This window comes from Mytilus galloprovincialis, chromosome 8, assembly GCF_965363235.1.
Source record: "Mytilus galloprovincialis chromosome 8, xbMytGall1.hap1.1, whole genome shotgun sequence".
Classification (NCBI taxonomy): domain Eukaryota; kingdom Metazoa; phylum Mollusca; class Bivalvia; order Mytilida; family Mytilidae; genus Mytilus; species Mytilus galloprovincialis.
This window is the reverse complement of record NC_134845.1, coordinates 16,404,380-16,548,558: the sequence shown is the minus strand read 5'-3', so window position 1 is coordinate 16,548,558 and position 144,179 is coordinate 16,404,380. Positions and strand designations below refer to the sequence as shown.

At 32.8% G+C, this 144,179-nt stretch overlaps 7 protein-coding genes and 1 long non-coding RNA gene across 10 annotated transcripts; 4 read left to right on the top strand and 4 right to left on the bottom strand.

The window, feature by feature from the left end:
- Nucleotides 1-4,843: 4,843 nt before the first annotated feature.
- LOC143085190 (uncharacterized) lies at nt 4,844-14,106 on the bottom strand. Of its 2 annotated transcripts, none has more exons than XM_076261421.1 (4): nt 13,981-14,106; nt 6,787-6,979; nt 6,381-6,487; nt 4,844-5,527 (listed from the first exon to the last, which is right to left on the bottom strand). In XM_076261421.1, exons 1-4 carry the CDS (start codon nt 14,048-14,050, stop codon nt 5,460-5,462), a joined length of 438 nt encoding a protein of 145 aa, XP_076117536.1. In that variant the 5' UTR covers nt 14,051-14,106; the 3' UTR covers nt 4,844-5,459. The 2 variants fall into 2 exon arrangements, with proteins under 2 accessions (XP_076117536.1, XP_076117537.1); XM_076261422.1 differs by lacking the exon at nt 13,981-14,106 and adding an exon at nt 9,809-9,930.
- Nucleotides 14,107-20,287: 6,181 nt separating this feature from the next.
- On the top strand, nt 20,288-23,311 carry LOC143043141 (sialate:O-sulfotransferase 2-like). Its single transcript, XM_076215583.1, has 4 exons — nt 20,288-20,503; nt 21,320-21,444; nt 21,922-22,057; nt 23,080-23,311. The coding sequence occupies exons 1-4, from the start codon at nt 20,443-20,445 to the stop codon at nt 23,094-23,096; spliced, it is 339 nt and encodes a 112-aa protein (XP_076071698.1). The 5' UTR covers nt 20,288-20,442; the 3' UTR covers nt 23,097-23,311.
- Nucleotides 23,312-26,163: 2,852 nt separating this feature from the next.
- Nucleotides 26,164-27,223, top strand: LOC143085189 (uncharacterized). The gene is made up of 2 exons (XR_012981261.1): nt 26,164-26,308; nt 26,720-27,223. It is a non-coding gene; the product is annotated as an uncharacterized LOC143085189 (long non-coding RNA).
- A 15,855-nt stretch (nt 27,224-43,078) lies between these two features.
- LOC143085188 (protein inturned-like) lies at nt 43,079-79,812 on the top strand. Its single transcript, XM_076261419.1, has 18 exons — nt 43,079-43,200; nt 52,246-52,751; nt 53,029-53,114; nt 60,178-60,387; nt 62,604-62,716; nt 63,237-63,326; nt 63,821-64,046; nt 64,491-64,544; nt 65,071-65,133; nt 65,708-65,932; nt 67,341-67,390; nt 67,750-67,851; nt 68,189-68,262; nt 69,209-69,327; nt 69,784-69,869; nt 70,552-70,720; nt 71,118-71,266; nt 78,627-79,812. Exons 1-18 carry the CDS (start codon nt 43,091-43,093, stop codon nt 78,730-78,732), a joined length of 2,538 nt encoding a protein of 845 aa, XP_076117534.1. The 5' UTR covers nt 43,079-43,090; the 3' UTR covers nt 78,733-79,812.
- Nucleotides 79,813-99,285: 19,473 nt separating this feature from the next.
- Nucleotides 99,286-102,055, bottom strand: LOC143085187 (E3 ubiquitin-protein ligase TRIM45-like). Its single transcript, XM_076261418.1, has one exon. The coding sequence runs from the start codon at nt 102,047-102,049 to the stop codon at nt 100,064-100,066; it is 1,986 nt and encodes a 661-aa protein (XP_076117533.1). The 5' UTR covers nt 102,050-102,055; the 3' UTR covers nt 99,286-100,063.
- A 9,227-nt stretch (nt 102,056-111,282) lies between these two features.
- On the bottom strand, nt 111,283-113,471 carry LOC143085186 (uncharacterized). The gene has a single exon (XM_076261417.1). The coding sequence runs from the start codon at nt 113,442-113,444 to the stop codon at nt 111,459-111,461; it is 1,986 nt and encodes a 661-aa protein (XP_076117532.1). The 5' UTR covers nt 113,445-113,471; the 3' UTR covers nt 111,283-111,458.
- A 267-nt stretch (nt 113,472-113,738) lies between these two features.
- LOC143085185 (peroxiredoxin-like 2C) lies at nt 113,739-119,826 on the top strand. The gene is made up of 4 exons (XM_076261416.1): nt 113,739-113,906; nt 117,103-117,365; nt 118,088-118,185; nt 119,361-119,826. The coding sequence occupies exons 2-4, from the start codon at nt 117,107-117,109 to the stop codon at nt 119,499-119,501; spliced, it is 498 nt and encodes a 165-aa protein (XP_076117531.1). The 5' UTR covers nt 113,739-113,906; nt 117,103-117,106; the 3' UTR covers nt 119,502-119,826.
- Nucleotides 119,827-121,538: 1,712 nt separating this feature from the next.
- On the bottom strand, nt 121,539-142,754 carry LOC143085184 (uncharacterized). Of its 2 annotated transcripts, XM_076261413.1 has the most exons (17): nt 142,478-142,754; nt 138,175-138,273; nt 137,173-137,280; nt 136,344-136,487; nt 136,039-136,092; nt 134,421-134,533; nt 133,569-133,902; nt 132,832-132,899; nt 131,964-132,133; nt 131,417-131,474; nt 130,752-130,931; nt 128,084-128,227; nt 127,242-127,289; nt 125,153-126,723; nt 124,392-124,478; nt 123,738-123,797; nt 121,539-121,839 (listed from the first exon to the last, which is right to left on the bottom strand). In XM_076261413.1, the coding sequence occupies exons 1-17, from the start codon at nt 142,640-142,642 to the stop codon at nt 121,808-121,810; spliced, it is 3,435 nt and encodes a 1,144-aa protein (XP_076117528.1). In that variant the 5' UTR covers nt 142,643-142,754; the 3' UTR covers nt 121,539-121,807. The 2 variants fall into 2 exon arrangements, with proteins under 2 accessions (XP_076117528.1, XP_076117529.1); XM_076261414.1 differs by lacking the exon at nt 123,738-123,797.
- Between the last annotated feature and the right edge of the window lie 1,425 nt (nt 142,755-144,179).

The following is a 144,179-nucleotide window of genomic DNA, read 5'->3' as shown; positions in this document are numbered from 1 at the left end:
TTCCATCTTCGCTAGCCAAGGGTTGCGATTGACTTCCATCTTCGCTAGCCAAGGGTTACGATTGACTTACATCTTCGCTAGCCATGGGTTACGATTGACTTCCATCGTCGATAGCCAATGGTTAAGATTCAATTTCATCTTCGCTAGCCATGGGTTACGATTGACTTCCATCTTCGCTAGCCAAGCGTTACGATTGACTTCCATCTTCGCTAGCCAAGTGTTAAGATTCAACTGTATCTTCGCTAGCCAAGGATTACGGTTGACTTCCATCTTCGCTAGCCAAAGTTACGATTGACTTCAATTGTCGATAGCCAATGGTTAAGATTCAACTCTATCTTCGCAAGCCAAGGGTTACGATTGACTTCCATCTTCGCTAGCCAAGGGTTACGATTGACTTCCATCTTCGCTAGCCAAGTGTTACGATTGACTTCCATCTTATCTAGCCAAGGGTTGCGATTGACTTCCATCTTCGCTAGCCAAGGATTACGATTGACTTAAATCTTCGCTGGCCAAGGGTTAAGATTCACTTCAATCTTCGCTAGCCATGGATAACGATTCACTTCCCTTCTCTATAGCCTTGAGAGTTTAAACCAGCATTTGTGCCATTTATCGGTTGATTCAAGTCATGCCCATTCTAAATACATTATTCTTGACCAAAGGTAGCACTTGAACTCTTCAGTGGAGAGGTATGCACATGGCAGTATCTAAGGGCTACAAACTAAGTGAAGCAGGAAATGAAAATATACGTTGACATTCCAACATTTGTGCACATAGGAACTTCTATTACTAGTAGTTGATTAAGAAGATGTATATTGTCACTGAATATCGTCGTACGATTTTAGGGATACAGATAAACAAAGGTAAAGGATTATATTTGAATACACCAGACGCGCGTTTCGTCTACATAAGACTCATTCGTGACGTTCAGATCAAAATAGCTCTTAAGCCAAACAAGTACAAAGTTGAGGAGCATTGAGGACCCAAAATTCCAAACAGTTGTACCACACATACGGATAAGGTAACATATGCCTTGGATAAGAAAATCCTTTGTATATCGAAAAATTCATACTAATGTTATAAATGGTATTCATGTCAACACCAAATCCAAGTTGAACATTCAGTACATGGCAATTGTTGACCAACATTTTCTACATTTAAACGTGATCATGTAATATGTGCTTTTTGATTGGATGCAGTCAGTTACGACTGCAACCAATGCAATCATAACCTTGTGGATCCAAACTTTTCTACTAATCAGCAAAAGATGAAGAGGAGGGAAGTGGATCTTAAGCATTTGCTAATAAGATGTATCAATCCGGCTGGATTGATTTAAGCACCACTGGCGAGTTTCCTTAAGTTGACGAAACGCGCGTCTGCCCAACAAATGATACTAGTAAGAATGATCCAGTCTCTTACAAAAAAGACTATTTAACGGATTTTCATATGGGGCAATATTCTATATATTATTTTACCATGAGCTGTAATTGTAATATTTTCCTCATATGCTCAGTCCATATCGTTTACTTGAGTATGCATGATGGCTCATATCGAAGCCGATACATTTATACATTCTAGATATTCGGGTGGAAAGTGCGATTAACTTTTTTAAAAATTGCTGGACTCCAAAAGACTGTGAAAAATATCACTTCCATCATGAAATAATCCTTAAATTCTGATTATAAAATACATTTAAAAAAATGTCCTTTCTAATGATGTATTTAGGAACAAATCTACATATTTCTTTTCTCATCTCAACAGCCCCTTAAACAGTTCTGGTCATTTTGAGTTCCTCATCTCAAGGTCCTTTAGGGATACTAGTATTGAATAAATGGGCAAAAACATTATGGGAGCATTAAACCTGAGAAAGTACACCATTCTTCAATGCACAAAATATAATTTTTAAGAATACTACTTTTTGCAATTTTTGCTACTTCCAAAGCAATCCAGAAATGTATAGCAAAATGAAATTCAAAAATAACAAAGGTAAATCGGGGTAAATATGCCAGTTCACGATGTTGAGGAACGAAATTGATAATTATTATTTTAAAATTGGAACAGTGCTTAATATGAAATCGTCAATGACACAAACCACAATGTTTTAGAAATGAGATAGAACTGAATGAGTGTTCTAACATACAACTATATGTGTTGGTTTCCATTAGACTGATGTATTTAAACTTGTGATTTTTACCATTTGATAAGGGACTTTCCTATTTGAATATTCCTTAGAGTTCGGTATTTTTGTTATTTTTTCTTTTTGCAGGATAGTATATGGGCCCCTTCCAAACCTCTTTTAAGATTGTTAACATCGGTTTTAACATCAATCAAAGCTGGGCTTTAAAGGCGAAATTACCTACCCTAGGAACTGTGTGAACCGAATGTAAATTCTAAAAAACATATGATCTGTTACAGTACATAAGATTTATGTATATTTCCTCTTGCAACAAAATTAAAACATTTTACTCTTCAACGTGTATAAAAAGTATTAGAGGTTTTCCCGTGTCAAAGATTTACAATGACAATCCACGAAACCTTCAGACATACTTTTGTAGTATTATTTGTGTCCTACTCCTCATAGTTACATTCTGATTTATTCAGGATTCGAAGCTTGCATATTGCATGCATAGCAGAACACGCTTACCAAATCGACGCACCCAGTCTCGTAGGTTTTGTAGAACTTTATAAAAACTGTGGAAACGTGATTCAAGGACTATAAAATTTATGAAAACTAAAGCACTAAACAAAACCTTAAATAACGAATTATAAACATTCATCCACTGGTTAATCGAACTGATCTGTTTAACATTACATGTAAATATATCTATGTTTTTTTCTGGCAACTACATACATTCCCGAATGGTGATACGCCTTTAAGATGACAAGTTGCACAGAAACTAATATGATACAAGATTGCAAACTTGTCGTCATACAACATTTTTGGAATTTCAACCAAAGATGAAGAACTCGATCTTTCATCATTGTATTGGATACCTAAAGTACATAAGTGTTTAGAGGTATATTGCTGGGTCTTCCAAGTGCTTCACGAAACTTCTTTCTAAATTATCAACATCAATTTTATCAGCAACCAACGAAAGGCTTCAACGTTACAGTGAAACTACTTATTCTAGAAGTGGCGCGAATCAGATATCGATGTGGATACTTAAAAAATCCAAAGATTTTTAAGAAGTACATATAATCTAAGACTCTTCCGTCTTGCAACATCATTAAAACAGTTGACTTTTCAACACTTTCAAAAAGTTCTCCATTCCAAAGTAAAAGACAAAATGAATGAGTTGGTCCTGCTTTGTTTCCCAAAAAAATGGTCAATGTAGATAGACGTATCTTGTCTTAAAGAGGGCAAATCCTTCTTTGTAAAAAATCACTCTGATTCTAACAAAATTTCTCTGAAACAAACATTAGCTATTTGCTCGATTTTCTGATTGACAACATTTTTGTTACGTTTGGAGGACAATCAATCAGCATTCATATGGGAACCAAATGTGTCCTTCTTCTTGGAGGGATGGGGTCGATTACTTTAAAATGTAATCGATTAAATTACAATTCTTTTGCTAATAAAATGTAATCGATTACATTACAATTACACCCTATTTCATATGTAATCGATTACATTAGATTACTTTTCTTTAAAGTAATCATGTTCCTAATATCGTAACCACAATCCCGTCCTTTTTTCTTTAATGTGATCTACCAAATACAAATTATTACTAGTTTTGTAGGAAAATGAGCAACACGACGGGTGACATGAGGAGTAGGATCTCCACTTACCGTTCTGGTGCATCTGAGATCACCACCAGTTGTTATTGGGGTTCGTATTGCTAAGTTTTCAGTTTTCTATGTTGTGTTTTGTGTAATATTGTTTGTTTGTTTGTCTTTTTTTCTTTTCTCTTCTAGTCATGGTGTTGTCAGTTTATTTTCGACTTATGAGTTTCAATGTCCTTTTTAGTACTTTCGCCTCCCCTTTTCAACCTATTTAAACAAACCTAGTATACTCTTTGGACTAACATGTGCGTTATAATGCATTGCATAGAATAACAAACCAAAAATAACACATAATTGTGTTATTCTTGCTAAACAATAATAAAAAAACATATTTTTCTGAAAACCCTGTTTAACAAGTGTTTTGTGCGATTTATGTCTGCAGTAGCACGATCGTTTTGTGCAACACTAAACAAAATGCAGCAATACACTGGTTTGATATCACTTATGATACATTTTGAAGTTGTTGAATTTTACGTCAATTTCAAAACTTATGGAATATTTTCATCAAAACTTTTAATTTCTAATTTCTAGAATACTATTTTATTATGCATATTTTGCTTATGTATATATTTTTCAAAGAAGACATACCCTTTAGAGATTTCTTATTCACATGTTAAAGTGGATGTTTCTATATTTCTTTCTATTTGTCACATATCTTTGGATCTGAATTAAGACCGGTAAAATCGCAAAACACGCTCTTTTTTCGAAGCCGGAAACCCTAGTGTTAAGGAGGCTCTTTTGCAGGCTCACGCACTGCCTATCTTTTTTATATAATTATTATTTTTGTGTTATTATTCTATCAATTGTTCTTGTTAATTATGTATAAAACAACCATTTTGATATGCGTATATATAAATATTACATATATGTGTACTCCTTTGAAAAATAAAGGCAACAGTAGTTTACCGATGTTCAAAACTATTAATCGATAGAAACATGCTTATAACACAGAGCTTCAATCTTCTTTTTTTTTAATGTTGATTGCATGATAGGCATATGCACAAATAAAAAAAACAACAAGTTTTAACACAATTTCAAATTAATGAAGACCAACGAAATTACGTTATAATAAAATACTTTAATTTGAACTTAAAATTCCACAGCATTGCTATAAACTAAATAGGGACAACATGGTGCAAGCAAACGTGAGAAATTAAAACTACAACATATATTAATACATACTTAAGCAAGCGCTTGGTTCCTTATTTACACTGTATTACACATTTAATTTAGTCATTTTATACATAAACTGTTGACACAGAAATATGTCTATCCTGCATATTATTTCTATTGTACAATGCAAATGCAACAATTTAAATGTTATATTTTAACTCTAAAAAAATGTCCAAGGAATAATGGCTGAGTGGATGTGGTCGAACATCTCTATATAAATAAAAAGTGTTAATGCTAAAATAACTGGCTTATTTGAACCACGTGGATTTTTTTAAAAAGGGATAAAATGAGATATTCTTATGCTTATATACATGTATCCAAAATACTTATGAACCACCATTCTGACTTCCCTTTAAAAATTTTATTATAACAAATTTGACAAGAAAATTAATTTAAAATGACAGCGTTGACGGAAGCAGTACGCATATGGCTTGCTTCCGTAACTCTGTCGCAAGTGAAACAAATATTTTAAAAAAGGTGCATGACACTGTTTTGGTTTTAATATATTACTGGTTATATCCTGCACGGTATGGGTCCTGTGTAGTGGTTTGTTGCTGGTGTATCAATAGTGTAGCTAAAAAATAAACATATTTCATATATAATTTCGTGTGTCCATTACATATATTCTTTCCTAAAAAAAAAACAATCTGTTATACTATATTCGGTCACATTTTTTTACTGTGAGTTCTGATGTCACACAACTCCCCACACAACGTATGTTTCTCATAGGACTTACCTATCAATAAGACATAGAGCCACATTTGGAGCAGGATCTATTTACCATTCAAGAAATTTTGAATTTTGAATTTACACCACCTCTACCCCCACCATGTTTTTCTTCGGGTTCGTGTTGATCAGTTTTTAGTTTTCTATGTACTGTATGATTTGTACTGTTATTTATCTTTTAGACTTTTTTTTTTTTTTTTTTTGCCATGGTATTTTGAGTTTGCTTGCGGCTTACGCGTTATGAATATCCTTTTTGTACCTTTCGTCTCATTTTATGGTAAAATGATTTAGGCACTTTTGTTTTTATATACAGGATTAATTTCATGTAGACGACAAACGCACGTTTGGCATACCGGCAAATCATGAGCCCGGTTTCTTTTTTTTTTTTTTTTTTTAAATTTTTTGGATATATTTTGTGTGTGTTTCAACAAAATTGAAAATCGCGGACGAAGATTCAAACAGAAAGTTTCAATTACTTCTAGTATGTTCTATTCTGTTTCTATATATTCGATTATTAAAATTAACAGTAAAAAAAATGATACTCTTATTTGCAAATCAATTCTTTTAATGCAATTTAAGTTTTACCAATTTTTGTAAGAAAAATTCCTGTACCAAAATGAGATTTAATCCCTTTTATTAAGTGTATCATGTTAATGAATACAGATTTACATATATTATAAAGTTTCATAGAATTATAATACCTGGTTGTTGTGTTTGGATTATAACCCCTTGGCGACGTCTGCGGCATGCACAACAGCAACAGGTTACTAAGGCAATGATCAATACAACAACAACAATCGGGACGTAGCTGAAATGTTCAATGTTTACACACAATTTAACTGATATTCTACTGTTGTTTTCAAAATTTTCAAGATAAAATAAAAACCTTTATGTTTTTCTCTTTTTTTTTTTTAATATTTTTGCCTTTCTGATTTTTATGTCAACAGACATTGCTATTTTTACATAATTTTCTTTTTCACTGGTGTACCGGTTTCGAAATAGTTAAAATCTCCATCAAATTATGTTGTGCAATCATAGTTTTGCGTCATTTCTCGTGTACCTCAGTGAAATAATACTCAAATGACAAATATAATGGTAAATACTAACAAGTGATCTCCAAACCAGTCCATACAGAAATCATCTCGATTATCTTCCCCTGTTCTCAAAACTGCGTTACTACAACAATAAAGCTTTACCAGCGGGGTACCACAGCAGTAATCAGGACAGTATTGTGCTGAATGCTCAGTAGTCAGTGCATCCTCGTATGAATTGCAACATTCTCCTGCTTCAACACTTGGTACTGAAATTATAAAAATACACACACCCGTATTAAAGTTTTCAGTTATGTTTAAATAAATGGTGTCCATAATAATTTTTCGATTTAGATTTATCTCATCGTTCTCTATCATCAGATAAAAAAGTATTTAGATCGCAGCGTTCAAAAACTCTACACAAACAAAGATTTCAAATCCAGTTTTTGGCGTTAAACATATCATACGTCAATTTATCCTTAAAGAATGTTAGGTGTCCAGTCCTTTATGTGAGGGTTAACTGAAAAATAAATCATTTTAATATTGGTTTTGCAAGATTTAGACATCAGCAAAAGAAAACGCGAAATATAATTAAGGTTGATTCACTCTCATCAGTCAAATATAACTGACTTAGTCATGACCGAAAAAGAAAAAATAACCAAAAGACAAACATTTACTGTTGTCTTTTATGACATCATTTCTTTCAGTCAAATTTTAGGAACCCCGTGCTTTTATTCTCAGGGTATTCTCATTCTATACTTTTTCGTTTTTCCAGTATATTTATATCCTACGAACCGATCCAATGAGAAAACATTCCATTTTTAGGCCACACCTACGATAGTTAAGGAGTGTTATGTTGTTGTTTTTTCAGTCTGTGCGTCTATTCGGTCGTCTGTCCCGCTTATGTTATGTGCTTTCGGTCAAGAAAGTTTATGATAAAGTTGTACTTCAATCAACCTGAAACTTAGTACAAATTAGAATTTTGACCCCAATTTCACGGACCACTTAACATAGATAATGTTAGTGCAAGTGGGACAAACGTGTACTATGGACACATTCTTGTTTTACAATATGTTAAGTTCATTTGTTTAAATAGACTATGCATAGTCCTAGGTAATATTACTGCAAAATGTTTTGACTGCGCAAATAGTCCAATTGTGGTATAAACATTCAGTGACCATTTGTTTTTGTAATAACGAAAAGTTTGTGTATTGTAATGGGTTAGGCTTACACACTGTAATAATAAAATATTTTAATTTTGCTTTATTTGAATTCATTGACCAGTAATATTTTATTGCAGTGGTAAGATATTTGTTTGTTACGACACCTCAAACGGTATACAAAACAAAACAACCCTTAGATTGATATGATAGTGAAATAAAATTAATAAAATAATTAATCTTTTTCAAAACCTTTATCAGATCATGATTTGCAATACTATAAGTACTTTTGTCCTTTTCTATCATATTGACATCTATCTTATAACATGATCTATCTTTTTGGATCCTTTAACAAAAATCTTATTCTAAGAAGTTATTTATTCAACACATTAATTAAGTCTTTAAATATTGTTATTAGTATAAACATTGATTGTTTTAAGTACTAAATAGTTATCAAAAGTACCAGGATTATAGTTTAGTACGCCAGACGAGCGTTTCGTCTACATAAGACTCATCAGTGACGCTCATATCAAAATAGTTATAAAGCCAAACAAATACGAAGTTGAAGAGCCTTGAGGATCCAAAATTCCAAAAAGTTGTGCCAGATACGGTTACGTTAATCTATTCCTGGGACAAAAAATCCTAAGTTTTTCGAAAAATTCAAAGTTTTGTAAACAGGAAATTTATAAAAATGACCACATAATTGATATTCATGTCAACACCGAAGTGCTGACTCCTGGGCTGGTGATACCCTCGGGGACGAAACGTCCACCAGCAGTGGCATCAACCAAGTGGTGTAAATAGTTATCAAAAGTACCAGGATTATAATTTAGTACGCCAGACGCGCGTTTCGTCTACATAAGACTCAACAGTGACGCTCATACCAAATTAGTTATAAAGCCAAACAAGTACAAAGTTGAAGAGCATTGAAGATCCAAGATTCCAAAAGGTTGTGCCAAATACGGATAAGGTAATCTATTCCTGGGACTAAAAATGAACTGGGTACTAAATCTATCGATACCCATATTTAAGATTTTTTTTTATTGTAAATAGCTTCTTAATACATCGGATTTGGATTTTGTATGTGAACTGATTGATATTCAGTCTTAGAATAGAAACATGTTTTTTTTTGTATATATATTTTTAAGCTGTTGTTGGCTTTGAAAGGTAATATACAAAGCAGATGTTTAAAAATTATCTGAGTAATGCAGGACAATTTAAAACTATTGATTAATTCCGAATCCTTGACACAAAACATAAGAACATAATATACAGACGTTGCTGCCTATCGAGACATCAAAAAATGTAAAACTGTGTAAGCTTATATAGAATAATAGAAGACCACCTAAATCTAACTGATAGTACTTCCTGTTGATGAAGGTGTTCGTCTATATTTTTTTTTTAAATGAAACTACTAGAGTATTAGCAGCAAGCAGTGAGTTCAGAACCAATAGCAAGCAATTTAAAGTGTAAAAGCTGATTACAAATTCCTTGTCCATTCAGTTACTTTTGCAAATTCGTACTTCGTACGTTACATAATTAGGGTGAAATTTATGTTATTATTTTTTTGTGAATAATGCTTCTAAGTTTTTTTCTTAACTATGGGTGGTTTGTTCTGCGAAAATGTCTTAATAATAATGCATATTGAAAACATATGGAACATGCTAGTATAATTCCATGACACTCATAGTGCTAGTTATTGTAAAGATAAGTCATTCAATTTAATTTCAACAGATCAATCACTAATAATTAACCTGCGCCATTCAAATAACATCTTCAGTCACTGTCAAACTATTTATAAACTAGTTTTGTACGTTTTAAGTAATATGGATTTGACCCTGGATTAATTTCAGAAATTGCCGACTTAACTCGTCATTCAGTAGACAAAATAATACAAAAAGCAAGATTTTATAGATGTAAACAAACAATTTTACTCACCATACAAACTGAAGTATGCAATTATCACTACCAAACTGCAATACAACTTTGAATCCATTGTTTTCAATTAAAACGAATACGTAAATCTTTAGAAAGAAAACTGACTTTGAGAAAAAAGAGACGTTTAATAATTTAAACCTTATATCTTCACAGTGCATAACAACATGAATGTTACAGTAAACAAAATGATCGATTCAGTCTGATCTGACTTGTATTTATAACAATTCTATTATACTTGAAAATATATTTTTGTCAACAATAATTAGAAATAAAAGGATACAACAGAAGAATGCTTGACAAACTCTCATCAGTATGACTTCTTTGTTCGTTTACACCATTCCAAAAATCTGTTAACTTTGCTTTAGTAATCACCCATGATGAGATATATACGTTACGAATGTCAAAGAGTGGTTTGTATACTAGTCTTGTTTTGATGCGCCCGGCAAAGGCTAGTATGACGGTAACAATCTCAGTGAAACACAAATACGAAAACCTTTTGACCTCACATACAGATTGTACAATCACACAATGTAAAAAAATTGAAAATACAAAATATATAGGCTGACATTACAGTAGAATAATCTTTTCGACCCCTGAAGGAAACCCTTTACATATACCCAACACAATCTCATGATCGAAGCCCACCATTGGTCTACACATTAAAAAGTATAATTAGTTATTTGGGATCCACATTAAAATCAACAAACTGAAGAAAAAAAAACTTGAAACGTACAGACTTTACATCCAAGAGCTTCAACAACACCAACTCAGTTTCTGGCATGATGATAGAACTTAACTAGTACCCACTCGACATTTAAGATACAGACTTATTTTCTTTTACACTATTATCCCTGAAACTGTTAAATTTACCTTTGATCCCTATAGACAAAAAACAAACACACCAATCCACATTGATTCAAACAAATACGAACAACTAAAACAGCTATGAATATCTATTTTGTAAAAGTTTAGTTAAACCCCAAAAATTAAATGTTTCATTTGAGGGGTTTTTAGGAGTATAATACCAGATTCTGCACTGATCTGTATTTTTTCTAAACCTCTTACTTTTAATTTTATCAATTTGTTTAATTATCTCTACATGTACATAATTTTATTTTTTTTGGAGAGGGCAACAACTATTCAACAATTTTCTATTATCGCCAATGCTTAGAACATGGAATTCTAGCTTGTAACGTAAATTTTTTACAATTCCGTTTCTTCAAAAGAAAAAGTAAAATCACAAAAATACTGATCTCCGATGAAAATCGACTTGGTAACGGCATTTTCAATGTAAGAAACGGTGGATTGAACCTGGTATTATAGCTAGCTAAACCTCTCACTAATATGACAGTCGCATCAAATTTCATTACATTGACAACGATGTGTGAACAAAACAAACAGACACATGTTCAAAATAGGGATACAACAGCCATCCTTGTGTTATCATCTAAATCACTATAAAAACAAACAAATGTATCAAAGAAGCACACAACGGCATACATCAAATTTAACAACCTCATTTTGCTTTTTTATATATGTTAGATCCACCCATAAAGAGTTGAAATATTTTTAGTACTGGGACTGAATCCTTACCCTGACAGACACATGGTTAGATTAACATTAACTTTGGCGTAGAATCGCGCGATTGATGTCAAACAGGTATAAATAAAATAATTTTGTCGTTCAATTTACGACGGGATGCATAAGTACAGAGTCACGTCAAATGGATATCACAAAAACAGACTTATCAGTTAAAGTAATATTAATAAAGACCAGTAAAAGAATAATGTAACACGTTATTAAGACGATAAATATTGTCAGTACGCAGAACCTATACTCCAAGACCATCGTGTATTACTTGTAAAGTTGATATGATTTGCTTCAATACCTTTCAATAGTGGCTTCATCGCGCTACGCTAGTTCTAAAAGTAAAAAGATGTTCTAATATGTTTGTAAACGGAGAATACTTTAATATGGAGCGTGCATCTTTTATGTAGCCACTATATACCTTTATGACAAATATGTCATCTTATAATAAGTATAAATCATACGCTGATTTGACTCAAAAGAGACATGTTTTTGCAGTCTTTGGTCTTAAAAAGATGTGTAAATTTTACTTGATTATCAACATTGGTAAACTACTGTTCGGCAGTTTAGTTCTAGAGAAAAGGCATCTGTTTTCAGTCAAAAATGAGTTATAACCTACTTTTACAATAATAATTGTGAATATTCTCAATTCGATACGTTTTGTTCTTATGCTCTTTGTTAGTGTCATATTTGAAATTTGAAAAATTGTTTTCAAATATTAAGTATGAACATATAGACAACTTTCATGTTTGTCCGTCACCGGAAAAAACTCGTCAACTATGACGTCATTTGCCAAATAGTGGGGATCGCCTTTATCCCTGCACTATTAACGTTTATTGCGCGTCTTAGTTATCGTTATTGTTCAGGATAAACTAGAATTAATGTTTGTTCTGTAGTTACTAAATCACAATTCCCTAATGAAAACAGTGCTGATTGTCAATTATGGAATTAAATTTGTCAAATAATTCTAGCAATATAGCATTATAGTTTTATCACTCGCACAACATAGGAACGATGTCCCTAAACGCAAGAATGATGTTCACTAAAACCATTTTTTTTTTTTGACGGAAATACATCGAACTCGAAAGTTGTCTATTACAATGATTTGAATGTGTATACTTGAATGCAGTAAAATATGTTCTTATGTCTGTAGTGTATACCACTTATATTTTACAGTTAGGGTTTATTGCTTGTTAGAGAGTTGTATACATATCACTTTTTGCAAATGTTCTATTTTTGTAATTGTTTTGTGTCGTTTGGTCTGTTGTGGAGAGTTGTCTTTTCTGAAATCATTCAACATCTTCTTATGTTTATATTGGATTACGTTTTCCTATTTTGTATGAACATAGTAAGATTTGATGTGCATTTCAATAATACAGCATTCAAACCACAAAATAATAGCTAGAAAGATGAAGACCAGCATATCACATATTTTTCTTTCTCTCTATTTGTCTATGCGTCATGTAATTACATATAAAATATTTATTTCGGACCTTTTGAACCCGTTTTTTAGTTCATTCCAGATTTTTAAAAGAACTTAATACATGTACCTTTATTATAAGATTAATTATTCAATATTAAACATGTTGATTTTTTACATTCCACACTCAATTTTGGGCTAGTATTCACGACACAAAAATAAAAGTAACTCGAACAAGGAAATACATGTACCAAGTCAGGAATATGATAGTTGTTGACATTGCTTGATAGTTGTTGACATTGCTTGATAGTTGTTGACATTGCTTGATGTGTTTCAGCTTTTGATTTTACAATTCGATTAAGAACTTCCCGATTTGAATTTCCTTTGGAGTGGTATTTTTGTTATTTATATTTGGTTTTTTTTTTAGCAGTAAATATTTACAAATAAAGTATATCCATCACAGAAGACTTGGAGGTAGGGAGCTCTCTTAAAGTCATATGGAATTGTTTTTGAAGAAAAATATCTTCATGCATTTCGTTTAATAAAACCATGAAACAATTTGATTTTTCTAAATTGCATTATTTTTTCGCAATTAAGGTGGTACCTAACACTACAGGGAGATAACTCTGTAAAGTCAGCTAAACGTTTTAATTACGCTATGTTGTAATAAGAATATTAAGCTTCTCAATGATTAAAATTGGTGTTTGTCAAACTGCTATATAACCAGTGGAATTTTTCTGACAAAACGGTTGGTTCAAAAAAATTTAAATCTTTATATTTTTGTACTTTGACAAAATTTTATGAAAATTAAACGAGCCAAATTAATTTTAGTGAAAGTGTTGGGTACCACCTTTAAGAAATTGTAAGAGGCGAGAGTAAACTTATAGTCTATCTTATAACTTCTCCTTCAAATCGCTTATTTTATTAGGTGATATAGTCCGTAAAAAATATTTTTAAAACCTGAAGAAAATATTATAAGGAAACATGAAATTAGGGAAATATTAATTTTGTGGTATGCAGTTTAAGATAACACAGTTGTTACATTATAAAGTAAACTATTCGTTGTTAATGCTCAAAGTAAAACATTTGCAATGCGTTGCAGCTGTGCACGCTTGAAAATTCAAGGAGAATGTCATTATCAATTAAAACGACATGTTGTTCTTACCATTTAAACTGCAGCATGCAAATAACAATGTACAAATATAATACAACTTTGAATCCATCGTGTTCACCATGAATAAATGCAGAAATCAGTTTTCAACAGGAAGAATAATGACGATAGGAAAATAAAATCCGGTATAAAGTTTATCTACACAACAAGATAAGGTGCATTGTCAAGTTATATACATTACATAATTGATATTTAACCTCAAAATATTATGTACACCGTAAATAAAATTGAGAATGGAAATGAAAAAAATCAACATGTTTAATATTGAATAATGAATCTTATAATTACCGTGCATGTTTTACATTTTATTGTAATATTGTTGTGCTAAATTCTATGATGTTCAAAATAACAAAGGAATCATACAAAAACTTAAAACATGACATAAAATGGCAATACTTTAACATGTAAACAATGCAAAGCATTCAAAATTGCGACTTCAAGGCATTATATATATGCTGTGAATCAAGACATAATCATAATGATTGCTAGAACTGATTAATTGAATCATGAAACTAGGAGCGGAATAGAATCACATTTTGGCATAAACGAGAAAAACTCACCATAACTCGAGGTTCAGATTTGAGGTCCAGATTTATTATATGATGTTTACCTATGGTGAAACTTTCTGCTACGGAAAATTAGGCTTGTCATATAACAAATAATAGGAATTTGCCTTATTGACCTTATCCTATATTTCTTAGTTTTCCCCACCTTTTAACATATTTGAAGCAAGTGAAAAAAATGTGACCTATTCCAGCGACACATTTTATCACCTTGTATATGGGAAGTGGCCCGATGAGGTTGAGATAAAGATACAACGTATTGGGCAACTAACTCATGATTTTTATCGTAAACTGATGTTTGATTTCAGTTGTTTTTTTTTATCACAGGTATGATGGATAACGTCGGTAGTTTCTTTTTAATAAACTCATTTTTACCACATGAATATCATTTTATTATTTGCAAAAACAAGATATTTGTAGGATGGTCTTGCTTTTTTATTTGTCAATGATTGGCGTATTCTTCCAAGCTACATGCTACAAGCTTTTATTTCTAGAATGTGCAATATTTGTTTAAAAGGTAACGATTTCAATTGTTGGAAACAAGATCCAGAGTATAGAGAACATGTTGGTTTATGTTTTTTTTTATTATTTAATTCTTTTTAAACAGATACACGAAACAACTTTCCATTCTTTTTTATCCTATAACTGTTTTGTTCTGTTGTAAGTACATCGTCTAGAATAGAAAATTGATCGATTATAAATATCATCTTTCATAAAATGCCTAACATGGTATTCTTTTATCTATAAACTTAAATATTAGAGCATGTCATTTGATTGCAACTATACACTATTGACAAAAATGACAAGATTTAATTTGAAAATATGTGTTTTAAAATTTATAATCTAATTACAATTTATTATTTTAACAAAGAAATATTGTAATTAGTTAAATGAATCATTAATTGTACATACAGGCTTGTATGCTTATGTTTATGTTCATGTAAAGTAACAGCTACTATCTAGTTTCATTTTAATTATCTTCATAACTTGTCGATACAATTGCATGTTTTACTCCAATATTGAATGTAATCATAATGTTTCATTTTATTAAACGTCCAACATTTAAAGCAAAAATGGTTAATTTGAAAATTGTCAAAGTGTATTTGTTATCATTCATCTGGGAAATCTTAGCAATAAAATATGCATATATGTATTTGCCACCATAATTTTCAAATTAGAGAAGTTGTTATACATGCACTTAAAACTTACATTGAAAATAGTCAATAAACGAATCAATCAAAGTGATGTCGCATAATGTGTTTGTTATACATTTCTTACGCCAAATTTGTAAATCCATCATTACAATCGGTGAAACCAGGGAGACCTTATAGTATCTACGTTTGAAAGGACAATATAAGATAAAGGCAATTTTTAGGCACATTTGGTATCTTTCGTCCCTCTTTTATTTAAATAAGCGTACTATCATTAGTTCAAATACAGTATCGCACGTTAATGCATTTTCTTTTTGTAAATACAACATAATCAATTAATCAGTGAGGATAAGTGGTACTAAACAATTTCAATAGATCTACTTGTTGAGTTTAACATACGTCAAAAGAGTACATAGAAACAGACTAGTATCAACACATGTGGACGTTTAGGTCCTATTCTAAGCATGAAAAAGAAGAAATTTGTTAAAAAGTAGTATTATACAAATATCTCCAGAAACTTCGTTTACTGTTGTTAATACCTGTCCTCAACATATCAATAAGTTCATATATATATATATAGGTGTAAGTATTGTCCTTAGCAACCCGACCACGGTAAGACGTGAAATGAGAGCGTTGTATAATCACACCATGTTGATGTCAATGAGCACAATATGTTATTCCTTTACTAATCGATGTTTCATTTTTCAAACTGGAAAGTTTCATTTGTGTATAACTTTATGCATTGCCTGATTCATATGTTATTTTAACTTGTAAACGAATAATTTTGCAACTGGGCTTCTTAGTTTACGTTTTAAATGAACTTTTTATAAGGCCGTACGCTGACCCATGGATGCTAACTTCTACGTCATGTAGCCTACGATAGAGTTGTCTCATTTGCAGTAATACCACATTTTCTTTTTTATATATTGTCAGAATTGTGTTATTGAATTAAAGATTAAATATCAATATAAGCACGAACGTGAACAATCTCTATCTCTAGTACGAAAAAATATTTGAGTCGATAATTGAATATTTCGGGATGGCCCTGGTTGCTGCTCTTGTCAATAAACTCATCATAGATACCAGAATCAAAATTTTGTACACAAGAAGCGCGATTCGTCTTCTCCAAACATTGCTTAAATGCACAGTTTTGACAATTTCCGTTGTATATAGCCTTTGTATATACCTTATTTTGGAGCAACATAAGCCCACAATACAAAATTAAGGTACTTCATATTTCTGTTTCAAATATGGAAACAGGGTTGCAAACCATCTCTTATACGTTATTCAACTTAATTTAGATATATAAGCATATCAATGCTGATTGGAGAAAACACACAAATGACATATAGTACACATTGTACGACTGTATACTGTATCTCCTATGTTCATTCCCGTTGTCTGATAGCAAGATACAGTTAGTACCTTACATATAAATCAATTGTATTAGAACGTTAGCAATGTTATATTTTCCTATGTTGAATACCCAATAGAAAGTTCTAAGCCATATGTCTTTGATTAGTTTTACAATCACTGGGTGGTAGACGTTTCGTTCAAGAGGATGTCACAAGACCAGTAGATTTTTAACATAAGATGGCATTGATATGTCAATGTCCTGTAACTGTATATTAAATATCGAATTTAACTACCCCAAGGTAAAGATTGCCATAACCGTATTTGCCTCAATTTTTCAGAATTTTCCCTTTGTAAACCTCTGCAACTTCGTTTCGATATTCATTTAAACTGTCGCGCGACTGAAGTACAAAATATAAAAGTGGTATCCTTAAAGAGCTTAACAATCCATTGATCGATGTAACTGAGGACATCGCCTTCTCAATAATCAACATGTATGTACATGAGCACTACCGACCCTAATCCTGTCGATACTTATATTTTGGCATTGCTCATGGTCATGTTTTTTCTCATATTGATTGTGACGTCTTACGACGAATTCATTGGATATAGATTGATTTATAATTCTGTGTGGGCAAATATGATTTATAAATTAATTGTAATTTTGCAGGTCTCTTTTCTCGACTTAATATAAAGCAGTATTTTGATTAAATATAAGACGCTGTAAAGTAAAGCATTTAAATCGAAAACATATTGCTAAAGAGTGTAATATTACGTTTTCTATAGGAGTGGCAAGCAAAAATTTTCCAAATCTGATTTAGCATTTTGACTCTGTGTGTTTTTCACATTCCACACTACAGTATACTGGAATGATTACAAATTGTCTATTATGATCTGACATGCGCGTGGGCTATAACCAAATGCAACTCCATTTTCATTGGCAACACAATGTATGAAAATGTGCAGTGTTTTGTCGACCAGCTTACTAGTCAGCACTTTTGTGTTGACATGTGATAATATTGATATTGGCATATTTATAAAATAGCTGTTTCCAAAAATTTGAATTGATCGAAATACTAAGGATTTTCTACCTCATGAATAAATTACCTAAGCTGTATTTGACAAATCCTTTCGGAATTGTGGGTCATCAATGCTTTTCAACTTTGTACTTGATTTGACATTTTAACTTTTTTAATTCATGTATCAATGATGTGTCTTTTGTAGACAAACAACATTGTTTCCCTCATATATTTGTTAGACTCAGATCGACGTCCAGCCTTTAATCGACGTCCGTTCCTCAAATCGACGTCCTATCCTCAAATCGTCCAATATTTGAAACTCTAATCAGACGTCATATATTGCAAACACGACGTCCGATTGATTGTAGTCGTCTTTAATCTATGTTCAATATTATAAATTACTGGACTTAATCATATACATTTTTTTCAACCGGAAATAAGTAACATGAATATTAATGTTTATCTAGATAAAAGGTTAATCCAATTGATCTGCATAATAGTGTGATTCCTACTTATAATAATAAACGACATGCATGTAAGTGTATGTCAATGAGAAAGCAACCCAACGACAAAGCAAACCAAAAAAACATCTAGGAGCATTATTCAGTCTTCAACAATAGACAAAATAAAGAAGTACAGCCAAATGTTTTAAGGGTATTATAATTCGGACTCTGTAAGGTTTTTTTTCAACAAATTTCGAAGTTTTACACCTGGAAACATATACGCAAGAAATTGCACGTATTAAGATTTTATGGTGTGCTGTTACTCCACTGTTCTAGGTTAAGTGCTCACACAAATGTTTAACCCTATATCCTTATGGACCTTTGTTTTTCAATGGTTTATGTCTGTCATATTTGTTTTTCGGAATATTTTTTTTATAAATAAGACCATCAATGTTCTCATTTGAATTGTTTACAATTTTCATTTCGTGGACTTTTATAGCCTTTGTGGTATGGGTTTTGGTCATTGTTAAAAGCCGTATGGTTTATATAAAACCAGGTTCAATCCACCATTTTCTCCACTTGAAAATGCCTGCACCAAGTCAGGAATGAATAAAGTAGTATACCGCTTATACAGAATAAGTCAGATGTTGTTCATTCGTTTGATGTGTTTTGTAATTTGATTTTGACATTTGATTCGGGACTTTCCCTTTTGAAATTAAAATTTTCCTCGGATTTCAGTATTTTTGTGATTATACTTTTTATTATTGCTCACATCCATTTGAACTCTGGTGTATAGATATTTTGTCGCATTAGAAATCATAAAAAATCTCCTTATTTTTATGTAAATTTAATAATTGATATCACAACCTGTTTACATACTTAGTGTAGTATGTAATAAATTTAAAAAAAAAGATATTTTTTTTAAATAGATCTTATTTGTCACACATATGTTTAAAGGTCTAAAGGTTTCAGCCGCTATCGGTTCAGTGCAACTTTGTATTATGTGTCCAAAACAGACGTTAAATAGAGAGGCTAAAAAGAGGACGTCGATTAGAAAGTGCCAAAAAAAATAGACGTCGATTAGATAGCCTAAAATTGGCCGTCGATTACATTTGGACGTCGATTTAAGGAACGGACGTCGATTAGAGACCGGACGTCGATCTGACTCTTACATTGTTCAATTGGCTATTTGAGATGTATAAATACGCAGCCATGTCCAGTCGGAATGGGGATATTACGTCTTATGCTTTGTATAAGCTACGTGCCATCATATCTGCACATTAAAGAACCAGTGCAACATTTAGAAAAGTCCGTAGATGACCTGTTACAATATAAAATGTCGGTCCCTATCCAACATACCTACATTTTCAAATTTTTCACTTATATATATCCGGGTCAAAGTATCTTGCAGGAAATACCCAATGCATTGACAGTTAATTTGTTCTCGTTTTGAACATGTATCAAATATTTAAAACATGACGTTAAACAAGCAGCAATCAATCAGCATTGAAATGGAAGTCTGTATCTACCTATAAGAGAAAACTGTTATTGTTTAGAAACATAACCGGTAAAAAAATATATAATCTGGAACATCAATATTGTTATTTGATAGGCGAACAAGGAAGAACATGTGTTATTTTAGAAAAACATATCTGATAGCCTGTTAAAATTAATCCTCTCGAATTCTGTTATTTGATAATTGAATAAGGAAGCCGTAAATAATATAGAATATTCAACATTTACTATATCTATTTAGATAGAATAATCACAGTGTAGGTAAAACAACAAAGAAAAAAATAAGAATGTTTTTATGTAAAGGCTTATTGATTTGTCTTCTCTGTTTTGTCGTAGCAGCTCAGGACAAAAAGGACTACACCTGTTCCATTCTTTAACTGGCAATGGACACGATTTAAAGACATTATTGAACATGGTATCTACTATGCAGGGACAGCTAAAGGGGATCGAAGCAGATGTAAAAGGCCGTCAAGGTACTCTGATTAACAGAGGTATTTTGTATGATTAATGCAAACAGAATTTCAATTACAAAATGAAACCCTGTTTTACAGACATGCGTTTGAGATAAATGTTTAATTTGATATAATTCCATCAATATTTCTCTGAAAACATTTTGACTTAAATATGAAAAAAGGAATCAAGGCGTTAATCGCGATGTAAAATCAACCCAACAACACGAACAATACCTAATACATCAACATATAAACATATCTTCATTTATATTATTAAGTGTATATATGGAAGGCCGAGACATTGGATAAGTTCCCATTTGTTTTAACATATTATTATAGATCTGTAATCAATGCTAGATACCTTAGATGACTTATAACGCTTTAAATAAAAAGAAGATATCAATAGACAATATACTTTACTAAGGATGTGAACATTTGAAAATTGACTATTTGAAAACAAAAGTGACGACATTTTACGTCAATGCTACTTTTCCTTTTAATTATAATAATTCAAAACTTTGACACAACACTTTTATAAGAGCACTTGTCAATGTATTCATAGTTTATATTCATTACTTGCAGATGGCATATGGAAAAAACAAAATAGATAGGGTTTTTTTTGTGAAATTACTAATGCAAACGCTAAGTGATGCACTCTATTTTTTTTTTTGCGAAGTTTTTTATTGATTTTAAGAAAACTCTCCACCTAGTACGGGTTTTCACATCTTTAAATTCAACAGCAGATGATAATCTGTTGGTGTTTCAACATAACATCCAGTTTTGTAAGAGTGATATATTAATTATTTTAAGTTTGACTAATTCGTATATATGTTGTAGGATATATTGGATGCTTCAGAGACCGTAATTCCATGCTTCGATCACGTATAATCAAGCATATTGCTCACCTAACATTGGAGAAGTGTCGAAAGTTATGCAGAGGATATACATTTTTGGGTTTGCAAGTAAGTAGAAATCTTTACTTGTTTTTCAATGAATAAATAATATAGAAGTAAGCAACTATTGTTCATCGTACGGCATTGAACAATAAGCAAAACTTACGCTATATACTTTTTATTTTTTTAGGTTATGTTCTTTTTGGGGAAATATGTGTTGATACAAGATCTTTTATTGTCTTTAATTTATTAAATCTTATATTAAGCTCGGGGAATTATTTGAAGATTGATATATTGAATAGTTACCAGTCTAGTGTTGAAGACCTATGTTTATCTTTAAATGATTTAATTATCATTCGTTAGGTTATATTGCTATCTTGGCGTCGTATACATTTGTGTAACACCTATTCTTCTCATAAATTTATAAATCATAATTTGTTAAAAACTATATCTGGTTTAATGATAATACCAATACAGTTATGCAAACTAACAAATAAACCATGTACTCTCAGTTTAAAATGTGATTATCTGTGTTTTCATTTAAAGTATAGTAATGAATGTTTCTGTGGGAACACCATCGACTCTGCCAATCACAGACCTGCTCCAGAGAGAGAATGTAACATGAAATGTAGTGGGGAAACCCGAATGTGTGGCGCAGGAGATAGAAATTCAGTTTATAGAGGTAAGGAATGCTAAATGATGTATTGTTTCGAAATCTGTTGTTTATCATTCGTGGTCTTTTACTTTTTTGTCATGGTTTTTAGAGTCAGAAGACTTTTTCTTCTTTTTTTCACATCTTTCTATTTCACATTTTGTGCTTTTTTATTGTTCAATATCAGCATTTAATCTACCAATAACGTTATCATCTATGTTAAGTCCTAAAGGGCTTTCATACCAGTTTAAATATTTGTGTATGTCTCAGCTTTGAAAACGAGACATTAACCAATCCACTATACGATAATTCGTTATCACCTGATACGACTCACAAACTGATCAGGCAGAATACAAAGGGTGTTGACTGCTAGCAATTTTGGAGCATCTGAATTCATCAATCGTTGTTAGTAGTCCTGGTGTTTTGGTTGGTATTAATAGTTTTATGGAATGTTGTTAAACGTTATGTTTTGCCTTAAACATTAGTAATGATTTGTGATAAAGTATTCGTTGTGTGATCGGCACGATGTTACATTCTTGAAATAATTCTCTTGAAGGTTTGTTATAATCATGTTCGTTTTGCAGTTTTAGTAAACTATCTAATAGAAAGTTATTACAGTTTCCCCATACTGAACAACAATAATCTGGTAAAACGTAAGCGTTTTAGTACATTTGTCTAGCTTTGTGATTTAAATATTTCTTTATCCTTTTTAGTAAAGCTAAAGAAGAGTTAACTTTTTTGATTATATGATCGATATGAGAAGACAAAGATAGAGATGCATCAATAAAAATACCTAGAACCTTTTCACATGTTCAGATAATTCAACGGTCTAAAAATTATACTATATGTGTACTTTTCCGCATAAGAATTCATCAATATCTTAGTTTTAAATTTATCAGTCCTCTTTAACATTACTATAACAAAGCATTAATAGATACCAGATACTCCCGTTTACCCAATAGGTTCTACCTCTCATCGATTTTCAAAATTAAAGCATGTGATATTAGGAAGGACAAATACATTCAAATCTAAAATGACATTTTATTTTGCAGTGAAGAATATAGAGTGAAAGATACTTGTTGATGCTGTATCGTTTATAAGAAGATTTCGCCAAGAACAAAACCATTCAATTTGAGTCTCCAGTAAAATTTTATTCGCATTGTAATACTAGTTAATAGTTAGATTTTTTGTCTAAATATAATGAATATCTTCAGTTTATGTCAATTTTGATTTGTTATACAATGTAAATTATAACGACTGTTTTTTTTTAAATACATTAAAAATCTTCATTTTATATACCTTGTTGATTTGTTGATTTCTCTAAAACCATGACACATCACCTCGTTGTATCCTGCATGTGTGTTTTTGTGATATATTGTCAATACCGCTCGTCTAACTTGAATTTCGTTAGTCGAGTGATCCTTTACTCGTTGATATTATCCAATGGTTATAACACAGTACAAGACGTATTGTGTAATGTAAATTTGGTAGTTTTCATAGCAACTCCACTTCAAGAAAACAAAGATGCCCATTTATGAAATGAATACGTACAAACTGTTACATTGCTTATTCTGCTTTCGTCTCAAATTGATACGGGAATCACTGGCTGAATAGGGTAATATAAGCAAGCCAAATACAATCGTATGCAAACATCCTTGTCAAGTCATATTCATATTCATGTTGTGCCTATTTCGATACTTTGTTCGGTCAGAAGATTGATATGACAAGTTACAGCATCCAACACTGATTGTGTTTCGAATACTTTCTGAGAATTTACAAGCCTTTTCAGATACTTAAATGAGCCTTTCCTGTATCGGCGTAGGCTACATACTTTTAAAAGTGTCAAATTCAACCTCGACCATTATTCAGAGGTTTCTAGAAGGTTGTGCAAAATACAAATGACTTTGTTGAAACATATATGATTGAAGCCTGATAAATCTGAACAAGATCAAAAAGTACAATCTCAAAAATACTGAACATTAAAATCAATTTTTTAGAATTAAAATTTAGTTTTGTAAATTAAATACTCACCTTCATAAATTTAGATATCAGTCCACTCGCTGCATTATTCAACCGGAAACCAGCCAGAAAAAGAACCATGACCCCGTGACAACCTCTCCCACCTGACACCTGTGTGTCCTAAACCTTCATCATTTATTCCTTAAAATGCTAGGCACTAAGGGGGGATGAAGGGGAGGAGGGAGGGACCTCTGATTTATGAAGGTGAGTATTTAATTTACAAAACTAAATTTTAATTCTAAAAATTTGATTTTTATTACATTAAATACCTCACCTTCATAAATTTAGATAACAGAATTTAACGAAGAGCTGAATCCCCATCACTAGGAGGAGGAAAAACAACCTGTTGAGCAGCAACTAAAGGCCCTAAAGAATAGAGGTTGTCACAATGAAGAGGCATGGACCGTAAATAATGGTTATAAAAGGCACTATCAGACCTCCAAAAACCAGCTGACATGATTTCCGACATAGAGGAGGAATTAAAAATGTTCCAAGAAGAGGCTAAGGCTCTTACTTCATGTGCTTTAACTTGATGTTTAACTAAAACTTCAGAAGAAGCAGACTTATAGGCCAAAATGACAGTATTGCAAATCCAGGTAGAAATGGTTTTAGCAGAAATGTCAGAAATTCCTTTTTTAATAGGAATGAACAACCTAGAAGAACCAGCAGATCTTAATTTAGCTGAAGACGCTAGGTAAACAAGCAAGGCTCTCACTGGACACAAAAACTGATTATCCGCTGTAGGAGGTAAAGCAGGAACAGTAATACAACCAGAACCTTTATCAGGTAACTGGTTCTTTGCTAAAAAAGATGGATCAGTGAGAAGAGTAACTGAAGACTTATCAGACGCAAAGCGGAGACAAGACTCAGAAATTGACAAAGCATGAATCTCACTCCTTCTGCGACCAGTAGCCAAAGCTATCAGAAAACAACATTTATAAGATAAAAATTTGAAGGAGGCTGAATGTAAAGGTTCAAAAGGTGGAAACTGTAGAACCTTTAAAACCAAACCTAAGTCCCAAGAAGGAACCAAACGCCTTTGACGAGGTCTATTAAGGCAAAAGTTTTTTATCAATAATGACAAAAACTCATTATCCCCAAAATCAGAGCCTCCTGAAAGTGATATTGTTCTGGCTATGGCAGATCTATATCCCTTTATAGTAGAAGGAGAATAACCTTTCTCCTCAAAAAGGTAAAGAAAGAAATCCGCTAACTGTTGTACAGTAACAGAGAGTGGATTAATCTGCTTCGACAGACACCAAGTACAGAAGATAGACCATTGAGTCATAAACTGCTCCTGTAGATTGTCTGACTGATCCTGAGATACGCTTGGTTGCTCCCTCAGAAAAGCCTCCCTTTCTGAGGGAATTCCTGACAACAACCAAGCGTGCAGATGGAGATTCTGCAGACCCTGATGCAGTTTTCTTCCTTTGAATTGAGACAGTAGATCCTCTCTTAGAGGCAGACAAAGGGGCTTCGCACAACACAGAAGTAGTAGTTCTGGGAACCAAGACTGTCTTGGCCAAGCCGGAGCAATAAGAATGGTCTTGCATAGGTCCCTCTGAATCTTGTGCAAGATCTTTGGAAGAAGACGAAAAGGAGGGAACATGTAACTGAACATTCCCTTCCAAGATAGGGTCATAGCGTCTACTGCCCAAGCTTTCTCGTCTGGAATGGGAGAAACGTAAGTCTCCAACTTGTGATTCAGACTGGTGGCAAAAAGATCTATATGAGGACGATCCCAACGAAGAATGATCTCCTGAAACACTGATGGATGAATTTCCCATTCTGTGTTCACTGGAACACGGGAACGGGAGAGAGCATCCGCCAGAAGATTTTGACTGCCTGGAACATGTCTCACTGACAGAATTAAATTGAGACTGTGACACAGAAGAAGAATTTCCTTGCTCAGATGATACAGAGAAAAGGAATGGGTCCCCCCTTGATTCTGAAGATAAGCCACTACTGTGGAGTTGTCCGTGGCAACCAGTAGTGACTGACCCTGAATCACAGCCTGAAACTGACGGAGAGAAAGAAACACAGCTCTCATCTCTAGAAGATTGATGTGTTCTTCCAACCGAGCACCTGACCAAAGGCCTGATGCTATCCTGCCCTCCAGATAAGCTCCCCAACCCATCAGACTCGCATCTGTGAACAAAGTTAGGCTGGGGTCTGGAGGATCCAACAAAACTCCCTTCCGAAGATGTTTTTCCTGAAGCCACCATTGAAGATGAGGTAACAACCGAGGAAGGATGGGAACAGGTGCCTCCCACAACTGAGAAATTGGGTGCCAAAACTCCGACAGATACCACTGGATTGGACGAATGTGTAGACGTCCTAGTGGAATGACGTCCATGATCGAAATCAAGAAACCCACCAGCTGAAGCAATTGACGAGCTGGGACAGATGAAAACTGAGTCAGAGCATTGACTAACTGACGTACCTTGACTACCTTCTCTTCTGGAGGAAGCACTAGCCCCAAATCTGTCCGAAAATGTTCTCCCAGGAAATTGAAACTCTGACTGGGAATTATCTCTGATTTTTCCCATGAAATCAAAAAACCCAGTCTCAGGAGTAAAAGGATAGACAAATTGGTGTGTTCCTCCAAAAGAGATCGGCAATGATTCTTGATGAGAGAATCGTCTAGGTAGGAGTGAATGAGTACTGCCTGAGTATGAAGATAAGACACTACCGTCTGAAAAATCCTGGTAAAAACTAGGGGTGCAATAGCCAGGCCAAAAGGCATAGCCTTGAAACTGTAAACCTTGTCTGCCCAAACCAGTCTCAGGAAATGACGAAACTTGTGAGAAATCGGGATGTGAAAATAGGCGTCCATCAAATCTAGAGAGGTTGTCCAAGTTCCTAAATGAATTGTCGACCTGATAGACCTGTTGGTCTCCATTTTGAAATGTGGGACCACCAGAAACTGATTGAGAACAGAAAGATCTAGAACCGGTCTCATTTTCCCGTTCTTCTTGGGAACCAAGAACAGCCGGGAATAAAACCCTAGATGAAAAGGAGGATTTACCTCCTCCAACACACCCTTCTGAATAAGAATGTTCACCTCGTCTTGTAACAACTGATTCTTTTGAGAATCCTTTGTCACTGACAGATTGATTGGAACAGGAGAAAGAGGAGGCTGTTCCAGAAACTGAAGTTCCAATCCCCTCCGTAAAATCGAAAGTACCCACTTGTCTGAAGTTATCAGAGCCCATTGATCTAGAAAGTGGGACAGCCTGCCCCCCACTGGAAGATGAGGAAGAGGAGAAGTATAATTTTCCTCTTCCAGTGGGGAACGATTCAACGGAGGGGACAACACATCACTTACCCTGCTTCTTTCCCTTAACAACTTTAGCTTTCTTCCCACTAGAATAGTTGGGACGAGAAAAAGCTGGCCTCTTCGTAGACTGTGAAGAAGAGGAGGTAGAAGCCTTGGGTTGATGAGAAGAAGAAGGATTGTTAACCTGAGAAGTCTTGACAAATCTTTTCCCATCAGTGACCTTCACATCCACCTTGACAACAGGAGGGGCCTTATTCACCTCCTCCTGTAACTGCTCTAAGGAAACAGAGAACAACTTGTCCTTAGACAAAGGAGAACTGACAAGTCTCTGCTGAAGAGCTTCAGAGACAGTTGATTTTTCAAGAATCTCCTGTCTCTTAGCAAGAGTAAAGTTGGCCACAGTACCAAGAAGAAGGAATTGAGACATTCCAAGACTCTTGTCTACCTGAAGCAGCATAGACCTCAAATCTGAAAATTCCTCCCCTTTGTCCTTTAAAAGAGACCCAGCTGCTGACAAAAAGTGCTCAGCCGTCTCAAAAACAAAAGTCAAACACCTCAGATTATTCTCTGACTTGACATAAGAAGCTTGAGAAAGTCTGAGGCCATCCAAAGGTTTCGAACCAAGCAAACTAGAAAAAGCCCGGTCACAAGCAGGAGCCGACATACCCAAGGAAGATCCATGGATCTCAAAGTCCTTAGATCTACACCTCCCTGGGTAAGAGGCAGGTCCGAAACCAGAGAACTTACTACCACCAGTTTTGCTAGTGTTAGCAAGATTCTCAGCCAGAGAAGAGTTTACAAAAGACAAAGCAGTTGTAAAATGCCCCGACTCTGGGAAAGAATAATACCCCTTAGACTCTGGCTTGACTATACCTGAGCAAGCCATGAAATCCGAAGGAGTAGAAGAAACTCTAGGTGGAGACGACATGGGCATATCCGACATATCCCTACGAATAGAATAGACCAGACTCCTAAGGCAATCTGAAGTGCCTGAAGAAGGCTCCTTAGGAACGAAAGCATCTCCCTCTGTGCTTACTACACTGTCAACATCAGAATAATGAGAATTACCACCTTGGTCATCCAAAAAATTACCTTCCTGACTTCTAGGAGCCAAAGAAACTGAGTCGTCTTCCAACAACTGTCTAGGAGGTCTGGGAGGGTCCTGTGCAGGATCCTGAGACAGACCCCTAGACTCCATAAGATCAAGCCTGTTACCAAATTCCAAGAACTTAGCATTAACTGTAGCTTGTATCTTGTGTATGGCGGTGGTAAGACTCCTCATCTCATCCTTAAAAGAGGATGACTCTGAAGAGGGTCTACCACCAAACCCCTGACCAGACCAAACTGATTGAGCCAAATACGGATCAAAAGGCTGGGGATAAGGCGGCAAGTTGGGCATACCCATAGGCATGGGAGGGTAGGCAAAATTCATGGGCCACCTAGTCCGAGAAAAGGGGTCACTCCTGATGCCAGCTGGTAGTGTCTCCTGCCTGCTTGTCGTGCAAGCCACAGGAGACGTTGGTATCTCTGCAGGCCTAGTTACGGTATGTGATACCCTGCTAGGCCTAGATAGCCTCAACTGACTAGCACCAGGAGCGAAAGGCATAGTCCTGACAGGAACAGGTTCTGAGTCCTGTTCCATACCGACACCCGAAACACCTGGAATAAATTCCAAACTTCTATCCAAAAAGTCATCAGAATGGGTGGCCGAACGCCAAGGGGACAACAAATTACCATTGGAAGTGTGAATTTGACTGTCACTTACCTCTTGGGTAGCTGAAGCTGGAATTTTATCCATAATATTCAGATAAAATTATTATAAAATTATCCAAATATACTATAATTATTAACAAAAATATCAATATAAATATATAAATTATCAACTTGTTAAACTGTTTGCAAAAAATAAACTTTTTCCTCCTCCAGAAAAACGTGCAGCATGCGTTGTTGAACCGGAAAAAATGATGAAGGTTTAGGACACACAGGTGTCAGGTGGGAGAGGTTGTCACGGGGTCATGGTTCTTTTTCTGGCTGGTTTCCGGTTGAATAATGCAGCGAGTGGACTGATATCTAAATTTATGAAGGTGAGGTATTTAATGTAATAAAAACAAACTAGGGAAAATCAATCATCTGGTAAAAGAACGATAACTCGGTTTTAAATAATGTTTCATTGGCCATGTATGTGTTACTTTTTTTGCGCCGCCTTGTATTTTCTTTAAAGGGGTAGTCAATTGAGATTGGAAATATGCAATATATCGAAGAGACAGCAACCCGACCAAAAAGCAGATAACATCATGTGTGAAACTTTTATATACGCGCAAGTTGATCAAACATCAATGGGTTAATATATAAAAAAATAAAGAAGTTAGTAGTATACCGGTGTTCAAAAGTCATCAACCGATTGAGAGAAAAAAAATCCGTGTTAAAAAAACTGACACCGAGGGAAACACATAAACTATAAGAGGGGAGCAAAAGAACAGCAGGTTCACTAAGGTGCATCGAAAACATACGACAACATACATACAAACGATCTATTTGAGTATTACAATGGCAAGCCGTTTTACTATCTTTTTGAATTTCAGGTATCTTATATAAAATACAAGATATATTATATAATATATAAGATATATTATATAAGATATAAGATATAAGATATATTATATAATATATAAGATATATTATATAATATATAAGATATATTATATAATATATAAGATATTTTATACAATATATAAGACATCTCCTTTAATATATAAGATATATTATTAAGGTATAAGATATCTTATACAATATATAAGACATCTTCTTTAATATATAAGATATCTTATATAATTTCATTTTTATAAGATATATTATAAAATTTCATGTTTTTAAGATATCTTATATAATTTCATTTTTATAAGATATCTTATATATTATATAAGATATCTTCTAAAATTTATAAGATATCTTATAAAGTATGTGAATAAAGGCAACAGTAGTATACCGCTGTTCAAATGCATAAATCGATAGAGAAAAAAAATCCAGGTTACAAACTAAAACTGAGGGAAACGTATCAAATATAAGAGGACTACGACACAACAGAGACACAACACCGAAATGTAACACACAGAGAAACGAACTATAATGTAACAATGGCCATTTTCCTGACTTGGTACAGGGCATTTTATGAAAAAATGGTGGGTTGAACCTGGTTTTGTGGCATGCCAAACCTCCCACTTTAATGGCAGCGTTAATTATACCATTAAAATTACAACAATACACGACACGGTTACAATAAATAAACAGATAAATTGGAGAAAATATAGGACAGAGAAACAAACGAATAATAGCCATCCAAAGGTAACAGGTTAAAACATATTTTATACACCAGACGCGCGCTACGTCCAAACAAAACTATGCTCAGATGTAAAAAGATGAGATATCTTCAAATAGTTTTTTTATATATATCTTATATAATTTATCAGATATCCTCTGAAGTTTATTAGATATCTCTTATGATAGTTTATAAGATATTTAATATAGTTTATAAATAAAGCAACAGTAGTATACAACTGTTTGAAAATCGACGTGGAACAGGACATTTTAAAACAAATGGTGGAATGAACCTGTTTTTGTGGCTAGCCAAACCTCGCGCTTGTATTGCAATGTTAAATATAACACTAAATGACAACATTACATGACAGGACTAAAGTACAAATAAATGCGAAAACATTTAGGATAGAGAAATACACAAATAAACAATCCACAGAACATTTAGACATGCTTATAGTTATCAAAGGTATCGGGCATATAATTTAATACTCAAGACGCCGTGTTTCGTCTACATAAGACTCATCAGTGACACTCAGGTCAAAATAGTAAAGAAAGCCAAACAAAGATGAAGAGCATTGGTGACCTAAAATTCCAAAACGTTGTGCCAAATACGGCTAAGGTTATCTATACCTGGGATAAGAGAATCCTTAGTATTTAAAATAATTCATTATTTTGAAAAATAGTAAATTTATAAACATTTATAAAAATGACCATATAATTGATATAATGTTAACACTGAAGTGGTGACTAACCATAGAATAAAAACGAACACGTAGATAAGATCGATAGATTTCTAAACAAAATTATATAGTTAAAGATTAGGTTTGATATTATGGTATTTGATGTATTTAATAACAATTACAATACTTTTAATGTAGAATTATGTTAGTAATTAGATAATTAATTGTATTATTTAGCTATGTCGGTATTTCTTTAAATCAAACTGTAAAACAAATAAATCGTGTGCGTTTAGTTGGTCCAAATTAAAATCCTATAAATTAAATTGGTGAATAATTATTTTAACATTAACATTCGAATAGAAAATTAAAAAAAATAGAATTACACTTACAAACGATAAGACTTTTAACAATATCTGATCAGAATAACAGATACAATAACATAACTAAATACATGAATGTTGGATAACAGATACCGTGACGCGTCTGATAGCAATGCGCATTTTCAATCAGCAAAACAGTCACATTCGGGAATAGGTCTCATCCACTAAATAAGAGATCAGACGACGTAAATAGCAAACCACCATCTAAGACGTGGTAAAAATGTTCTTCGTTAGTTTATACAAAGACATATCGTATGGATCAACCAATTCGTGAGATGGTTTCCATAAGATTTACGGAGTGTCATTTAAAATATATCCTTTTCATAACTTTGTTACAGCGAATGGAGCACACTCCTTTATATGAAGTCTGTATAGTTTGAACATGCACGAGCATAACCTATCAACTTAGATATGTAAACACCATACGAAGGGTCATAGGGTATGTAAGAGCTGATAAATGGGAAATTGATAATTGGAAGTTGATATCGTCCCCTTTGTAATAGATGTTAGTGTGAAGTCGTCCATCTGTTTCAATATTTAGGAAAAGATCAAGGTATGAAGCAGTCCTTCTAGTATCAGTAGTATCCTTTCTTTATTGCAAGTGCACTGGGATATATGAGATGTTAGTTTTTGCTGAAATTAGACATCATCAATATATCTGAAACTAGAATTAAAAAATTTTGCAAGTTGCTTTTTCTTTTTGTCTTTTAAATAGTTCTGAAAGAATTCTGCTTCATACGAGTACAAAAACAAATCGGCCAGAAGGTGTGCACAATTAAAACTCATTGGAATACTCACTGTCTGTTGAAATGTCAAACCTCCAAACTCAACAAATATATTGTAGATCAAAAAGTCCAGCATTTTGATAATATCATCTTCAATATATTTTCCGGTAGTTTCAGTGTGGTTCTTCACAACATAATAGTGCAGCAGCTACAAGCAATTTTCAGAAGAATTGTGCACATCCTGCCACAAGCATGAAGTTTTACATAAACCTTTCTCAACCATTACTATTTCGATATTGGTCTGATTTAAGTATAATGTCCGCCATATTGAATGTTATCGGAAGTGGTTAACTTTATAGAATGCCTCCCTATCTCAAATGAAAGAGAAAAAGCTTTGTTCCAAATTTCTTGCTTGTTGCAGGATGTGCACGATTTTTCACGAAACCGCCGTACTGTAAGAATTATTGTAGCCCAAAACAAGAAATTTGTATGTACGATTCCAAATTTTATAGAAAAAGCAATGTTTTGTGTGATGGTGAAGTCGATCTATCAACTAAGTATGGGAAATAGTAGTGTAAAACGTCGAACAATAGAAAGTCTATATGTTGCTGCAAAATTGCAGAGATTGTGATCCAACTATAAGCAATGGATCTTTAGATTTTTTGAGAATCCGTATCTGATTAACGCCACTGGTAGAATATATCTCATCACAATATTTTTGAAGGCCATCTTTTACTATAGAAAGAATACTAGACATTACTTTAGAAAGATGTTTAGTCGAACATTTTGATGATCCATGTATATATCGTTCCTTATATGGAGTTTTGTGAAGTTTTGGTACCCAATATAATGACGGTAAATTGTCTTCGTTTTCTTTTATGTTGATTTCAAAAGAAGGAAGGACACATTTGTGATTTTGTACAATTACATCCTTTGTAAAAAGTAAAATCACAAAAATACTGAACTTAGAGGAAAATCAATTCGGAAAGTCCATAATCACATGGCAAAATCAAATAACAAAACGCATCAAAAACGAAGGGACAAAAACTATCATATTCCTGACTTGGTACAGGCATTTTTAAATGTAGAAAATGGTGGATTAAACCTGGTTTTATAGCGCTAACCCTCTCACTTTGATGACCGTCTCATCAAATTACGTTATATTTACATTGATATTGTAAATGATGATAAAGATTATGTAGGATTACAAGTTGTTTTGTTTATTCCAGTCTCTTTTATGAGACATTGCAAATAATGGCTTTTACATACGAAGACAATATCATTGGAGGCATTATCTGCTGGAACAATGACATTTTTGTCATACAAAGAAAGTAAAGCAGCAGCAACCCCCAGATTCTTGAAAGGGTTGGCAACCCTTGTGCTCATAGTACATCGTAGTTCCTGAATGCGCCTCTGAATGCATGATCGATTAGCTTCCAGTGACAAAAAAGGGAAAATATGCTACCTATAGGAACAAGTGGTCGGTACTCTGTGGGTCTCTTATTGACAACGTATTTGTTGAATTTGGAGGTAGACTAATCAAAATAAATGTCATCGTTAGATAGGCCTATGGGAATGAACTGTGCAACTCTCTTTGCCGCCCCCTTCTTATTTTGATATGAGTTGAAGTTCCTTTGGACACTTGTCAAAAACACGAAGATCAAAGAAGTCTGATCATTTAATTTTATATTCAGATATGTTGATGATGTTCTTTCAATTAACAATTCAAATTTTTCTGATTGGGTTGCATCAATATACCGGTATAGATATTGTAGTATATGGTCTAGCGAGCCGGGTACAGTGCAACGCGATTTGGTGTCACGATATCTCAGTATCATGAATTCGAATCCCGGCCAGAGAAGAACAAAAAACTTGATTTACAGATCTAAGATTGTTAGGCTGTTATTTAGACGAACTGTATATACAGAATGTGTTTTGGGTCCTCAATGCTCTTCAACTTTACACTTGGTTGGCTTTATTACTATTTTGATATGAGCGTCACTGGTGAGTCTTATGTAGAAGAAACGCGCGTCTGGCGTATTAAATTTTAATCCTGGTGCTATATTCAGTCTTGTATCACCATCACTGCTGGTGATCCGATGGATAAAATCTATTGTAGAGTCGTCACTGGTTCAGACGTACTCATTTTTAATTATTTCTGTTACTGTATCTTTTTACTGACATTAATTTGTAGGATTCTTTACAATAGATAATTCAGCTGATCTGTAACAATTCCATCTTCATGTCTTGTATATGATGTACTGTGCCACGATTAAAACTGACGAATAAAGGTAAGACCCTGCCGATACAAAAATGATGAACCAGGGGTATGTTCTTTTACTAAAGAAAGTTCATCGGAAGACCAAGACCTTATTGATAAATATTCCGTACCAACTTTATAAATAGATTCTGGGTACTGACGTTGTTTATCATCTCAGTCAATAACGTGTTAAAGTATTCTTTTATTTGTCTTTTTGAATATTACTTAAACTTTTTAGTGCATTTTGTGATATCCAATTCACGTGGTTCGGTACTTGTTTATCCCGTCATTAATGCCTGCTATTGTAATTTTTTGTATTTTTGCTTTCATTTTCCCTAACTAGTATATGCTTTGTCTGTATGCCTTTTCGTTTTTCATATGTGTTTGTTTTGTTAAGGTTATAACACAATATTCACTGTTGTACCCCTATTTTGACATTTTTACCTTTTATGTATGTTTGTTTTGATCACAATATACTGGAATTTTATGCGACTGTCATACAAGAGAGAGGTATAGCTAGCTATAAAACCAGGTTTAATCTACCATTTTCTACATAAGAAAATGTCTGTACCATGTCACGAATATGACAGTTGTTATCCATTCGTTTGATGTGTTTGAGCTTTTAATTTTGACATTTGATAATGGATGTGAAGTTAGCAGCCGGTTGGTTATTCGATATTCGTTTTTAAAAATTTTATTTGAAAATCATAAAAAAAGTCAAAATGCAGAAATCGATGGGTCACTGTGAAAACTGTTGAATATAAAAAAATAAAGGGTGGCAGGTAGGTGAAGCTTACATAAATAAAGAGATAAATGAAAAATGAACAAATTGATACCCGATTTATATAATTCCAATGCTATCAGTCGGCACCAGAAGCGACGAAGCAGCGCATCTATTTTGGACGGGCAGATATCCACTTTTTGATATGGGACGAGCTCTGACGTTCCACGGCCCCAACTTGTCTGGCAAAACAGCCGTTGGACGTCAGAGTAATCTCGGACTACCCATCAAGTTGTCTTAAACTCTCGATGTCCTCGAATGTAAACCCTTATCAACGCTTATGTAAGTTGAATATTTGTCTTTATGATATATAGAATTTTACCAATAAAACAACATCAAAAATGTTATTTTATATCTAATATTTCTTAAAACAAAAACAAAACCCGATCACTCTAGAAACATTTAGAAATATAAATAGAAATAAATATGGAAAGCCCAAAAAACAGATATCCCATAATATTGTAAACCTACTACCTGAGACCGCTTAAATGACGGTCAGACCTCCCTGTTCTTTCAATGTACACAAAATTGGACGAATGCATAGACTCTGTATATATGGGTCATTTTCAAAAACTGTCGAATTTTCAGTACACCCATGCTAAAATTTTTATTTCTAATGGAAATTTCAGTTGTAATGGTTTAAATGAAAGCTTGTCGGATTTGGGATTCAGAACATTAATAATAAACACACCTTACATCTATTTTGATAAGATTAAACTGCATTTAAGTCCAATTTTTGGGGTATTTGTGTGCGTACATTGTCAGAAAAACACATTTCAAATGATTTTTATCCGATTTTCTGATCACCTTGATATTTGCAAAAGGGACTTTTTAAGAACGTTAATTATAATTCTAACGAAAAAAGGTAGCTTCTTTATCATTGTATGTAACAGATTATGTACAAACTAAATTCAATCAGCGTACAGGAGGTTCATGTCTATCCTGTTACCGCTACTTAAATCAGTCGTTAAATTATTCTCCCTATGAATATTGAATCAGTCAGTGTTGATTTCAAAAATGCAAAGTAATCTTTACATTTAAAACGCCTCGTTTCTTGAACGACAGTGTACAGAAAAGAAATTTCAAGACATTTAGTGAAAAAATAGATTGATTAATTACACTAACAGTATGGTTCTAAAAAGTGCAATAACGTGTTGGAAACCAAATTCACAATAGAAAACCATAATCACTTCACCAAAGGGAGTAGTTATTTCACAACAGCAATCAAAAACGAAGAAATTTGTCTATTCTGTTATGTCTATCCTGTTACTATGGTTGCTATGGTTACAGTAACAGGATAGACAATTATAGACAAAAACGTCGTTAATTTTTTTTTATCTTAACATGTAGGTGGAAAACGAATGAAATATTTCATTGTTTGAACTCATCTTAAGGTTATAACGTCTTAATCTTCCCAATTAAGCATTTGCAGGTGCAATACTGATATCGGTAACAGGATAGACAAAAAGGTAACAGGATAGACTTTTATATAGTGATATATCAGAAACGTACGTTCCTGTTACCAACGAAATAAAGAGAAAAGTAAATTAACTTATGAGGGATTTACTTGATGTTGGGTTTATTTGAAAGGGTGAAAAAAGGCCGAACAATATAAATTGCTATCTTAGACTTGCATTACTGGTGGTAATTTTTACAACCTTTGAAAACCAATTTTTAGAGCCATTTTTCAGTACAACCTAGAAAATTGGCAAATAATCTATTATTTTACAGAATGAATATATATAGAAGTTTATTCTCTTGAAAACCCTCTAATTGGTAACGTAAAACAAGCTTAACATTTTATCAAAACCTTTTCTTAATAACCCAAAACTTCGTTTGAAAGTGGTAACAGGATAGACAAAATATTGTACCACCGAACAAAAAATGTTTCAAGACATTCTTGTATGACATCATTAAGATTGCATCTTAAAGTACTGTTTATTTTGATTTGCTTATGTAGAGGGTTGTTTGAATAAGTAACTTTTAATTTCAAAATTCGACATTTTTTTTAAATGACCCATATACAGATTGTTTCAAAAGGATTTCCGAGAATAATGTTATCTTCGATATCTACGGAGGGCTTAGATTGTCACTTTTCAGCTAAAAATTGTCAAAATTTCAGGACAAAGGGCACAGGGCAATGGTGAGAACCCCCTGATCTCTTAATCTGCCCAATATTGAGCAGACATTTAGTTAATATGTAAATACAAACGAGACTAAAAGGGATTTGGGTACACTTCCTGATAAGGGACTTTCCGTTTTGAATTTTTCTCGGAGTTTGGTATTTTTGTGATTTTACCTTTTCAATGGAGGCGGCGTATAGGTGGCACGGTAGTATTTGCATTCCAGAATTTAGTTTGTTCTTTTGTGTACGCTACTTAGGTAAATGTATCTAAACAGTGTGATTGGACAAAAAATACAGTATCAACTGAACATACTTTCCCAAACTGAGGGATGAATCAGGTGTAGAAAAATATGAAATAATTTTACATACAGATGAAAATGAATTTTTGAGAATTTTTTTAAATTTTGTATTCACTGCACCGTAAAACACCTAAAAGTACTAGTGGCCTTAGGTTTTTAAAAATAGCATAAAAAGTAAACGGTCATGATACATATTCAAATTCATTTCTGAATAGTAAAATGAAAGTACTTCAGTTAACTGTGAATGTAGAATATTTTGCAGTGTTAAAAAGTGGTGAAAATTTTAAAAAGGCTATCATTATCCCTTATGGGCCAGGAAATACTACCGTGCCACCTATATGTATACAGTCAAAATTTAAACGAACACATCAAGATGCTATGATTAGCTTTGTGCGATTCGGAACTACATGACAGTATGTTTTATATTTTTTCTTTGGTCACATTTTTGGAAGGCGTTTTTTATTTTTATAGCCAAAACCTGTTTCGAGTGATTCTCACCAAGCAGTGATGTGGTCGTCAATGATGGTAATGGTTATATTTAGTCGCTTGGCTGTGGTTTGTCGATCTCAAATGACGAAGAGAAAAATATCTGTCTTATATTCATAGTCATTGCATTCGAATTCCAAACATTTTTGTATAATAGCTTTTCTGATTAACTGTCATACTTTTTACCACATTTACACTGTAAATGATTCACAGTATGAAAAGTCTTGCAGGATACATTGCAAAATATACAAATTATTTTATTCCTTCTTTTTGCAGACGTGACAAAGACATAGCATATAAATCTAGTTAAGTTAACCTATAAAAAAAACTTGCTTTTCTGAATATATTTTTTTTCTTACAAAGACATACTGTATGTTTCATTAGCAACTGCAATAATTCCATAAATTAGTGATCATTAGTATTAAACGGAAACTGCTTATAATAAGAAATTAAGAAAATGGCTCAATCAAAAAGAAAATGCAGACAGCATAACAAGAGCCAGAGTGTTTAATAGTTATCAAATGTACCAGGATTACAATTTAATACGCCAGACGCGCGTTTCGTCTACATAAGACTCATTAGTGACGCTCCACTGATCGGACGCAACAGTAAATGTTTTTCTTTTTCTTTCTGGGAATGATACATGCTTTTGTCAAACTGTTTATTGAAGATTCTAGCGCTATAGCGATTCAATCCAACACATTTGAGTTTTTTCTGTATGGTTTTATGTATGAACATAATGTCTAATTAAACCTTCCTTTTTATTTGTTGTCTCACATTCCGTTACAATAGAAATTCTGCAAAAAAAATGTACAATTCTTTGTATGTGTATCAAGATGATTGTGTATTCCCTAGCGAGTGAGTAGGTAAGGTCTTTGTGCGTCCTTTTTTCCTTAAAGGCAACAGTAGTATACCGCTTTTCGAAAGTCATAAATCGATAGAGAGAAAATAAATCCGGGTTACAAATTAAAAACTGAGGGAAACACATCAACTATATGAGGAAAACAACGAAACAACAGAAATAATTTCCATGATATTATTTGCATATGTTCAAGTGTTCCATCCATATTTCAGCATGTGTCCCTCCTCGTATTTTTGATGTATTATCAGGTGTATGGCATACATATGAAGGTCCTTACGGTGTTTTTCTATCATCTAACTAAAAAAATTGTACTATATGTAACATATTGGAAGGTAGTACTGGAGAAATCTGCATGTATGTTGCCCTCTGCTAACCTGGTCCCAGGCATTCAAATATTCTGTTGCTCCATTTGAATTAACTTTTTATTTTGAATTTTTGTTCCTCTTTATTTGTTATTTTCGTGGGATTTTGTCTGATGCTTGGTCCGTTTCTGTGTGTGTTACATTTTAGTGTTGTGTCGTTGTTCTCCTCTTATATTTAATGCGTTTCCCTCGGTTTTAGTTTGTTACCCCGATTTTGTTTTTTGTCCATGGATTTATGAGTTTTGATCAGCGGTATACTACTGTTGCATTTATTTACCTTATCATAATGTGCATGTTGTTCGTTCAAAGCATGTAAATACAACGCACGAAACGTTGTACTGTCTGTGATCCTGCTTCGGTTTCTTAGAGCGAGGCAAAATGGTCTGTTCTCTGTTTTATCTTCCATGCATTATCCTTATAATGTTGTCAAAAGGTTGTTTAAAATTTTACGCAAACAATTATAAGTTGACTTAGTTTTACCAATAATAGTGTAGCTCTGCTGCTAGAAACATGATGTTGGTCCCCTTAAACAGGCTACTCTATTCCCCAATATGCCAAAACATTCTAGAAAATCTACAATACTAGTAGATGTCGGGAATATACAAGCTTGGTTTGCTAGAAACAAATGGTAATGGCGCTTTCCACAAGTTTTAAGATTTGTTTATGTGCAATTTCCTTTCAGTTATCAGTTTTCTGAGTTCTCTTTCTCTATAGCTCCACTGGCTGATGTTCAGCGGCAATGCTCTTTGCTATTCCCATGTCAATTTTACTACTTTCACTGAATTTCTGCAATTCATCAGCTTACTTGGTTTTGAGAACGCTATTTAAATGCTCCAACTCTGTAATTTCACTAGATATCCAGTCGTTTTGATCAGTCTTTAGTTTTCTGTGTTTTGTTTTGTACCAATCTTTTTTTCTTTTTTTACTTTTTTTTTTTTTTTATGGCGTTGTCAGTTTGTTTTCGACTAAGTTTAAGTGTCCCTTTGACCTCTCTTCTTCTCCTTTTTCATCAAAATTAAATTACAGGTTTTTATTCCCTAATTGATTGTTTGACTTCCTTCTTTCTATAATTCTCCACAAAAGCACCGAGATTAAGTAGTCCTCGTTGAGTGGAGTCGTTTGCATATTTTGAAGGTTTCTGTCGACAAAACAGGATTGTAGTGCACTGTAAGATTGATTTTTTCATTCGGTTGGGACTATCGGGACTAACTGTTTCCCATATTCATATTGTTTAAAGTATCAATATGTTTGTGTGTTATGATAAATTGATAAGACATTCGATTATTTTTTGGACGTTTTTTGCGCAATTCTAACGATGTCAGGATCCGCCGTTGCATGTACGTTGATTAATTACGGACACTCGCTAAAGTCCGATATAAATTTTGCTACGAATTTCTTTAAAAAAACAAACTTCATTTCTCCATACCGTATAACATATTTGCTCAATAATCTTTTCATGCATTCTAGAAATCTAATATCGGTCATTGTGCAGTAGATCAGATTTATAGGTTGTGCGAATACATAAAAATCTAGATATCAATATATTGATATTCGTTTATGAGCTAACGCATGTGCATGAATCAACAGATATGTCATTAATATATATATTTTTTAATGCAATATTCCCTATATAGGTGTATTATATGTGATTGGTAATTTTGCATAAATATGCATTATTTGCTATCATAAAGTTTAACGATTTTTTTTTCTTGTGTAAATTATCTTAGTCCCGTATTGAACTGTTGTCAATCAATAAACATCGATTTATCAGTCAATATTCCAACATTAAACAAAGTTGTTTGGATGGGTTTTCGTTCAAAGAATGTTCCTTCAAGAATTATCTTAACCAAATATTCCATTTTCAAGTTTGTTTATTTAAAATGGGTGAATTCCCTTTGCTTGAAGGAATTTATCTTTCATATTAAACAACGTGCCGAACAACGTATTCCAAATCCTTAGTTCATTCACATAAAAGAAGATTTTCTTTTATAAAACCAAAATCTTTGTTCAAATATGCAAGAAAAATAATATACACAAAACTTGATCCACTCTAAACCTATCCATATGTTTTAGTAAGCATATTAGATTATAGAGCTTCGTATACATATATTCTACAGATTTTCGATCTTGCATGATTTACAAACTTTTTAGTTAGAACATACTTCTTTTTTTTTTGTATTAAATTTTCAAAATTTCGGAGGTGAGAGAATGGCACACGCTGCGAAAATGACAAAGTGAAAATGCCTTACAGCGAAAAATTTTAATTACTAAAAACTTAAATGTGACAGGATACACGCTGCGAAAACGACTCGAAGCGAAAATATACAATCGTACGTGGATTATAGTATTTATGTTATCGGAAAATAATTAGGGGATTATCAGATCGATATTTATACGGTTATAATCTTCTGTTTAGATATAATAGTAGATGTATGAAAATGATAAGCTTATTATAGTTCATAGCAAGTTAAATAGTGTCAGGAATGTGAACTTGGATGTTAAACATGTTAAATGTAACTTAATGTTCTACGACAATCTACCTTATTTGTTTTATCGATAACGGGGTTTTGTTCTTAATGAGAGAGATTACTTTTCAATGGCAATAAGAAAACTTGAAGACACTTGTTGAACTTCTTGTGCATAGTTTGTTTTTTGGATTAGAAGTTTAAAAATATATAGGTGTAATTATAAATGTGAATTAAGAAATGTATTCATGATAAAGACATATATACATGTAAGTATATTAATCTTTTTTTCATATTTCCACTTCAATTATGTAAAAATTTGGAAACGGAAAAATCATTGTTATATATGGTATCGAATTAAGCAAGTCACAGATGGAATTTTGTATTCTAGTTTATTGGACTTTTTTTCAAATAAAATCGCATTGTCCATCATTCATTGTGGCACACTATAGTTCATTTTTACATTTTTCATTCTTAATATGCAAATTGGGTTAACGTAAATAAATCTTGCATTGTAAAATGACATTTAGATTCGGACTAATGTCAAATCGATCGTGCTGGGAATCGTTCTCATCGAATTTTGATAATTTTACAATAATCTTTAAATAATTTGATTTTTAAATGGACCAAAGAAACGTTTTAAACTGAGATTTTCTATTTTTATTCTTGATAATAATCACATCCTTATAATTTTACGGGTAATTTCATCTGAATTAGAAGGTGATTTAAATTTATTCTTTAAGATATGTAGATATTAAAACAGAACAAAATTAGAGTTCATACACAAGTCAAACGGCGGAAACGTTATTAACGCTCATCTTAACATTTATATTTTGTCATGTTTCACAAGTTGTGGTCATAAAGTTTCGCTCATACAAAGAACGGCAATATATGATTTTTATCTTCAAAAGATTTAATATGTAGTTCATGAACTTGTATCTCTAATACACCCTGCTTTATTGTGTTTTGATTGAGAAAAGTTTTCATTTGAACGACAGGATGCCGTGTTAAAAATGCTGGATTTATGATGTTGATTTTATTTCCAGTTTACAAGATGTTTGGATTAAAAGTACCCGTATGCCAAAGTATTGGTTCCTCAGAATTTGACAGTATCAAAACTATTTTATCTAACAGGTAAGATTCAAACCTTACATGAAAAAATCGGACAAATTCTGAATATTGAGTATACATCTAGGATCTTCAATCCAAATTCTCTTTTGATTTAATGTATACCAATAATTGTAAATCTTTGAGGAGAAGTCATCTGTTGGACAAGTGTTCATTACTTTATGAAATTGCTTATCTCTGCATGTTGTCTAAACTTTCACCACAAAATCGAATGATGATATCCAATTTGGAAGGTATAAAACCCTTACTAGATATTTCTGTTAATGATCGCATTTCTTCTCCAGTATTCGAACATAAAACTAATCTAATATTGGCCGGATTTGTAAAATCCTAACCGTTTGTATCGTTTCTTTGATAAACTAAAAATACCGGATCTTTATACATGATACCCCGTTTCCCCGCATTTTGTTCGTTAACTCATCGTCTTGGACCCCTCAGCAGCTTATCATAATCAAACACGAAAACGTGATTTTGGTTGTTATTTGCCAATATTTCCCCGATACATCTATTCAACGTTCCTGTTTTGCCATTCGACGAGAATATGACAGTCTGATGCGAACTTATAATACACCTTCCCCAATTCAAGACCTGCCACTTGGCGTGTTATTTTTAAACATGATATTTCATATTGAAAATGAAAAGAACGACTAAAGATTGTCGCAATAACCTGACACAATATCCAGAGCTGACCAGTATTCACTTTTTTCCTTAAAGCACAATCTATGACAAGAATCAGCGAATACCAATTTTAAAGTCAAAGAATTTTCCGGTCAGACATGAACCCCCGCCCGTTCTCTCTACCCCCTCGAACCCGATGCTACTATATGACTGTTCGGCTTGACGAAAACTTATAGGGGTAGAATATATAGGGCAACCTCTTTTACATGTATGTAACTTAGCTGGAGCTACAACTGGTATTAATTTATAACATTAAAACATTAAAGATGTTGCAATGATTGCTTATTTCCTCTGGGTTGACATCAGCTCTCGAAACGAATGTCTTTTCTTATATGGTAATAATTTGACTAAAAAATTAGCTCAATGGTCATATTGTATGTAAGGGAGTTATGTACTACAACATTTACAAGATAAATAATTTCAAGTTCAATATGTTAAAAAATTACAGTCGTAAACCATTTCTGCCTATTGAATCTTACAAAATTAAGTTTCACTAAGACCGCACAAATCATTTTAACAAAACCAAACTGCCAAGGATAAAATTTTAATCGTTTGTAATTTAATTTAAATATCTAATACAAAGTTTCACAAAGGATAAATTGTTTTGCAGTAACTTTTACGTTTCGTTGTAAATCAAGGCAAAACATAATTAATGTCAAAATGGAGTACAAATAATTAATTTGATTCTCAAAGGTCAATTAGATCTATTTTGTCTGTGATGTCCCGGGACGTATTTAACCTTTATTCCTGGACACGTGACAATTAGAATAACCTTCATTCTGTAATAAATACAATAGACAAATTGATTCTGTAGAAAATTACCTTAATTATTAATTTCGAAGGAAATGGACAAAGCAAAAATATCAATAGATATTGATTGTGTACGGGTAGAAGAGATATAAAAGGGTATTAAAATAAATCAAGACATGTCATGTGTGTGTGTAGAAACAGAAAACGTTTAGGTTTCTATATATGGTGTGTTCGACTACAACTCTAAACTGATTAAGATTGACAGTTTTCCTCCCCCAATATGAATTGACCCCTACGAAATTGCACGATAGTGCTGAAAGTGGCATCAGAACACTAATTAATCAACATTATCAAAATGATTATGTTTCTATTTTCTCTGTTTTGTGGATAATATAAACGTCTCGATATTTATCATGCAAAATCATGCATACTTTTTCAAATGTATTTAAAATGTCAGGCTTTTGTGGATCAGGGACTAAAAGTCTGAAAAACAGTATACAAGTAAATACATATATATATAGTTCAAACATATATGATCTTATGTTATGCCCCTGTCGTAGGCAACGGGGACATTAACTGTTACCCATGACCGCTCGTCTCATTTTCGTTGTCGCACTTTTAGTTTAATTCTGCATCGTGCAAGTTTTATGGAACTCTAACACAATGCTATAAGAACCGTAACTAGCAAACAGAGATCGAGTTTTGGCAGCGAGTACTTTACCAATCTAGAGCTTATATGGCCTTTTTATAACTCGGAAAAATTACAAAGCTTGAGCTGGGGAATTCATATTTTTAGAAACATTCTTCTTTATTTTAACAGAGAGGGGAAAGATATCAAACGGACATTCCAACTCTTGAGTTAAAAATAAAATGAAAATGCATGGCTAAAATAGATCAACAGACATCCAAAAGTAAACAAAACACAATATAGAAAAATAAAAACTGAGCATTACCTTTCAATCCCACCAAAAAACGGGGGGGGGGGGGGTGATCTCATTTGCTCCAGAAGAGTAGGCAAATCCTTCTCCACATATGGCACCTGTCTTGCTTTTCATTTTAGTATTATGGGGATAGGTCACATTCGGGAAAAGGGGATGGGATTGTTGTTACGACATTTGAAACATATCCACTATATCATCTGTGAACGGATATTCCAGAACGATCGACCAACTATTGATGGAGTCCGTAATACTTACAACTCCACCATTTGCTAATCTTGTTTTAAAACTTACATGTACGCATCAACCCTCTATCAAGGAAATCATGATAGAAAATGCCAATTATGGAATAGCGTATCAACTCATTGTTCAGGCTGCTGAAAAGTTGCTACATAATGATCTTTTATTAAACATAAAAAAGAAGATGTGGTATGATTGCGAATGAGACATATCTCCACAACAGACCAAAAGAAACAGAAAGTAACAACTATAGGTTACCGCACGGCCTTCAGCAATGAGCAAAGCCCAAACCGTATAGTCAGCTATAAAAGGCCCGGAAATAGCAATGTAAAACAATTCAACGAGAAAACTAACGGCCTAATTTTTGTACAAAAAATGAACGAAAAACAAATATGTTACACATAAGCAAACAACAATAGCTGAATTATAGGCTCCTTACTTGGAACAGACACTTACATACATAATGTGGCGGGATTAAACATGTCCGAGGGATCCCAAACCCTCTCCCTAACCCGAAACAGTGATGTAACAGTACAACATAAGAACGTACTATTAACAAATGAGTGTTTGTTGTCTTTATAAAAGAGAATAGCGCTTTTCTGAACTTGCTTTGATTGTACTATATCCCATGAACCGAGAGGGTTAACTCCTTGTATTAAAGATAATTATTCGAAGTCAAGAACCTCTCGGTTATTGTCTTTAGTAATGCGATTATGTGTTAGGTTTTTTTTTATAAGCTATGTCATTTGGTGTAGCCTGATAGATATTGTATAGACTGTTTAATTATTTTCACATTTTTCTATAGACTCGATGCTATCTAGGTCTTAGCACATTAAAAGTTAAGAAGTTTGTTGTTGAAATCCGTATTTTCATCTTTGATGTCTGTAGGTCATTGTTGCCGTGTCTTTAATAATGATTTCGGTGAAAATAAAAATTCAAAAAAGTTCGAAAAATAGCTTTCCAAAGATTTCTTTTGGAGAATTGGGATCATTCAGTGATTAATTTAGAATTTGCCAAATTGGACCATTGAATAAATACAAGTCAGTAGTGGTATGATAACCTCATGGATAAAAGGTGATCAAATGTGACATCGACTCATTGGCTTGATTGTTTCTTGCTAAACGATCAGTGTCAATTATTTCATGCATATTCGAGACAGAACAAATTTTCATTTCATACAATCGGTATGTTCTGTTAGGTGGGAGGAGCTGGATGAAGAGAAGAAAGTTTAGATTGTCATTGGGAAAGAAGATTATGTTGTATAGGGATACACATAGTGCCTAGTCAGAGATCCGATATGTATCCGTTAGAGAGTAGATGCACGTGCTCTGTCATGCAGAGCGCACAACAGTCAACCTACAATGAGACATCTAATACCTCTATTCCGACAGAACTTGGCTGTGAATTATTCATGTACCGCACAGCCAACAGATCCCATTTTACGGAAGAACTCCATGAAATACATTTTTCTCATGATAGTAAAACCTTGATCCCTGGATTCATTAGAAGCAAATATGCATGACAATCAGAAAAAAAAACACCCAGTAGACCCCTTGCAAAACAAGGCTGAATATTGTCGTTAAAGTGTGTTGGCAAACCATATACAACAGTCTAAACAATCAGTTAAATCAACTCGTTATGTACATGTATGACAACTTTTCACAACATTAAAACTGAAAATGACTTTTTCTACTGCTTGATCTCCTTTGCCATGTTTGCGTAGTGAACATTTTCAGAAGTCCCAAGTGAAGTCATGCAAATATATACTAATATATGTATAATCTTATTAGGTAAGGTCAGATATGTAGATTTCTTACTGATATATTAGAAGATATAATGCAAATGATTATTTATAATTGTTAGGTCTGTAATGTAGGGTACATTTAGTTGTCAGTCTATTCTTTAGGACAGCATGCTAATGTGTATGCCTCCCACTGGAACAGATCTAACGTTACAATAAGTACAATAATTAATACTACTAAGGGGTATTTAAATACCCGGTCCGTGTAACACTTATCAATTCAAAGTTTTAAAAAGTTTTGAAATTTTGGATTTTTGGAATTTTGATCAAAGTTTTAAAATATCAAAATTTCAAATTGTGTAAAAGTTTTGAAATTTTGAAATTTTAACCAAATTATTAAAATACTAAAATTCTAAATATTGTTTTTAAATTTGATGGTTTAGGATTTTGATCAAACTTCTAAAATATTTCACCTTACGTGCAATGTTGATTATTTCACTTTTTGAAAGTGATTTTTTAAATTTTTGATTAATATATCAAAAATAGAAAAAGGGCAAAAAGAGGGGTACCTGTAAAAAGCGAAACGAAATAAAAGCGGAACGAAACGAAACAATATGATTGAAAACATACTGATACTTAAAAGTTAATGTATGAAATAAAACCACAGAAAGACAGTTGTAAGCGGTGAAAAATTGGATTACAAAATAAATATTTCTCAAAAGAAGAGAATTCATTTCAAAACAAGACGTACGGATCTGATATTGGCCATTTTACTTGCTGGTTTTTCTAGCACCCATATTTTAGGAGAAACAGGAGTAACAGAAAAACTGAACAACTCGCAGTAGGTCAAATAGTATGTTTAGGTTGAGCATGTATATATATTTTCTACTGAACTCTAAGCAATAGAAATACACGGTGTATTATCTCTTTTGATTTCAAATTTTTCTGTTTTGCTCTACGACTTCTTACTTTCTGCAATCATGTTGGCTAAAGACTATATCATTTAATCTGTTCTTTGTAAGTTGTTGGCCCTTAATATTCAGTTGTGAGCGTTCCCTAAGAAGGTCGATCCAGAAAAGCGCTTCGGTTGTAACTTTTAACGTTATGTTTTCATTTTTATCGGTTGTATGACGATCATAATTATATTGCCTTGTATCAATGATTTTAGTTAATATTTTTTTGGTACGGTAGGAATACTGAATGCATGGTGTCCCAATTAAGGTTGTTCTAGTCTACAATGTGGGAGGTTTTTGATATATATATATACATATATATATATATATATATCTTATTTACGCTGAAATTAGACCAAATATTAGTAGATTGGAGCCAAGATACTGTTACAAGGTATCTACATAAACTCATCATAGATGGATACCGGGTTATAAATTTTGCCGGTTTTTGCGCCAGACACGCCGCGTTTCGTCTACTAAAGACTTATCAGTGACGCTCGATGCAAATAAAGTCAAATAAAATTAAAAAGGCAAAATAAATTAAACGTTTATATCAAACTTATAGCTCTGGTTTTGTAAAAGTTGAAACCATTCACATCATATATAAACGTATACCATAAACATTATTTTCAGCATTCATATGTATGTAATAGTTGCCGCTGTACTACATTAAGCGCCCATCTATCTATTTGTAGGTGTCGGCATTTTGAAAATTGAAAATTCTTTCAAATTAAAGTTTATATCAGCGATATACTTAATAAAATTGTTAGCGCTTCGACAAAACAACAACACCCCACTTTTAAAGTTAAATGGTTGCCCCCTTATAGACAACGTTTGGACTGGTTATCACATACGTACATGTAGTTCCATTATGGGTCCTAGATCAACAACTGTTTTTAAATACTGCGAGTTGGTCAGTTTTCATTGTTACTTCTAAATGTTGGGCACTGGGAACACCAAATAGCTCTGAATTATTTATCTCAAACGCTAACCTTATATAAGAGATTTAAATCAACTTATTTAATTCCGGTTTAAATAGGTTTAACACAATTTTTTTGATAGATGCACAACCTTAAAATTTCAGAATACTGTTATCCCATGTGATGTCTCATATGTTTTATATAAAAAAAAAGTTCTTCTTTCCATTATCTATTTTGTAATTAAACATGATTTGATATATTTTGTGCTATTTATTTATAACTAAGAATGATTATCAGAGCCGTGTTTACATCAGTGTTTACAGGTACCCCTCTTTCGCCCCTTTTCTATTTTTGATATTTTAAATCAAAATTTTAAAAAATCAAACTTTCAAAAAGTGAAATAATCAAAATTACACGTAAGGTTAAATATTTTAGAAGTTTGATCAAAATCCTAAACTATCAAATTGAAAAACAATATTTAGAATTTTAGTATTTTAATAATTTGGTTAAAATTTCAAAATTTCAAAACTTTTACACATTTTGAAATTTTGATATTTTAAAACTTTGATCAAAATTCCAAAAATCCAAAATTTCAAAACTTTTTAAAACTTTGAATTGATAAGTGTTTAAACACGGACCTATTTAGCGTCCTACACACTAACCTAATGCATTGAGTCGGACGGTGTACAATAATAAAAGTCGGTGAAGTTCATCGCATTAGATCTAATCTGAAATCAAAAGTCACAATCTTATATCTAGGAATTGGTTCAAGTTCTGAAATTATAACCTAAGTAGAAAAATGCGGTTAGGAAAGGCTCGCTTGTATAATTAGAAATGTTACTAAATTAACACATTAACAATTTTAGAGACATATAATTTTATTATATATGTCTCTGACATTATGGTGTTCCCGTTTTCAAATAAATACATATAAAATAAGATCCTTCACGACTTCAAGAATTAAGAATGATTTTATTGATCAGAAATATAATTTCACAAATGAACATTAATTTCGGAAGTGAATTGTCCGGAATTGGTCTCATGTTTACTATCTCCACAGAAGTACAAAAATAAAAAGTTTGTCCAAACTTAAGTTTGTAAATTTACAAGCTGGTGTACATTTTTCGTAAAAATCTTACTTCTGAGAAAGACGTTTCTGAATGTATGTACTGTTCCTTTGGTTTCATAACTTATTCTTTTACCTTTGTAGACCTCATGAAGCTAAATTGAAAAAAGGGGGAGGGGGAGACTGATTAATTTTAAACATGATAAAGGAAAAAAACATCCATCAAGTTTATAAAGGGGTTATGACACATATTTACGGCATTAACAATTCTAATATTATGATGAGTAAGCGTTCTGAGAACGAATGCAAAACATTCAGCCATACACCTTATTGCTAATCCCGTCTGACCCGGCCCCTTGAACTTTTGACGCATACAATAAATCCCTTTTCCATTGTGCCATCAGATATTTTGTTTTTTATGACGTCAAAATTTTACGGGATCCTGTGGGATATCCAGTAATGGCAGACAAATAGCGATTTATATAAGGTGTATTATTCTGAAGTGTATAAAATTTGAAGTTATTCTCAGTTCAGCTCTTTTATGTTAATTATAAATTGTTAATAAAGAGTATGTTAATATGGGACAAATATACATTAGCATAATAGTCCTAGGTTAAAACATATTATTTGACAGGATTGTAAATCTGTATACGTCTATTATCATGGAACTATATCCATGATATCTGTATATATGACTGCAAGTCATCAGAGATCACAGTGATCTGCACATCTTTCTAAATCAATCTCCTTGTGTACTGGACCAAAACTCTAGACAAATTTTGTAGTGGAACTGGTTAAATGTCTTGATTAATAATAAATGAAGCTCTATAAGGGATGACCTCTAGGCACTCCCCCATTCTAGTCCAGCCCTGGCCTCTCTAAATTTGCCTCTGTCCATAGCTATGCATGAAGCTTTAGCTTGCACAAGTTATAAAAAATGAAAACACCATGTTCAACACATGTTCAATAATTTGATGTGACTGAATGGCTTTTCTGGATAAACCTTCATCAGGCACACTCAAAGCAAAATATTTGAAAACCAAGAATGTATAATAACCTGAAGAGTTGTAGAGTATGACAAAAAAGGACCTTAAAAAATAGCCAAATTTATCATTATGTCCGATACAGAATTTTCATAGGCAAGAAGTTTCAACTGAGGCACTACACAGAGGCGTCAAAAGACGTCATTATGGAGTAATGGGGGTGGCCAGAAAACAAAAGGCAAAAGGCATCATTATGGAAAGAAAGGGTTAAAAGATGTGAACTTTGGAAATGTAATAGTAGGAGCAGGGCAGATTAGGGGGGTTGTTGGGATCCCTCTAACATGGTTAACCCGCCACATTCTGTATGTATGTGCCTGTCCCAAGTCAGGAGCCTGTAACTCAGTTGTTGTCGTTTGTTGATGTGTTACATGTACATGATGTATATTAATTTTTGTACATAAATTAGGTCGTTAGTTTTCTCTTTTGAATTGTTTTACTTTTGTCATTTTGAGGCCTTTTATAGCTGACTATGCTTTATGGGCTTTGCTCATAGTTGAAGGCGGTAAGGTGACCTATAGTTGTTAATTTCTGTGCCATTTGGTCTCTTGTGGAGCGTAGTCTTTTCTATATAGTATCCTATTGACACATATGTTTGTAACATTATTATGGTAGAAGTGTTGGTATAAATGTTTAGAGCTCTACTCACAGTATACATGTTTACACATCTGTTTAACTTCAATGAACTTGCATTGTACGCATAAAAATATTGTTTTTTTCTTCAGTTCTTTCAGTAAACCTGGTAATTCATCGTGCCCAGAGACGGATGAAAAAGGAAATATTTTTTATGTGGAGATAGCAGAAAAATGTAAACAACTGAAAATAAAGAACAGTCATGAAAGTAGCATAGACGATGTTGGATACGGTACTGACAATGAAGTGAATAACATCCACAATATTGTCAATCAACAGATTACCTCCCCTAATGGAAATCTTCTTTCAAAAGGATGTCATATTGCTAATTGTAGATGTAACCAAAATGATGATTGTTTGGAGTTTCACAGAATGGATAATTTAGTGCAGTTTAAGATTCCAATAAAAGATGTAAACATTGCAAAGATACTGGGTGATACTCCTAAACCACATAGTTATGTTGGTAGGGTCTTATGCAAAGACCTCTTTGGAATAATACCAGGACATTTTAAATCTACAAAATGTAGTAACCATAGACTATGCATCAGAGGATTAGATCCAACAAGGGACATTCTGAAGAAAAAAAATATCCAGATAGGTGAGCATTCCTTACATTTGATTTATAGTAGTCCATGGTCTTTTTGAGGTTTTGTCAAATGTTGCATCAAATATTATCTGTTTATTGAAATCATTTAAGCAAGCAAAACCTCTTTCCAAATTAACTTTTCCCATTTAGATGTAACAATGGAACATCTAAAGCCAACTTCATGTGGCTCAACTGTTCTTTTGAATTGATTTTTGCTACCATTATATGTTCATGCCTGACACATATAACATCTTGAACATGGAATTATACAAGAAGTTATTTTTTTCAGGTGACTGTTTAAGACTTGTAAATGGCCAAGAGATTACATGGAATAATATTGATGAAGTTTTCACCAGATTGTGTTCATCTTCAGAGGTAGGTACACTGTATGAGAACCTTATGTTATTGTTCTTAGTAATAATCATAATCTCTGTAGATTTAGAAACTATTTGAAGACTTAAATGAGTTTCGCTGTCCCTCTAGTATCTTTTTACCCTCTTTTTTAAATGAAAGGATGAATTTAGTTTGAAGTTGACAAGAAAGCATCCCTTTAACATGGGACAACCAACATGACCAAATATTTGTGTTGAAATAATAAAGAAAATGCAAATGCATCAACAAATAAGTTTAATTGCTAACTCTTACATGTATACCAGAATTTGCTATTTTCATCCAAATCTAAATTAATATAATATTGTAAAGACCCATAAAAATGAGGACATTGCTTTTTAGCATCAGATCAAAGGTATTAAGTCTGACAGGCCAAATAAACAATTACATGTACTACATACACTACTACATTTTGTACATACATGTACATGTATGTGTCATTGGTTTTTGAAAGGACCCTAATTCTTTAATAGTATGGTCTCTTAAGTTATTGAGTATTTTCTTCAACGTGATAATTATGGTAACCTCAACTTTATACTCAATTTTCCTTTTGACAAAATGTTTAAGGATTGAAACCCCAACACATATATGTTTTCACCCCCAGATTATATTTTGAATACAATACTTCTGCTTATTGTTGTGTGTCTGATGTAACAAAGTAAAGTTATTTGCTGCAAGCCATCCAAGTCTCTAACCGACACATTGTGTAAGTTTCTAAAAACCTAAAAGACATAATATAATCAATAAATATTACCTAATGTTGGATATTTGTTTAGAGCTCTGCGCTTTAGTCCTTGAGTAAATATTTTTTTCTGTTGTAACCTTTTTTAAAAGCTTTTTACATTCAATTGAACAACTTGGGTGTTGTAAATATATAGAATAACATTACATTGTCTCTTGAAATACAAAAGTACTGTAAAAAGTGGATAATGCTACTGTTCAAAAACCTCTAACATCATGTACATGAAATTATTTATTGAGTAAAATGTAAAAATTATGTATGAATTAGATCATTGTAAGAAAAACAAGTCTGTTGGATTCAGGAGTGGACTATCTGTGACATTTGAACAGTTCATATTTCTCATGTTTCTAGTTATATGTGAAGTTACCTCAAAACTGTAATAAAGTTAAGAAAATTGCAACACAGCCTTTGAATTGAAAGTCTATATTTGATTGACTATAAAACAGAACGAGCTCAGAATTTTGGGAATTTTATAGTAAAATAATTAATTTATATATGTTATTTATATCATAACAATCTTGTTTTCAATTCTTTACCTAGTTTATTCCAGTTCTTGTTTTGGTTAACATTGAACAAATATACTATAAACTTAATAAAGATAAGTGGCCACACACTGACCCAAACTATCAAAACATCAAGAAATTTAAATTTTAATTAGATTTCTTCACTTTATTTTCACAAGTTTTTTCAATTTGAATTATTAACCACTCGTACCTCATAAAAACAAACACCAAGGTATTTTTCATTTCTTTTTCTCATTAAGTCTTAAGATGAAAAAATATTGTGATAAATAATTTAGAGTCTTATTTTAAATCGGCTTATTTAACTAAACCTGAGGCTAGATATTTGACCCCTTGGTGTATTTAACTATAAGCCTTACTAAAGATTTAACTTTGTTCTCATTGTTACTCTTGTTGATTTTTTAACACAGTTTCAAATATTTTGACACTATTTCAATACATGAAAATGACAGTAGTAGTTTGTCTATATTAAAAAAGATATGTAGGTGAATGAATGCTGTTTTTTAAAAACTGAAGTGATTACAGAATTGGGGAAGATAGGGATTGATTGATTAGGACTAATTTAATATTTGGTAAAATATGCCATTCCAGTGGATAATTGTATGTCAATGCTGTCAATTATATTTCAATAAATAAAAAAATTATTAAAAAAGCTCAGGACAATATCTTTCATGATAAATGTCAACTCGCAGAACGTGAAAAACATAATTAAATGATATACATGACAAAGACAAAACTATTCACACTATTCCTAGTATCAAGCTGAAGAACATTTTTTATCTCTTGAGTTAGAAATTATTTTGAGCTTTAACTTCACAGACTAAATTCCATGCTATATGAATTTTGAAAGATAAATATGTTTACCCTTTATCATGTTTATAACCCACAAAATAAAAAAACTACAATAGCATGTACATATGAATTCTTTGGTTGTCCACACTATTGGCAAAACATGCATATGAATGAAGCACAAAAATAATGGACCTTTGATAAACACTGTAATTAAAAGGAAAAACAACCACACAAAACACTAGAGAATAGAAGATAAAAACAGAAAATGGACTAATAATTTAACCTTGGCATGGATTCAATATGTAAAAAAAGATAAAAATGTTGGTCCTTAATGAGAACAACTTAACCTTTTGGCAATTAGACTACTAATAAAAAAAAAATATGTTTTTAAATTAAAAGGTCTTTTATTAAAAAAAATTATCCTGAATATGAAGTGAAAAATGTTAAAAGATAAAAAGAAATTACTAAAAAAATAAGTTTCAATATGAATTTCATAAAATTCAAATCATTTAAAAAAAAATTTCTCCAGATTTTACAAGTACAAAATATAGAATAAATAAATAAGAATGGTGTAAGATTTATACACACTAGCTTATATTCATTCATACATGTATGTCACCACGAGTGTACTCAATCTTTAAGAAATGCATTATTTACTATAACAGCATACTATTATACAGATGGGTGGAATCAGAAAAAATGAAGATTTTAACATATTGGGGCATATTGTTTCCCCCATTATATTTAGGAAAGTAAATTAAATGTCAAACCAACAAGTTCAATACCAGCTAACTTGCAGCCAAATTTCATTTAGATATCTTGTACCAGCCAAAAGTTTTATTAAAAAAACATGTCAAATTTGTCAGGAGTGTGACGCTTTTTGTGTGACAGGATTTTTTTTTAATAATTTACATGTTGAGTAAAAATTATTATGATGAATGCATGTATATGAAGATGGTTTATAATCATTCTTCAATACTAGGTTTTGTAGATTATAGATTGGTGTTATCATTGCACAAATATTATGTAAATAAATATACATTGTGAAAAGGTATGTACCAAAAATTAATATTGGCAAAATTTGATAATTTCTAAATTAAAGTGTTATGGTTGTATTTTAAAGGAGTATTTGTGTGTAAAACTGGTAAGTATTTATTGTATACATGTATAAGCTATCCATAAAAGGCTATACAGACATCCTGAGGTGCATAATTCACATATTGGATTAACTTCTATACAAGCACCCAAAAATGTCAGGAGTGTGACAACTGTCTTTAAACATGTACCAAAGAATACATAGGACTTAAATATGTTCTTCTTTTTTATTTTTCAGTAGTGGCTATTCCAAAGAGAAGAAAAAAATTTATTACAACTGTGATATGTTTATATCATAGATGTGGGAGTGCATTATATATGTCAGGAGTGTGACGCTTTTTTTAAGGCATTTTCTGTCAATCTATAATTTCACAAGGACAAGTTCAACAGGTTTCTTTGTGTTAGAAATGTTAAAACAAAGTTATATTCCTATCATTTACCTCTTAAATGTGTTATTTATCATGATTGTTTTGACACAATAAGTTTTAATTAGTCATTTTTCTATTTTTTGTGCACTGAGTAATGCAAATTTATCAAAGGAAATAAGTGTGTACAACTATAAAATCATATAGGAAAGTGAGGAAATGAATTTTGTACAAAATAGAACAATCATTTTGAATTTAAATGGTATATTTAAAGATGTTTCAAGGATTAACCATTCAGATGTAATTCGTCACACTCCTGACATGAATTTAACAATTTAAGAAAAATATGAAAATTAGCTTTATTTTTAGGACAGATAGTTGAAAGACAGCTAGTAATTTAGAAACTTTTGGTAAATCTTCCATTCCTTAAAACATCCACTAGACTTGCTGACATAAGCCAGGCAAAATTATCTGGAAGAAATGATTCAAAGAAAGAGACTTGGAAAGAGAAAACCCGCAAATATTGGCTGAATATAAAATTAAAAAATTATCAGAGGAAGTTGGACAATCTTAAACAAAATAAAAAACTACAAAACCATGCTAACAAAAAAAGGCTTAAAGAAAGAAGAACTTTGAATTCCAAATTTGATAAACAATATAAAGAAAAACAAAGGCAGTAGCAGAAAAACAGTAGAAAAAAAGGAAGAAAGATAAAAAAGAAGTTGGGTTGAATAAGGACTTAGAATCGAACAAAAACAGCTCAAAAATTCAAATGAGAACAGATCTGTAACTGTCAGATTCCAGATCTACAGTGAGAAAACCTGCACAACACACAAGAAAACAACTGCCACAAAACCCAAATGCTTGGACGAGTTCTTTGAAACACATCATAAAAAATGCTACACCCAGAAGGGCCTTCTAGAAGGGATCATTTATAAGCATTTTTGTTTTGTGGCAATTGTTTTCTTGTTTGTTGTGCAGGTTTTCTCACTGTAGATCTGGAATCTGACACAGTCACAGATCTGTTCTCATTTTAATTTTTGAGCTGTTTTTGTTCGATTCTAAGTCCTTATTCAACCCAACTTCTTTTTTATCTTTCTTCCTTTTTTTCTACTGTATCTCTGCCACTGCCTTTGTTTTTCTTTATATTGTTTATAAAATTTGGAATTTGAAGTTCTTCTTTCTTTAAGCTTTTTTTTGTTAGCTTGGTTTTATAGGTTTTTATTTTAAGATGGTCCAACTTCCGCTGATCAATTTTTAATTTCAGATTCAGCCAGTATTTGCGAGTTCTCTCATTCGAAGTCTCTTTCTTTGAATCATTTCTTCTAGAAAATTTTGCCCTGCTTATTTCAGCAAATCTGGTAGATGTTTTAAGGAATGGAAGGTTTACCAAAAGTTTCTTCATTTTACTAGCTGTCTTTCAATTATCTGTCCTAAAAATAAAGCTAATTTTCATATTTTTCTTAAATTGTTAAATTCATGTCAGGAGTGTGACGAATTACATCTGAATGGTTAATCCTTGAAACATCTTTAAATATACCATTTTAAATCAAAATAATTGTTCTATTTTGTACAAAATTCATTTCCTCACTTTCCTATATGATATTATAGTTGTACACACTTATTTCCTTTGATAAATTTGCATTACTCAGTGCACAAAAAATAGAAAAATGACTAATTAAAACTGATTGTGCCAAAACAATCATGATAAATAACACATTTAAGAGGTAAATGATATGAATATTACTTGGTTTTAACATTTCTTACACAAAGAAACTTGTGGAACTTGTTCTTGTGAAATTATGAATTGACAGAAAATGCCTTAAAAAAGCGTCACACTCCTGACATATATAATGCACTCCCACATCTATGATATAAACATATCACAGTGGTAATGATTTTTTTTCTTCTCTTTGGAATAGCCACTTCTGAAAAATAAAAAAAATAAAACATTTAAGTCCTTTGTATTCTTTGGTAGATGTTTAAAGACAGTTGTCACACTCCTGACATTTTGGGGTGCCTCTCTTTGTGTTTTTTTTAAATGGTCCTAAAAAGAAAGTCCTGTTCTATGGGTAAAGATATCAGAAATTGAAATCAATGATATAGCAATGTGTTTAGTGATTTTTTGTGAAAGTTTAAAGCATTTTTCAATCTTTATAAAATATGTCAGGAGTGTGACAAAATACTGAAAATAGAAGGCTTTTTCTACATACAATTACATTAAAACGGTACAATGAAATGACATTTTGTTTTTTGCAAATGATCACAAAATCTCAGGGCTTTCAAAGTTTACTATTGTAACTGAAATATATTAAGATTCTTTTTATTGGCAAAAACTTCAATCACTAGTTACTATTATTTTTTTCAAATTAAGCTATTCAATTTGATTGTTATTATATGATTTAGCAGAAAAGATGGAAATTTTGGTTTTAAAATTTTCCTTTTTATATTGACTTTCATTTGGAAAAGGTCTGAGCAATGTTTTCTTGACTGTTTTATTACCAAACTTGTTTTTAAGTAGTATGGTTTCTGTTAAATATTTTTGAGATGTATGCTATTAAAATTTAAGATTATTCAATGTGTCTGTTTCGTTCGGCCTGAAACTTTGGAATTATAAAATTTAAAGTATTGGTAATAGGGCAAGACAAAAAGAAATACAAAATATTAAGTTTGAAATTGGACCCCCCATGTCACACTTTTGCTTCATTTTTTCTGATTCCACCCAGATACATATGTACATATATAAGACGATGTGGTATAATTTCCAATGAGACAACTCTCCATCCAAGTCACAATTTGTTAAAGTAAACTCTTATAGGTCAGAGTATGGTCTTCAACACAGAGCCACAAAAATTACTAGTCAAACGGTCTAATCTATATAAAAAAAACAAGAAACACTTATCATGCTTATGAACAATATCAACAAACGACAACTACTGAACATCAGATTCCTGTATGTTTATTTTGTACTCGTGTTCTCTCTATTGAAAAAAGTCAGTGTTAAAAAAAAACATTTGACACTAATTTTGTATATCCATTATTGTGAAAGAGAAGAGGAAGCAATATTGAAACTGTTTTTATACATTTTTCTCAAAAGTAAGAGTTTTATTGAATTGAATATAGAATCATTATACATTCATGATATTGCCTAAACAAAAATTAAAATCGATTCGTGTAATTAAGAGTTGACAAGCAAAAGAGTAAATGCAAGGCTATGCAAAAAGCACAGTTGCAGTATACTATAAAACATTCAGCTTTAAACAAAAGTACTTCTATTTATGTTTTGGTTTAAAACAAAAATCCGAAATCATGATTAGTTTTTGCTTTACACCGCATGAGCGCAAAAAGGCTATATCATATAGCAAAAATCATATAAAAATCTTATCTTCAAATTTCTTATTCAATTTAATTAATGTAGTGAAATTTTAAAATCAACAATATGCCAACCATTTCAAAGGTGTGCCATGTGCCTTTATTCCTTATGCAAAAGCATTAAATATACATTCAACTATAAAGTTATTTTACATTTTAAGGCGTCTTTTGTTGTACAACAAGTCTCGAAGAAGTCTTCAAAACCAAATCATCATAAAATTTTGAAAAAGACCATTACAAAGGATTCTGGGATAGTACAGTTGCTGCCTAAACAAGAGGACATAACTCTTGGAAAACAAGGGGCAGATAACTTGCATGCTGTCATGTATGTGGATCTAGAAAAACTGAACTCAGAAAACAACAATAAAGATGTAAGTTTTGTCGTTATAGATTGTGACTTGGAAATTATATTGTTAGTTATGCAGTGTTCATTTTATTTCATATGCTCTGCTTTTAAGTTACATCTTTGAATATGCAAAGTAGAGTTCAGAAAGTACTTTGGCTTGAAAGTCCATACCAGTAACATGGAGCTGGTAAAATGGAGCTTTACTTTATATTTGAAGGGGAAAAAATAAATTTGGAATATATATTTTATCAATTGTCCTGTGAATCATTGTCTGGACTGTACATACTTGTAGTAAAATAATAATAATTGACCATCTGACTGTCTAGCACCTTTGCTAAGTTGAGAAAAGTATCAGAGAAACTAACACAAACTAATGTTTTGGGGTATTTTTGTTTGTAAGGTTTTCATTTATTAAAAAACCCCATGAATCAAAAATATGTTCACAAAATAACTAAAATTGATAGCTTTGAAGAAAAAAACTTTGACAATAATTTAATATATATATCATAATGTATGTAGACTTGTTTGATGACAAAACAATTTTACCATGTGTTGGCTTAATTTCTATCATTAGTCATTAAAACAGAATTCAAATAAAGACAATTTTACAGCTGTGTTTCTTGGTATTAAATATTGCTTTGAATATCCCTCATATGTTTTAAATCCATTTTGATGTGTTTAATCAAAAATTATCTACAGTATCCTGTGACCTTCTGGTATAACTGCTTTCCTATAAGCTGTTTCCAATTAAAAATTAATTAAATTTTGCAATGATCTGAACAGATTTAAAGCTGGTTATTCAAAGGTAATTAAGATCTAGCATCAGGAACACCATTATTAGTTTAATTTATTTATATTCTCTACACACTTGGGTACACAAGGCTATTTAAGAAAATTTGTCTCCAAGTTGAGGATGAAGACAATGTTTTTTAAATGACCTTGTCTACTTGTGAAGGTCTTGCACAGTCTGTTGAGGGAGTGAATTATATTACTTTGATACTCTCATTCCCTCATGTCCCTATTGTCATTCACTTCTACAGCCATTCTCTAGTCCAAATAATTATGACGTCTAGAAAGGCTTATTTATTTTTATGCTTTGACGCCTTACAGTGAGTCGATGTAAGGCGTCAAAGAAAACAAATATAATAGCCTTTTAAGACGTCATTATTTGGACTACTATTTCTCCAAAAGTGATAAGACATACATGTATAATCCATCAATTAAAATGAAGATGAGTGTTGAACAGGACAGTGTCATCAATACAGTTGATATGCATTCAAACTTATATTAACTTTTTCATTTCAGTTCAATTCTATCAAACATGTTGTAAGTGACAAATAAAATAATAAAATAGCAATTTGTAAGTTCATTGAAATACAAGTGTATATTGTATATGATATCTTTTCTTGACAAAAAGGTAATGAAAAGTAAATCACTGTGAAACAGGGCAACTTATGATTTTTATGATGTCAAGACTCAAATCTAAAAAAAAAAATCCAATTATTCTCTCACATTTTTCAGATTACAAATTTTTATGTCCAACCTAGAGTCATTATATTTTGGTCTGTGTATCAGTTTGATGTTTGTCCCACTTCAGGTTAAAGATTTTGGTCTAAGTAGTTTTTGATGAAGTTGAAGTCAAATCAACTTAAAACTTAGTTCCCTATACTTTAATCTTTCTAATTATAATGCCAAATTAGAGTTTTTACCCCAATTTCACGGTCCACTGAATATAGAAAATGATAGTATAAGTGGGGCATCCGTGCACTGGGGACACATTCTACCTTCATGTGCTACTTTTTGAGTAAAATGAGGTTGAAATTTTGTATATTTGCTCAAAATTCGGATTCAAACCAAATGGTATTTTAAAACATAGGAGTTCATGCACTAGTTTTCAAGTTAAATAAGTTTGAATGATAAAAATCTGTTGAAAACTGAATCGTTTCCAGAAAAGTCAGAGTTTGACGTCGCAAAATTAAATAACAATTTAGGTTAGCAACATCATTACCTCCCCTGTAACTGTATAGTATGCCCTTAAGATGTCAATACTCTAATGTGAAACAGAGATACTATCTTCCACAGCCTACACATTCAGAATGAAATGCAACTAGAAAAAGATCATAATAAAAAAAAAACATCCAGTAGTTTTAAAAAAAATAAAATCTAACAGGTTGACTACTTAAGTGTGCTACTTATATAATTATAATTAATTATAATACTAGTATCACATTATATTTGTAGGAAGATCTGTTGTTCCAGTTTCCAGAGAAATGTAGTGGTTTATCAGGGATGCGAGGGGCTTTTGTGACCATCTACAGTTCATTAGCAGAAATTTCACCATCATCTACAAACAGGTGTGTATTATGTTTTGTGTTAAAAAGTTATAAAATAGAGAATGGAAATGGGGAAGTGTCAAAGATACAACAAACCAACCAAAGAGGAATATAGCTGAAGCAAGAAAATCTGCACCTGGAAGCACACATACACTGGAAATGTTATTCTGTAAATAAGAACACATTTGAACAATCAGTATTCAAACTTAGGGATTTTTTTTTTAAGAATAACTTTATACCGTGGATTCATTTATTAACATGGGTACCAATACCAGAATTGAAATTTTGTACTTCATTGAAAATTTGAATTAAAATGGTAATTATTTAAAGTTTGACTTATTTAAAAATTATTCTCAAAATTGGTATGTCTCGAATGATAATGAATCAACGGTATAAGTAAACTCAGAACTAAGTGGATATTAAATTGTCTTAGATTTAGATTTAGATTCAGATTCAATGTTTTATTTTAGTCTCATCAGCATAATATTGACTCACTAGAATACTTAATAGTTATGAATTTGTGGTTTAATTATAATTTCAGATCAACATTTATGTATAACAACACACTGATGAACGCCTCCTACCATAAAGAAGAAAACAATCTTCTTATAGTCATATTTCAACAAGATAGGTATAACTTTGTCTTATTATAGTAATTTTATTTCACATTTTTGTAAATTGCAATTTTAAATGCACATAAAAATTTCTGAATTTACAGTATTTTACACTTTAATAAGATTAATACAAAGCAAAACAATGTACCAATGATTTTAACAATTTATTACAGCACTAATGACATTAATTATAATTATTAGACTGATTCATAATTATTTTATTGTTTGAATCAGAATATTAATTTGGATATTTAATCTTGTCCTTGATACTCAAACAATTTATTAAATTTGGTTTAAAAAAAAAACTAACTTTAATGAATATTTATCTCAATCTAATAAAATTCTTATTCATTTGTTTGAATATTTGCAATTTCATATTAATTACGTAAGTAAAGTAATGGATATGTATGACAGAAAACTTCACAATCTAAACCTAAAATCTAAATAACCAAAGCTAATTGATGTTTTTTCTCCTATAATACATTTCATGTAAATGTTATTTCTATTTCAGGATTCATCCCCTATTACTGTCAAAAGTTGTTCAGAATTTGATCCGTGTTATAAGAGTGCAATACAATTCCTTACATGAAGCATTTTCTCATCGAGACAATCACCCAAGTATATCAGCATTATTGACCTCAGTCCTTCATCAGATGGACACGTCTACGTCATCTGTTGATGTTGACCAGTGTAGTAGTTATACAGTGCAATATCTTCATCTTGATTCTGTGTTTAATGTAAGTATAGTGATAGCAGTATATTAATAGATATAAGTATATCCAAATAACATGTATGATAATGTATTAACATGATGTTATGGACAAGAAAGAACGGATACATTGATTAATCAAAATTGTAAGCAAAATAATTTATCAATTCACCGTTTCAGAATCTAATGCATTCTGCGTAATATTTTTAATGGTGTTATGGTTTTAAACATTGTGAGGAGTAGGTTTTTTTATATTAAGGAATAATATTTCTATCAATAAAACTCTTTTGGGGAGACGGCACCTTTTGGGCTTTAGAGCTGTCTGATGGTTAACCAGTATATCATCCATCAAGCTTTTATTTATTCTTGTGCTAGAAATGGTAATGGGTACCAGCTTTTAAATTTTCCTAAAAAAATAATATTTAAATGAGTATAGATGTGTGAATAATAATAGAATTATATTTGATTTCAGGATAGTATTGATAGATTAGTAACAGGATGGGAGGCACCAGATTGTAAAGAAATGGTAAGTTTATGTAAAATAATCTTTACCATACAGCCAAATGATTTATTTATGTTCCCTCCAAAGATGGGCGAAAGATACCAGAAAGACAATTTTACTTGTATGTCAAAAATACAAAAGAAAACAACATGGCTAAAAAAGAAAAAGATCAATAGACAAACAATAATACACAAATCACAACATAGAAAACTGAAGACTAAGCAACACGAACCCCCACCAAAAAACAGGAGGTGATCTCAGGTGCTCTGGAAGGGTAAGCAGATCCTGCTCCACATGTGGCACCAAGTTTCATTGATGACTTATACTCTTTGATAGCACATTTGATGATCTTCTTATGGAACTGTAAAGTTATGGTAAAACAAATTTATGGGTAGTCAAAATGTTTTTTTGCTTCTACATCATATTATGTTTTCCATTAACTTTTAAAAAAAAATCAAAAAATCAAGCTTGCGTCTGTATTTGTTACATTACTGACCTGTATGTCTGTAATCAATATCTTTAATTGCAATCCGGTTTTCTCTGTTTTCAGTCTGAGAGTTACTATGGTTGTAGAAGAACATATACAGTGCTAGGATCTTGTTTGTTTTATAAGGTATGTATTTACTAGTCAACAGTAGTAAACACTGTTATAAACAGAACAGTCAGAGATGGTCAGCCACATAATCCATATCATTTCCATCAACTAAATATAGCCTTCTTGTGCTCAATCTTTAAAATTTAGCAACCCCATACTTCATTTTCAGCACTTTTGAGTTAACTTCCTGGCTATAATCAATTCCATAAGTCATTCTGCCTTTTATTTGTTTTTATATGTAATTCATAGTTTTACTTGATTTCAAATATTTCAAGTACAAGCGTCAAGATACTTATTGTGCATAATTTATTTTATCTTAAAAATTTATTAATTTTAATGTTACTGTATTGTGTATATTTTAATCACATTCTAAATTTATATTTGTGTTACTTTTTAGCTACATAGAATGTATTAAAGTTCAGATCATTTTCATATGATCCACATTTTAAAACAAAATTATTTAAAGAAGATGAGGGTAATTTTTATTTAGCATTTCACTACAGAAAAGTAGCTCATCTGGTCTTCAAGTAATAATAATCCTTTACATAATATATATAGGAAATACATATATCTAAAAATTTTATTATTTTAGGACTCTTTAATATGTAACCACTTGCCACATGATGACTTACTAGATATCTACCTCTATCTGAAGTACCAACACATTATGTCCGTCTGCTGTAGAGAAACTGTGCAGACGACAGTCATTTGGAGGGAAATATTTCCCACAAGGCAGTTCTATAATTTGCCTGAAGAAGAACCTTTTGGTTACACAGAACCAGTCTCAGCCAGATGGGTCTGGTTATTTGTAGCCTATGTAAGTATACAATTCCATTGAAATTACAGTCTTAGTTGAAACAATGTAAAGAAGCTATAGTTCAAATGAAACTATTTTTGAAAATCTTATGAAATATTCATCATTTTTAACCGGATTTTTGTGACAAAAATGTCGGTTATTGATTTGGGGATGTACGGCGGGCGGGCGGTCGGGCGGGCGGGCGGGCGGGCGGGCGGGCGGGCGGGAATCAAATGTTGTCAGTGCATTAACTCATGAACCGTTCAACCAAAGCTTTTAAAATTTTAATATGTTGTTACTGACAACTAAATGAAGGTCAAGTTCAATAATGGCGATTTTGACTTTTACCGTTCAGGAGTTATGGTTCTTGAAAGATTGAAAAATGGAGTTTCCAGTCGTGTCCCTGCATTTACGCATGAACTGTTCTTCCTAAGCTTTCCAAATTTTAATATGTTGTTACTGATGACAAAATGGAGATCAAGTCCAATAATGGCGATTTTGACTTTTACCGTTCAGGAGTTATGGTTCTTGAAAGATTGAAAAATGGAGTTTCCAGTCGTGTCCGTGCATTTACGCATGAACTGTTCTACCTAAGCTTCCCAAATTTTAATATGTTGTTACTGATGACAAAATGGAGGTCAAGTTTAATAATGACGATTTTGACTTTTACCGTTCAGGAGTTATGGTTCTTGAAAGATTGAAAAATGGTGTTTCCAGTCGTGTTCGTGCATTTACGCATGAACTGTTTTACCAAAGCTTCCCAAATTTTAATATGTTGTTACTGATGACAAAATAGAGGTCAAGTTCAATAATGACGATTTTGACTTTTACCGTTCAGGAGTTATGGTTCTTTAAAGATTGAAAAATGGTGTTTCCAGTCGTGTCCGTGCATTTTCTCATGAACCATTCAACCAAAGCTTTTGAAATTTTTATATGTTGTTACTGATGGCAAATTAGAGGTCAAGTTCAATAATGACGATTTTGACTTATACCGTTCAGGAGTTATGGTTCTTGAAAGATTGTGAAATGGCGTTTCCATTCACGTTGTTGCATTTACTCATGAACCATTCAATCTAAGCTTTTCAAATTTTAAGATGTTGATACTGATGACAAAATGGAGGTCAAATTTGATATTGACGATTTTCACTTTCACCATTCATCAGTAATGGTTCTTGTGATATTGCCAGGACACAAATAAATATTAATAAATCCGGTTTGCTGTCGTTGTGACAGCCTCTTGTTAATGGTATTTTTGTGGTCATTTCTTTCTTTCTTTTTTTTTTAATATCTTTTTATGTGCAAGCATTAAACATTTCCTTTTCAACACACAAAATGAATCCATGCATAATTGATAAATTGTTTCTCAGTCATTGAATTTAATTGAATGTTTAAACTTAAAAATGCACTAAATTGTAAATATGTTTTGTAGAAGCACACCATCCTGTGTTCTATGTTGGAAACAAATGGTTATCATACAAGGTGAGTAATTAAGTTAAATACTTTATCTGTATTACAGATTATTTATGTACAATTTACAGCTCAAATATTATTATTTGCAGATTGGTTATGCATCAGTTTCATAGCACTTTTTGGACATTTTCAATCTCTTGATAACTCAATAAAAGTTAAATAACAAGAGATGTTAGGTATCTAATAAAATGGTGGAAAACAAAAAGGATCAAAAGACATACAACAGCAACAAACATCATGGACAGTTTTCAAAACAGATGTTCAGCTCTAATTCTTTTTGATTCTAAAAGAAGTTGTGAATAATTTTAATAGAAAATTTGAAGATCCAGATTGTGTGATATACAAATCTCTCTAAATGTCTATTTCAGACCAGATGTAATATTAGATCCTGACCCTTTCTTAATTGACCAGGCCAAGGCTACACTGATGCAGATTTTCAACCTCAATATGTATAAGCAAATGGATCACTGGTAAGTATGTTTTCGTACATAAAGGTTGGATGTTACTGTGAATTAATTACTTTAAAAGTATTTGATTTACCAAAAAAACAGTTTACAAGGTTATTTCATATGGCTGACACCAGAAAAGTTTTGAAGTATGGTTATGTCTTGTTGATAGATTTTAAGGCTGCAAAGTGTTTTATTTGATTACTAACTAAGTGATCATATAAATGTTAACACATTTTCTGGTAAATGTTCCATTTTATCTTGATTTGACTTGGAGCAGATTTAAAAAATATCAGGTGTTCAAAGAGGACTATTAAGTTGAATCTAACCTGTGGTTTAACATTTGCTTTCTATTTTTTAGTTCCAGACAGAACACATCATCTTTGGTTACACATCTGTCAGAAACAACACAGAAACAATCTAGTCTACAAAATGGTAAATATTCATTACTTCTTCTCAGTTACAAAATTTTGGTAAAGGATATATATAGTGTGTATTCAGTTTGAAATGTAGTAGAATATTAACTAGATCTATCCATGTCATTTGATCTGTGGTCGTCTCATTGTTAATGATTTCAAGTCTTCTAATTTTAGTATCAATGTTCTTATGAAATTTTTTGGAAAAGTAACTTATTATTCCAACATAGATATCTAATAAGCTTTTTATCTTTGTAATTTCTAAAAGCAATTGTGAAAAGAATATAAATAGTGTATAGAGGTGTATAAAATCATTCATGGAATCCCTGCACCAACTTGACAAACCAAAAGAAACCAACTTTTTATGCCCCATTTATGGGCATTATGTTTTCTGGACTGTTCGTCGTACCATCTGTTAGTCCGTTCATCTGTTCATCTGTCCGTTCATCCGTCTGTCCCACTTCAGGTTGAGAGTTTTGGTTAAAGTTTTTGGTCGAGGTAGTTTTTAATGAAGTTGAAGTCCAATCAACTTGAAACTTAGTACACCTGTTCCCTATGATATGATCTTTTTAATTTTGATGCCAAATTAGAGATTTCCCCAATTTTCACGGTCCACTGAACATAGAAAATGATAGTGCAGATGAAAATGATAGTGCGGATGGGGCATCCGTGTACTGGGGACACATTCTTGTTATAGCCTTCACCTAAAAGTTTAAGTGAGGTCTTTAAACACAGAGACATATAGTTAAAACCTCAGTGCCCACGTTTGAGCATAATTTTTTATCATTGATATCAATCAAGCATGGAGTTATGATAAAAATACCACTGACAATTAAAATAAAAGGATAACAGACTATAACTATTATTCTTAAGCATTATTCAATACTAAATATGAACTATTTTCAACCAGAATACATTTATATGATTTAAAAAATCTTGTTAAACGTGTGGACTTTTTTTCACAGAAGTTGTGAAGAACAATATGTTTAACAGACACAGAAAATCAGCCTGTTTCCATAGAGATTCCTCAGTAAGATCTAGTGCTTCATCTGACAGTGGATCAAGTGTAGACAGTGGCAATAAGGTAATGTACTGTGCAATCAGGTTTAATTATAAATTCTTCCAATTTCATGAATAGGAAACCACCAACTGTGCTTAAGTTATTGACAAAAACATATAGATCAGTTACTGATTAATCTAGTGTATGGAATTTTTATTTTTCATTGGTTAAGGTTGAAATTTTGTTCCATAACTCTTTGTTGGTGAGAACTAAAGGATATTTGATGATAGAGTTTGTAAGACTTTTAAACGTTTTTCTAGCTTCAAAGTCATGAAAGTGCTCAAACCCCTCTTTTTTTAAATCTTCATTCAAATATTCAAATCAGTACTGTGTTCAAAGCCTTTTTTTTTATAAATATATGCATATTTTCAAGTGACATGTTGATTATGCTTTCAGGAAAACCTATATATTTATAAAGTGATCACAGGAAAATTCCTCTTCAGTTTCAATCATTACAAGATGTTATATTTTGTTTTTCAGAAGACCTCTTTACATCACCACAATACAGAGGGTAGTTATCTTTATGACCTGAACCATGGATTAGAATTACCTAGAACTGATATTAAGTAGGTTTAAAAAGGATTAGATATAGAAAAAAAAAATGTGATATAAGTGCCATTGAGACATCACTCCATCCAAGTCACAATTTATAAAAGTAAACCATTATAGGTCAAGGTACGGCCTTCAACCCAGAGCTTTGGCTCACATCAAACTATAATAGGCCCCAAAAATTACTGTTGTAAAACCTTAATTAGAATGTGTTTTCAGATATTTTATCTTAATTTTGCAGTTTGCTCTATTGTAATATAAAAATTCCAGTATGCCACAAAACAAACAATTTGGTATCTACAGATGAAATTGTTAACCATTTCCTGGTGATATTAAAAGTTAGTATACCACACAATCAACTTGGGATTTAAAGGACTAAGAATTATAACATTATTGTATTGAATGCAATAGCCTCATTGACATTTGAATCCACTTAAATTTATGAAATTCTTTGGACCAAAATGACTGATGAATATGTGATTAACTTGGCAAAACAATTGGGACTATGTGATCACTAGCTATAGGATACCCCATGGGACCTTCATGAAGTCAACTCTGTGTACCTATATGTAGTGTTGGCTACAGAGAAAACATGTACATTAAATAAGGAGATCTGGTATTTTGCCATAAACTCTGTTTAGTCAGCTACATAAATGTGAAAGCAAAGTTTTTTTTATAATATTTGTCCTTTTCTTTCAGGTTGTCAGTAGGCGTAGATAATTGTATGTTACATTATTTACATGTGGACAAACATGAAGGTGTTTATATTAAATCAGACTCTAATGAAATGGATTCTACGATTCTACATAACTTCTCCCTTTCCTGTACCAGGATTAAATATATCTTTGATAGATATAGGTTCAAGAAAGTAAGTTAGTTCAGATAGATATTTTAAATTCATATGGCAGAAGTAAGAGTAATGTAAGTATAACAAATAAATTATAAAATATTGTAGAAAACAATCAAAATCATTGGCAGAATTTTACCAGATCATTAATAAAGCCTCTGTGCTTTTAGCATTTAAGCTGAAAGTTTATAAAGTCAGAAGGATACAGCTTTGATATTATTAATTTCCTGAGTTATTGTTGCTCCATATTCTGACCAATTAGCTATTTACAGGTTTATAAAGTGAAATTGAAAAACAAAATAAAATAGTTTTATTAACTACAGATTTATTTAGCCTATAATTTAAAGTGTTATACATTTGCACCCATGTTACTGTACATAGTGCAAATGTAATAAATGTTGGGATTATTTTCTTGTAGAAAACATCAGATCAAGGTCCAGAAAACAACCACATGTTACCAGTAAGACAGGACCCTACATTCAGAAATATCAGAGAGGAAGGGATATTATTTAATATTACCAGCCAGGAGCCTCAGGAAAAGTCCCCAATATCATACTGGGTAGTTGGGTAAGTTCAAGTAACTTACTTGAAGCCTTTGTTCATTCGGTGTTGTTGTGTTTATTTTGTACATACAAAGAAAATTTATACTGACTGTCATGTGATACAGTTAAGTAAAATGACCTTATTAAAAATTCAGTTCATTTGTTTTTGTTTGTTTAATACATTCCCTTATGATTATAAAAATAACTATATTTCTTGATTAAAATATGATTTCTAAAATGTAAGGTTTGCCACTGGGTACAAACATTACAGTTTATAGAAACTGGTAATTAAAAACACTCAGACAATCTACCTGACTAGGATATTCCTTTATTGTCAGACTCACATAAATTTGGGATAAATCTTTGCTCTTATGAAACTACAGATAAGATCCATATAAGGATTAAGAAATTAGCAAATCATTATTGGAAAAAGAGCAATTGCATCCTATATATCTGATGTTAGGCGAGTGACATTCAGACCTAAAAAATATTTTTAATGCACCTATCTAACACACGGCTAAATTATATATCTTTGGAAAGGGAAAAATGTGTAGAATGCATTTCACCCGGTCGTAAAAGTGAAATATGGTGCATATTTTTTTTAATCCGGGTCAAAGGTCAGACGCGAAAATTATCGAAGTTCACATCATTTTAGATTTATGAATTAATTTGAATCAGCAGGGTTACGAAATATATTTTATTTTACTTTATACAACATAATAATGTTGTTTGTCCGATTAAAAATTGCATACGCTGTATGCAAGAGCGGTAATTGACGTCATTTTGACGTTTCTACTCTGATATGAGAATACGATTCTTTTGGCAAGATATGAATAAATACGAATGAATTTGACATTAAAAATACTATTTTATGTTGCAATGTTGGTTCTAGCGTGCACAATAATGATGCTTGTTCAAAGATACAAGTATAAAAGTGAGATAATTATCTAAATACAATGGTGTCAAAAGTAGACGTCTTTGTCGCATCAACTATAAAGAGGGCCTCCTGTTTGTGTAAAGCCTACCAACCACGTCAAGGTCGGAGACCGTCTGGCAGGTTATTTTTTTAATTTCTTTTTATATTTTTCTATTTGTAAAATAATTTGAAGGTACACCAAAGTTTTGTTTTAATCTTAAAAGTGTTCATGTCCATCTCTTGGAACACAATGTAAAAAAAATAATCACAAAATGCGACATTTCATCTCGCGATTTATTAACATTAAAACTCATTTTTTAGAATTTAAATCAAGTCTGAAGAACTTCCTCTTCTTCGTCATCGTCAGGGCTCTGTTGGCTTGTCCATATATTACAACAGAGATCGCTTCCCTGGCAAGGACATAGTTCTTTACAACAAAGGTTTTGTTCAACACAAACACATTCTCTACTGCAAATTTTTTTTCCTTTGCAAGAACAAATTAAATCCTGAAGAAAGTCTGATGACATAAGTCCAGTGAACAGAACTGGGGTTGGACCATTGCAACTTTTTTTCTAACCGTATTCATAGGGTGAACCTATTGGCGGCTTTGCCTGATGTGATGTCATCCATATCTTTGCTTGAATGCTGGCTCTTAGAACATGTTGTTTAAATGAAGCTTCGCTTGGTGGAAGGCGAACAAGAGAGCAGTCTTTGCTAGTTGCAAGTCTAACACGTAACTTGTTCAAATCATGGTGACTTGACTTATATTTGCCTTTTGGATCATACAACTTAGATACAAGTTTTTTTGCAACACAGATGGAGGTGTCAATATCTGAGTTACCTAGCTGTGATAGACCCGCCAGTTCTGCAGATGACGACTTTAAAAGCTTAAACACAGACTTTTTCCCAATGCCAAAGAGACTTGATGTGGTGTCACAACCAGTAAGAGCATGAGCTGCTGGTAGGATTTCACGGGTAATGTTTGTAAGGGAACTACACAGCTCATGCACTGGGATGTATCGCCTTCCATCCTTACCACTAGTGACAGCACCCATGTATAGCCATAGCTGATCCGTATTAAGCATCCGAGGGAAGTAATGCACAGCGAGAACTAAAACATCAGTGTCAGAACATTTAACAATCGTTCTCCCTCTTACATTACACATCTTAAAGTGTTCGTCAGCATGAAGGGCATGTAAAACTAGTCTTGTGTCGGCTTCCTCTTGTGTGCTAAATAAGCTGGTACAGTCAGTTATTTGATCGTTAGTTATTTTTTTTACGATTTCTGGATTTGGGAAAGTGCCTGCCAGAAATAATGTTTGTCCGACAGGCAGTGTGTTACTTGCACAATAAGATTTTGAAATAAATTCCCCGATGAAGCAAACCAAAGCTTGTTTATTTCTTTTGTTTGCCAGAAATTTTTTCCAGTCGGGGATACTGCTTCCTTCATTTACATGATAGACCCTGTGTCCACCAGCTGCTTGAGACCGACGTTCCCTTTCAGCCGATTTGATAGTCTGGTATGTCATACCTATCAAACACATCTACAATTGTTGATGCCGACTGAAAGAGAGTGGACAGCTGCTTCAAATAGAAATTAAGCAAATCACCAAAACTAGAAAACCTTTTCACATCTAACGATTGAATAATAGCCATGCCATCCCTAATCACAACCGTGAGTGATGGGTCAATTGCTGGAAGATTAAAAGATGGACATATTTCGCGTTCAAGCTCATGTGCAAGATCAGATTTAACACATTTTCGCATCGTTCCATCGTCATGAAAAAGAGAAGTGGGTATGGGTCCAATAGGGAAAGAGAGCAATTTTTCAACAGTAACATCATCTCTGCATTTCGTCAGTGCTAGGGCACGACGAAATATGAGCTCTGGGTTGATGTTACCTTGGACTGTCTCACCTGATCTGCATTTTAACTTTGTTTTTTTGTTCATATCTGAAAACGTCTTTATATTAGAGCGTTGAATGGGCCCGTAGAAGCTTCTAGGCATACCTTCAGACAAGGCAGAATCAATGAACTTTTTGGACATTTCAGTACCCGTGTCAACTGCATTCAAAAGTGATTCTTGGACTTCCTTTGAAGCTTTAAGACCAGTTGAAATATTGACTAACTCAGGAGGATGCTGTTGAATGTCAAATGGATTCACCATTGTCTCGTGTAAGTGACTTATTAAGTCGATGACTTGCTGTTCATCCCATTTCATAGATGCAGGTCTGCTTTCATCATGCATGTTATCATCAGCAGTAACCAAACCTGATCTTATTTTCATTGAAGCACTGAAGTGGCCTACTATGTGTCTTGTTACATTCCATCTTATCAGTGCAGATTTTTTTCTGGTCAGACCAACAATACCACCGTTCCCTTTACTGTCTTTAATAATGCTTTTTTCGGTGGCCATATCACTCCAGACTCCATTGAAAGAACCAGCTTTTTGACGAATAGCAAAAAATCCGTCATTAAAGCGTGCTTCAACTTCAGCGGGGAGATTGATCATATGAAGAAGATATACAGGAGTCCATCTTGAATAATTATTCCTGTTGGACACAAAAAATAATGGGAGCATAGCACGGATGGAACTCAAATGAAGTGGCCATATACCATTTCTTTCTGCTCGAATGTTTTGTAGCATAATACTCACAGAATTCAGGAACATGTCCCAAAACCTGACTGTAGGGGACACAGCACAGCTCCATTCCTGAAATTCTTTCATTAGAGGCACTAGATGCATGTCAACTAAAGAGGTAAGGGTGGCTATATCTTGATTCCATGAGGACATATCACCAGCAAATATATCATAGCACCGGAAAAGGGCGTCCCAAATAGTTTCTGGTAAGTTGATTAAACGATTTGTGGTCCTACACCAATCAAAAAAAGAGGATACCCATAGCGACATCATTGCCTCATATGTAAGAGTTAAAGCTCTGACTGCTCTGTTAAATTGTTTTCCAGAAAGCATCTGTTCAACGGTACACCCAGCATATACTCCCGAATCAACTAGTAGATCTGACAGACCCCCATCACCCCAGAGTTTTCCAATAGAAGCAATAAAGCATGCTACGGTGTGAAACCCTCCTAAACGAATGATATGACTCTGGAATTCAAGAGGCCTGGACCATTTGATCTGCTGTGCAATAGCATACAACTGCTGGTCAAAGGTCTGAACAGAATACTGCTGGCCGGCTTTCATACACATATCAACACACCTTTTCATTGTAGTATATACTGTAGCCATATCGCTTGGTTTTGAGTCGACGATCGGTGATACTACATATGATACTATACTGAATGATCTACAGTACACAGATGTTTTACGATGATAGCCTGTCCAAAAAGGAATAATTTGTTTGCCTCCAGTATGCAAATGGTTCCTAATTGGAAAATCAACAGTCTGTCTTGACAGAAGCCTTAAAAATACCCAAGCTATGTCGGATGTTTCCACACCTCGGTCATCACACTTTTTAATTTTTCCATAAGCATCTTCGTGACGTACAGGTTCCATGCGTTCTTTTGGTTTGTCGTACTGTAGACAACTGATTAGAGCAGCTGTAGTCTCTGTCACTGGAAGGGAACACAATTGATTACGTCTGATCTTCATTTCATTCACAGCTTCATTGGTATGAGACAGAGACTGAACCTGAAAGACCGCCCTAGCCATAGAGTGGAATGTATCTTTACCATCGATTGTTTCAGTATTGATGTCAACATTGTCTGCTCCTTCTTGAATGAGGGTTACATCCCCAGGAGATGCAAAAATACCTTGAGGAACATATGTGCCATTCTCAATCTTTTCGATCTCATGATCGGCTAAGCTAGTAAGAAATCGTCTCAGCTCGTTGTAAGAAGCACAAAATCCATGACTATGCAAAGTTTCGATCAGACTTTTAGAACCATATACATGATGCATTTGTAATGCTAAGCCAAGATTGAAAGGCGTGAATGAATTTCTACTGATTGAAACTATTGTTTCTGCTAAGGCCAAACATTTTCTCAATTTTTCCGTTGGTAGGGCATTGTCTTTATTTACAGTTTCATAGGAATCTCCATCTATTAGCCAGCATATGAATGTTTTTAAAATAGTTGGCATAATTTTCTGAGACTGACTTAGGGAAGTATCTGCAGGTGACGGATATGCATCACTTTGGATTACAACATCGCCAATATGCTTACGCAATATACCAGCAGCTTTGTGTAATATCAAATCTTCGTCACAATCAGGAGTTGAAACAGTACATAAATCATGAGTTCTGAGAGGTTTCATATCGGCTTTAAGACGCCGGTTAGCTGTACTGATGGCTTCAGACAGAGAAATTGAGCTACTGTAAACAATATTGGACATGCCTTGTCCTTGTTGACACTGTATGACAATAGTATTTCCAAAGTGTTTTTCCAATTTTTGTTGAAGCCTATACGTTGTGTAACTTTCTCGCAAATTTTGGGGAAGAAAGGGAGTAAATAGTTCTAGTAAACCGTTCATGTAGAATACCTTCTTATACACAAGCAAATCTTCTTGGATTGTTGAAACAAATTCAGCAAAGGCACTTTCGTGCTCTGACTTTAAAGGTTCTTCAATTTCAAATTTAACCGGATTTCTCAACAAATATTTTGTGATGCAAGCTGAGTGGTATAAAGCATTTAGAGCAAACATCTCTGATCTTATTTTCAAAACCATTTCACTGTCGGATATATTTTTTGCAGTTCACATAATGCATTGGATTCTTTCGGCCGATGATATCTTGCGTAATTTTTTATCTTGCCTAAACGATTTGTATTTACAAAATATGCAAACCATCCAATCTATCTCAGGCAATCTAGATCGTGTCAATATGGTAGACTGAGTATCATCTTTGCACAAGGGTATTTTTGTACAGGAAGATGTAGATTGTCCTGTTAAATTATTGTCTGCAAATGTGGTCAAGTTTTGTTTACTTGTAAAAGCTTTATAACAGCTTTTATGATATTTTATTCTATCAAGTGGTGCTTCCTCGACCGTTTTGTATTCATCAACAAGTCTCCTATAAACGGTGTTCTTCCGTTTATTTACGGCAGAAAGAAAAGTTGTTTTTCCCTTCGCAGCTGGAAAACATAGCCGCTCTGTCGTAAATACTTGACAAACGATACATCGTTGCCAGTCAATAGACAGTCTGCCTTTTTTAGCAGCAGGAGGGGTTAGTTTAACAGGACTACACGTCAAGTTTGACATTGTCCGGAAAAATACTAGAGTTGTTCCCGTTAATTATTTTTCTATTACTGTGTCACAATAACTTTCAAACTAATACTTATCAAATACCTCTATAAAACACTATCTTTTTTAATGTAATAAATTCATTAAGTATACATCCTTTATTCAATCAATTTAAGAAATTTATATTTCAATTGGTCTTGTGAGTTTTGTCAAATTGACATGCTCCTTCTTCACGAATTAATGATTATAATATACAGGTAAAGAAATGAAAACGGACAAAATGAATTCCGTAATTGCGGTGGAATATTGATGAGTGCGGAAAAACGCAAAAAAATACCGAAAATACAGTTAAAGCAATATGTATCAAATTAGTTATGAGCTTGGAATAATTATTAGATATGATTCAACTTTAAAATAAGATCAAATAAGAAAAAACTACTGAAAGAAATAGAAAAGAAGTGGTTGGTTTTTGAAATAATGACAAAATTGTTACAAAAATGATTTTTTTTATGCAAAAAAACACAATATTATTTTTTAAAAACTATTTGATAATACTTAAATATGCAATGCGCTAAAAATCAATGCATTTCATTTATAAAAAAGAGAAGCTTAAAGCAATTAATTTACGTTGAAATACAGGTGGTAAATTTTAATTTTGAAAAGATTTCTCGATTTTAATTCAATTTTTACAAAAATTGCACCGTACGATTTTTTTACGACCGGGCAAAAAATGAAGTTCAGATATTCATCTATCACTTGTAAAAAATTCAGCCATGTGTTAGGTGGGTGCATTAAAGTCGTTAACTAGACGTCTTTTCTGAAAATGTCACTCGCCTATGTGGGATGTTTGATATATATTAGCTTGTTCAGCAATACTTTTTTAATATGATGAATTGATAATATAATGTTAAGGAAGGGCCCAAAGGGACTGTTGTACAAGTGAGAGTCTTAGCTAGATATAAAATCAGGTTTAATTCACAAATTTCTACATGAGAAAATGCATGTAAGATGTCAGGAATATGAAAGTTGTTGTCCATTTGTTTGATGTTTTAGCTTTTGATTTTGCCTTTTGATAAAGAACTTTCTGTTTTGAATTTTCCTTTGAGTTCAGTATTTTTAGCTATTTAACATTTTGTTGCTCATCAGTTGCTGTAGGTGTAAACAGCCATGGCATAGTAATTTCAAATGAAGTGAGTACATATACAATAATATACATGTTTGAGAAAAATTAAAAGGGAAATGATTTTTAACAATATTTACCTTTTTTCAGGAGACAGAGAAGTTTAACAGAATCCTATGTTTGTTTCAAAGATGGCATACCACAGAGCACAGTAGAACTTGCATTTAAAATAGCTTTTGGTATAAAGCCTGGATAAAATGAAAAACTGTAATCTTAAATTGGACTCAGAAGACATACGTTACTTGACTCAGTAACTCAGTGTTTTTAAAATCTGAACATAGTTTAAAGAACTTCATTATCATGTGTTGTTTTGTTTCTTTTTAACTTATCTCAGCATTAGAACCAATATTGTTTTTTTAATCCCAAATACAAGAAGTACTATTTTTGTTATGATACATAAAACATAGACTACACATAAGGGGGTTTAAAATAATTTGAAATCCAACCTTATTAATGATAATTATATCTGATATTTGAGTAAAATTTGCATTTTGCTATACACACCAGAATTTTTCATTCATTAAAAAGTCATGGGAATTTATGGTAGTGTTCTTTCAAGGGAGCCTGATTATGAGGAAAAACAAACCAATGATGAGGGTTTGATGCATGATTTTCATCAAGTAAGATGGCCTTAATAGTCAAGTTTGACTTTATTATGTAATTTATTTGCCATAGCTTGTAAATGTTTGTGTAATTTTCAAAAGTCACAAAATACAAAAAAGTTTACTAATTAACATGTTTATGTCTTTTCTTCTTGAGAAGACACTTTAAGCTATGAGATTTTGGTGTTTTACACAATTATTACCCTCAGAGTGAACTGTTCCTTCCCAAGATCTAGTTGAAATATATTTTTTTAGTATTTTCATTATCTCAACGATTTTTAAAACTTTTGTATACTCTCTGACTTTATTAGTAATCACTATAAGTGCAATATTTTATGTATTCATTAGTCACTCAAAATAATTATATATGTTACCAGCATGGTCAGTGCTCTGAATGTATCAAACTTTACAATTATCAATTGTCTTTGTAATATTTGCACAGCATTATTGTTAACATGTAATCAAAAGAATATTTGTTGTATAAAAATATAATTGTTTATGATTTTTGTTTCATTTGTATGTTACTGTATACTTCACATGGTTGAGGGGTTTATATTCTTTGATATTTTTTACATCACCATTTTTATGTCATTTAGTATACACATTACATAATGGGATGTTATTTGTTGATTATATACACTTGTTACCTAATTAATAAAAAATATGAAATTTTATTGAAATAGTTACTTGTAATTTATAGTTCAACTTCCATCAGGAAAATATATATTGAGATACTTTGCCTTTTCTTTTGAACCACTGCTGATGTTAGAATTCTTGATTTAAAAAAGAAATCTGATTATCACCTTTTCTATAGATTTTGAAATAATTTTCGTCAGATCCAACATAATTTATCTATGTCAACTATGAAATTATGTCCGTTTAATGATTAAAGGTGAATATGTCCTTTTGATGGAAGTCATCTGAACTTGACTTCATTTTTATAGTTAAATTGCCTTAAAGTACCATGTCTAAACAGACAGTGTGTTTTTAAACACTGCACAGACCAACATTTCCCTCAAGAAATGTATGTTATTGTACTGACATATGAATCATACGTGTAAAATCACATGGTTGGTTCACTATGTGCTATCCAAGGTACCAAATCAGGAATATGACAGTGGTTTTCCATTTGTTTGATGTGTATGATCATTTGATTTTGCTGTTTGATAAAGGACTTTCCGTTTGGAATTTCCTTGGAGTTTGGTATTTTAGGTTTTCTCTTTTTTGCTCACTATGAAGATTTTGAAGGAAAAGAAATTACATAGAGCCTAGGGAAAGCAAATTTATTAACACTAGGGCTTATTAAATCAAAATTAATCTTGAAGCAAAGCAATAAAGATTAATCTAGAAAAAAAACTATCCAAAATCTCAAAAACATAACAAGACTTCCAAACTGAAAATAAACCAAAAAGAATATAGACATTACGAAAGGTCATTGCTGAAACTCTCACTCAATTTAACTATGTTTAAGTTGAAATTTGAAATAAAGAGTGTGCAAATATGTATGATATACCAAAATATTAAAGCACAACGTTGAAACATGAAAATTAAATGCCATTTACCTCGCAGATAAATCAGCTATTTATAACAAGGCTGACAAAGATCATAATCTTTGAAAAACTCCAAATCTAAATTTTCAGAAGAAAATAGCTTAATACAACCAACGAAGATTTGAAAATAAGAAAACAAGAACTACTCTGTAAACCTGATAATTTTCTGCTGTTGACCTGATATTATATATTTGATTTAGACTTTCAATATAAAAAAGATAACTTCATCGGTTGATATTGACTTAAATCAACTAAGACCATATGAAGTATACCATATTTACCCGAATATACACTGATCCAGATTTTTTTTTATATACGTTTGAAACAAAAAAAGGAATCAGGCGTAGAGTGTTAGATTTCACTCACCATGTCTGTCTTTCTCTTCGTTCAACAAATATTTTTGCAACACTTTACATTTGGTCAGCAGTTTTATAGGGGTGATTTGTAATTTGTTCGAATCTGTTCGCAAAATAATATCTGTTTTACTTTGCTATACTTTAAATTATCTATATATTTACCGAAAGCTAAATATTGTCACCATTGATTCCTGAGGAACTGCCGAAATAAGATGACTTCTTATTTGGTCATCAGCTCGACATTGATAAGTTTAAATGGGAGTGAGCTTTTCGAATATGTCACCCAAGTGCACCACATTCTGTTTGCCAAAAGTTTGCATTAGGGCGGTGTACTTAGCACGACAACAAATTCTTCTTCTGTAAATTAAATAAAATTAAAATGCATTATATCACAAACTTGATATTTTTCCGAAGTAAAATGATTAATAAAGGCAACAGTAGTATACCGCTGTTCAAACTCATAAATCCATGGACAAAAAACAAAATCGGGGTAACAAACTAAAACTGAGGGAAACGCATAAATATAAGAGGAGAACAACGACACAACACTACAATGTAACTAACACACACAGAAACGGACCAAGCATCAGACAAAATCCCACGAGAATAACAAATATAACATCAAAACCAAACACATGAATTTGGGATAGACAAGTACCGTGACACGTCTTATCGCAATGTCAATTTACACTCAAAAATAAGAGAAAACAAACGACGCAACGTTAAATTGTAACACACACAGAAACGAACTATAATATAACAATGGCCATATTCCTGACTTGGTACAGGACATTTTTAAAGGAAGAAATGGTGGGTTGAACCTGGTTTTGTGGCATGCCAAACCTCGCACTTTAATGGCAATGTTAAATATAACATAGAAATGACAACATAATATTACAGGACTACAATACAAATAAATAGGAAAACGTATTAGACAAAGAAACACATGATTAATGAATAACAAAAAGCATCAGGTTTAAAATTTAATACGCCAAAAACGCGCCTCGTCCACACAAGACTCACCAGTGACGCCCAGATATAAAAGATCGAAAGCGAAAAAAAGTACAAAGTTGTACAGCACTGAAGATCAAAAGTTGAAAAAGGTTGTGTCAAATACGGCTAAGTTTTTATGCTTGGGATAAGAACATCCTTATTATTTAGAACAATTAATGCTATTGCAAACAGTAAATTTTATCAAATGAATATAACAGATATACATAATGAAACTGAAGTATTAACTCATTACATAAACAAACACGAATACATAATGAATGACCAACACAGGATAGACACACCCGACTCAGTCCAGGCCTCAACGCAGTAAATTATGAAAATGACGTCACATACGATGGTGAAAAGACATTAAAAATTACGTCACATACGATGGTGAAAAGGCATTAAAAATTACGTCACATTTGAATATATGAAATACTATATCTCAAAAGTAAGATAGAATTAGGATTGATTAAAGATTAAAATAGAACTAAATACTGATATTGCATTTAAACACAATGCATATTGTAATACTTATTAATAGCAATTAACTATAATATATATATGTGCAGTTTGTTATGAATCCAACTTCAAACGTAAATTATCGTACAGATTATGTTGACCAAAATTAACTGATTACAAAAGTTTATTAAAAACACCGGACATTGAAACAGACCACACCAACCATAAACATCCGAGAAAAGTAAGACACACAAAGAAAGATCAAAAGCAACTCTTGGATATGATTTTGTGCATATAAATACAAAGATAGGTTGCTTATATATTAACTACACAGTCACCAAAGGCCCTAACCCAAATTATGTATTGAGTGAAACACAGGGTCTTTAACAACAATGTTTAGCTTGCTTTCAGTCAGATTCATTTATCAAATATGTTTAAATGTAACCTTATATTAATAGTTATCAAACTTGTAATTAAACTTTACAGTTATGATTAACATGTAAATTCAACGATTTACTCGTTATTTCGTTGGCCCTGTGTACTTTAAGACGATTTATACATTCCAGGTCATATTAAAATGTGTTATATTATAAAAAATAATGACCAATGATCAATAAAAGTCTGTGACCATATTTAACTAGTGCATTCTTTAAGAAAATATTATTTCAGTGACAATTCATTAAATGAAGATTATTTCTAAATTAAATAAATGTTTGTATATTGAATATCAATAAGCTGCATAATGTTAGTAGTATATTGTACTTCTTTCGAAATGTGTTCTCGCTTAGTGAAGTCTAGTGTATATTATGACAACATTCATTATTATTATTCTGTTCAACTTCAGAGAGATTGCCACATACAATGCATTTAACAACGTAACTGTCTATAAATGACTTAAATATTCAATATCAGTATGTAGTGCGAAAGAGTAATCTTTTCAAAACGTTTATACAAAATAGCTACAGACATGGGCATACCATTTTCAGAGTGGATTGAAAATAAATTAGTACCATACAGTTTAGTGTCTATTTCTGTGATTGTCATTCTTCTAAGTATCAGTCTTAATATTATTTTGATTGTGACGATAAAACAAAGGAATAAACTGCACACAGCATTTCACCAGCTATTACTACAACTTATTATTTTGGATTTCCTGGCTTCTTTCGCCATCTTAATTCCGATATGCATTGTTGTTATTATGGCAGCTTGGGAACTTACAAGTTACTTCTGCTCGGCACAAGGTGTTGTGTTCGTTTTTGTATATCTATCAAACTGTACGTTTGTAGCTTTACTTTGCATTGAAAGAGTTGTTAAAGTGAAAAATGAAGGATTCTATCAAACGTTATTCGAGCCTAAATGGAAAACAGCAGTGATCGCCATTGTTGTTTGGATTTTAAATCTTGGTATAGCTGCCATTCCACTCTCAGGTTGGATTGAGATTTCTTATGACACGTACCAAGCTGCTTGTATACCTAAGTTAACTAGAAGCTTATACTTTCTTGTTGGTATATTTGTAGTAAGTCTAGGAATTCTTTTCGTCGTAGGAATATGCACGTTTCCTTGTATATCAAATGCAAAGTTTGAGAAAGAAAAACGAAAATCAAGATCAAATAAGACCGAACATAGAACAAAAGAGTGTAATGCTGATAAACTTCAAGGTACAAAACAGGACACGATATCCAACAGTGGTGAAACCAAATCATACTTGAAATCAGTTCCTAAAAATACTGGACAACCAGAATCGGTCAATACATTGAACCATCCCAATGGAAAACGAAAAGGAATTTTGAAACAACTAAAAAATGCCCAAAGAAATGTAACCAAAAATAGTCGTAAAATATTTCTAGAAAACAGCAATGATGAATTTCAACTCGCAGTCACGGTTTTTATTATTTGGATAACAACAATACTGTGTTGGTTGCCGTATTACATTGTAACATTTTACGATAGTTTGCACGAAAATATATGGAGTGGGTTCTATACTATTACACTAATTGGAGCAATTCTATCTTTCTTTTTAAAACCTTTGATTTATTTAACGCATAACCGACACGATCCTGAAGACAAAACGTGTCTTTATACGAACGCTAGAAGGTCAACCGTTAAATCGTTCAGAAAAACTGTCAACAAATTAGATGCAATCTTATTCATGTCACCAAGAAGTCACGAGACAAGCCAAACACACAACAAAAAGATACAAGCAAAGGATGACGCTGCCAAAAGCGCCAATACGAACAACACTAATATCAGCTCCAAGCACTTTACAGGAAAATCAGGGCATGTCGTTGAAAATTATGGGAATCAACACAATACAAAGGGCAAATATAATAAACAAAACACAAACATAAATAATGATTCCAGTAATAAATCACATGGCCATAGAAGACAAAACATTCTTTTAGTTGGTGCTGTTTCAGAATTCAGCTATTCTAGTGAAAAGAATTTGGCAAATCGAGGCGAAAAGTCCTATATTAATGACAATAATCAGCAGGCAACATATCTAAAAAGAAACGAAAATATTGCGCATAAACCATCTAAAGATACAAAGGGAAGGGCGACTAAGGTCGAGTGTAATGACAATACGTCTGGCATGAACGGAAGCTCAAATGATAGAAAGAAGGAATATACCAATCCGAGTCAAAATACTACCATACACGGACGCTCAAATGATAGAAAAATGGAATCTTACAATCCGAGTCAAAATGATAGAAAAATGGAATCTTACAATCCGAGTCAAAATACTGTCGTAAACGGCACGTCAAATGATAGAAAAAAGGATTTTATCAATTCGAGTCAAAATAATGCAATTAACGGAAGGTCAAATGACAGAAAAATGGAAAATTACAACTTGGGAAATAATCATGGTAATGACAAAAATAGTAACAATTCTTCAGAACAAGACATTGGCATTAAAACAATTCTTGTACACAATGGAGGCTCCAAAAATTCTACAGAAAAGTCAAAACATGGCGTTGAGAATTATCATAATAACATCAAATCAGCTAATCAATATAGAAACCCAAATAATGATGCAAGCAATAATCTACAAGCAACAAATACGAAAAGCAAAGAAAACACTGCGCATATTCCACCGAAAGATTTAAAGGGAAGGACTATCGAGAGTGATAGCAAAACCAATACCATGAACGGAAACTCAAATGATATAGATATGGATTATAACAACCGGAGTCAAAGTAATTTCATGAACGGAAACTCAAATAACAGAAAGAAAGAACAAAACAACTCGAGTAAAAGTACTTTCATGCATGGAAACTCAACTGATAGAATGAAGGAATATAACAACCCGAGTACTGTCATGAACGGAAGCCCAAATAAAGAACAAAAAGAACATACCAACCCGAGTCAAAGTACTGTCATGAATGGAAGCTCAACTTATAGAAAGAATGAATATAACAACCCGAGTACTGTCATGAACGGAAGCCCAAATAAAGAACAAAAAGAACATACCAACCCGAGTCAAAGTACTGTCATGAATGGAAGCTCAACTTATAGAAAGAATGAATATAACGACCCGATTCAAAGTATTGTAATAAACGGAAGATCAAATGACAGAAAGAATGAATATAACGACCCGAGTCAAAGTATTGTAATTAACGGAAGCTCAAATGACAGAAAGAAGCAATTAAACAACCCAAGTCAAAGTACTGTCATGCATAGAAGCTTAAATGATAGAAATAAGGAATATCAAAATCTGAGTCAAAGTACTGACTTTAGTGACAAAGGTTCTTCACAACAAAACAACGGTAATGAAACTGCTGTTGTACATAATCACAACATGAAGCAGGATAATAAAAACAACTCCGATAAACATGGTGAAAGAGAAAGCAATGGTCACATTAAAAAGCAACGAAATTCGAAGATATCTAATCAACTGAACCAAGAAGACATGGACAATAAAGCTATACACACAGAAAAAACAAACGAGTTGACTGGCGTAAGCATGTCAGAGAAAAACAAAATTACTGTAATGAGACATAAAACAAACAAGCACAATATACAAAAGCAATCAACCTCAAATGATAATACAAGCGAAAGACATTCAGAGGAATCAGGGGATCGCAGCGTTGGTACAAACAACAACAACAAAAATAATGTTGACGACAAACACGTGCCAGTCTTTGAAAAAGACGAAGAATATCAAAACAAACAGATCCAGATTAGAGATCAAAATATAAGCAACTCCCGAAAACCTTACAAAGAAGATCAAAGAGAACTTACTATGAACAGGAAACATGATGACGCCATGGTAGATAATGCAGAAGTGTTATTTGAAGATGAGGACACATGTTATACAAGCAGAACGCCCGGTGTTCACGCAATTGACAGATTTCGGGATCATGAGACAGAAAAGATAACTCAGAAGAAATATACTAGTACATCAGTAGATATAGAGAAAAAACAAATCGGAAGTAGCACAAACAAGATGAAAAACAACAAACCGATTCCAGATGTTAATGAAGGTAAAAAATTTGATGAAAACGTAGCCAAATCGACGATAAAAGAGAACGAAAATAATCAACAGAGTGCATCAAGGTCAAAGTCAAAATACACCGACAGTTCCGACAGACATATTCACAATGTATCAAGAGAAACATCAAAGAATATTCACAATCAAAATACAACTGACGACAAGAACGACCACTATGAAACTTATGTGACACCTTCGAAAGCAAAAGAACAATATAAAACTGATGATTCAAAGAAATCGAACACAGAACACCTGGGTGTTGTTGTTAATGGCAAGAATCAGACCAACCATAGAAAGCATCAACTTACCAAAGCAACAGAATCTGATATTACAAAATTTGTGGATGTTGATAACCGTACGTTTCATGATCCTTCCTCCAATTCAAAAGTGAAGAAATTAGAAATGAGTAAAAGCGACAAAAAGGATAGTATTCATTCATCAAATGTAACTGAAACATATCAAACTGCAAATATGGAATCTAAACCAAAACCTGTGAGAGTAACATATGACAATAAAACTACGAAGGGACAAAAGGGAACTACTTTTATTGAAATAGATAATCCACAAACCAATAACTCTAAATCAATCGACAGTTGCCAAACAAATACTGGATATCCTGTTAATAATACTTCCAGTCCGATGGTGTTGTCAAAATCAGTCAACACATCAACAAACAGAGAATCCGGTATATCAAATAAAACTGAATCATCTGAAGCTAACACTCCTAAAAGTTTGGACCAAAACAATTTCCCCGGAAATAATAAGTATAACGATATGCAAAATAAATCACCACTTAATAGTCAAGTAGCAGATTTAACAGGAGACAATAAAGAGAAATTGAAGTTAAACAATGATAAATCTATGTCCAAAACAGAAATTGGAGAAGACAAAAATAGTACAAAAGGAATATCTTACATCTCACAGAATAATGCCAGAGCAGTGAATGATAATTTCTCTGTGGGTGATTTGCAAGATAACAATATAATACGGAAACATGAATTATCCGGAACCACGTCTAACTCTGTGGATATCAAACAACAAAAATCCATAGTCCAACACCATAGGCTTAATAAGGATGATCATACTAATTTAACAATGTTACAACTAAAAAATCCTAAAGAATTATATCATAGTTCCGAAATGTCTCCAGATGTAGCTACTGTAAATAATACACGTAAGAGAATTACAGAAAGCAATACACAAAATGACAGTGTCCTTGGACTGAAAAGCGGTTTAACTGACGGAAATGAAAAGTATAAAGGAAACGTTCAACAAAATATAAGCTTTCTTCAAGGTACCTTAGCAGAAAAATCCTCAAAAGAAATGAGCGCTAATAAACTTGCATACAGTAAATACCATGTTAACAATCCACAAAGTTCGAGATTTATCACAGCTAACTCCTCTGATAAATCTTCTGATTTAATAAACGTCAGTAATATCCAACAAAGTAAATTCAAAGGACAAGGTTCTGTAAATGAGAGCTTCCTGTCAAGTGGTTTCACAGAACAAACCTTCAAAGGACGAGAAAAAAATATCATTAGGAAAAAAGATTACACGGTGGCACAAATTGAAGATACAGTAAAAGCTAGTAATTTGGCCAGAAATGTTTCTGGTAGCTGTCCGTATGATATCCCAGTACTTTATAGTGCGAATGACAATACAACGTATAGTACTAATAATGCAAAGCCTACAACAATCAAAACTGTACACGCTCTAGAGAAATCAACGACGAAGAGAAGAAGTATTTACGATGCTCTTCATGGGGATAATAATCATTTCTATTAGTTAAAATAGTTTTCTTCGGAACTCTTTACAAACAGAGTTTTTACAGTGAAATAAAATTGCAAAAGTTATATTTCGTTTTAGACAGATAGGTCTTGAAATGTTGCCTAGAAAAAATGCAATAACAAAATGGCTTACTATAAAACAAATTAAAAAAGGAGGTCCATATTAACATAGCTTGACAAACTTAACGCGAGACTTTATCAACCAATAGGACTATTAGAAACCATGCCTCTAAATTTGTTAGAGGCATTTTTCGACGAATATCAGGTTTATCATTTAATAAGTCAGACGCGATTTGTGTCTGCATTAAACTCATTAGTGGCAGTAGAATATCAGTAAGGCCAAACCAAGTTCAAAAACTGAAGAGCATTGAAATCAAAAGAAAAACCGCCAGGATATGCAAAAACATGAATGGTGTCATTTGTGGAACATATAGACTTCTTAATTTTCCGGACCACTTTAATTCACAGCTATGTTCAGAGGGTTATTATGTTGCAGTTTCTACACATTAGTTACAGCTACGCAAAATCTTGTATTCTTTAATTGTCTTTGTATAGTTTTAACCTTTACTGTTTAGTCCATTTTCGGTCATATAATTTTGGTGCGACTCGTTATTTATACATCCCACTATTTTTTTAAAGCCTATAGTCATTTTGTGTCGAGCTTGCAACTTTTGTCATAGAAAGCTCTACATAGGGATAGTGATCTGGCGGTGGCGGCGGCGGCGGTGGCGGCGGTGGCGGCGGATATGGCTGCGGTAGTGTTAGCTAACTTCTGAAAAGCTTTATATTTTAGAAGGTCGAAGACCTGAATGCTTCATACTTTGTATATTTATGCTTTATGTTACGAAGTTTCCGTTTATCACACGTTCATTGTCCTTGACATCAGTTTCACGGTTCAGTGAAAAAAAGTTAAGATTTTTTGTAATGTTAATTTCTCTCTTATTATGAGTAATAGGATAACTATATTTGGTATATTTGGTATGTGCGTACCGCTTACAAGGACTGCATGCCCATCACACAGTTTTCACTTGACCTCGGCCTCATTCTTTCAATCAGTGAACACGGTTAAGTTTTGGTGTTCAAGTCACAGATTATGTAAGCAATAGGTCTAATCTATTTGGTGTATAGACGGATTGTAAGGTGTATATGTCTAGCTGGCAGGTGTCATCTGACCTTGACCTCAGTTTCACAGTTCAGTTTTTGTAATCTGGTCTGTTTTTCTTATACTGTATGCAATAGGTCTACTATATTTTGATGTAAGGAATAATTGTAAGGTGAACATGTCCATTTGGCAGGTGTCATATGACATTGACCTCATTTTTATGGTTCAGTGGTCAAAGATTTTTTTTTTTGTGTTTTGGTCTTTTTTCTAATACTATTTGCAGAAGGTCAACTATAATTGGTGTATGGGAATATTTTATGATGAACCTGTTAGTCTTGTTTCCGTCTGTTTTTTCAACTATAAGCAATAGGTCAACTATATTTGTTGTATGGAATGATTGTAAAATGTACATTTCAGTTTTATGTCTGTCTGGCATGGTTTATCTCACCTTGACCCCATTTTCAGGGTTCATTGGTCAATGTTTAGTTTTCTTGGTGAAACTATAAGCAATAAGTCGACTACATTTAGTATATTGAATGCTTATTAGGTGAACATGCCCATCTGGCAGGTGTCATATGACCCTGACCTCTTTTTCATGGTTCAGTGGTCAAAGATAAGTTTTTGAGTTTTGGTCTTTTTTTCTAATACTATAAGCAATAGGTCAACTATATTTGGTGTATGGAAATATTTTATGATTAAAATGTCAGTCGTGCAGGTTTGGTTTGGTTTGGTTTATATGACCTTGACCTCATTTCCTTGGATCGTGTTAAGTTTGTGTAATAGTTGTAGTAAAGCTTTTCATTTAAAGGACTAGAAACATAATATCAATGGTAAGTAAAGAAGGCGAGACATTTAAGCGTGTTGTATTCTTGTCATTCACTTTTGCTGTTGTGCTTCGAGTGTCATATTCGCTTGCCAAGATTTACGATCCAGTTCTCTCCTTTCCACCCTTGGCAGATAAAGTTAACATTTGTGATTACAATAATGCGTTATCTACAGGTAGAAAAAAGTCATGTCAGTTCCAACGACATCGTTGCTCACCAATTATAGCACTTGAAGACTCTTCAGTAGGGAGGTGTAAACCGGGTTTGTCTAGTGTTTTAAAATTTCGTGAACCATTTAATTACCATGAGCATTCCAACATGTGCACAAGAAACATACTCAGAAACCATTGATTGATTAAGAACTTAAAGATTGTCACTAAATATCGTTCTTTGTTTTGGCTAAAGATTTCTTGCCAAATCTGCTCGTAGCAATTGTTTATTTGCATTTTCTACATTTGTTTGTGATCATCGTAAAGGCCGTTTTTGATTGGATCAGTTGGATACAGCTGCGACTAATGGAAATCATTAAATCGTGGATCCTAATTCTAGCTTAATCTCAACCCTTTACTAACCTAGAACAGTGGTGTAACAGTACTACATAAAAACAAACTTTAAAAATCAGTTGAAAAAGGCTGAACTCATCAGATGGATACAAATAGAAATACATTTTACAATTAAACAGAGTGGACGTGGCCTTGTACTTGTACCTACCAACAACAATTTGCTTTTGTAATTATATCTCAACGAATCATCTTAAAATATACAATATTAGAAATCATTTATTTAATCAAATGTCTGGTTTTTTATTGACAATTAAAGTAACTCCTACAAATTTTAAGGGTATCGTTTGCATTGATTGTTGTTGTGTATTTCTACCCAAGCTAATAACTCCCATTACCCTTAATGTGTAGCAGACAATGTACACTAACTTTGATGAGAGTTTAACGTGAGCCTGAGCGAGAATTCTTAATTTTATCATGGGTTCAGCTTTTACAGATGGCTGGTTATTATTTTCTATATTGTCTAACCGTCATTTTTTGTTAAACCAGCAATAAGCGTGTAATATTCAAGATACAACATACAACTTTTGATACAAAATAAGTCCAAAGTAAATTGGTTTAATCACTTGTAATTTTGTACATCTCCAGATATTCCCCACCGGCTATATAAAATGTTTCGTGATCATTATTGTCCAACAAGATATCGCGAGGGCCCGTGATAGTGTCAAACTTGTCAAGAAGTGTTTTGTGTTTAGTACCGTCTTCTGAAAGCACATGTAAAGATCCTTTGTCATATCGATCTAACACTAAAGTAAGACCTGACGACAAAGCACTCAATCCTATAGGGGTTTTGATTGCTTCGTCTTTAAAGCAGTAAACATCTTCCCCATCAAGCGTTTTGCATTTGATTTCGTTTAACTTTGTTGTAAAAATAATATGTTTTCTTAAAATGGTCATGCCATTTGTCCCACATAATGTATTAGTAGAAACGATGGGTGTCATTTCCACCGATTCGCTTGGTTTAGTGGTGGAGACGAATTTTTTAATAGCATCGTTAACAACTATGTAAATGTGTTCACCAGATTTACAAGATGCCCCAACGTAATCACTATTAAAGGTCAGTAATTCCGGATCTTTCACTAGTGCTCCTACTATCTCAACTCTGTACAATTTTCTCTTTTGGTACGAAGAAATAAATATTTGATTTCGCTCTTTATCATAACACATACGGCAAGTATTTTCATTGAATTTAACTGTGTTTATTAAGAGACCAGTTTTTTTGTCAAACACCTGTATTATGTCCTTTGTTGATCGGTTACCAAGTATAATGTGATCCTCCCCTACACATACTCCACATGATAAGTCAGATCCTTCAATGTGAAAAACCTGAATCAGTTCGACTTTGATATCATTAAACCTTGGTTGATATATAATACCCAAAGCTTTACAGCATTTACGAATATCTTTCATTTGATCGCCTAAATCGTGTTCTGACTTTTCAAATAAAAGTAAATTTTCAGCTGTTTCGAGTTGCTCTAAAATTTCATTCTTTGCCAATTTAATATCAAGCGTTGTATCATGTTCGGTAACAGTATCTATTTCATTGAGGCTGCTCTTTATCTGGTTCTTCGTGGTCTCAACTTGAATGAAATGCTGTGTTTTGGTTCCGAACTCTTTTACCACTGTGTTAACATTGATCCAGTGGTCTAAATTTCCAATGAGTTGTGAAAGTAAACGCATTCGAATATTTAAATTTGTATTTTGTTTGTCCCAAAATACATTTAACTGCTTCTTAAATGTCTCAAATAAACCGTCTATCTTACATTTAACTTGTTCAATAAACCTTGCTGCATCTGCATTTATGTTTTCCATTTTATCTTTAAGATCGCGCTTTTGCTTTTCTTTTTCGTTCAGAAGTCTTACGGTTGCTTGTTTAATGCATTCTAATTTATCATGAAGTGTGTCGTAAACTTCAGTAGAGTTTGTAATTTCTTCTATTGTCTTGACGCTTTTACAGTTCCAATGATTTACAGTAACGCACTGAATACAACATAACTGTCCATGGTCAAAGCACATAGCTTCAATACTATATGATGGGTGTTCATTGCAATTCTCAGACACTGCATGCAAATCAAGTCCAGATATAGTTGATCCTAATTCCTCGAATGCAATTACTTGATGTGAAGATAGATTAAGCCATTTGTGCATTTTGTTACATTTTTCACACAAAGTCTTTTCGCATCCCTTGCACCAGAACTTGGCCGTGGTTTTTTGTTGATGCTGTTCACAAACATTACAGTCCTGCTGTTTATATCCCTTTGATGTAGAAACAATGATGGCAAGGATAAGATTATTATGAAGAGCAGAAGACCATTCATCAATCGGTGCTACCGAATCTTTCGGTTTCACGACTGATCTGCAAACTGGACATGTGAATTGGGTTATTCCACTGTTGGTGCTGCGTCCCATATTTGAAATATGTTCGTGTATGCATTGTTTACAAAAACTATGCATACAAGGTAATATTTTCGGTTGTGTGATTAATTCAGAACATATCGGACAGCTAAATAGATCTTCTTTTTCTGTTTTCGCCTTACATAACGCCATTTTGCGTATACACCCCCAAATACTTAAATAGCTTACCTCGTTTTGAATTGGTGATAAAAGTTCACTATGACTATATACACAATTAAGTGAATATACACATACTTTATCTTTTCATCAGTGTTTCAATACGTGTAACTTTAATATGGACAATGTAATCATATGCATTTCAATTTTATAAATTTTCTTTATCATGTAGATTAAAAGCCTTCTTTTGCATTGGGTATATATCGCATTTCGACATAACTTTATTCTATAAAGATTATAACGTATGGTTATGCTAAGATTGATTTATCTCAACTTAAATCATACTGGCCTTACATGTAAACATACGTAGATGTACAACGTATCTATTTTTTACGATAGAAATAAAAAGATGCGTATAATTGCAAATGAGACATCTATCCAACACAGTGTTAACATGTTTAATGAAGATCAGAGAATGTAAGCAAGTATAAGTAAACGTTAGGACGATGGGAAAACCCATACATTATAGCCGGTTTTAAAAGTTTACGACACGAGAAATGCGAAATATTTTTAATGAGAAAATTAACGGCCTTATTTATAAAAGAATAATATACGAAGAACAATATACGACAGACACAATTCATCAACAACCACTGAACTACAGGCATCTAGCATGGGACAGACACATGCAGAGTTGTGCGGGGTAAATATATTTGAACCCGCCTCTGACTTGGTACTTTGATTTCACACCACAACATAAGAACAAACTGTAAATAATCAGCAGTAATTTGCTTATATCAAAAGACCGGTATATGGAACAAAACAACTAACGCATTCCCTGTTTCCATTCTAAATTCTAACATAAAAACAATAGGAACAATGGATCAAAATTATAGCATGAAACAGATGTAATGTTCTTCATTTTCATGCTTTGATGGTACCTTTCTATACACAAAATGATATCTATTGTATTTAGATCACAAAGAGATAATTATCTATAAGAGACTCAAAGAACAAATTAGTAGCAAAATCGCCAAATGTACATAGTATTACTATGGGATTACAAAATTGTAAAAAAATGCAAAAATGAAAGTTATTATAACAGAATGCAATCATCGACAACCACGTTACACATGCTATTGGTGAGGGCATGCAAATGAGAGATTCACCGATATTAAACTTCTTTATTAGCGCAGGCTCTTTCAAAGATTGTACATACTATTCGCTGATATCATGCAAATATGAAATTTGCGGGAATTAAACTTGTTTGTGAGCGCTGGTTCTCCCAAAGAGTAGTCAGTGGTGTCACACCATACCAATGAAGCAAAGTTATAAGTACATAAGAAACAAAGTATCGATCTAAGAGTACTTACAGTTTCTGAAAGCAAGTTCAACTGCTGTAAAATCATTAATTTGCGTTGATAACAATTTTCGTAGACTACGTATTTTCTATAAAGCTTGTGACCGTGGTTTTGGCAAAGTCTGAATACAAAAACAAATATAATTTGTTCTTCGTAAAGAAAGGCAGCAGTAGTATACTGCTGTTATACTACTGCTGTTCGAAAGTCATAAATTTAGATTGAGAGAAAACAAATTCGGTCATTTTATTTGGTGCATTAAATGATAGTAAGGGAACCATGTACGTCTGACTTAGAATTATTTACATAGATCCGTGATAATATTTCTGCACTAAGCTTCATGCAAACATTTTACGACGTAGTCACGATAATTTAACATCTCTATTAATATCTCGGATTCAACTATACATATAAGAAAATCGGACAAGAATTTTCATTCAGGAGGAATACCTTAGGAGTCGGTTGACAATTTAAGCCGTGATGACTTATTAAAAAATCATTGTGTGCTCCACAGATTTGCTAATGAATTTTCTACTCTTTCAAAAATAATTCTACAAAATGTTTAACTAAATTAATCTTTCAATTGCAATATCTCTTATTAGCTGTGAATTGACAATTTTAGTCAAATTGGCATATTTATAAATCAAAATTTACTTCATACAATTTTTCTCATTTACAGTTTTTGGAAAACACGTAAAAGGAATAAATTGTCTTATCAAGGGCAACAACTCTTATAAGAGGTCAATTTACGATCATAATTTGTTGAAATTTGTATTTCAATTGAAAATTCTCTCTATCGACGAATATTGTCTACAAAATGCCAAAATAGAAAAAAGCAACAATCCACAGTTGCCAATCAATTACTTGGATGGGCTTGCAAACCTCTGTAATCCTGTTTATCAAATATAACTGAGTCATCTTTAACCAACAGTCCTCAAAGTCTGTATCAGAACGATCTGTACCGAAATAAAAAGTACACCGATATTTAAAGTATAGCACAATAATAGTAATCTATCAGCATATATGATAGGAGAAAATAAAGTAAACCAGAAGTTATATGGAGAAACCTATGTCAAAAAAAGCAAATTGCAGTATAAAAAATATTTATAAAAAAAAGAATATCGTAATTCTCATCAAACAAAAGCTTATATGTTACAATTTCACATAGTAGTTCTAAGTTACGCAGATGTTTTTAACATGAAGTAACCTTTGAAAAATGAAATATATACAGGTGTTACTTTAAAATGCTTGCCTTTCCATTTTAAATCATTTATGTAACCTTGTATTACTGAAACCCTATTATGCTGGATTTTGACATAACTACTGATGAAACTGGAATCCAATGATACTTTGTTGTGTGTTCATTACTACTCGTGGTGTTAGGAAAATGGCCATTGTTATAATATAGTTCGTTTCTGTGGGTTACATTTTAATGTTATGTTTCTGTTGTGTCGTAGTTTTCCTCTTATATTTGATGTGATTCCCTCAGTTTTAGTTTGTAACCTGGATTTGTTTGTTTTTTCTCAATCGATTTATGAATTTTGAACAGCGGTATACTACTGTTACCTTTATGTATTAAATTTCGCAGATTGCGTTGGTACTACTGTAACATAATTTATTACATTTTTGTCTGTTTGTTTTGCTCACATATTGTTGTCTATACAATGGATTACTATGCAATTGTCATATACAAGTGAGAGGTGTAGCTGGATATCAATGGTTTGATCTATCATTTCCTACGTTTAAAAATGGCTGTATCAAGTTGTTTTTCATTCGATTGGTGTGTTTGAGTGTTCGAAACAGCTTAGCTATTTTTTTCTTTTTGCTGATAAATTTCTTGTGTCGTCATACAAGGGATTCGAGGAGTGAGAAGAAACTTAATCATATGTTTTATTAACTTTTTGTTATCAAAATTGTTACTCTGATATTGAATTATTCTTTATCTGATGGCAATCTTGATCGCATCCATCTCACTGATGATCATAGCATTAACAGTAATACATCAACATCTGTTTGTTATGCCTCATATTCTGAAGTATACATGGACATAGAAAATTGGTTTAAAGTATTTGGTATCCTGATTTCATTTTAAAAAAGCTTGGAGCTGACAATGAGGTTTTTAAGAAAATGATTTTAACTCAAAGGGTGCAGTTATATTTTGGAAAGGAGTAGGTTTAGTAAGACCCCCTTTTGGTCCGCAAATAGAGCAGTTTTAACAAATTGTGAAAATGTAATCTTTTAGCTACTTAATGGAAAGTAGAATACTTCTGCTACATAGATATGGGCCTTTTTTGACAATACAATTCACATATATCGGGTACTAGCATCTTTAAGTCATGCCAAATTACTGAAATCTTCACAATTTTAGTATTTTAGTTAAATTTTAAATTATCTGAAACTGACATTATCAAGATGCTGATTTCTTGAGTGACAATATATTTGTTACGTTTGGAGGATGTGTTTTTTAACAGACTGTCAACTTTTCAATTGGAAGCAGTTGTGTCCCTCTTCTTGCCGCCTTGTTTCTTTAGTATCATGAGGCTGACTTTATACAATAACTTCTTAGGAAGATAGATAAGAGGTTAGCAATATCCTATTATATTAATTTCCGCTATATAGATGATGTTCTCTTAATAATTCAACATTTGGTGACTATGTTGAACGCATCTATCCCATCGAACTAGAGATAAAGGATACAGTAGATACAGTTAAGTCTGCCTCATATCTTGTCTTCATCTAGACATAGACAATGAGGGTCAGTTGAATACAACACGTTACGACAAAAGAGATGAGTTCAACTTCGCAATTGTGAACTTTCCGTTTCTATGTAGCAACATAACAACAGCGCCTGAATACGGAGTATATATCTCCCAAATGAAGCGATATTCCCGGGCTTGTATTTCCTATCATGATTTTCTTAATAGGGGTTACTGCTAACGAGGAAGCTATTAAGCTAAGAGGTGCAAAGGGTGGAGTAAATCACGAGTTGGTTGACCTTTATAGTATAACCGTTTCACAGATGATATCGGATATGTTCTTTATGTCGTATAATCTACAATCCACTTCCCTTTCCACGACGTATGTGGCCTATCGAATTAGACTATTGACCAGGTTTGTAATAACATGAGCAACACGACGGGTGCCACATGTGTAACAGGATCTGCTTACTCTTCCCGAGCATCTGAGATCATCCCCAGTGTTTGGTGGGGTTCGTATTGCTTAGTCTTTAGTTTTCTTTGTTGTGTCTTTTGTACTATAATTTGTCTCTTTGTCACTTTATTTTATACTTAAAATACCCAATTATAGTTACTTTACATTAATGGAAAACAGAATGATTCAGTCATTATATTCCGCCGCACTAAGGTGACAACTAGGGTAGAAAAGAATATGGTACAGAGAGCAACTCAATTACAAAAATTCGTAAGGGTTTCCAAGAACCCAGTGTCTCGCCTACTTTTGCTGTTAATCGCAGGCTCAAAAACATGAGGCAGAAAACAATCAAAATATTCCTCTCGATACTATCTTTTGATTGTAAGAAACTTCTGTCCAAGTTTGGTAAAAATCCAGCATAGTTTATGAATTTAATAAATGTTTTAAAAACTGTAACTGCAAACTGTATATAACATTAACTAGAAGAAAAACTAAGTCCATTTACAGGTAAAATACGGATAAACAGGTACAAAATTTTTACAAAATTTCCTTGTAGATACATGTACTAGCTTTTGATCATAAACAAGCTTCTGTCCAAGTTTGGAACAAATTCAGGATAGTTTTAGAAAGTTATTAAAATTTTAACCACAGAGAAAATGTATTGTTTTTTACTGGAATTATTTTTTTTACAAAATTTACTTTTGGATTTTCTCTTATGATCATAATCAAGTCCAAGTTTGGTACAAATCCAGAATAGTTTAAGAAAGTTGTTAACATTTCAATAGCTTTAACCACAAAGTGAATATTTGTGGACGCCACCGCCGCCGACGACAACGACGGCAGTAGAATGTAGGATCGCTATGTATCGCTAGTTTGACTAAAATAGAAGGCTCGACAAAAAGAGTTAACATTGAAAAGATGACAGCTCTTGATAACCTTTATTTTTTTTTTTGTCACAAAGAATCATTGCGATACATACTCGTGGGATTTTTAAGAGTAAAGAGTAAATGTGACATTTTGAATAAGAACCAGTGACAAAATCAGACAAATAATGTACAACTAAGGCCTCGAAAACAAGCTCAAAAGTAATGGACCCTCCTTTGAATATCATGTTCTGTATGTGCCTTATTTCGTAATTCAATGGCAATGTTATTTCGTATGTTTATGTTACTGTTTTCCTTTGTTTTATTGGGATTTTACACAGCGGCAGAGAATAACAATAAAAAAATTATGTCGTATTGCTTCTATTTGTGTTTATGATTTCACAAAATTAATTGGTTATTGGTGCAATGCAGGCTACGGAGCTGGCAAATGTTTTCGGAAGCTCATATGAGCTTTGATAAGTAAATATATTTGCCTTGTGTGTGTATAAATAACGTCAATAAATCCAAATGGAACTGTTATTCATAAATTTTGAAACATGTATACTGTGTTAACATGGTTAATCATAGCTATAAGCACATCTATATGCATCTAGCACACTACGTGAAAAGATTTGATCTGTCTATAAAGAAAGTTTCGTTATATCGGAATACCATTTTAAAACATTTGTGGCCAAATTTAAGAGGTTTTGTACGGTTTGTTTTCTCACAATGACACTTTTCGCTTGTTGTATTAATATCCTTGGTAATACGTTCAATTTTTCTTGATACACTGAAGAACTGTACGCTACAATTTTGTGTTTCGATTTGTTTTCCTTTACTATCCGATAAAAGCGTTTTCCTGCAAGCTACAGTCGTAATGTTTCTACTAGCTGGATGTAAAATAAGTCCACATAAATCTGCTAGTCACAAGTAATTCTGTACATCTCCAAATACTCCCCACCAGCTATGTAAAATGTTTCGGAATCGTTATTGTCCAACCAGATATCACGTGGGTCCGATATAGTGTTAAACTTCTGAAGAAGTGTCTTGTGTTTAGTACCGTCTTCTGAGAGAACGTGTAACGATCCTTTGTTGTTTCGATCAACAACTAAAACCAAACCTGACGGCAAGGCAACTATACATTCAGGGGTTTTAATCATCTCGTTTTTAAAGCAGTAAACTTCTTCCCCATCAAGTGTTATGCATTTGACTTCTTTGTCTTTTGTGGTATAAATAATCTTTTGTCTAAATATATTCATGCCGTTTGTCCCACAGTCTGTATTTGTAGAAACGACAGTTGACATTTCCGTCGAACTATTTGGACCTGCAGTCGAGACGAATTTTTTTATAGCTTTGTCTACAACTATGTAAATGTGTTTTTTGTGTTTACATGAGGCTCCGACGTAATCTTTATTAAAGGTCAACCATGCAGGATTTCTGATACGGTTTCCAACTATCTCTGCTTTATATAATATTTTTTTTTCGAAAGAAGAAATAAAAATTTGATTGTGTTCTTCGTCATAACACAAACGACAAGCATCTACTGCAATCTTTGCAGTATTGATAACAAAACCAGATTTTTTTTCAAACACCTGTAGTATGTTCTTTAATGATCTGTTTCCAAGTATAATGTGATCCTTACCTACACATACTCCACATGATAAGTACGATCCTTTGATGTGAAAAGTTTTCACCAATTCAACTCCGATATCTATAAAATTCGGACGACATTTTATACCTAACGTTTTGCAGCAATTGCGAATATCTGTTATTTGATCTCCTAAATCAAGTTCTGTTTTGTTTAACATTCCAATCGTATCAGCTGTTTCCAGTTGCTCTAATATCTCGGTTTTTGCAAATTTGATGTTAAATGAAGTCTCATGCTTGATAACCTTGTCTATTTCGATAAGGCTTGCCGTTATCTGATTTTTCATGGTTTCAACTTGAATGAAATGCTGTGTTTTGGTTCCAAACTCTTTAACGACTCTGTTAACAGTAATCCAGTGGTCTAAACTTCCTACGAATTGTTCCAGTAAACGCATTCGAATATTCAGATTTGTATTTTGTTCGTCCAAAAATACATTTAACTGCTTCTTAAATGTCTCAAATATGGCATCTAGTTTACATTTAACTTGTTCAAAAAACATGGCTGCGTCGTTCCCTGTGGTTTTCAACTTTTCTTTAAGATCATGTTTTTGTTTTTGTTTTTCGTTAAGAAGTTTTAATGTTGCTTGTTTGATGCACTCTAATTTATCCTGAATAGTTTCGTACACACTATCAGAATTTGTAATTTCTTCAATTGACTTGACGCTTTCACAGTTCCAATGATTTGTAGTAACGCACTGGATACAACATAGCTGATCATGGTTGAAGCAGAAAGCTTCAATACTGTTAGATGGATGTTCATTGCAATTCTCAGACACTGCATGCAAATCAAGTCCAGATATATTTTTTCCGAATTCCTCCAATGTAATTACTGGATGTGAAGATAGAAGCCATTTGTGCATTGTGTTACATTTTTCACACAAAGTTTTTTCGCAACTTTTGCACCAGAACTTGGCAAGTGATTTTTGATGGTGCTGTTCGCAAACATTACAATCTTGCTGTTTATCTCCCTTAGTTGTAGAAATCATGATGTCAAGGGTAAGATTATACTGAAGAGCAGGAGACCATTCGTCAACCGGCGCTTCTGGATTTCTAGGTTTCACGACTGATCTGCAAACTGGACATGTAAATTGGGTTATACGACTGTTAGCGCTACGTCCTATATTTGAAATATGTTCGTGTATGCATTGTTTACAAAAACTATGCATGCAAGGTAAGATTTTCGGTTGTATAGTTACCTCAGAACATATCGGACAATTCAATAAATCTTCTTTATCTGCTTTCGCTTTACTTAACGCCATTTTGCTTTAATGCCCTCAAATTTATAAATAGCTTACCTCGTTTTAAATCGTAGTTAAAGTATTACTATGTTTAACATGTTTAGGTTAACACACGTTGGTAAACAATCTGTGACTAATATACATCAAGTGATTTACCTTTTCAAGGGTTTCAACACATGTGATAATATTATGCATGTCAAATACTAAAACGGTTAAAGATAACTTTTTATTATCTTCACTGAATCGATAAATTTTATATTATTATTTTTTATTAACTTATCGTGAATTGCGTAGTAGGACTGTTACTTTTTTTTCGCACTACTTATATAAAAATAAGATCAGATCAATAGAGCACAACCTACGGGTCAGGTATTTAATACATTGTACACGTACAAATACCGTTGGATGATGCATTTAATAGATGTTAATACATTACCCTGAAAACAAAAGTATTCATATACCGTATACAGTGTAACTCGACACCTGTCGTGAGTATTCCAACATCCTGCAATAACCGACACATTTTCATGGTCCAAAAATATGCCTATCCTTGCAAAATAAACTTGAGTATTCCGACACCCTGTTTTATCCGACATTTTTTTTTGGTACTTAAGTGTGTCGGATAAGCCAAACAAGCATACATAGCTTTATATGTAGCATTTCTGTAAATATAGACAATGCAATTTCCCATAGAAACTCCTTTTACGGATAAAACCTGTACCTATTTCACTATGAAGTTTCGTAAATATTTATATATCCTTGAATGAAAGCTTACACGGATTACTACTTGTGTCAAAGGTCATCATATAGGGCTTTGTGACATATTTTCAACATTTATACATGTTATATGCCTCGATTTTTTAAGAGTTTTAACTTATACTTAATGTATGTACTACCTTCCCTTCACTTTGGGTCTACCTCAGAATTCAAGGCGGTCGTTATTGTTATTTAGGTTTATTTATACTGGGACCATTCCCAAGTTATGTGTCTATGAGATTAAACATAGAGATCATATCACATGCAGGCACTTGTCTCATAAAAAAATGTCATATATTACCTGTGGATCATAATTAGGAACTAGTACGAGAACAAAATAAAATATCTATGAAAATTAATATATATATATATTAAAGTGGCGTGTTTTCTGAAGCAGCTGTAATAACAAAGAGCAACCTATAAGTCCCCTGGATAACGAAATGTTAGACAAAAGCAAAACAATTATTACAGACGATGATCCTCTGCAACAACTGCATTAATGCTACTGGCTGGGAACATGAACAAAAAAGAGGGACGAAAGATACTAGAGGGACAGTCAAACTCATAGATTGAAAATAAACTGACAACGCCAAGGATAAAAATAAAAGGTAACATCTTAATATGGTCTCAACAAATTGGTAGTTTGGTTTATTTCTGTCAATTTTAAGGATCTATAATACTAAAATTACGAGGTCCAATTTGTCAGCCGTCATCACGTAAAAACGACGAATCAAAAAATTCAATTTTATATATAACTAATATAGTACAAAGGTGTAGATTAAAAATTACACCACTCCACGTCCTTTTGTTTTCCACGTAATTAATATTGCCAATAATTAAGAAGTTCCGGGTCGAGTCCGATACCGATACCAATAGTATATTCACCTGTTACCTATTACCTTATCTGTACGTTCCGCATCTGACAGGCGCACCACCAAACGGTGTATTCAGGATTAATATGCTATATACAAGGGTCATAATCACAGGGTTGACACTAATAAATTGTCAAATTGTTACCTATTGTAATATTTTAATCAGTAAGACTTTCTAAGATAACAATACGAATACTAAAAATAAGGCGTATAGGTACAGTTTTCAATTTGTAAGGGGGCATGACGTAAAACAGCGAATCAAGAATTCAACTTTATTTATAACTAATATAAAACAATGCTGTTGATTAAAAAATACTACATTCCAGGACCTTTTGTTTTCCAAATAATTAATATTACCAATAATTGATAAGTTCCAGTTCGACGGGTTCAAACAGAAAGATTTGAAAGCAGAGAAAACTGTGTATCTTATAATCGGCATGACTTTATCAGATGACAATACTAATACTAAAATAAGGCTTGCGCATAGTTATATACTTTAATTCAGTCACGGACCCACGATATCACGGGTGTGTTCTAGTTTAACTAAAAGATCAAAAGCTACATTTTCATTTCGGACTAATTTAAGATACTTTTAATAGTCAATTTTAAACATTTCTATAAATTTTCAAAACAACACGGATTTTCATATTACTCTATAGAAATTTCAATTGTATTTTGACCTTATAGAATACCAGGTTGCTTGGTCGTTTGATGTATTGCTGTAAAATTTATAGATTTTATTATTCATAGGTAAAAAAAAACTAAAATTTTCAGTATAGGCTAAATTCAGATAGTCTCCTTTAAAACATTTTATATTTTTTTCAAATCAACTAGGATTTTCATATAGCTCTACATGTACAGATATCTCATTTATATATTGATCATACAGAATACCAGGTTGTTTGGTAGTTTGTTGTCATTTTTATAGATAAAAATAAAAGGCAAAAAAATAGCAAAAATAATTAGTTTAAGCCAAATTCAGATAGTCAACTTTAAAATTTTGTATAACTTTTTCAAATCAACTTGTATTTTCATATATCTCTACAGCCATCTCATTTATATATTGATTTTACAGATTGACAGGCTTGTTTGGTAGTTTTGTAATTTGCTGTCAAATTTATAAATTTAATTGATAGATAAAAAAAAAGCTAAAGATTTGCAGTTTATGCTAAATTGGTTTATTTATGTCAAATTCTAAGATTTAATAAGAAGGTAAAAGAAGCTGCATCAAAGTAAAAAACATGTCTTCCTTTGCTTAAAAAGATCATATTTTCAAGTTCTTTCTTGAAAAGCGGAATAGATACATGTAAAGTGACATTGTATATTTTAAATATAAACATACTCTGTTATTGAGACAATAATTGGTAATTCAGCAAATTGGATATTTAGTTAATATTTTTTTTTTATTGTTAACAAAAGTTTGAATAAAACTTCATGTCCTATGGTCACACAAGGGGGAAAAGTGGTGACCCTATGCCTGAAGTTGATGAAAAATATGTGTGTCCTACTCCGGTTTGTACCGGTCCTATCTGCCTGATATAAAATATTGTCCGGTCCCTTAGAGTACTCGTAGTTACAAAAAATGAAGATGGCATATGTGTCAAAGAGACAACAACCCGACCAAACAGCAGAAAACAGCCGACGGCGGCCAATGGATCTTCAACACAGCGAGAAACTCTCGCACCCGGAGGCGAGCTTTAGCTGGCCCCTAAACAAAATGTTGTATGAATTTTCCTAATACCATTTCAGATTTACTTTGATTGGTATACTGAATATATGTCGTATTTTACATTCGGAGTAGAAAAATGATACAATATGTCTTGTTTGCTACATTATCTCAAATCTCGCTACTGCCAAGCTTCAGTTTGAAGGTGATATTTTTTCTATAAATCTTATATTCATACTTCGTAAAATCAAACCACTTTTTTACGCTCAAAAAATTTATTGGTGAGCTAACAAATTATCTATTCTTTCAACGGTTCTAATTGGTAATGATGAAGCAATTTCTTTGTTAGTTTTACAGACGCAACCATTATTTGTTTGGCCGTTATGAAAAATCTGTGCTACAGATGACTTACTTATTATGGATTTGTTACATGCATGCACAAAACGGCGAGTGCTAGAAGTAAAGCAGAAGCATCTTATTTTTAAAGAGCAGCACCTGCATTCAGTTCCGGTTTGGTGGGGTTTGCCTCATCAGATGGGATTTGTTGGAACAAAACATCGTATCATGCAGACTAATAACGTATCTGCTAAAATATGATTTTTGCATTCCACTTGGTATATATCTTCTCTCATTTTATAATATTTAACTCGTCTTCAAACACATTATGTTAATCTATGGGCAAAAACCAAAATGTGCAAAATACAAAACTTGTCTGCAACTATTGTTTTCTTGATAGGTTAATTGTGTCTTGACACTTCAAATAGATCAACTAAAAAAATAAATCATACACCAAACATCTTACTTCACAACACATCCTGAACAATCATAGTTAAACGTTCATTGGAATTTCAACCAAAGATGACAAATTGAACTCTTCACTCTGCTTTGAACACAAATTAATAAGTGTACCTCCACATACCATTATACTCTTGTGTCTTGTAGATAGTCCATGATTCTTTGTTTAAAAACAAAACCCTGTTTCAGTTTTTGGGGGTGTTTGAGCTGTTCATCAGTCTTGAGATTTTTGTGCAGTGTGTTTGATAATTTATATTTGCTTTCGTCGTCTCTCGTCTGTTTTGTGTGTCTTATTTTGTTATTGACAATGCGTTTCCAGTCTTGAGTGTCCCCTTAGTTTTCTGTATCCTTGTTCGTTTGCATCAGCATGTAAACGATACGTCAAAGTGGATACTAAAATGTTCTAAAGATCTATGATTATAATACTAAAATAGGCTGAAACATTTCACTCTGTACATTTGTATTGCTTTATCTAAAATGAAAGACATACTGAAACAATATTTTCAAATTCGTTCCATGATAACGAAACAAATTAAAACAGGTAAATAATGTATAACGTTGTTCGTTTCATGTTTCATTCGTTTGTTGTGTTTGAAATTTTGTTTTTGCCCTTTGATACCGTTTTTTCCGATTTGGAGTTTGGTATTTTTGTTATTTTACTTCATACTTAAATTCGGACGCAAGTAGTTAACCGATTTGCAAATTTCGTAAATCAATAGAGAATAGACGATTCAAGGTAACAAACAAAAGTGAAGGGAATGCCTCAACTTCAAAAGAAACGAGACCGGTTACATCGACAGGATAAGCATATCCTGCTTTGCATGCATCACGTGACATATAAATTCACATGTAAAACCAATCGAAAAATTGCGAACAACGTTAACATAATTTTATGGAAAAATAATGAAAAAGTCCACTCAAAGACCACATCAATCCACCGAGAAGACTAAGCCATTGATTTTTTTCACAACATATATATGTTACGGGTTTTTTTTTTTATAAGTATACGTTCCTGTAAATGCAATTGAACTCCGCTTCTCTGCCGTCGCCTTGTATCATGAGGTGAAGTCTATATAAAAAAGGAGTGTAAACAAAATTATGGTACAAAATTAAGCGATATGAATAATAATTTCTCACTGACTTACTCAAAATGTTAGACTATATGAATTCTATCTATCCTATAATATTATATAAATTTAAACATTACAGTCAGATATGCATCATATGTTGATTTCTTTATTAAATATAAAATTTGATAAATAAAATTCATCCGAAGCGGTTTTTTTTTTTATCATCTTCAGTAACGGTCAAACCCATTTTGTAGGCAAAGGGTGTATAACGAAGTACGTGAATACGTAAAAAGCTATATGAGGCGATTGATAACTGTTTATTTACTGACAACAATTTCCTTTTTAGATGGATTCTGCTGCATTTGTTTGCACCTGTCCGAAGTCAAGAACATGATGTTCAGTGGTTGTCGATTTTTTTATGTGGTTCAAAATTGTTTCTCGTTTCTCTTTTTTATATAGATTCTACCGTTGGTTTTCCGTTTTAATGGGTTTTTTTTACAATCACTAGGTCTATGCCACTGCTGGTGGAGTTTTTATTCCCCGAGGGCATCAGTAGTCAGCACTTTTGTGTTGACAAGAATTATCATTGATATGGTCATAATTATAAATTAACTGTTTACAAAACCTTGAACTTATTGAAATACTAAGGCATGTCTACCTCACGAATATATTACCTTAGTTGTATTTGGAAAAACCATAGGATTTTTCGGTCACCGATGTTCTTCAACTTCGTACTTTATTTGGACATTTTTTTTCATTAATATTTTAGCGTCACTGATGATACTTTTGTAGACGAAACGCGCGTCTGGCGCAGAATACAAATTTCAATCCTGCATGGTATCTATGATCTCATTAAGGATAGTACTGTCGCTGTCACCTAGTTTTGTTTGAAAGATGTTCGTGATGCTTTGGTTTAGTTGTAAGTGTGATATTCTAATTTCTTTCTCTGTGTTGCCTCTACTGGTATGGTTAAATTCTCGTTAAGCTTTTGTCCAGCAAGTCCTTGATTCAATTTCTAACTTATCATCTCGCTCATATCTTATGGTTAAGGAAATAACATGTACCGATGATTTTTGTATTTGCTTATGTTGAGGTTAGAAAAGAGACAATATCAATCCGCTACTGTTAAATGCTTAGTTAATGGATATGGTTTACTACAGCGGTTAACTTAAGTAATACAACGGGTATCACAATAGAAGCAGGATCATTTGACCCTTCAAGGGATCATGAGTTTGCCTCTGGATGTTTGATGTTTGTCAATCCTAAGTTTTCTGTGTAATGTTTTGTTATTTTTATTTCTGTTTAATTTTTCCTTAAAATAATATCTCTCTTTCTCTGTTACATCATCTCGAATAACAAAAAACATTTATCAATGGACACTTTAGTAATTCAAAATGTAATAAATTAGAAATAGCAAGAAATTTCAGCATTGACACGATAAGTTTCGGGTTATTGTTTGTTCGTTCATTTCAATGAAATATTTTATATTCAAGAACCTGCAGTACAGTCATTTCAATTTCATTTGTAGCAGTATCAAAACATTTGACTTATCAACACTCTACACAAGTACTCCCCATTCCAATTCAAAAGACAATTTAAGATTGTGTACTGTTTTGTTTTATTAAAATAAAATGATCAACATAGATACAAGTATCTTGTCTTATGGAAGGATAAATCGTACATTCAAAATTCCTCTTATTCAAACAAAACATTCCCTGAAACTGACATTATCAAGATACTTGATTTCCTTATTGATACCATTTGTGGTACGTTTGGAGGACGTGTTTTGCAATCAATCGGCATTTCGATGCGAACCAACTGCGATCCTCATTTTGCCGATATGTCCCTTTATTCGTATAAGGCTGACACCATACAGGAACTCAAGAAGAAAAGTTAGCAGTATCCTTTTACTTTACATTCTACTATATAGATGATGTTCACTCACTAAATAATTACAAAATTTGATGACTATGGTGAACGCATATATTCCATCGGATTTAAGACAAAGGATACAACCGATACAGTTCAGTCTGCCTTATATCTTTACTTATATCTAGAAATTGACGATGAGGGTCGATTGAAAACAAAAATTTACAACAGAAGAGATAATTTAAACTTGCCAATATTGAACTTTCTATTTCTTTGACGCAAAATCTCAGCAGCGCCGGCATACGGAGTATATATCTCCCACTTGAAACGATATTCCAGAGCTTGTATTTCCATGATAGAGGGTTGCTGGTCACAACAAAGCTATGATTGACTGTTATGGTATATATGTTTCAGACATGACAACGGATGTTGTCGTTATTACATTCCGTCCCCTAGCTTTCCCGATGTAACCAATTGAAATTAGACTCTTCACCGGGTTTATACTTTCATGAGCAACATGACAAGTGCCACATGTGAAACAGGTTCTGCCTTCCCTTCCGATGGACCTGAGATCACTATCCCCCCACCTGCACTCCCACCCCCAATGATATTTGATGGAGTTCGTGTTGCTCAGTCTTCGGTTTTTTTCTGTTGTGTTTTGTGTACTGTTGTACGTTGTTTGTTTGTCGAAGTTTTCTCGTCTTTTTTTGCCACGGTTGGCAGTTAGTTTTCTAATAATGGTTGAATGTCCCTTTTGTATTATTGGTCTCATTTTAAGGTGGATGAACTGCAAAATTTGTCTTTTCTTTTTTCTATGGTATTTCATGTTAGAGAATAAAGGTATAGATGGGCAACAGGAATTAAGATTAAATATGGAAACCCGTCTTTCCGTCTAGACTACTAGTATACTGAGCCAAAAAAGTTTAGCAACACTTTTTTCAATTTTTTATTTTTTTTGGTTGTTTCTGGATTTTTTTTTTTTTAAACATCATTGATATCATCCTAAGTTTTACCTGTAATTTTAAACAGTCGTGCTTTTTTCTGGGTGATTGCATGATTTCATGCCATTTCAGCTTTACACGTGTTATTGATGTTTTACCTTCTGTACCGTACCTGTACTTTAAAAACGATTTTTTTTGCACTTACGTTCAGAAACTCACCATTGGTAAAAAAAAAAAAAAACACATAAAAGTTTGAAAAATTGCATGGGGCGTCAACCAGGCCTCTCCGAAAATGACCGTCAGATGGCTCTCGGAATGGTTGATGCAGACATGAGTGTTGCTGACGTCGTGGCTCAATTTAATGAGCATAAGTCAACAGTTTAGAGACTAACAAACAGATATCAACAAATTGCAACAGCACAGGATAGGTCGATATGTCGTAGACCAAAAACAACCATCATAAAGGGAGGAGCGCTACCTTCGCTTTTCGTCAACACGTGACGAGTTTTTTTCTGGTCACAAAAGTAGTGCATTGACTAAGGGCAGCTGCTGGTGTGCCTGCCAATCCTTCATTGATGCACTTAGAGCATGGCCGATAAATTGATTTTGAATAACACTATACTCATTTCCGCATTTTGACCCTCCCGTGCTCCATACCAAAATATGTCTTATGAATACGAGTGTTAAACATTCATGTTGCTTCTGACATGTCATAATTCTATTTATTTATTATCAAAATTAAATGTTGTTATGATTTTTTAATGAATTAAAATTTTATATTTTTGTTGCTAAACTTTTTGGCTCAGTATATATACAAATTTCAATGTATACTATGAACGAACATATATGTATTGAAATTCGTATTGTTGTTTTATAGATTATCGACAGGTACAATGCGTACAAACAAGTACCATCTTTGACTTCATTACTAGCATTTGGGTAGGAGCTATTTTTTTCTAGAAATTCATCATCTTTGCCCGACCCACGTAACATAAACTAGGGATGCAGGATTTTTCAACCCTTCTGACGATCGGTTGAGATCACCTACAGAGTTTGATGAGATTCGTGTTGGTCATTTTTTAGTTTTCTATGTAGCCTGTAGTGGCCTTCTGTGTTTTTTTATCGTCTGTCGTCTTTAGCCTTGGCATTCTCTTTGACTTATATGAGTTTTGAATGTCCCATTGGTATCATCCACCTCCAATTTTACAGAAGGAAAATAGTTTAGTTTGAAGAAATCATGTCAATTGCTTCGTTCAAAATGAAATAAGTGAAACATGAAAGTCTTGTGTATATCTATTTCAATTTTAATTGACTGAAAACACATGGTCACTTCTGTTACCAAAAACTAACTAATCGTGTCAACTCTAAAACTTCCTACTTCTAATTTTTACATATTTTTTTGCACTACAATTGTTATTCATAAGATTAACTAAAACGTTTTGTGACAAATGCGATTGATAGTTAAGATTTAATTCTGTACATTTCCATGTACTCTCCACCAACAACAAACAATGTTTCGTCATCGTCATTGTCTAAAAAGATATCGCGAGGTTTTTTAATACTATCGAACTTGTCAAGAATTCTTCTGTGCCTGGAACCGTCTTCAGAGAGAATATGCAATGATCCTTCGTTAGCTCGATTAACAAATAAAGTTAAACCGGATGACAACACGATTATACTTTCAATCGGTTTACTTATTTCGTCGTCAAAGCAATACACTTCATCTCCTTGAAGCGTTAGGCATTTAATTTCGTTATTTTTGGTAGTAACAACAATTTTTCTCCGATAAATATTCATACCATTGACACTGCAATCTGTATTTACAGACACGACAGATGTCATTCCCTCTGAACTGTCAGGGCTTGCAGTCGAGGAGAATTTTTTAATGGCATTATCTACCACAACATAAATGTCCTCACGGTATTTACACAATGCTCCCACATCATCGCTATTAAAAGTAAGCAACTTTGGTTCTTTAATGGTGTCCCTTGCTATCTCTGCTTTGTACAGTTCACTGGATGTACACGAGACAAATATTAAATTTTGTTCTTTGTCGTAACACAAACGGCGAGGATCCCCGCTTAACTCAGTCGTATTTGTAACAACAGTTCCAGTTTTTTTGTCAACTATCTGAAGTTGCTCCGAATTCGTACCAAGAACAATGTGATCATTTCCTATACACACTCCGCAGCATAAATCTGAACCATTGATGTGAAAAGTCTCAATTAATTCCACTCTGACATCCTCATATTCTGGATAAAGTTTAACGCCTAATACTTTACAGCACTTGAATACATCATCGGCTTGGCCAGCTAAATCGTTTTTCTCAATTTTATCAAATCTACCTATGTTTTCTGCTGTTTCCAAGTGCTCTAAAATTTCATTCTTTACGAATTTGAGGTCAAGTAAATGATCATTTCTGATGGCCTTGTCTATTTGGCGAACACTTGCCTTGAGTTGCTTCTTCAATGTGTCAACGTGGATAAAATATTGTTTTCTTGTTCCCAGCTCTCTAACAACTCTGTCAACACTCATCCAGTGATCAAGACTTGCAATTAATTGTTCCAGTAGACGTATTCGAATGTTGGAACTAGTATTTTCATCGTCACGAAATAAGTGCAACTGTTTCGTAAATGTTTCAAATAAACGGTCTAGGCTTGATTTTACCATTTCAAGACATTGTGTAGCTTCTTCTTCTGTGATATCGGTCATAGCTTTAAAATTACTTTTTTGCTGTTCCTTTTCTTTTAAAAGTTTAATTGCTGCGTATTTAATGCTTTCCAGTTTATCATGCAGAGTGTCGCAAACGTCGTCCGAACCGGTTATTTCTTCAATCGATTTAACATTTTCACAGCTCCGATGGTTCAAAGAGACGCACTGAATACAACATAGTTGTTCGTGATTGAAACAAAAAAGCTCAATGTTATTCTGTGGGTGGGTATTGCATTGTTCCGAGACCGCATGCAAGTCGATTCCGGATGTATTAGATTCCAGTTCTTCCAGTGCAACAACAAGGTGTGTAGAGGAAAGCTTCATCCAAGTGTGCATTGTATTACATTTTTCACAGAACGTTTCATCGCATTCTTTGCACCAGAACTTGGCCATGGATTGTTGTTGGTGTCGTTTACAAGCTCCGCAGTCTTGTTGTTTGTCTTCTTTGTTTCGTGCAATCATAATTGATAGAATAAGATTATTTTGAAGTGCCGCTGACCATTCATCTATAGTTGCTTTAACATTTTTAGGTTTTACAACTGACTTGCAAACGGGACATGAAAACTGGGTCAGCCTACTATGCTTGTTCCGTCCCATGTTTAGAATGTGTTCGTGTATGCATTGCTTACAAAACGAATGAAGACAAGGTAAAATTTTTGGCTGTTTAACTGTTTCGGAACAGATCGGACAACTAAATAAATCAAGCTGAACCTCTTTCGGTTTAGATAACGCCATTTGTCTGTCTTAGTTTCAGCTACTTCCGCTACTGCTTAATCAATGTTTATTTATAACACAAATTCGTAAACATGGTAATGTTTACGTTGGATGAAGTACTGTCAGATGTTGATGATTGACTCTTATTTAATTATTTAATAATTAAATAAAAATGAAAATGTTAAACGATTGTTAAAATTTATTATAAGATAAGAAATCATTATTACTAATAGGTTGTATACTAGTATTCAAGTATTTAATTTTAACAGGTAAGCGAGTAAACTAATTTGTGTTTACATTTTCCACGTTATTGACCACGTGTGAAAACAAAATGGCTAGTGACAAATCTATTGCAGATGAACTTGGAAAGATTTCCTTGTTTTCCAAAGAGGGTTCTGAAATACTTGCGAATGCCATTCTACCCAAGGATATCAAGAAATATATCTTATTGGTATTCTTAAGAAATCTGGCATGAATTGCATGGTGAGTGTTATTTCCTTTGATACTTCAAATGACTGTTTGATTGATAACTTGTTTGTAATTTAATTTATAGGTCATGACAAAATAAGTTGTCCGAGCTTACCGGAACTTTTAAGGATATCTTAAAATGCCTACTTTTAAGTGTAGTGTTTTTTTTTTACAGTATCTGCTTCCTAGCTACTATACACTTTAGGTTTAGGTTAACAAAGGTCAACAAAATAAAAAAAATATGCCTATACATATAATGTAGAAAGCTACATACGTTCTTTGCAGAAAAAAAACTCTTCTTCTTCTTTTTCTTTAAGTTTTCCAGTTTTCGATCTGAATAAAGATGATTAATAACTGGTGCATGTGTGGCCTATTTATTAAAAAACTAGTTAATATTTTAGTTATATACAAAACGGTGCAGAGAACAGATGTAGTGATTAAAACTGTGTACAGGAGATGAAGCTTTTTAAATGATAGTGGAGAGAACAGCATATGTAAGCTGATCTCTGAAAGAGTCGACTGTCTGTGTATTTACTACTGATGTTGGTAAAAGATTCCATTGAGTTATTGTATCTGGGAAAAATGAAAATCTGTACGAGTCTTTTGATGTATAAATGTGTCTGAAGGTGTGAACATTATGTTTTCTGGTTCTTGAGTCTGATGGGATGAGAATTGTGCTAGATGGTATAGCAACAAGATGATGTGTGATCTTGTACATCATAACCAGGCGCGCACGCAGTCTGCGTTGTGTTAAAATAGACCAGTTTAGTGTGTTCAGCATGTTTGATACACTGCTAGTATTATGATACCTGTTACAGGCATACCGAGCAGCTCTCCTTTGGACCATCTCTATCTTCGAGATAGATTCTGAAGTGTGGGGGTCCCAAACTGAGCAAGAGTATTCGAGTTTGGGACGGACAAGTGCTTGGTATGCCTGGCTCTTGATGTTTTGATTTGATGTTTTCAGGTTTCTTCGAAGGAAGCCGAGAGTTTTGATGGCTTTCGAGATATTGTCATCTATGTGTAAGTCCCATTTAAGGTTTGATTGTAATGTGATGCCTAAGTATTTAGCAGATGTAACAGTTTCTAAAGTATGATTGTGAAGAGTAATTATGCTGTAGAGGTTGACGTTTAGTTGTGACAGAGAGAACATTACACTTGTCTGGGTGGAAGGCCATCAGCCAGTCCTCTTCCCATTTTAAAGCTGCGTCAAGGTCAGCTTGCAATTTTAGGCAGTCACTCTGGGATTTAACTGGCATGTATATGATACTGTCATCAGCAAATAATCTTAGTTTGCTATGTGTAAGGTAGTCTGGAAGGTATTTTGTATACGCCAAGAAAAAAACTGGACGTAAGACAGTACCTTGTGGAACCCCAGAGGTGACTGGAACTGTGCTTGATGATCTTCCATCCAGAACAACTGTCTGAGTTCGATCGGAGAGAAATGCAGATATCCAGTTTAAAGTGTTTCCATTAATACCAAAATATTGTAATTTGTATAGTAGGTGACGATGCGGTACTTTATCAAAGGCCTTCGCAAAGTCCATTATTACAAGGTCTCTTGCAACAACTCTTCGAGGGATTGATATAACTAAAAAGGCAACTTTTTTTTTATTCCTATGCAATGTATAAACCCGTGTGTTATAGTGACATGTCTTTCCCTACTTTCATCACGATCAACTCTCTATTACAAGAACTTACTTTCGTTTTTATTTGCTAATTCGTACTCGTCCTGAAAAATGTAGGAAATATTTGCCACTGGTTACACACTCAATCAAACAATCATCAAGCTATTAATGTGTATGGATAAGTCCACATACTATTAGTGTGGGAATTAAATTGTTAGGTAAATGATGTGTATGATATCATTGTTTTAGTCTGAAAAGAAGAATGTTTAACTATTTAATCGTTTAAAAATAACTGAGGAATATTTTCAGTTGTGGACAAATAAATTGATAAATAATATTATTCATAATATTTTATAGATCTTTTTATTTCTAAATATATTTCTTCCTAATATCAGGAATATGTGCACAACAAAGTTCACTTTCTGAATATATAAAAAAAAAGAAGATGTGGTATGATTGCCAATGAGACAACTGTCCACAATAGACCAAAATGACACAGACATTAACAACGATAGGTCACCGTACGGCCTTCAACAATGAGCAAAGCCCATACCGCATAGTCAGCTATAAAAGGCCCTGATAAGACAATGTAAAACAATTCAAACGCGAAAACAAACGGACTTATTTATATGAAAAAATGAACGAAAAAAATATGTAACACACAACAAACGACAACCACTGAATTACAGGCTCCTGACTTGGGACAGGCACATACATAAATAATGTGGCGGAGTTAAACATGTTAGCGGGATCCCAACCCTCCCCTAACCTGGGACAGAGATATAACAGTACAACATAAGAACGACTATACAAATTAGTTGAAAAAGGCTTAACTCATCAGATGGACAAAATATACATGGTTTAATGCACACAAAGCCTACATTGACTATAGAACTGATTACATGTAAGCAACATGTTGACATTTATTTTAAAGGGACAGTAGCTGTCAAATTGATCCTCACCGATTTTAATAAAAAAAATATATTTGATATACAAGATACTAAAACGTACATCCAAATTATAAAAAGTATAAAATAAGCAATTTACATGACATTTACACGATAATATGTATCATCGTTGTGTGTGTATTTTAGTTCAGACGCCATCTAATGATCTATTGCATTGACCTCCGAAGACTGCCGACGGTCATATAAACGATATAAACATCTATATGAATATAAATAGATAGATAGCGAACTCGTGCAATTCTCTAGGTCTGTTTAAATTCATATCATAGGTTAAAAATATATGCTATCATCGTTTTTATCTGTATAAGAATGAGTTTTGTGGCACAAATGAGTCAATCAAATGATTTACTTTTGTTTCACTTTCAAAGTTGACATGATTTTCCTTTTAATAATTGAACACGCAAAATTCGTGGTAATCCATCTATAGCTAAGGGGTTAAATTGAAAGTCATATAAGGTCGCATGAATACGTTTTCAATGAGGTCGAACACTTGCACCACATCGAGTTTAGCTAAATGTTACTCTGTCAAACACAATTTTCTGACAAAATTAAAACAGAAATTTTCTTCCTATCATATTTACACGGTGCTGTTTCAAGATATTTTATGTTTTGTAGTCAGATGAAGATCCAGGCCTTTCGTCAAATCGAGTCAACACTTACTCAGAATGACATCAGGCTTGTCTTCATCAGCAACTCTACACCCGTACAGACGACAGAATTCCTTGAGATTGCAACAGTGCCCGTATGTGGAGATCTGTACTCGGACCCACAACTTCAGCTGTATAAATTGTTCAGTTTAAAGAGGGGTCGGTTCAGATCACTTGTTATGCCTATTGTTTCTGGTCTACGTAAATATGGAATGAAAGGAGTAACTGAAGGTATGAGCGTGTCTTAATTACTCAAGTAAATGTGAAAAATCGAAAGTTAAATTATGACAAATACAGAAAAAACATTTGATAGAAAGCATGAAATATTGTTGTCAGTTTTGTTTTAGTTTTTTTAGCGTATATTTACAATTTGATTAGTTAAAAAAAATATCAATAACGGACTCAAAATAGTATTCTCGGAGTTTTTTTTTTAAAGATCAATACAATACCCAAAATAACAACGCTGCTTCTTATTGATTAATACCATGCACGTTGATTGCAATGACACCTTGTTTAGCAAAAAGTTCTTTTAAAGAAATCTGGTTTAATGTGGAAATACCAAATACCAAACAAACTGACTCAATTAAGAAATTGGGTTGGTATATCAGCTTTTATCGCTATTTTGTCCATTTTTCTTTTGATCTTTTTTTGTGATAATTTTCATATCATGCTTCTCGCTTGAGATGAAAAAAATTATCGCTAGAAACAAAGGAGACCACGCGGCGTTGCTAACGAAATTGACATGAAATTGACAACGTCGTCATAGGTAAAATAGCGATAAACAGATTATCATTGGTCATCTCAACTCGATTGCTTTTCTCACTTTCGCTGTACCAGCTCAAGTGAGAAAAGCAATCTCGTTGAGATGATCAACGATAATCTATAATTATCTGTTAAATTAAGGCAAATATGAAGTCATAAAAAAATTATTATTACCTTATTAATACCTACAGGTATTAAACTTGGTTATGAAACTGGACATCTAGCAGGAGATTCGTGGCAACAAGGTGGAACCGTCATCTTAGACACAGACGCCAACATTAAATATGTGGTGAGTTGTATTTTAAATGTCAGGCTAGATACAAGTATCACCAATGAGTCTTTTCTTTTTAGATGAAACACCCGTCTGTCGTATGAAATATTTAATCCTGGTATCGATTATTTGTTTTCTATTCATGATCACCAATATATAAATAGGTATACCTACATGTTTGATGGTATTAGGATATCTAGACTACCGAAATTTTATAAGTGAGACATATCCACGTAAGTTATAGAAATTGGTCCTTTAATTGTTAAACTCAAGCAAAACCATACTAAATAATAAAAAGCTGCATATGCTCATTGAACAAATAATTCAAGATCGTCCTGCACATGTCTGAAATATTTGCAACTGGACATTCAGCACCCAACAATCATTTTAATCAATCCCTACGTTGCATGCCTTTTCATTAGATATTTCAGAAGTAAATTCAGAGAACATATTAATATAGTTCATTTTATGGCATTTAGTTCTCTCAAAAGGGTCCAAGCAGTTTGACTGATGACTGTTTATATTCCATTTCTGTTGCTTGCCTTCTTAATGTCACAATATATGAATAGGAATGCTCTTACAGATGTGGGTGTGTGCTCTTTATCATAAACTAAAGTTTCTTAGTAACATGTGATTAAATGGAGAGTAGGGGAAAATCCAGTGAAACAGCAAACCAACAGCACAAACCGAAACAGACAATAAATCTAGAAATAGTATTGGAATGTATGCCACGTTATAATACACATCACCGGTGTCAACGTGATGATCGTAACTGCAGTTACTGCAGTTACGATCATCCCAATATGGCGGACACAAATATAGGGAAATTTTATAAGGCTGATTTCTCCACTTTAACAGCTTATTTTCAGATTTGTATTATGCCAAGAAACATCTTTATAAGTATTACCATTGAAATATCTTTTCGGACCGGATGGAAAAGCAACAAGAAGAATGAAAATCGAGATACAAAAAATCACAATGATGATCGTAACTTTTACTTAAGATGATCGTAACTGTTTGTTCCAACGAAGCATTTTCTAATAAATAAGGACAAATAAAGCTGTCTAGTGATACATATGAAACATGATGGAAAATGTAAAAAATATTGTGTTTATTTTGCTAAATGAATTTTTGCTCTAAATATTTTTGTAGGGTCAAGCTTTTTTGTAATGATGGCTTTCCTTTATTTTCAGCATGTTGAAGAACACCCAGCTGATTGGCCAGATATGGAAAAGGTTCTCCCCTTGATCGGAATTCAAAATACTTCAATAGATTATAAAAAGGCTGTTAGTGATTGGTTGAAAGCTAGAGAGGAATCTACCAGCAAATCTTAAGAACAATAAAGTGTGTTTATAGAAAAAAAACTTGTCAAGTTGGCATCCGTGTAAATGAATGTATGCATGTGTTTGTAAATTTCTTAGGGTACAAAATGGTTTATATGTAATAGCAATTATTTTTATAATTTAATATTTATGTCAAGTGTTTATTGATTTTGTCATTTGAATTGGTCAATGATTATTAATAGAAAAGATGATAGAATGATGGTTGATCTATAAAGATATGGTCATTGATCAGCCTGATGGTAAATCATCAATTGATAGTCAGAGACAGTATACCATTATTATGTATTAACTTTGAAACATTAAAGATTTAAACAAATACATTTCTCATATCACTATGTATACAAATTTCCCCAGCAAATTTGATGTCTAAATATCTCCTGGTCTAAATGACATATTCTCTTGTGATGACAAAGCAAGTTAAGATGGTAATGTTTTGCTATTGCGAACAAGAATGTGTCCATAGTACACGGATGCCCACTCTCACTATCATTTTACATGTTCACTGGACCGTGAAATTGGGGTCAATACTTTAATTTGGCATTAAAATTAGAAAGATCATATCATAGTTAACATGTGTACTAAGTTTCAAGTTGATTGGACTTCAACTTCATCAAAAACTACCTTGACCAAAAACTTTAACCTGAGCTTCACACCATCTTCTTTGTTCAGTGGACCATGAAATTGGGGTCAATACTTTAATTTGACATTAAAATTAGAAAGATCATATCATAGGGAACATGTGTATTAAGTTTCAAATTGATTGGACTTCAACTTCATCAAAAACTACCTCGACCAAAAATTTTAACCTGAAGCGGGACGATGGAACAGACGAATGAACGGACGAACGGAGACACAGACCAGAAAACATAATGCCCCTCTTCTATCGTAGGTAGGGCATAAAAATATGTAAATAAGGGGGGGGTGGGGAGAGTGTTTTTGTGCATGTAAAACTGGTTGAAGCCCACCATATTTTGTGTCTGTACCAATTCATGCTATCAATCTGGATTATGTGTTGCTCCTTTTTGTTTGTGTGTCTAATTTTTAATGGTAAAGATGAACCCCTTTCTTCAGACATTTTATGGACATCGTTTTGATTTGGTTGACCATTATGATATAACTTGGTCACAAATGACCCTGATATGTTCCATATGATGAAATCAAATTCAGGTCCACCTTGTAAAATATAACACTATCAATATCACTGAACACGACTTATCACTAGTGAGGCAGGTAAGTCTGACTTTCCAAAGCAGTCAAGTTCAGCTGGGACTGTGTTTGTGTTGCTCTTATTTAAGTTTTCCTTGTAGTTTAGTGACATATGTTGTTGTCTTAACCTTCTTTTTATTGATACCATGGCATCTTCTAACTTAAATTATTTAAAATAATAAAAAAAGTAAATCAGTAAATACAGAATAGGGGAGATAACTTTATGGGCTTTGCTCATTGTTGAAGGCCGTACGGTGACCTATAGTTGTTAATGTCTGTGTCTTTTTGGTCTTTTGTGGATAGTTGTCTCATTGGCAATCATACCACATCTTCTTTTTTATATTATCCCAATAAAATTGTGCTTACTTTTTCATAAGTTAGTATCTTTAAGTCCGATTTTAAATGGTTGATTTTCTATACCCTAAAGAGCAATCTTTCCCCATGTTGCATAGTGTTCTTGTAAAATATTGATAATACCTCCAGAATCATGAAAAAATGAGATGTAAGGTAAATTTTTTCAAGTTAAACAAGTCCCATTCCCCCCTAAAAATTTCAAAGCAACATGTATTTACCTGTTTTCTTAATAAAGTGGTCGGTTTGTTACACTAGTAAAGTTTATTGTTATCCATGTCCTTCAATGCAAAACAAAATTATGATTCCTCAAGATTTGTTATACCGTCTTTCTTTCCTTTCAGGTTTTCCAAGTCCTGTTAAATTTGTGTAGGTTTTATGTGATGTAATATAATAATCAAGAGATATTCTATGTAAGTTAGAGCCACTGGCAAGGGTTTTCAAAAACTTTACGGTATATATTTGACAAACTTTCAGTTTATATTATTTTATTAACAAATAATTTATAATTGTAATTTTATAACAGTCGAGTGTGTCAAAAATTTAGATTAATAATTTCATTTCCTAATTACAAATTCCAGATGACAAATGAAATTATTTAAATTACATAAAAAAAACTTTATAACTACAAAAATTAATGTATGCCCTAATTTAATGTCTGTGTCGCTATAGCTACAAACACAATAAATAACTGGCACGTGCATTCTATCTTCTGTTGGATTTAGTAAACAAATCTTCTGTCAGTAACCATGTGATGAATTTGACGATTTACCTGGAAAATAAAACAACAAATTTACTTCATTTCATTTTTACTATCATATACAATAAATAATTAGGATACTCCAGGATTTTTCTTTATGATAACTCGACTGTCATAATGAGCAACATGTAAAATTGATAGTGATTGACAAACGAGTTGACATACAGAAAGTTAATCTGGCATGTGTTATAAAGCATGTAAAGTGGAACAGTACACTGTTTATCCCTGATGTGCTAAACTTACAGAATTGATTTTTCTCATAATACATGTAATAAATAAAAGCAGAAATAACTACACCGGAGGCAATGAAAATGACTTCAACAAGGATATGTCAGAAGAGAATATCCCAAATATAGGGGGAGAATTGTCTCATTGGGACCATACCACACATTATTATATCTAATCTTAACCCAAAAACTACCAACACATTTATTCAACCTATCTAGAGAGTTATATTTTCAAATTTTCGGATCAATAAGCATTCACAGACTATCTTATTTCTACATAACTGTAAATCACCATGAAAAACTTGATCATGTATAAATATGCAGAGGCGCTTTGAGCTGTCTCAAAACTTATGGGAGTTCCAAATAGAGTTTCCTAGAAAATCTTGTGTAGAGGATTTGTTTACTTTACTATACACATCCTTGGTAGAACATACCATTTAATTGTTGTGTTAAAATTCCAATACAAAGCAAGGCTACTAAAATACAGTACCTTAGCATCATGGGTAATACTAGACAATAATGGAACGAGTCATACTAAGGCAAAACAAATTCATACATTTCTTGAAAATATAGATTTATATTGTATCAATAAAATCAGGCCCTTTTACCATAATAAATATCTATGCAAGAATAGAAACATTTATAAAGAGAAATATCCAAATAAGATTATCTAGCATAGTTTTGACACTTAGCCCAGAGAGCATAGAAACATCTAATAGCCCATGCAAATGATTTGTTTAAAATCAAAATAAAGAAATAATTCATTGGGGCTTGAACTTGTATAGATACCCTTATTGGCCATTTATGCTGAATATTTGATCTCAAGCCATAGCAAGGGTGAAAATATGGGCATAAAGGGCCAACTCATGGTAAAATCGATATAAATTTAAGCCTTCATGGATTATTGTTATTCTAATAGGACAAAGACTACTTGTATATAATAAAATTGCAGATAGCTTAATTTCATTGTATTTTACAACAGGTGTGTACTCAATACATTTGAAGAATGTCATATTAGAATAATCATTTGGCCATAAAAATAAAATGATAGACATGCAATCTTACCAAAATATAGGCTACATGCAACTCTACATTATAAAGGGATTGGAATACAAATTTAGGACGTAAACACACTCATATGTGTATCACAAAAATATGTGCTTCATCTCAAGATTATTCTCACAACCAAAAGATTGCTTCATTAAAACATACAATACTCAAAGAGGACTCTGAACTCTTCAAATAAATGAAACGACAAAGAAATGAAGGTTCCTGGCAATTTTCAGTCTTCCCATGAGAGTATGTATGTTTGAATGAAACATCTCTATAAATCATGATTAGTTGGTGATGATATAAAAGTTTGAAAATCAATTGTTACTAAAAAGAGTCCTAAATTAGGTTCCTTACGAAGTAACTGTTTATGAATCAAGCATATCCATTTTGTAAACAGGTTTCACATCATTTAACATAAATCTCTTTAACCATAATGGTCCAAGGTAGAAATTATTTTTCAATTTCTGTAAATGTTAGTTCATTACTAAGATAAACTTTCTTATAAATCATTTACACAAAATGATTAAGGAAGCAAATAATTGAGATATGACTATGACCATCAACAGTTACTCTAAAAGACTAGAGTTTACATACAATGTTTATTACACAACACCACACAGGGACTTTTACCTGTATAGTAAGTTCCATAGGGATAAGTTGATTGTTGTGTGGTGAAGGGTGGGAAAAATCCTGTAATATCATCATATATATATGAGATAAACACATCTTTTAATTTCAGTTCAAAAACATAACATTTTTCTATAAATTATTTTCTACTGTCATGTACCATTTGCATTGGTTTCTCTTAAGTATAAAGCTTAATAGTATGCAAGGGAAAATGCCTTCGATGACTTGCATTGTTTTTCTAAACATCTCTCAACTAATGAAATATTTTTTACTACATGCATCTTTTTTAATTAAAAAAAAATCTTTATTGTAGGTTTATGCTCTTAATTACCTCTGGCTAAGCATTTTAAAACTATGACCTAACAGGTGGGTAAATCTAATGCTTGATTTATGTACTTGTTCTAAAATTCATAACATAGATTCATTTATTTTCATGATTATCAATTTTAGTGGAATGTGAAAAATTGTTTTTTTATGGAGGTTTAGCCAATAAATGCATACAGGTGCAAATTAGCTGATAGAAGGTTTGTACTTGGTCAAACATTTTAATTTACCGACACCAATTAAAATTACAAAGGAATTTTATAACACGTTTTAGTTGTTAGAAATGGTGTGTTTTAACTGACATAAATGTAAATAAAGTGTATCTATAATTACCTGCTTGACTCTGTAAATTCGCATTTGGTTGTCCTGGTAATATAGGACTTGTTGGAACAAAATTATTTCCTGGATGGTTAACAAGGCCTAAAATTACAAACATTTCATGATTTCAATATCCAATAATTTGCAGTATAAATCTCCACATCATAACAAATTTTATAAGAGATATCCATAAACATTTTTTTGACAAGTTTTATAAAGATTTCATTTTTATGTAAAAGATGTCTTGTCCCTCCCTTTCTATATTACTGATGATGCTTTCAGAATGTTCCGAGTTTTTTTCTTGATGTAGGTGAAGAAAACTGAATGCCCTATTCAGTAAAAAAAAAAGTGAATTATTACATATTAAATTGGAAATATATAACAAAATTCCTAACTGGTTATCTTATTTGTCCAACAAGACTGTTAATTTTATATTATGTCAATGAAATACATAGACTTATCAGACAAACAAAAGTACAAAAACTGATAGAGTACTACCTCACTATACTAATTCTATTAAAATAAATTACTAATGTGTTCATTGGACCATGATGATGTCTGCCCTTACACATATTGTTAAATAGGGACATTACTCAAGAATGGTAAAATTGATGCTAACCAAATTTGTGCGTGATCTGAATTTTGAGGCAATAAGCATCGTGTAGGCAAACTAATGTTAAAGAACTTAGACCAATTTTAGACTTACGGACAGAAGTACACATAGGCAAAGGTAAAACTTAATGCCCCCTCCTCTACGTTGGGGCATACAAACTTACCCTGAGGTATGCTGTTGTGGAGCAAAGATTTCATGGTAGGAGAATGTGGTGGTGGTTGTATTCCTCCAGTTTCTTTATTGAAAGCTGATAATTTAATACTCTGGTACCCTGGAACTGGTTTAGGCATTCCTGGTAGAGCATAGGATGAAGGAGATGTGTTTGAGGGTTTTGTTTGCACTATTGAAGTCATACTCCATATAGGAGAAGCACTAGATTTACCTTGTGGTGGTGTGGTTCGGTTAACACCACCAGAAGGTGATGGGGATTTCTGTTGTACATGTGCCTGGTCAATTTGACCAAACAAACTTTGTAATAAATTAGTTGCAGTTGCCTCCCCTTTTGAAGGACTTGTCAAACTAGCAACTGAATGTGGACTATGATAGCTGCCACCAGATTTAGAGGGTGACTGTCTTTGTCCTCCCCCTGGGGATGCCAAGGGGGAGACGTGATGAGCTGATATGTGTGCTGACGTTGGTGATATTCTTAATCCCTGAATCTGGTTTCCTGTTTGCATGGATACTGAACCCTGAGATATTGAACGCATCAGTGTTGGTTTTTTAGCACTATCTAAACTATTATTTCCAATGTTTGGTGGAGAATATTTTGTTGTAACTGCCGGTCTTCCATGAACAGAATTCCCGGAATGCACTACAATTGTTTTTGGTTTATTCATTCGCTGAGTAGTAACAGTTTTTGGCTTTCCATCTCCGTGATGGATTTGAGAAATTTGTTTTTCTCGACTTTCAAGAAATTGTTTATATGCATCTTGATTAATCAATGATGTTATGTTCCCTGATGCAGCCTTCTGAGTTAGATACGACGCTAACTGAGCATTAGTGACTTGCTTTTGATGTGCTGGAGTTGGGGATTGCTTTGGTGCCTGTGCTGCTTTTAACTTTTGAACCATTTGATGGGCATCCTGTGGTTTTATCTGTAGTGATGACTGTACTGCATGTTGCTGGTGACTTTTTGTTGGTGAAGTTTTGCTTTCATCTTTAACTAGCTGCTGTTGAAACACAGAAGATGCATAATTCTGAAACTGTTTAAGGAAAGTTGAATCCTTCTTACTCTCAGACTGATGTGCTGCAAGGCTATTATTATTATTAGTATTCTGTCCTGAGGTTGGAGATGTTAGGGATGATCTTAAAATATCAGAGACCACATGATCCCAAGATCTATCACCTATGTATTTTTGAGATGCTGCCGAAGATGCCAGAAGTGAAAGTCCAGGTGACGTGCCACTAACACTACTTCCTGTTTTCTCTTTATTTCCTGGCGTCATCTTGTCTGCTGCAGATTTTGCCAATGAAGATGACTGATCATTTGCATAATCTAATAAGGTGGGAATGATTTTACCAGCATCCCCTGAACCTGGGGGTCTCACTGGGGTATTTCCTGGAAAAACTACAGGCTTCTGAGATAGTCCTTGTGCACTAGCTGGAGTAACACCCTGTTTTGTTACCATTAGAGGGGCACTTGCAGGGGTTATTCCTTGCTTGGGTGTCATGGCTGGTGTATTTGCAGCAGAATTTGGTGTTTTGTTTATCACTGGTACTTTCTTGATCTTTGGTCTGAAAAAGATGTTAAGTGTTTATTTCAAATTTTCAAGATAGTTAATGGAACAATATACTAACTGAAGAAAGAACTTGTGGAAATAACAAAAAATATAAATTCTTCAATACAATCCTTTTTCAAACAAAAGAAACAAATATGTACTTAATGTCTCAATAATCGAATGGCTATTAAATTCAATTCAAACTAAACCTCACAGTAATGAGTTATGTATTAACTGGCTTAAGGCAATAGGAAGTCAGACTTTTGCTCATTGTTGAAGGCCGTTCAGTGACCTATAGTTGCTTACTGCTGGTCATTTGGTCTCTAGTGGAGAATTGTCTCATTGGCAATCACACCACATATTTTTTTTATTTTGTCAGACAGGTTATGCCAAATCTTCCTTAACATGCATTCTTTTTAATGTAAATCCTTTGTTTGCTTTGTGCACATTAGCTTTTCCCTCAGAGTATTTACTTGTTTTCTCATAACTAGGTATTTGTTCTCATGTCAAGTGCCAAAAGAGATAAATACTTACGGGTTTGTCCAGGCTACATGTCCTGGTCTACTTTCTTTGAATAGAACACTGAAATATAATCAAAATCATATATGGAAAACATAGTAATGATAATAGCATTTAACATGTTTAAGAATATGATAAAAAAAAAAAAATCATCTGCAGAAAACTTTGTAATGATAATAGCATTCAACATCTTTAAGAATGTGATGAAAAATCAAGATAATTATGTATATAATGAATGAACTCATCAAATGACTGCATACTTGGCTCTAGAGACTTCCAAGCTATAAATAGATCTCCTTATATTTTGTTACAAAGTATGTTTATGTGATATGATTTACAATACATTTATTTCTTGTTAGCTCACAAGGTAATGTAAATCAAAAGAAATGACCATCAACTGATTACATCAGACTCCTGGTCATTCAAACTTCAACATTGGTCTTAATACAGCATGCTTAGCAGTTAAACAGATAGTATCAATGTAACTAAGCTAGAATGGAATCCATGACCTCTCACATTCAAGGTCACCATGCTATCTAAAGACCAATACCCAATCACAGTTGAAAATAAATACCATAAATTAACTTCCATATAAAAGTGTGAATAATAATCCTTGGTCCTTGAGGGGTGTAACTCAAGATAATCTAATATTTCCTAAGCAAACAGCTGAGCTCTTTAAGATTTTTTTAAAATTCTGGATCAGTGCTATGGAATGGACTTAATATTAAATCTATTTTACCTAGTTTGTTTATTCTGGATCAGTGCTATGGAATGGACTTAATATTAAATCTATTTTACCTAGTTTGTTTATTCTGGATCAGTGCTATGGAATGGACTTAATATTAAATCTATTTTACCTAGTTTGCATCCATCCTTTTGGCCAAAGTACTTTAACCTCTCTTTCTATAAAAGTCTTCAGGTATTCCTCTGCCGTCTGTGTTCTAGTTTTCATGTAATTATATATCTTCATCTTAACCCGAACAACATCACACAACAATGCCCTAATAAAGGAAATTAACAACAAGAGTGCACACACTGAAATGTCTCGCCTTCTTTACTAATCATTGATATTATGTTGATACTCCTAAATATAAAGCTTTATTACGACTGTCACATAAACTTAACATGAACCATGAAAATGAGGTCAAGGTCAGTTGAACCATATATGCCAGGCAGACATGTACAGCTAACAATGCTTCCATACAACAAATATAGTTGACCTATTACTTATAGTTTAAGAAAATAGACCAAAACACAAAAACTTAACACTGAGCAATGAACCGTGAAAACCAGGTCAAGGTCAAATAAAACCTGCACAACTGACATATAGATCATAAAATATTTCCATACACCAAATATAGTTGACCTCTGACATATAGTATTAGATAAAAAGACCAAAACTCAAAAACTTAACTTTGACCACTGAACCATGAAAATGAGGTCAAGGTCAGATGACATCTGCCCGCTAGACATGTACACCTTACAATCATTCCATACAACAAATATAGTAAACCTATTGCATAAAGTATGAGAAAAACAGACCAAAACACAAAAACTTACCTATAATCACTGAACCATGAAAATGAGGTCAAGGTCAGATGACATCTGCCCGCTAGACATGTACACCTTACAATCATTCCATACAACAAATATAGTAAACCTTGTGCATAAAATATGAGAAAAACAAACCAAAACACAAAAACTTAACTATAACCACTGAACCATGAAAATGAGGTCAAGGTCAGATGACACCTGCCAGTTGGACATGTACACCTTACAGTCCTTCCATACATCGAATATACTAGACCTATTGCTTATAGTATCTGAGATATGGACTTGACCACCAAAACTTAACCTTGTTCACTGATCCATAAAATAAGGTCGAGGTCAAGTGAAAACTGTCTGACGGGCATGAGGACCTTGCAAGGTACGCACATACTAAATATAGTTATCCTATTACTTACAGTAAGAGAGAATTTAACATTACAAAAAATCTGAACTTTTTTTTCAAGTGGTCACTGAACCATGAAAATGAGGTCAAGGACAATGGACATGTGACTGACGGAAACTTCGTAACATGAGGCATCTATATACAAAATATGAAGCATCCAGGTCTTCCACCTTCTAAAATATATAGCTTTTAAGAAGTGAGCTAACACCGCCGCCGCCGCCGCCGCCGCCGCCGTAGCCGCCGCCGCCGGATCACTATCCCTATGTCGAGCTTTCTGCAACAAAAGTTGCAGGCTCGACAATAAAATCATTAACAACAGTTATGAATGTCAAAGATAGAGAAAATAATAGTGCATTGACTTGTAATGTCAAGGATATAATGATGAGGCTTAGAAACAGGGAAATGCAAGGCTGTGGGGAGCTATTTCCCCGTTTCAAGCCAAATCCTTATATCGTTGATATGTCAAGTCAATGCACTATTATTGTCTTTATACTGCAATCTAAAAAACATTTTCATTTGTTGTTTAATGCGTTAAGGTTATTTATTTGATTTAAATATTGGAGGAAATCACCTTTAAAAAGGCCTCGTATCATGCTCGCAGAGAAATATACAACACAATGAAATGTACATTTACCTGTTGAAACCCACGCTCAAAGGTGAAGCAAATTGTTTGAGTATGGACTAAAATATCAACCAAAAGCATATTAAAACATAATGATTTATAGGTTGCAAACAAAAAAATATTAACAAATGAAATATGTTTTTCCAATTATTGCAAAAGAAACAAGGTTGAGTCGTTCCACGCATACTTGTATGCATTGGAAACAAGAACAGGTTGAAGTGGTCGTATGAATAATTAAATATTATTTCGGCAACTTCTATTTAAATATTCATGAGGAAAAGTGATATCGGGTCAGTGACTGTATATGACATAGAAATATACAGTCAACGCATTTTGACTGCTCAAATAGAATGAGTGCAGTATAAATCTTTTAAACTATAGCATCATTACTATATATTCAGAAACAATTGTGAGGTTTTTATTACTGCATTCTGATATCTGATATATATACATGTAAGCAACTTTTCCTAACATTGCAATGATTAATCTTGAATTTTTTAGTTGGTCATGTCAAAATCTCTTCAATAATTGCTCACATTAACTTCTGAATTTGTTGTATTGAGAATTTCAGGAAAACTCCATATACATGATATAGACAACCCATAATTTAATTCTTGTCTTGGTTTAAGTAGTTTGTAACATGTGATTTTATTTTCAAATAAAACTAATTATTAGTTTGAAACTTCAAATTAAGTAATTTACTACTTGGTCAAGACATAAATCAAGGGCAAATAAATTTATTATATCACTGTCAAACTTTGCTTTATTTAAAGAGTAGTGATTGTAGGTAAACATTGTGCACCACATTATTAAGATCTTGAGTAAACAACAGACAAGACCTCAAATCACAATTACCTATAATGTCTAGCGACACAAAAACTGTACTGCAGTAACCGTTTATGTTAAAATGGCATTGCCATCTGCTGACACAAAATAACTATAACGTAAATACCTAAGATTTTCATTCCATTCAAATTTTTTCTTTGGTGCTGCCACCTTTTTCTTGGTAGGTTCCTGGTTTGTAGCATTAGATTTTTCGCCTTCCTCCTCAGAGTCCTCAGTATCCCCATCTTTACCTTCAGGTTTGTTCTCCTCTGGTTTGTTGGCATCAGTTTCTGCCTGCTTCTGTTTCCTGTTAAAGATTGACAGAAAATAATAAATCATTTAAAAATTAATATAAGAAGATAAAAAAAAAAGAAAAAAAGATTTTGTGTATCTGATAAAAGCTTGATTTCTCTTTCTAATAGCATTTGATTTTAATATACATTTTGCTGATTTTAAAATCTCAAAGGTGTTCATATCCGATTAAGTATTGACAGCAGTTTTATTTTGGTAAATTCCCTTGAAGATTTTGGAATGAAGATGTTCTTTCTGATGGTGGTTCAGTTAAATTTTTGATGTAACATATCATACACTTATTCTATTGTATTTGAAAACACAAATATCTGTTTCTATATGTAAATATTACACTAGTATTTTCTAATTGGAACAAGATTGTTAGAATTAATGCCAATTTCAGCACTAATGGTTATATATAGTGGTGGTCAGTTTTCATTTGCAAAGGATAGAAATGTCATTCTTGTGAGATTGAACAGATAAAGTACAAAGTATATTTACCAAATCTGAAATTCGGCATCATGCTTCTCTTGTTGTGCAGGCATAACACTTGCAATAGCTGAAATAATGAGTTATTATTAGAAATGTTTTAAAGATAGGATATAAGATGTTTTAATTTCAAATCCTTGGGTTTAAAAAGTCTCATTTTGGTATACATTTATTTATAATACATATTAACAAGAATGTGTCCATAGTACACAGATGCCACACTCACTCTTTCATTTTCTATATTCTATGAACCCTGAACTTGGGGTTAAAATCTCTAATTTGGCTTTAAAAATAGAAATATCATATCATAGGGAACATGTGTAATTAGTTTCAAGTTGATTTGACTCCTACTTCATCAAAACCTACCTTGACTAAAAACTTTAACCTGAAGTGGGATAACTGGATGGACAAAACGGATGAATTAACGAACGAACAAATGGACAAATTAACAGACACACAGATCCAAAAAACATAATGTCTCTTACATGGGCATCAAAATTGACAAAAAAAAACCAAACACCTGATGAATAACAGAAAATCGTCACTGAAATTTAATTACCATCTTTAAGTTTCTGTAAAGGTCCTTTCAGTTGATCCTCTTGTCTATCTAACCTCAGCTTCTTAGCTCTCTTCAGTAATGTATCTTTGGTACAAGGCAGGAACCAGGCTAAATGTCCAAATATAACGGATCTCTGACTGCAGGGTAACTGTCTTGTTGTCAGTTCAATACTGCAATATGATTGGTAAAAGCTGATAAATGTTATTTCAATAACTGTACATTTAATATCCTTACGATTGAATAATGGACCAAAATACAAGAGAATGACTTCAGCTAATGCTGCATACAAATACACATTACATTTTAAATACAAAAATAATTTTTGCAAAGCCAATCCAGTCAGAAACAGAGAGTACTAAAAGATGACAGTTTTCGTTTTTTGCTGCTTCTTTTTTTTTTCTCTATGTTGGTTTCTAGTTCATGTTTGCTTTTCAGTTCTTTTCTTTAAAGACAGATTTTATTAATTGAATTAATACAGGTTTTTAATTTCATTCCACTAAAGAGATGTCTTGCTATGCATGATTAGATGTAATCAGTTTCTGTACTAACTGGTATTTAGAAGACTGGTTTCAGTTTCCATTCTGAAAGTTCGTGTAGTTAGAAATCTGATTTATATGGCAATCCCATCACATCTTTTTATATTAATCTAAGATTAACGGCGGTTCCAGAAAATACTATGTCCTCCCCATAGGGAAGGCAATTTTTATTTTATGTAGATGGTTGTATTTGAAATACCAACAAGCAAAGGGAGTGTTGTTAAAATTATGTGTTTATTTCTGTGAGTGGTGGGGTTTAAATGAGTGCTGTCCCTAAGGGGGGACATAGTATTTTCTGGAACAGCTCTAACCAATCTTCATAGAATACTTACTCTAACAGCATTTCACTGACTTCTCCATTGAAGAACTTCCCTTTACTAACATTAGAACACTTTGCTGTCTGAAAATTGTTATAAAATTACAAAAAAATATTTATTATAAGGTTTCTTAACACTTCCATCATTTGATTTACCAATGTTTACATTAGTTCATAACATGTACATTCATTTGTGTTACTACATTTTTTGATTGAGTTAAGCCATTTCAATTGATATTTTATAGTGTGTCTTTCTATGTTGGGATGTTATACTATTGTTGCAGATAAGGGAGAAGGTTTGGTACCATTAAAACGTTTAATCCTGCTGAATTTGTTTGCACCTGTCCGAAGTCAGGAATTTGATGTTCAGTAGTTGTCGTTTGTTGGTGTGGTTCATAAGAGTTTCTTGTTCTCATTTTTTTATATAGATTAGACCAATGGTTTTACACTAGTTTTTTTTTGGGGCCCCTTATAACTTACTGTTTGGTGTGAGCCAAGGCTCCCTGTTGAAGACATTACCTTGACCTATAATGGTTTACTTTTATAAATTGTGAATTGAGTTGTCTCATTGGCACCCATACCACATCTTCCTATATCTATTTTCACATATCTTTTTTCTTCTTCCGCTCCTTATCTTAATGGCAATAACTGAAATCATGAATTTAAGAAGACAAATATAAATTAAATATCATTTCCATTCAAACTATTACTGTCTAAATATTTCAAGCAGTGTATAAACTAATATATATGTACCTCTTTCAGTTTATCAATAATTTGAAGAAAATTTGGTTTGAGTCCATCCGGTAGCTTTGGTGCAGATTCTGGTTTTTTCTCTTCATTGCCATCTTTGCTGTTTGAATCTGTCATACCAATCACTGAATCAAACACAGCATCCAGCTTGTCCCCTTTACTCATGGCTATGACAGAATCAATCACAGAGTCTATACCTTCGTCCTGTGACGATCCTTCCTGTGATGACTGACTGTTAACATTGGGGGTTAATCTCCCGTTCATATTTGATTCTCCACCAGCCGTAGATTCTGTTTGTTGTTTTAGTAACTCAGCCACAGTTGGTGACATTTTCTTTCTGTAAAATCAAGGTATTATTTATAATCGATTCAGTTACCGATAGAATTGTACTTTAAAATTTCTGTTTATGTTTTCATAATCATGTACTGCCTTGGTCATTTCATTTGAATGAAGTTGAGTGATTAAATTAAACATTTCCATACCAGAAGATATGGTTTTCAGGATCATAGGAGGAGATTTGGGATCACATTCCCTATCATTTAAGAAATAATTAATGTAAAACATAAGATTTTTTTAGAAATTTCCACATAACATGGGCCGTTTTGGGCACATTCTATCCCAAGTAAATCCCTTTCATGTATATACACATGATACACATGTATCATATAAACCTAAATGCAAATACCACTATGTCAATTTTTGTCCTAAGTGAAGGATTTAAGTCATTTCAATATTTCTGATAACCATTTCAATTTGAAAATAAATGAAACATTATACAATAAGTACAATATTTTCCTATTAAACATATATCCTTATGAATCAATTACAGTTTATTTTATCATAATCACTACTTACTTGGATTTTTCAGGATTTGGTTTCTTTGGTTTCTTAAATTCTTTTCCTTCTCCATTTAGTAATTTCTTCTTTTTCTTTCCTCCTCCCTCAATACCATCTTTTATTTTTCTTTTCTGAAAATGAATAAAATTTCATTCATCTATGCAAGAGAAAGTTTATTTGAATCAACAGTTCTCAACAGTGGGAGACTAGTCAGATAATAATAAGGAATACAATCATCAAAAATATTTAGATAACATAGCTGTCTGACAACAGACAGAATCTCACAATAAGCACAACCAGTATTTTATTAATTCCTCTGAATCATCAAGTTTACATCAAACATTTGACCTACAAACTTGTCTGGCATTTGTTAGTCTTGACTGAATTTAAATTTTAGTTAATTTTTGAACACTTTTTTGTTTAGGGGCCAGCTGAAGCACGCCTATGGGTGCTAGATTTTTTTGCTGTGTTGAAGACCCATTGATGACCTTGGGTTGTTTTATGCTCTATGGTTGGGTTGTTGTCTCTTTGACACTTTCCTTAATCTTAATTTTATAATATAAAAATCTTCTTTAAGTGTACCGCCTGGCAATCTTTTGAAAGTCATACACTGAATTTATAACATTTTCATCAGGGTTTCCCCTAGGTCAATTATTTTTTTCAACTCTTTCGCCAAAACAATATATTTTTCGCCACTTTATTATTTTTTTCGCCAAGTAACATAAATATATTTGTAGTTTAAAATTTATCTATTTTTTCTACCCCGCCCCCCCCCTCCCCCTTTCCTTCCCTTAGATAAGATGATTTCGCCCTTATGTACTAAGAAGTGTTTTTTACAACAAAACAAAAGTTTTTATCACATGAAATTGATCCCTCATTTTATGTGTAGTCATTACATTGAAGGGTTACTCTCATTCGAGGGGTTGTTCCCAACCTTTTGGATATATTTCTTCATATTAAACGACAGTTTTCTTTTCTTGACCATCATAAATGAAAAAGTTGAGACGTAAAACTATGCTTGAAACCGTGACGTGTGTCACTCAAACGACTTTAAAGTAGTCTCCCTTATCAATTACCTATATTAAGTAAATGGATAATTAAAGTTTTAAATCGGAGATTTTTCTTGGTTTTGAACATTTTTCGTCACAACAGCTTTCTTTTCTAAAATATTTTCAAAAGGAGAGGAGACGTCAAAAATTTGCTTCAAACACGTGCGTCACAAAGTGGTAAATAAATTATGTATGTGACATTTAGTAGAAGCCATTTAACCATATCATGTTGTCAAACAATTCAATCAACACCTTTATTAATTAGTCCTTTGTTGTCGATAGCTATAAAATGCAATCAGCTGATTATTGATTTTCTGTCCAAATCTTAATGAGGTCAAGGTAAATTCCGAGTATAGTCTGATCCGGTAAAGTCCGAGAAACTCGAAAAAAAAGTAAATAAACAAGATGGAGGAAAACAAATGTTAAATATATTTCTTTCGCCAACTTCTTTCGCAAATGACGAATTTTTATCGCCACAATTATTATTTTTTCGCAAATTGCGAAAATGGCGACCGCCAGCGGAAACCCTGATTTTCATGAAGAGCAATGTACCTTTTTTACTATATAAATTATGAACAAATACATACTTTTATTTTGGTTCCTTTCTTTTCTGTATCAGATTCAGAATCAGATTCTATTCTCTACAATATTAAAAGATATTCAATGAATGTACAAAAAAGGAAAATAATTTTAATTATTAAAAAAAACTGACACCAAGATTTGCTTGCTTCACTTTTTCAATATACTTCTGAGACCTACAATACTGTTCATAAAGAAAGATTTAATGAAATAATATACACTACTGAATTTTGTTGGCTAATATTCTGAAATTTAAATAACTAATAATCACACATATTCAAAATAATTCAATTACGACCTTTTAACTACTAACCCTTTTCTTCTTTTTCTTTTTGAGAGTTCCTAGTTTGAAGTCATCGTCTGAGTCGTCTGATAATTCTTTGAAATCTAGTTTTCCACAGTTTATATAAAATCCTCCAAGTTTGGTTGTTAAGCAGGCTGGTACAACTTCATCATACTAGACAAAAGAAAATGTGTTTAATATCTCACTTGCTTTTCACTAAAATCAATTTATTAGCAATTTGATGGAATGCCATATAACTGCATGTATTGTCAATACGACATCACTTAACAATTTTTCTGGATCCTTATCAGATCAGAAACAATACTTCAATTGAGAATGATTTCAACCTTAAAAGTGTTCTTGAAAATGTCATATATACATGTATATACATGTACATGTAGATTTATGCATTAGGATAGAAAATATTATCACTTATAAGTTATTCCTTCTACTCTAACCCAATTCTTAGCATTTGAATACCATACTGTGGATTCATTATTATTTGTTGGATAACAAATTTTGTAGATTTCAAGCGTTCAGATGAACCACATTCAAATGTTCACTGAACTGCAAATTTTCTATTGAGTTGTAAGCAGACTTTGGCAAAACCACTGACAAACGGATATCCATGAAAATGCATGTTTTCATCAAGCTACCAAAAAATGGTATCCACGAAAAATAAATGAGTCCACAGTTATAGAAATTATAGAAACGAAATCTGTTCATAAGTTAAATTGCAACTTCGGAGTGTGATGCCATTTTTTTTTTTTTTCATTTCACCTTATTCAAATATTTAAAGTTTTTCAAATCAATTTATCGAAACAATTTTCTACACATCACACTTCGTAAACAAACTTACAGCTTCAGAATTATCAATAAACTCATCATTTTCGTCATACCCATCACCAAGGTCAACATAGTCTTGTATACGTCCATGTTTCTTTTTCCATTTTGTGTTCTTTGGATTCTGAAAATAAAGAGAAAGTTGATTTGTAACAAGATTTTTAAAATGGTATAACAAATGTTGTTTAGAAGTGTTTATCCGTGTCCAGTCGCTATTTTCAATTGTTATCGATGCCTCTCAAGAATACCGCTGATTTCAATTTAAATATATGTCATGTATTCTTTTCATCATCATTTTGTTTTGGAGAGGGGACTTAGCTAGCTTCCTGTAGCATGTGTGTTTGATGGTCTGTTTAATTTATTATCACAACATATGGTGTACATAAGCATCTGGTTTTAGCCTCACTACCATGACTACAAAGCAACATTAATATTCATATCCCATTAACATGTTCTCCTCTTGAATATGCCTCTATTCGCAATTTTATTTTATTTAACACTGGACATTAAAATCCATCCATCATCATCCATTCTAATGCAAAAACGTTTGTAACGTTCATTCTGATTAGGTCACTTATTTACATGACATCAATTGACAATTGATGCTATGGGACGTATGAGCAAGCGCAGACGGCATATGACAGATTTTAAATACTTGTTTTAACGTTGTTTTCTGTCAGTTTCATTAGAATGGAGATAACAATATTGTATTTTAAGCTCCGACGGCATCAATTGGGGATTTAGATGGTTGCAAATACCTGTTTACTGTCTCCGCTAACGCGACGCCAGTAAACATAATTTCCAACCATCAAATCCCCAACTGATGCCGTCAGAGCTTAAAATACAATAAAGTTATCTCCTAATTAGACCTAATGTACACTTGCTAAGTAATCATGTACATGCTGTACAGCAACATGTTAGAAAGAATGTATTTATAGAAAAAGATGATGTCAATAAGTAAACAATAATATAATGATCTTAAAATTAAAAAGTCCATGATAGGAGAATAACCATTTACATATTTTTCTTCAAATTTCTTTGCAATGGCCGCCATAGCTTCAACATCTTCATCTTCACCAAAAGGATCATCCCCATTTTCTGTTGGCTTCTTTTCACCCTGAATTACAATGCAATAGGTATTAAAATTGAGAGTTGCTTGGTCGCCATTTAATAAACACAATTTTTCTGCTACTTTATTAAGATGCCAAGGTATCTATGTTGGTTATTTACACATTTACCACTTAAGTTTCATGAATGTTTCTGTGTATGTGTTTTGTTATTCACTTCCTGGTGTACACCAGTTAAACGTAAAGTAGAGCTACATGTACTAAGGACAAATTTTGATCAATATAACATCCTCAGTTTTGATGACTTTTTGGTTAAAAAGCACATTAAACATATCTAGTCTGCACACAAATTAAAGCTTTTGCCTTTTGGCATTAGCACTTTAGAATTTAGCTAAATTGAAACAATACATGCAGTAGTGTTTATACATAAAACTCAAGTTTTTAGTCAAATATGTTTACTATCACTCAAACATCTTAATTTAACACTAACATACGGAATATGTCAGAAAAAAACATGTCTCATTGAAGACATTCTAAGATTGCAACAAACAAGGAATTAATTTGGTATATATATATGGCTTAAATTGGCTTTATTTGTCATAATTTCAAATTAAGTTATGGTGACAGCCAAAATTGTATATCAAGATTGGAGTGGTCAACATAATTCTTCAACTAGCTCAGAATTGTATCTGCTATTCATTACAGATGCTGCAAGCACCATCAGCCCATAAGATAAGTTGTGATCATTATAAAATTGTAGTAAAAGCAACATATCTTCAGGTTCATGTACTTATTAATTTGGTGAGGATTTGGGTGATGAAAGAGTTAGACATTACTGTCTTGTTTAATAATTGTCTCTATTAGAGCGACAGCTCAGAGGACATAAAATATTATCAAAATTATAACTAAACACTGGGTTTTTTATATTAGTCCCCAAACATTCCTCACTAGCTAGTGAACTATTTTCATTAACCTTAAATATTTGGTTATTACGATTTAATGGGAAACCTTTGACATGTGTAAAGACAGACCTAACTATTGATTCTTAGATCCCATATAGCATGCACTGTGACAGATACTCTAGTAGCAAATTCTAAATGATATTGTGTCTGACACGACATTGCTATCAACGAGACAAAAATCAATGGCCAATATTTAACATATGTCACCCTTCAACAAGAATTTTTTCCAAATTGTTGCAAGTATTATAAAATAAAATATTGTTTGAATCATCTGATAAGGTGGGAATCCAGAATAACAAAATCCATAGCCTTCAAGAGTTCAACATATGTAAAATTGAGAATGGATATGGGGAATGTGTCAAAGAGACAACAACCCGACCATAGAACAAACAACAGCAGAAGGTCACCAATAGGTCTTCAATGCAACGAGAAACTCCCGCACCTGGAGACATCCTTCAGCTGGCCCCTTAACAAATATAATATATACTTGTTCAGTGATAGCAGACGTCATACTTAACTCCAAATTATACACAAGAAACTAAAATTAATAATCATACAAGACTAACAAAGGCCAGAGGCTCCTGACTTGGGACAGGCACAAAAATGCAGCAGGGTTAAACATGTTTTTTGAGATCTCAACCCTCCCCTATATCCTTTAGCCAATGTAGAAAAGTAAACATATAACAATAATACGCACAATAAAATTCAGTTCAAGAGAATTCCGAGTCTGATATAGTCTTAAGTGACAATACATAATGTACATGTCAAGCTTTAAAATGTGCCAAGTAGACAAACATTTTGAAAAAAAATTGACACTACAAAAAAACCCAGCTACATGTAATTCTAAATGCCAAGGGAATTTACATTCTGTCTTTTTTATGTGTCATAAAAAGTTATTTAAAAAGTGTGTAATAACAGAATCAAATCGGTAATTGGCAAATGGACTATTCCTCAAAGCCATATCTACCATTTGTTAGCCTATTTTTTTTATTTACAATAAAACAAGACCTACAAATTTCTATCACCTGGTACATACAGAACTGTTTATAAACTGTCTCAACTGGGCTGAACATATTATTGATTTCAAGAAAATAAAGATCTTACAACAATAGACAGAATGACAATATGTTGGGTTAAATATCTAGAATTCATATCTTCACAGACATTTGCAAATTAAAAATGTGGTATTAAATTTTGTATCAAATGAAAATTTCTCTTGTATAGCAGATTTTATTTATAAATGAGGATAATGAGTACTATCCATAAAATTTCACTTCAAAACAAGCACACTTTTTTGACAATTTAATTCAATTCAATTTGATATGTCCATAGAACACAGTTATTTGTAGTCCATTTGTTTTAGTACTACTTTTGGGACAAATCATATCCAAATTATAGGAAAATCTACCAGCTGCAACTCAAAATATGGTCAATTATGTCTTAAAGGCGTCTATAAATCAATTTGACAGCTTCAGACAGACAAACTTTTTTAAACATTCTGAATCACTACTTAACTTAAAAACTTGTCACCCAAATTTTGTTAACATGTAGTTTCATCCCCACAATTAATATACATGTATAAAATATACGTAAAATTTTATCGCTGTGTTGAAGACCCATTTGTGGCCTTCGGCTGCTTAATTTCTGCTCATTGATCAGGTTTTTCACTCTTTGACACATACCCTGTGTCCATTCGAAATTTTATGAAGGTCGAACTAATCAAAATTAAATCTGCCTTCTGATTCTTTATTTACTGTATAATTCTTAATTATCATAATTGAGAGTAAAAGAAGACTGCTTTTTGATATCCAAACTGAAATTCTGATTAAACAATCAATTAAAAATCAGAATTTTCGGATTGTAACTAGAACATGAACAACATACAAGATACATTTTTCATACATTATTGATAATGATTTTTTTATTTACCTTGATCCAAATATTAACATCAAGACAATTTTAATTTCATTGTGATAAAAATTCCTAAACTTTGCCGGAAAATTGCCTTTTGTAAAAAATCTTCCTAATTATCAATCAAATTATGATCATATTTCTAATAAATTTATATCTTGTAAAATCATATTAATTATTAATATCTTTTTACTTTAAAAAAAAAAAAAAAAAAAAAAAAAAGCCTTCAATTTAACAGTATTGTACATGTTTTTTACAAACGTTAATTTCCTACTTTACTCTAATGCTGTAAACGAATTTTAACATTCACTACATGATCATACTTCTTTTTTCCATTTTCTACACTTAAACCACTCCGCTAGAGCCCCACAGATCGATAATCAATCACACGCGCGCCTAATTACATTTAATCAGAGGATTAAAAACAATAACTGTCCACTTCTACCTGTCTTTTTATCCTATGTGCATGTTATCGATTCAATTCTATAAATAGATTCTGCTTATCACTGCAATTTACCTACAACTCCATTCAACCATAACATCACTTTGGTTCCTACACTTTGACCTTTGTCATTAACATATTCACTACACACCAATATTTGCAAAAATATGTCTAAAACAATTTAGTTTTGCCCCCAGGATTAATATAGTGCCAGAGATAGTAACCCTCATTGTCCAGACCCAATAAATCATCTTATCTGTGTCACACTCCACAGAGAGCCAATAACTTTTTACGCCAAACAAATTGCATAAACTCTGGAAATACATTTCAAACTTCTGTTTTATTCGTCTATCGAAATATTTTATTTGCTCTGAAACGATTTTTACTTCTTGCACACATACAATGTTAAATCAAGTCCACGTCCAGGGAAATGTGTCATGTGTTCCAAATATGGTAGTTAGACGATAAAAACACACAAGATAATAGATCGTAATTAATCCCCGTTTATTTCATTATTTCTTACAATCATTTTCAACATTACAAAAAAATATATTTTCTCTGAGAAAACTTTCTTTTCAAAGGTTATCCCTACTATCAAATGAATGGAAGAAAGGAACCGGCAAGTCCAATTTTTGACCAGAAAACAAAAATAATGTAGTAAATAACTGCAAATATTACAAGATGGCGTACATTTGGGTCTGGCTATTTTGTTAAGCTGTATAGAATGTAATGTACAACGAACATCGACATGAAGGCAGTTTTTACACGTAGAAATTGTTCAGGGCTCATCAAAACTAAAGAAATGCACAAACTGTGATGAGGATTCCCCACTCCAAAAAGAGTGAAATAGACTCTAAATTGACTTAACTTTTGTTTGATTATGAAGAAAAAAGATACTTTTATGAAATTAACACAGTATTTTAATTTTTGTCAACTCACCAGTGACTTTTTCAGTAAATCTGCATAAGAAAACTCTGAGCACTGTTGTTCGTTCGGAGTGTTGAGGGACAAACTGAAACGGACAGTTGGAGGGTCCTTTTTCGACTTTTTCTCCTTCTCAGAATCAGTAACTGTGGTAAATGGAAGTCTCTTGGGTTCCGTCATGTTGTCCACTCAAAAGATCCTTTGTCGCAAACACTTTCTTCGTACAAAACTCTGCATTACTGTCACGAATCTAGCAAATCTACCGCCATTTTGTTGTATTTGACGTCATTCGACTTTTGACCCTCTGTCATTGGAAGAGTCCAATATTGTATAGTGTAATCAGACAGTTTTTTTCCTGCTTTGTAAAATAAATATGTTACTCAATTTTAACACTAATAAGCTCAGAAGTTTAGTTTAACTTAATGATATAAATAAATTTTCACAATAAGTGTAATTGTATCATAAAAAACAATTTAAATGAAATAATAATTTACCACATACCTGTAGGTGGAATTGTCCAAAACATTTCAGGAAACCCCGATCTATAAATATGTACAACGGTCTTTTCCCGTTTTCAGTTTTTGAAATCCTGTTTGCCATCGAATCCGAGGAAATTTTTTAGTTAATTTAGGCATGAGACAGTCAAACATATATATATATATTTCGATGAAATTTTGATTGAACGTTTTCTTACAGTCGAAAACAAATTAAATCCGCAAACTATATAGTCTAACTTTTGACATTGAACATTTACTTTTAAAGACTATTTTGATACGACAAGAAATAACTATAAAATATCTTGCTCTTTAGTAATTGCAGAAATGTATGTACAATTTCAAGCTGGAATAAGATTTTTTCCGCACATTTATCAGTTTCACTTTTATTCGACCAATCACGTTGGGTGGTATGGCCTTAGTTTTCAGTTTTTCTTCGTTTTTTCAAGTCTGTGACGCTCGAATAAAAAAAGTATATTAGGCCAAATTAAGTACAATTGATGGTATAATACTAAACCTCTTACGAAAGGGATTGTGCTTGATATTCATATAATGAAGAAGTTATCTTTTAAACAGTTCACTTGAAGTGTGGAGCTCTCAGGTGGAGCTGGCATGTCCATGTGATTGCTTTGTATATTTGTGCATCATTGTTGTTTTGCTTAGTAGGCAATTTTGTTTACATTTAGATACTGACTATAAAGTTTAATTAGTTATCAAAGCCGGGTACCAGGATTATAATTTAGTACGCCAGAAATTTTTAAGTTTCTGAAATATCAAATAATCTTTTTCAAACCTTTAGGAATTTCTGAAAACCTAGTATGTAGGACATGTAGAATGATCTTCTTCATAACCAAGAGATATCAGTGGTGGATGTAGAAATTTTCATATGAGGAGGTCAACTTGCTGCCTAAGTGGGGCCCGCTCCCATCACGCTTCAGTGATCCCCTATATGATCAACCAACATTTTTTCTCATAGCAAACATTAAAAGACCCCGCTATGACAAAACGAGTAAACTGAAAGTGTTTGGTCAAAATAAAAATATTACCTTGTAACAAGAGTGCACACGCTGGAATGTCTCGCCTGGTTTACTTATTGAATTTATGTTGAAAGTTTGTTTTATGATAAATGATAATGACAAACCAGGAAGACAGATGTACATCAATTCACCAAATATAGTTGACTTTTTACTTATATTATCTGATACTTTATCCTTTTGTCTACA

What these genes read in the sequence shown, in the direction of transcription:
- LOC143085190 (XM_076261421.1), bottom strand. Translation starts at nt 14,050, where the DNA reads ATGGTGAACACGATGGATTCAAAGTTGTATTATATTTGTACATTGTTA. An exon ending in GACTGGTTTGGAGATCACTT is followed by an intron (nt 6,488 to 6,786) that starts GTTAGTATTTAC and finishes TGAACATTTCAG; the next exon opens with CTACGTCCCGATTGTTGTTG. An exon ending in AATCCAAACACAACAACCAG is followed by an intron (nt 5,528 to 6,380) that starts GTATTATAATTC and finishes TTTATTTTTTAG; the next exon opens with CTACACTATTGATACACCAG.
- LOC143043141 (XM_076215583.1), top strand. Translation starts at nt 20,443, where the DNA reads ATGGTATCTACTATGCAGGGACAGCTAAAGGGGATCGAAGCAGATGTA. An exon ending in AGATGTAAAAGGCCGTCAAG is followed by an intron (nt 20,504 to 21,319) that starts GTACTCTGATTA and finishes TATATGTTGTAG; the next exon opens with GATATATTGGATGCTTCAGA. An exon ending in ATACATTTTTGGGTTTGCAA is followed by an intron (nt 21,445 to 21,921) that starts GTAAGTAGAAAT and finishes TTTCATTTAAAG; the next exon opens with TATAGTAATGAATGTTTCTG.
- LOC143085188 (XM_076261419.1), top strand. Translation starts at nt 43,091, where the DNA reads ATGATGTTGATTTTATTTCCAGTTTACAAGATGTTTGGATTAAAAGTA. An exon ending in CACCAGATTGTAAAGAAATG is followed by an intron (nt 64,545 to 65,070) that starts GTAAGTTTATGT and finishes CTCTGTTTTCAG; the next exon opens with TCTGAGAGTTACTATGGTTG. An exon ending in ACAATCTAGTCTACAAAATG is followed by an intron (nt 68,263 to 69,208) that starts GTAAATATTCAT and finishes TTTTTTTCACAG; the next exon opens with AAGTTGTGAAGAACAATATG.
- LOC143085187 (XM_076261418.1), bottom strand. Translation starts at nt 102,049, where the DNA reads ATGGCGTTAAGTAAAGCGAAAGCAGATAAAGAAGATTTATTGAATTGT.
- LOC143085186 (XM_076261417.1), bottom strand. Translation starts at nt 113,444, where the DNA reads ATGGCGTTATCTAAACCGAAAGAGGTTCAGCTTGATTTATTTAGTTGT.
- LOC143085185 (XM_076261416.1), top strand. Translation starts at nt 117,107, where the DNA reads ATGAAGATCCAGGCCTTTCGTCAAATCGAGTCAACACTTACTCAGAAT. An exon ending in AATGAAAGGAGTAACTGAAG is followed by an intron (nt 117,366 to 118,087) that starts GTATGAGCGTGT and finishes TAATACCTACAG; the next exon opens with GTATTAAACTTGGTTATGAA. An exon ending in ACGCCAACATTAAATATGTG is followed by an intron (nt 118,186 to 119,360) that starts GTGAGTTGTATT and finishes CTTTATTTTCAG; the next exon opens with CATGTTGAAGAACACCCAGC.
- LOC143085184 (XM_076261413.1), bottom strand. Translation starts at nt 142,642, where the DNA reads ATGACGGAACCCAAGAGACTTCCATTTACCACAGTTACTGATTCTGAG. An exon ending in AGAAATTTGAAGAAAAATAT is followed by an intron (nt 137,281 to 138,174) that starts GTAAATGGTTAT and finishes CTTTATTTTCAG; the next exon opens with AATCCAAAGAACACAAAATG. An exon ending in GAATTTACAGAGTCAAGCAG is followed by an intron (nt 123,798 to 124,391) that starts GTAATTATAGAT and finishes ATGATATTACAG; the next exon opens with GATTTTTCCCACCCTTCACC.